This window comes from Mirounga leonina, unplaced genomic scaffold (assembly GCF_011800145.1).
Source record: "Mirounga leonina isolate KUSES-001 unplaced genomic scaffold, KU_Mleo_1.0 Mir_53, whole genome shotgun sequence".
NCBI classification, from domain to species: domain Eukaryota; kingdom Metazoa; phylum Chordata; class Mammalia; order Carnivora; family Phocidae; genus Mirounga; species Mirounga leonina.
In genome coordinates, this window is record NW_023270807.1 from 18,953,161 (window position 1) to 19,097,339 (window position 144,179).

Below are 144,179 nucleotides of genomic sequence, written 5' to 3' on the forward strand. Positions count from 1 at the left end.
CAATGTGGTCTTTGTCCCCCTTCTTAAAAAGGGGCCTGATTGGGGTGCCTGGGTGGCTCAGTCAGTTAAGCGTTTTCCTTCAGCTCAGGTCACAATCCCAGGGTCCTGGGATCGAGTCCCGCAGCAGGCTCCTTGCTCAGAGGAGAGCCTCCTTCTCCCTCTGCCTGCCACTCCCCCTGCTTGTTCTCTCTCTCTCTCTCTGACAAATAAATAAATAAAATCTTAAAAAGAATCTTAAAAAGATTCTTTGAGCACCCTCTCCCCAACCCTGGGCTCTTTACCACCGCCTCAGAAATGAGATATAAATTACAATGGGCCACTCTTCTAACTCAGTGGATCATGGGAACACTGTTTCTGTGTCATAAAGAAACATTTTAGGCAAACACAATCACTCATAGTTCTTTGCATCTATTTAGCCTCTGGGTCATTCGGGTTTATTTGTAGATGTTGCCAAGATGAATCAAAAATCTGGGGAAACTCTTTGTCCTTGGAGAAGGACAGCAGTAGGGATGGATTCTTGTTACTTTCTTTTTGCTGATTTTGCATTTGTGTTAAGACTATCTCACTGTCCCAGGAAAAACAGAAAGAAAAGTTTGTGTTCTTGAGACTTAAAATATATTCCCTGAGCTCATGTAAGCTAGCTATCAGAACTTCAACACTGGACTCTGGTGATGGTGTGATTTTGGAAACAAGCATTTCTTTCCTTCTCTACTTTTGTCCTGTCTTTTGGGGATTAGAAGGGACTTCTTCGTCTACTGACAAACCCAAATACTGTGTGTGTGTGTGTGTGGTAGTTGGGGGAAGAAGGTCTGGTTGAGGTGGTTACTTTTATTTTGTTACCCTTTATTTCTTTTCTTTCAAACAAAATCTACCCCATTTTACAGGTGGAAACGTTGAGTCTTGGTGCCTCGAAAGGATTTTCTCCAAGATAATTCAACCAGATAGACTTAATTACAAATGCTCTGCTTGTCTTCTCAAGAAGCCCTTCCATTTAGTGAACACCAGAGCTGTTATACAATGAGTTCTGAGGCTAATTTTAAAGCAAGTCATGTGTCTCTCCCGTTGCTCTGACCCAAATATGAGACAGAGATTCAAAGTTGCGCACAAAGAAAACCAAAATCAATAAGGAGGCCCTACATGAGCACTTTGGTTGATTCAGGGAATGTGCGCCTCATCTTTCAGCCACTGCAATGCTTCCTCACTTGGGAATCATTCGCTGTTTCACTCAGGACCCTGCCCCCCGCCCCCCCGAGACTGTGCGGAAGGGGACCTGAGTCCAGAGCCAGGCCCGGGGACGACTTGGGGTCACTGCTCTCTCCAAACAGCAAGAGATGCTTATCTAACCTCGCTCCCAGAGATGGCTTTGCACTGGGCTAAGCAACAATAGCTAAGAGGTTAGAAACCCTTGTTCTCTTGAGGGGCTGGCGGTGGAAGGACAGGAGAGGCGGGCAGCTGACAGGCTGGCGCTAGGAGGCGCTAGTGCGGACAGAAGGTGCTGGCCTCCTCCAATGGAAGGTCACTCCCGGTCTCACTTTTCTGAGTCCCTGCCTTCTGTCCAGGTGTCCTGCACACAGTCTCCCCCCGGAGCTTCTCTCCTTTCTCCTTTCTCTAAACCAAAACATGCTCCCAGGGAAGGATCTGATCAATTCTTTCGCATCAGGAGAAGGGACAAACTCGTATCTTCCCAGGGGCATATGCATTTTGAGGACCTAAAGCAAAACTAATGAGTCTCTGTGCAATTTCTGAGGTCAGGGAAGTCAGGTAAGAGGGGCGCGGCCCGCTCTGGGGGGCAGGCAATGGTGCAGGTGTGCAGGAAGGTCAGGGTGCGAGCAGGACAGGCATTTCCAGAGACGAAGACTTTCATCCTACCATAAGACAGGGCTCTGGGGGCAGGTGGAGGTGGCCATGGGAGCTAAGGAGGCAAAGAGTAGAAAACCTTGAGCTCAAAACTCTGTGCTGGAAGTTATCTGCTTTTTCCTACAGAAAATAGAGGTAAAACTCACTCATTTATTTATACTTTCATTCATTCATTCATTCATTCATTCATTCATTCATTCAAATGAAATGGTATTTGCTATCAGAGAGGCAGTAGAGAGAGCCATGAACGAGATACAGAAGGCCTCTCTCTACCTGCAACAATGGAACTTTCTCTCCAACTAGCAGGGTGAGGCTAATAACATATAATTTCACGTGGTTCGAAGTGCTTTGAAAAGACAAAACAGGGTAAGGAGATAAGAGAGCGGCAAGGAGGGTGCATGGGGTGGGGGTGTTTAGATGAGGAGGCAGGTCAGGCTTCCTAGGTCAGGTTTCCAGATTTCGCAAATAAAAATACAGGACACCCAGGGCGCCTGGGTGGCTCAGTTGAGCGACTGCCTTCAGCTCAGGTCATGCATGATCCTGGAATCCCAGGATCGAGTCCCACATAGGTCTCCCTGCCCGGTGGGGAGCCTGCTTCTCCCTCTGACCCTTCCCGTTCTCATGCGCTCTCTCTCTTTCCCACTCCCTCTCAAATAAATAAAATAAAATCTTTAAAAAAAAATACAGGACACCCAATTGCATTTGAGTTTGAGAGAAGCTATGACAACTTTTTCAGCCTAAGTGTGTCCCATGCAATATTTGGGACATACAAGTACTAAAAAATTATGCATCATTTATCTGGAGTTCACATTTAACTGGGTGTCCTGCATTTTGTCTTGTAACTCTAGCCCATGAGACCCCCATGAATGAGGTGAGGGAGAGTTCCAGGAGAGAAAACAGGAAGGGCAAAGATTTCCAGGCAGAAATGAGCTTGCTTTGTTCAGGGAGGCCCATGTGGTTGGAATAGGGGGGACCCCAGGGAGGTGGGCAGGGGCCAGATCATGTGGAGCCACAGGCACATGTGAAAAGTTTGCATTTTATTCTCACCTGTGGGATTTTTAAAAAGATTTATTTATTTATTTGAGAGAGAGAGAGAGCATGCGCGCACGTATGGGAGAGGGAGCGCAGACTCCCCGCTGAGCACCCGACCTGGGGCTCCATCCCAGGACCCTCAGCACTGCAATTACTCGTTTCCATGAATATTTCAGTTGAGTATTGTGTTTCCCAAAGCAAACACCACTGGCATTGCTAAGACCAGACTAGGAGAGTAGGAGAGTAGGTGAACAGGAGAGTCGGTGCTTCTGCCCTGGGGGAAAGTGAGCAATGTTTCCCCTAAATTTGCTTGACCTCACCCTTCTTCCTCATTCACTACTGCCTTCAGTTTTCCTAGCACAGGACAAAGTCTTTCATCCTACCATAAGGAATGAGCTGAAACACTACCGAGGGAAGGGATTTAGGGACTCAAATTCTGACTAGTCTGTAAATGACTACCAGGAAGTGTTTGGAAAGTGACGAACGGGAGAGCGTGTAGCAGGAGTCAGGGGAGGACGGCAAGAATATGAACAGGGGGAATGTGAGGGTGCTCACGTCAAGCACCGGCAGGGTGAGTAGCTTGCCTAGCTCTGACCCTGAGTGCCGGCCGAGTAGTATTGGAACCAAACTGTCACCCCTTCTCTGTATCTAGATGGCCAAGAATCTCCCGTGGAAGAGATACTCAGAGCCAGGCTGGCGGCAAACCAATACTGCCAGATGGCAGAGCAGTCAAAATATTGTGCTGTGACGCCCACACTGTGTTTGGGTAAAGGCTGAACTTACATTCCTGCAGCAGACCTCGGTGGGCTCCGGTCTGAGAACGTTTCCTGCCGCCTCTGCCATTTTCCTCCGCGACTCACTGAGTGACTCATGGCTCATCTCCAGCAGTTCGTTCCTTGCAGAGATTTCTCTCTCCCAACCAGCCTCTTCTCTGGCCTTCTAGTAAAAGAGGCCCTATGCTGAAGAAGGAGGCTTGGCTGTATTTCTGTGAGAACAGAAGAGCCCTACCTAACTTTCCATGGAATGCGGGGTTTGGGACCCAAAAATAATCTTGTGAGGTAAACAGAAAAGCAGCCTCAGGTCCAAGTGACAGAGTGTGGACTTCTGTCTTGTATCTTTTCTCACGTATGACGGACCGTTAATTCATTTGAAAATGATTTAATGACTTGTGCAAGATCTCATAGCTGCTTGCTGCCCTCTAAAACAAAAATGTTAGGGGTGCCTGGCTCAGTTGGAAGAGTGTGTGGCTCTTGATCTCAAAATCATGAGTTCGAGCCCCACGTTGGGCATCAAGATTACTTAAATAAATAAAACTTTAAAATAGACATGTTCTTTTTCTAGAAAACCATGGTTTAGAAAACAAGACAGTATCTTCAAGAGGGAAGGGGGTTTCTCCCATTGTTGCAAAAGCATTTCTTTCAGACAGGTTGAATCACTTGCTGGTGGACTGGTCGATTCTTCCCCAAAAATGTAATGACTCCCCCATTATACGAATGATAAATCTTTACTGCAGGAACTTTGGAAAAGTTAGAAAAACACAAAGGGGACCATAAATATCACCTGTAATCCTCCCACTGAGATATAATTGCTGTTGACATTTTGATGTTTCCTTCCTGTCTTTTTCCGTATACAGATGACTGTATTTTAACAAATTGGAAGACAATGTGGTATAAGCTGATTGATAACTTGTTTTTTTTTAACTTGTTTTTTCATTTAATATTATTTCCGTGATTATTTTCTCACATCATAAAATGTTTTCATCATCCTAGGAGTCCCTCAGTCTACTCATTTGGACTTTTAGGTTGTCACCTTTTTTTAAAATTATAAACACCATCACAATGGGTATGCTTGGTCTTATAAAAATACAGTGATGTTTCCACCCTGTGGTCTGTCTGGGCCTTGGTTTGAGAAAAGATTGAAAACAGGGAAAGAAACAGAGGACGTTGATAGGCTTTAGCTTGATTTGCCTCCGTCTGCCGGAGAAGGGAAAGAAGTGAAGCCAGGATTTCCAGAGTCCCACCGTAAAGGCTGTTTCCCTCCCCTGTGCTCTTAATTCTGTTCCTCCAACTTATCACCTCCCCGTCTCTGTAGCTCCTCGGCCTTCTCTCTGCCCTGCCCTGCCGCCCCTCATGGCTACCCCAGAACTGGACTCAAAAGACCCTCCCTGGTCCCTCTGGCTGCAGCTGAGTGTTTGCTGCGTCTTGACTCAGTGTCTGAAAAGTTCTTTCTAGGAGCAGCGAATGAAGGATCAGCGTTCGAATATCTGAAGTCGTGCCTATAAAACTCTTCGGTTTGCACCTGCTTTGCCTGTGGGTGCACCCCACCGCCTGGCTCTGCCTGACCGGGGAAGTGGTAAGAAGCTCAAAGAAAATTAACGATAGTGTGACCTCTGGATTTCTTTAATTTCTTTGCTGGACAAACCCACCATCCCTCCATTCCTTTCTCATCAGGCACTAAGTGTGCGTGAGTTCTAATAACTAGAAAAATCGGGATGATCATAATTCCCAAGCTAGAATTTGAGAAGCAGATGAGAAAGTTCATAAAATCAAATCATGCTCAACTGAGTGCTTTAAAAACAAAACAAAACACCTTTGTTGCAGGATTCCAAAAATAGTTCCCAATGCTGCCCTTCACCTTCACAATTATTTTAGTCTTCTGTTCTAAATCTGAATGGCACAAAGCAGCAGAATTTGCACATTAAGTTCATAAGGGAACAGTCAGCTCATTAATTCTTAACATTGGTGGTATTTGACTATTCGCTGTCATATGCTCCGTTCCAAAATCTATCTGGCCCGCTTTTCTGAGATGATTAAGATGTTGTATTGATAACCTGAGGGCTATCAACAACACAGTGCCCTTCCTGTGTGAGACAAGGTTATAGCACCCCAAGGGGAGGGTGTGGTTGACAACGACACTAATCATTTCAGGTTCATTCGTTCACAAGTTCATTTATTCAAACATGTGAGACTTTCCTAGGTGCCCGGCAAGAGAAAAAGTGCCTTCCAGGAGGGAGACAAATAAATATTTAATATAAATGAAAATGTTACAAAGCAAAATAAAGCCAAGTAAGAGAATGGAGTATGTGTGTCAGAGGGGTGGAGTGGGGGGCAGTGATATTTTAGACCTGGTAGTTAGAGAAGGCCTCTTTGGGGAGGTGGTATTTAAGTGCAGGAACCAGTCATGGAAAGAACTATGTGGGGATGAGCAGCAAGGACAAAGACCTCAAGATGGGAGAGGATCCATCAGAGAGCTAGCAAAGACTCGAGGGTGGCTGAATGCATTGTTGGAGGGTGGGGGAAGATCCGAGGAGGCTGGGGGCCAGCTCAGGGAGGGCCTATAGGTCATTGGGAAGACTTAGCATTTTATTCACTGTGAAGCTATTGTCCAGAGGTGGCCCGAAGGCAGGGGGAAGTTAGTGACCCTTAGTCTGCTCTTCTGTGCTCTTTCCCACGTGCTGATTGACTTCAGACTCTCCTGGTCCCTGAGCCCAGCAGACTACTTCAGGTCCCAGCAGGCTGGAAGCATTGAGGGATTCTGGGGAGAGTCTCTGTGTCCTGGTCACTACGGCTGTCAGGTCCACTGTCTTGGTGGTTTTATAATTCAGATGAGCTGCTCTGGCATCCTAGGTCTATTGGAAACAGATTCGGGAGTCCTGGGTGGCTCAGTCGGTTAAACGTCTGCCTTGGGCTCAGGTCATGGTCCCAGGGTCCTGGGATCAAGCCCTATTTTGCTCCCCTTGCTTAGCAGGGAACCTGTTTCTTCCTCTCCCTCTGCCTGTTGCTCCCCCTGCTTGTGCTCTCTCTCTGAGAAACAAATAAATAAAATCTTTAAAAAAAAATAAATTCAATCAATTAACGTATAATGTATTATTAGTTTCAGAGGTAGGTCAGTGATTCACCAGTCTTATATAACACCCAGTGCTCATTACATCATGTGACCTCCTTAATGTCCATCACCCAGTTCCCCATCCCCCCACTCACCTCCTCTTCAGCAACCCTCAGTTTGTTTCCTATGATTAAGAGTCTCGGGGTGCCTGGGTGGCTCAGTGGTTAAGCATCTGCCTTTGGTCATGATTCCAGGGTCCTGGGATCGAGTCCCGCATGGGGCTCCCTGCTCGGTGGGAAGCCTGCTTCTCCCTCTCCCACTCCCCCTGCTTGTGTTCCTGCTCTCGCTATCTCTCTCTCTGTCAAATAAATAAATAAAATCTTAAAAAAAAAAAAAAAGAGTCTCTTATGGGGGCGCCTGGGTGGCTCAGTCGTTAAGCGTCTGCCTTCGTCTCAGGTCATGATTCCAGGGTCCTGGGATCGAGTCCCGCAGGGGGCTCCCTGCTCGGCGGGAAGCCTGGTTCTCCCTCCCCCACTCCCCCTGCTTGCGTTCCCTCTCTCACTGTCTCTTTCTCTGTGTCGAAAAAAAAAGAGTCTCTTATGGTTTGTCTCCCTCCCTGATTTCATCTTGTTTTATTTTTTCCTCTCTTCGCCTATGATCCTCTGTTTTGTTTCTTAAATTCCACGTATGAGTGAGATCATATGATAATTGTCTTTCTCTGATTGACTTATTTCACTTAGCATTATACCCTCTAGTTCCATCCACGTTGTTGTAAATGGCAAGCTTTCATTTTTTTGATGGCTGAGTAATATTCCATTGTGTATATATGTATATATATATGTGTGTGTTTATATATACCACATCTTCTTTATCCATTCATCTGACGATGGACATCTGGGCTCTTTCCATAGTTTGGCGACTGTGGACATCGCTGCTATGAACATCGGGGTGCAGGTGCCCCTTCGGATCACTACATTTGCATCTTTGGAATAAATACCCAGTAGTGCAATTGCTGGGTTGTAGGGTAGCTCTATTTTCAACTCTGAGGAAACTTCCTACTGTTTTCCAGAGTGGCTGCACCAGCTTGCCTTCCCACTAACAGTGTAGGAGGGTTCCCCTTTCTCCGCATCCCCGCCAACATCTGTTGTTTCCTGACTTGTTAATTTTAGCCATTCTGACTGGTGTGAGGTGGTATCTCATTGAGGTTTTGATTTGGATTTCCCTGATGCCGAGTGATGTGGAACATCTTTTCATGTGTCTGTTGGCCATTTGGATGTCTTCTTTGGAGAAATGTTTGTTCATGTCTTCTGCCCATTTCTTGATTGGATAATTTGGGTGTTGACTTTGAAAAGTTCTTTATAGATTTTGGGTACTAGCTCTTTATCTGAGAAGACATTTGCAAATATCTTCTCCCATTCCGTCGGTTGCCTTTTGGCTTTGTAGACTGTGGAAACAGATGAGATTTTTAAGGAAAGCAGACTTTATTTCTGCTACATTGCCATTCACATAACCATCAACTATTTTGTGGGGATAATTCCTTCTGAGTCCCCCCTATAGACCATGTGAACAATATGTATTTTCTCCAACCCCAGAGAACCATGCTGAGTTTTAGAGGAGGTTAGATAATTTGACAAGGTCACATTGTGTTTTAATTCAGGCTGCTGTACCAAGGTACCATACACTAGGTGGCTTACAGACAGCCATTTCTTTCTTATAGTTCTGGAGGCTGGAAGTCTGGGACCAGAGTGCCAGCATGGTCAGCTTCTCGTTGCAGACCCTCTTCTGGGTTGCACAACTTCTTGGTGTATCCTCATGTGGCAGACAGCAGAGAGACGTGACTCTTCTAAGGACACTAATCCCATTCATGAGGGCTCCACCCGTGACCTCCTCTACTCCTAATTACCTCCCAAAGCCCATCTCTTAATACCATCATATTGGGGGGCAGGGTTTCAACATGAATTTGGGGGGCCCCAAACATTCAATCCATGACACATGATTATTGAGTGGTGGTGGGATTTAAATTCAGATCCAGCTGGCTGGAAAGCCTGTTTTTACTATCTATCGCACTGGCTAATCCTTCCTGAGTACTTTCATTCATCACGACATTTATCAAACATCTCCTGTGTTTGGAGCTGTACTGGGGATGTAGACATGGATAAGAGGCAGTTTCTGCCCTCAAGTGTCTTAGAAACGAGTGGGCTGTCTGGAATCTATACTGCGTCTCCCAGAACGGAGATCACACAGGCACCCCCACTGCAAATACAGACACCGTTCTGGACTTTCTGACATGGAGATTTGTCTTATTCTTCTCATTAAAGAAACCTGCCAGTGGCCAAGCAGGTTGTGACGTGGATGAATAGCACCTGTTGACCCATTTATCATTGGCTCACATTAGCACTACCTGTTCACATTGGATTTCACTTTAATTTGGATCCTAAACTGTCACTTTATTATTATTATTATTATTATTATTTTAAAGATTTTATTTATTTGACAGAGAGAGACAGCGAGAGAAGGAACACAAGCAGGGGGAGTGGGAGAGGGAGAAGCAGGCTTCCCGCCCAGCAGGGAGCCCGATGCGGGGCTCGACCCCAGGACCCTGGGATCACGACCTGAGCCGAAGGCAGACACTTAATGACTGAGCCACCCAGGCGCCCTCCTAAATTGTCACTTTAAAAAGTCTTCAGGGGGAGGGCGACTGGGTGGCTCAGTCGGATAAGCATCTGGCTCTTGGTTTCGGCTCAGGTCATGATCTCAGGGTTGTGCGATCAAGTCCCGCATTGGGCTCTGCACTCAGCCGGCACTCTGCTTGAGATTCTCTCCCCCTCTCCCTCTGCTTCTCCCTGCCACTGAAATAAAGAAATAAATCTTAAAAAAAAAAATCTTCAGAGAGATCAGCCTGGGATGCAGGGCTAAAATGACACGTTGTCAATGTAGAAGCCCACCGGTCACTCAGCGGCAATGCAACTGAGGGCAGCAAGAATTGGCCAGTCTTGGAGTGAGTGCTTACAGAATCATCAGAGCCCGGCGTCGGACTCACGCATGTGCGGGGAAGGACTACTGCTCAGGGGAACACATAGTGCTATCAGAAGCTTCCAGATGACTTTCTAGAGAAGGCGTGAAACTTCCAGTGATAGCTTATTCAGCTCAGGAAAATACGAGTCACCGATTTAAACACATAGGTAAATATGCCAATATTCTTCCATATGCCTCAAAATGATCTCAGTTATAACAGAGATTAGTCTCAATGACAGTACCTTGGTTGTTTCCTTCAGAAGAATCACCACAATTTGTAATTATTTTCTCTTTGTCTTTCTTCCAGAATGAGGTGATCTTTTCATTGTTGTTTCCCCAGCAATGGGCAAAATGCCTAGAGCAGAGTGGGCACGTGCAGAGGAAGAATCTGGAGGGGTTGGAGGAAGCAGGAGTCCATGGCCAAGATGCTGTATACCTACCTGTGGCCAGAATGATTTGGAACTGTCTTTCTTCAGTGTCCGGGAGAAGCTTAGACTCAAAAGTTTTACTGTGATGCTGAAAAAGATAAATGCTATGTAGTTGCCTAAGGAAATATATGTTACTGTTAGTTTTTTAAAAAAGGTTTTATGAACTGGGCACACCTAGGTGCTGCAGTCGGTTAAGCGGCTGACTCTTGATTTCAGCTCAGGTCATGATCTCAGGGTTGTGGGATCGAGCCCCACATTAGGCTCCACTCTCAGGGAGGAGTCAACTTGTCCCTCTTCCTCCCCTTCCCCCTCCCCCCTGCTCTCTCTCTCTCTCAAATAAATAAATAAAATCTTAAAAAAGGTTTTATGAACATATTTTTTTAAAAGATTTTATTTATTTATTTGAGAGAGAGAATGAGAGACAGCACAAGAGGGAAGAGGGTCAGAGGGAGAAGCAGACCCCCCGCTGAGCAGGGAGCCCGATGCGGGACTCGATCCCGGGACTCCAGGATCATGACCTGAGCCGAAGGCAGTCACTTAACCAACTGAGCCACCCAGGCGCCCCATGAACATATTTTTTTTGGAAAAAAATGTATTAAATTTACAGATGTTACTTGGTGTTAACTTTTATGACTTGGTGGTTTCTTTTATTAAATGGCATCCCAGAATGAAGGAAATGGTATAAATAAGTAAAAGCCCTTTAACTATTCCAAAGCTTTAAATGAGACATTTTAATATTTGGGGATCTTTCTGAGTGACTCTCCCAACGTTCTAATCCATTAACTGAAAACCCTCACTAGACAATGGGTATTTTCCAAATAATATAAACCACATGGGTATAACTTTTGGGCAAATTCTCACCTGGTTGGAAAGGAAGTAGCCAGCACCATTTGAATACATGCAGCCGTTAATCGTGGCTGAGAAGAGCTGGTCCTTGGGGCTGCTGTTGGGCAGGGGCCTCTCCCTGCATAGTGAGCTCTAAGGGCCAGCATCCATTTGGGAACGGGAGAGCCCATTCCTATGGAGGGAAGCCGGGCCTATCCTCTCTGGGACTCTGCTTCATCTGGAGAATGATGGCTGTCAATGCCTCGACAGAGGGAGGAAAGCGCCTCTGGCCTCACTCAGTCACTGCTTGGTGCTCGGCACGTGACCTAGGTCGTTCAGGCTGGGGTTAACAGAACACAGCAGACTGGGTGGCTTTTAAACAATAAACATGTATTGCTCACAGTTTTGGAGGCTGGGTAATCCACAACCAAGGCACCAGCAGATGTGGTGTCCGGGGAGGGTCTACTTCCTCACGGATGGTCATTTTCTCGCTGTCCACGTGGCAGAAGGGAGATGCTAGCTCCCCGGGGTCTCTTGCACAAGGCAGTCATCCCAATCCCAGGAGCTGTCCCTCCTGACAATATCACCTCCAAAAGGCCCGACCTCCTAGTACCATCATATTGGGCATTAGGCTTCAACGTAGGAATTTGGCAGGGACGGGGGTAGGGGCAGGGAGAGGGGACACGCACATTCAGACCATGGCCCTGTCCCCACTTGACTCCCTTCCAGGACACCTGAACCAGCAGGGAATGCTCTCAGGGATTTGGAAGGCTGGTGAGAGCACCACTTCTACTTCACTCTGATCAGAAGAAAAACTGCTGTCTCCAGAACAGTGTTCCTTCTCTGGTGCTTTCCTTGTACCCATGGTTCACTTTTATTTATTTATTTACTTGTTTGTTTGTTTGTTTTAAAGATTTTTTTAAAATTTTTATTGTTATGTTAATCACCATACATTACATCATTAGTTTTCCATGTAGTGTGCCATGATTCATTGTTTGCGTATAACACCCAGTGCTCCATTCAGTACGTGCCCTCTTTAATACCCATCACCAGGCTAACCCATCCTCCCACCCCCCTATTTTAAAGATTTTATTTATTTGACAGAAATAGAGCGAGAGAGGGAACACAAGCAGGGGGAGAGGGAGAGGGAGAAGCAGGCTTCCTGCTGAGCAGGGAGCCCGATGCGGGGCTCAATCCCAGGACCCCAAGCCCGATGCGGGGCTCGATCCCAGGACCCCGAGATCATGACCTGAGCCGAAGACAGCCGCTTAACGACAGCCAGGCAGGCGCCCCCATGGTTCACTTTTAATCCTTTTATCTGAACTTTGTGGTTTCTCCTCATCTTTCCCTGCCTCTGCTTCTTCAGAAACCTCACTGCAAATCCCACCGCAGGTCCAGGGACACAGTCGGCGCCCACTTGGGTCCGGGGCCAGAGAGTTTGCCAAATTCCTTGATCTGATTTCATAAAAAGCCACATTTAAATCATGAATTACTTTCAGTATTGTGGTAAATTTAAAACATGCTGTAAAAGACAATTTTCCTATTTAATATCGTTTTGTGACGCCACTAAATTTAAATGTCCAATTCATCTACTTTTTAAAGAAATTTGAGTTTCCTTACCAAAAGCTATTATTAACTGAGCTTCAACCAAGGATAACTTAGTGCAAATAATTTGTGTTGAATAGATTTAAAATCTGATACAAAATTGATCGGCGTGCCCCTTCTTCCTGTTTACTTACCTGTGTGGTCTTTCATCCTTGATAATAAGTGACTATTACTGTAAAGCTCTGTGCTAGAACCTCATATTTCATCTCTGCATTTCACCTCAGCCATCTGTGCTAAGCATCTCTCTCTCTCTTTACAGTGCAGGAAACGGAAGTTCAGGAGAGTGAGGTCACTTGCTTACAATCCCACACTAAATGGCAAAGCCTGGATTCCCACACATCCGCCGTGCGGCTTCCAAGGACACACGGACCCCTTCCAGCACAGGCAAGAGTGCCTTCTGTGCTCTAAGACATGTGTCCTACTGCACCCAGTTCTAAAATAAGGGTGGGGTTTAGGGTGTAGCTTGGGGCCACCACAATTCCCTCTTCCCAATCCCTTAGGAAAGCTGAAGATTTGGATCTGACCGCTCTCTTGTAAGGGCATCACATGACTTCTGGCCTTGGTCTTCCCATCCGTTTTACCCAGCGCCCCGAAAGCAGAGGGCACCCCTGGGCAGGCAGGAGGGGCTCTGACACGCCTGATCACATAGGCTTACAAAGGACCACCAGCCGGAGCACTTCATGAGGGGGTGCAGGAGGGCATGAGGTTGTGGGAACCTGGTTTTGATGGTTTGTTCCCAATAGGTACCTGTTTCACTGGGAACACTGTCAAGGGGAGGGCATACAAATTGCTGGAAAGTGCTAGCTTGGCTGAAACATCGTCACGTTCATCAGTCACAGGAAACCCTCATCTATGCTTGTTATTTGAACATAGAATGCCAGTCGTAATATGTGCTGACATAATCACTTAAGAATTTGTTTCCAAGCCAACATGGAATCCCGCCTGTGGTCCATTCCTTTAGGTATCCCAAGTTTTCAGACTTCAAATGCCAGTTCTTTGGCTAGAAGGACTTTTCACAAGGGCGGAGGCCCCCTTTGAATCTGCTCGACAGACTCCCATAGGTTTCTTTTTTTTTTTTTTTAAAGATTTTATTTTATTTATTTATTTGAAAGAGAGAATGAGAGAGAGAGAGCACATGAGAGGGGGGAGGGTCAGAGGGAGAAGCAGACTCCCTGCCGAGCAGGGAGCCCGATGCGGGACTCGATCCCTGGACTCCAGGATCATGACCTGAGCCGAAGGCAGTCGCTTAACCAACTGAGCCACCCAGGCGCCCTTCCATAGGTTTCTAACTAACAGGTGAGTCCCAAGGCTCCTTACAAGCACTTCGGGCTCCTCCTCAGTGCTGGTAAGGGAGAGCAGGAGGGCAGGTGGGCAGGAGGCATAGTGAGGGATAATCCTTAGAAGGCCTAGTTACTACCTCCCCCTGGGAGCTCTTAGCCACATGCTACACATTTCATCCATGGGAACACCCAAATTCCACCCTCTTCACCCTTGACCTCACTGGAAGAATAAGCACTTTCTCTCACACAGCCACTGGTTCCATCAGCAGTGCCCTTTAGCCGCGTCAGCCATGGACTCCAGTACTTTCCTACAGACGCAACGCTGTCTCCCAGATGACCCTGTCACCACCTCCTGAAATCTCGATGGTCCGCGAAGGCTCGGATGGAGCCCCCACCCTCCCAGAGCGCTTCTCGGTCACTCTGCTAGAAGAGTTCTCTCTCCGTGGACTATCACAGTAGTTGGGTACATCCACCTCACGGAACTCACCACAGAGCCCCCTGTGAAATCATCTGTGTGGGTGTCTGATCCCAAGCTAACAGAGGCTCCTTTAGGAACGGAAGCCTTATCTCACAGATCCCTGCGTACCAAGCACTCTCCCGGTGAGCCAGGTAACATTCTTCAGAGGTCTGGTCAACACAAGAACACGAACGGGCAACAGAGGGGGCAGTAAGCACCATTCATGAGAGTCTGGACGATCCGAAAAAGGGGACAACCCCTGACGACCGTGTGATTGGTTCTCTGCCATCACTACCTCATCAGGCACAGGGCTCCACCCTGCTTGTCCCTACAACGTCCACCGCAGAGCCTGAGCCATCTGCCACAACCTTAGACCACAGGCCGGGGCCAGACATCATTCGAAAACGACAGCAAAAATCGGTCCCGGGGAAATTTCTCCCTTTGGGTGAGTGCCATCCCTATGCTGGAAAATAGGGAATGAAGCTCACAAAAATGTCAAAGATGACAAAAAATGCGCTTTAAGTTGGTGTCTAGAATGAGAACTAGTGCTATGAAAGCAGAGAGCAAACGACTAAGGTAACCACTATCTTGGTCCTGTTTTCTCCAATGAGGGCAGGATCTTCCAAATTGAGAGTGCAGAGAAACACCTGCTTAGTACTTGAAGTCTAAGACTGATGTGGGGATAGTGGGAGACACCTGTTTCAAAGCAGATCACATGGCAGGACTGCTGTCAGGACTCGGGAGAAACCATGAACAACAGAGGACCAGATCCTGAGAAGCACTGCCCTACCTTCCCAAGGGGGAAATAAAGTAGCTTCTAGAAACTCCAGAATGGTGAACTTCATGTAAAACGCTGGCAAAATCTGGAATGATACAGACGATAAACATTCTGACTGCTAACAACTGCTGGTTTCTTTCCAGCTCTTGATTCAACGTCGTGTCACACCAAAGTAACCTCCTTTTTTGTTTTTCTTGATAGGATTACTACAGCAGCCAACCCAGGAAATAACGAAACAATAGCTGAGAGTTTTAAGAGACCAGTGGGGTGGATTGAACAGAACATAATCTTTTTTTTTTTTTTTTTTTTTTTAAGATTTATTTATTTATTTGAGAGAGCGAGAATGAGAGAGAGTACATGAGAGGGGGGAGAAGCAGGCTCCTCGCCGAGCAGGGAGCCCGATGCGGGACTCGATCCCGGGACTCCAGGATCATGACCTGAGCCGAAGGCAGTCGCTCAACCGACTGAGCCACCCAGGCGCCCCTGAACAGAACATAATCTTTTTTTTTTTTTTCTTTTAAGATTTATTTATTTATTTGAGAGAGAGAGAATGAGAGGGAGAGAGCACATGAGAGGGGGTAGGGTCAGAGGGAGAAGCAGACTCCCCGCCGAGCAGGGAGCCCGATGTGGGACTCGATCCCGGGACTCCGGGATCATGACCTGAGCCGAAGGCAGTCGCTCAACCGACTGGGCCACCCAGGCGCCCCTGAACAGAACATAATCTTGAAGGCGATAGCTAACACTGAGACTTTACTCTGCGCTTGATGTGCCTCCAAGGGCTTCTGTCCTGTATTTGCCCGCAAGTTACACAGGTAGAAGTCCAACCAGGCAACCAGGCCCCCAGGTTGTGCTTTTCGCATTAGGCTACAGTGCCTTTCCGCATGCATGGTAAGGCTGCTAAAAAGAGGGGAGATGTGAACCCTGCCCTTCCCATACAGGGGGGCCAACCTGCCCTTCCGCTTCCCTGTAAGAGGGCGAGAAGGATGGGAACGCATCTGGCCTTGCTCTGCCCTCGACCCACTTATTTCTCTGAGAGGAGGAGGGTGACCTTCTGGTTGCCAAGATGGGGAGATACAGTGAGTATATTTTCCTGGCACGGCAACGTCATCAGGACAGAATACGACACTGCAAGGGGACCTTGTAGTTTATGGTGGGTCCATTACTGGGCTGATAATCAAAATATTTGAATAACCAGTTCATCACCAGACCAACAAACGCCACAAACCACTGGTGTGCGAGGGCCAGCCCTGGTCAGTTTGCGTCAATAGGGTTATTGGCCAGGGTAATAAACCCCGTTGTGGTATTAGCATCACCAATCCAGTCTTTCCAGTAAGAGATGAACTGTTTTGATTTTCATTTATCTGATTTCTAGGTCCTGTTTTTTCTTTCTTTTTTTTAGGTCCTGTTTTTTCAATATGTGCTGGACTTGGAGGGAAGGGCAAGTATATGACTAACTATCACCACCAAAACCCCAGGAGTCCTCTGTACTTTTCAGACAGTATCCCCAAAATTAAATGCAGTTTCACATGACATTTTTAAGGTGATACTGACAAATTAGAAGGCACTCAAAAGGTAAGATCCAGCCTACACTGGGGACCACGTGTTATGCAGGAGATGGAAAGACGGGGGCCATTCAGGTCATGGCTCATGCATACGTGGTTGGACCTGTAAGTCGGACTGTGGCAGGCTGGGGGAGGGGGGGGGCAGAAAACAATCTTTGGCAAAGAAAGTGGTAGAGCTTTGGGAATAAGGTGGGCTCCCGTTACTCTAGAGAAGGGTCAGCAAATTATGGCTACAGCCCTTCTGTTTTGTGAGTAAAGCTTTATTGGAACCCAGCCATGCCCATCCATACACATATGGTCTATGGCTGATTTGCACTTGACAATGGCACAGTCGAAAGTGGGGTAGAGACTGTAGGGACTGCAAAGCCTAAAACACGTACTATCTGGCTTTTTACAGACCTCTGGTCTAGACCTAGGAAAGGAAAGCAACTAACAGCCTGAAGGTGTGTGTGTGGGGGGAGGGGTGGGGGGAAGAAAAGAGGAAGAAGGAGTATGTTTGGAAAGCCGGGACCTTTGGCTGGGGCGCCAGAAAAAGGCAGAGAGGAAACAATTAGGGTGGAACCACCACCATGTTTTACTCTGTGGGGGTCCCTCCTCATGTGAGCTGAGCTACAGAATACCCTTTCCAATTGAATTACCTACATCTATTGGGGTGAGTTCCAATTTTAGTATATGTGCTGCCGAAGCGAGCACTGGGGGGAGTTCCTAGAAGGTGGAGAGAGTGGATTTTTCTCCTGCCTGTCCGAATTGGCAGCATATAAACAGTAACATTATAAACACATGAGCACAGGTAATCAAAAACGTTTTAATGATTAATGTTTAGACATTATTTAACAGTGTGGGTATATTCAGATGAGCTAAAGCACACTTCGACAGCACACTACTGAATGTTATAGTTTCTGTATTGAAATATGTAAAGACATTTGCAAACTAGTACCTAGGAAGACATACATTTACAAATATACACATTCTAGATTTGATAAGGTAAATGTAAACAGATGCTGTGACTCCCTCCAAACAGAAAACCCGCAAAACTAATAAGAGAACCAATCAGCTCCCTGTAATATGAATGTGCAAAATTAAAGCATGGTAAACTGATATTTACATAAATATCAAACCAACAATTAGTTTATACATTGTCAATGACCTTCTAAGATGTGTCACGAGTGGTTCAATGACTGTTTTTTCTCCCAGTGGAGAAGGTATTCAGAGACTAAATTCCAACACTTTAAAATGACACGCACAATAGTCCTTATCTGTTTGACCACTGCCTCCAGGGTGAGAGACATGATTTTATGATAAGCAGTCTCATTTTTAAATAAGCAGTTCTACACAGGTCTTTAGATCCTAAGCAGAAAAAGAAAATTACAGGTACTATTAGATTTACACTAAACAAATGATCTCTATGCAATTTCCCAGTTCTCTTACATTGTAGCTATCTGTTTAATTTTACCTTAAATTTTTTTTAAGGTCCCTTTTTCCCCCTTCATTCATTTTTATAAGCTAGGCACATTTTAAAAGAAGTTTGTGTCAAAACAGAGAGCAGTACAGAAACCAGTCCAAATTTGGACCCATTGCTCATCTATGGAATTCTGCCAAATGGTAAATATTCAATTATCTCTTTTGAAAAGTATACATCCTCTCTTTCACGAGTGGAAAGCAAAGTGGGCCTTGTTTCCTGTATAAAAACACTTAGCACTTCAGAAATTTTAAATGTCCTACTCATCCTACATACTTTCCAAAATCTTGAAGACAAAGAATATATATTTAGGTTTCATCAAGACTGCTTTAGAGCCCCCCCCTTACATTATCAATAATGGCACTCAAAATAAAAAAATAAGATCTGTTAAAAAGTTAAACTGACCTTCCACTAGATTTGAGCCTGCCTGATTTAAAGCCAATATTATAAAACTGAAGGTGCCGTTTCTGATTTCACACGTACAAGTCACTTGAAATTATGTGTCACACGCTAGTTTCATAAATCACGGTCTTTGATTTTTTTCTGAACAGAGCTATTAAAAACGAATAAAAACTTGAAACATACCTAATTTAAATTAATAAGCTTTGGGCCCTGCTTTTTAAATTTTAAGGCATGTGTGTTTGTCTACTGTAACAACATTGTACAAATTTACAATCACATGCATGATCTACAGTAAAAAAAAAAGTGTGGATTACAGTGTTTTTAAACTGTGAATCACAATTCAGCACCTATCATGTTATAACTAATAAGGCAACAGCAGTGTTGTATACTACAATAATACGCCCTCCACAGTTTAGCGCAGTGGTCGGTGAGAGCCCAGAAATGTTAAAAATCTTATGCCTACGTGTCTAATCTGTATACATTTTCTAGGGGTTTTGAACTGATGAAAGAGGTCCTACATGAATCGCGCTATTGTAGGCCGGACTAGTTACAGCAGCTGTTAACAAGCATCGGGCACAACTCATACTGTGCTTACAATCAGACGATGGGTTTTGGAGGTTTTTCAACTCTTCGGCGTCAATCCTTCCGTTGCTTCCTCGGCTTCACGTTGTTTTCCAGGGAAGAAAAGCTGTTGGTGTGTCCGTTCACAGCAGCCACGGACCCGTTCTGGTGGTCCTTCAGGTGCTCTTTCCTCCGAGAGGCCCCCTTCTTGTTGTAAGTCTGAAATGCATCAGGGCAGATGGGCCGTGTGACTGGGTGCTCTGCTGGGGGTTGGGGGGCACCCCGCTTCCCTAACTCTAAGCCTAGACTCCTGGCACCGAGATGTAAGGTCCGCCATCAAGCAACCCTGGGAACATTTTTTGCCACTGGTTTCAATCACTCCTCTTTTGAGGCGTAGCCTGAGGTAAGTTCACAGGGGAATGCGCTGCAATGTAAGGGCTATTCTACAAACGAAGTGGAAAATTCAAATTATCCTTCACTTGGCTGTGCCCTCTCTGTATCTGGATGGCAGAGGATAGGGGCTACATGGCCATACCAGTTTCCCCCCCTCTGTGGTACCTCTCCCCATCACTCACATCTCTCACCTTCAGAATTTGCCCGTGAGTTCAGCAACTGCTTTGGCCCGTATGTACAAAGTGCTACGCTGCCAAAGCAGTTAAAATAGTATGATTTCAGTTTTGTTGGGTCCCATCCCGTAGCCTCCCTCACGCCTGATGAATGTCCCAAGGTAGGGCATACACCGTCCGCGCGGCAGTCCAGGAGCTCCCTCGACCGTGCCACCACACCCAGGGGTGTGGGGCCTAAGGTGCAGGTGGGCACAAGGATGGCAATGTGGTGACGCCCCCAGGTGGCTGCTCAACCAACTGGACTTCACTGCCGCCACGTCCCTGGCCTCTGCCCAGGCTCCTGACCTCTGGTGCCTGCCCAGAACCAGGCACTGCCCACGGGAGCAGGAACACACCTCATCCAGAGGTAATGGGGAGCTGCAAAGTGACCCATGGGAATAATCGGCCCACTTGGACCCTTCTGTGAGTAAAACTGACCTTACATCATGCACTTGGGAATGAACGGAGCCCCCAGTCCTGAGCAGTGGAGGTGTGACAGAACTACAGCTGAGGGCTGTGATGGACATGTCTTTGGACATTTAATGTAGCCCCAGAGTTCAGGGCAGCAGGGCTGTGGGCCTGCTGGTGGAACTCACCCATCACATGTCTGCACTAGGCTGTGAGCAAAGCACCACGGAGCTTGCCGAACAGCTCTGCTTTCCCACATGAATCCCAAGCTCCCCTGCCAAAGGTCTAGAACCCCGGAAGTTTGGGACAGACTTCAGCATCTCCTATGTTGGCAGTAGTCCCCCTCCCAAAGGTAGGGGCTGACCTGTCACTGTGACTAAATTAGAGCCCGCTGCCTGGCACGCAGCAGGGGTTCTACAGGTCGTCCCCCTTAAACGAACAGAGGAGGGCCTTTGCTGGAAAGGCCACGAGTCCCAACTGCCACGGAAGAGTGAGACTTACCTGAACGTAGAAGTTTGTGAAGAGAGTGATCAGAGAGATCATGTATCCGATCTGGAAGTAGAGCCACCCAAGAGGGAACGTGCACGGCCAGAGGACCCCGCAGCTGGTCTGGATGATTGTCAGCACAAACTGCAGCTGGTGGGAGAGAGGGCCACAGCTGAGCAGCACGGCCACAGCCCATGGACAGGGCGCCACGCCAGATGGGCTCTCCATCCAGCACGACGAGTCCGTGAACGAACACTCACGGGCCCTTCTGGAGGCGAAGTCCCTTCACAAACACTAAGCAGACATTTATGCATAAAGTTCTCCTAAACTATATATGAGCCTTTGTCATATACATTCTTCTCCGCTTCCTACTACTTAAACCACCTTCTCTAAAATTCCGAGAAGAGTTAACAATACTACATGGTATACATGAAAGTTGCAGAGAGTAGATCTTAAAAGTTCTCATTGTAAGGAAAAACCCTATAGCTAGGTAGAGCGACTGTGGCTGTGACCTGAGCTTACTGTCACAATCCCTACACACACCTGATCAGTACGCCATACACTTCACAGAATGTTACAGGGCTAGTACAGCTCAGGGAAGCTGGGGAACAAAGGAAAACTTATCTAACCCTCCCCAAACACACAAACTTTAGGGACCCTGTATAGAGATGCAAAGTATTTTTTTGTATGCTTTATATTTTTAAGGGAGAAAGGAAGGGTGTGGAGTATATGTTTATTTTATTTTATTTTTTTAATTTTATTTATTTATTTGACAGAGAGAGACACAGCGAGAGAGGGAACACAAGCAGGGGGAGTGGGAGAGGGAGAAGCAGGCTTCCCGCCGAGCAGGGAGCCCGATGCAGGGCTCGATCCCAGGAGCCGAAGGCAGACGCTTAACGATTGAGCCACCCAGGGGTCCCTGGAGTATATGTTTAAAGAGAACCAGTGATGTCGCTGTGGGATGTGCAATTCCTATTTCTCCCTTTTTTTTTTTTTTTAAAGATTTATTTATTTGAGAGAGAGTGTGAGCAGGGAGAGGGGTGCAGAGGAAGCAGGAGAGAGTTCTCAAAAAGAACCCCCGCTGAGCATGGAGCCCAACGCAGGGCTGGACCCCACAACCCTGAGATCATGACCTGAGCTGAAACCAAGAGCCGTACGCTTAACTGACTGAGCCACCCAGGTGCCCCAACTTTTCCTATTTCTTATCCATATGCCCTTTTGGTTTGAAGAAGGCTGGTCAACAGATTTAAACTTCTATCAAGATATAATGCTAAGTCCAGATTATTTCTGATGAATAAATCTTTTTTTTTTTTGGATGACAGATCACAGAACAACTGCTTGGAGAAACAGGGGAAAAGTGTTAAAATGAAGTGTGGCTACTGAAGGGTGAGTCTTCAAGAGGAATAACAATACTAGGGGGGGAAGGGTTCTGCCCACTGGATTTCTGGCCCAGCCCCCAGGGTTTCTCTGTAGAACTGTTCTTTTCCCCCCTTCTTCTCTTTTTTAAGGTAAGTATTCTAAGCTAAGGAATAACTAGGAGGGGTGCTTAAAATAAATCTAGGCAAACTGGGTGCAATCTTCTACCTCAAAGGGAAGAGCTTAATGGGAAACCAACTTCCCCAGTCTGTTCTTGTAAATTCTGCTTTTGCAGGCCCACAGCCGTGTGGTATAAATCAATCTCCACATCACTTCTCAAGTGTAACAAGAAGGTTAGAGAACAATTTTCCTGCCTCACAGGTGGGTGGAAAAAAATTAACAAGGACTAGAGAGCAGCTGGCAAAGAGGTGATAATGAAATGTCAAACACGTAAGTAGCTCAGAGGATCTTCTCAGATTTTTTTTCCCAGACTGTTATTTTTAAATATTGAAAAATCACAGTTGACTTGGAAAGACTGGAATCAGCTTGGTTTCTTTAGAGAAATACGCTGATAAGGCAAGGCTAGGGCTAAGGCTTTACTGCCTAAACCCCTCAGTCAGCTGGCTTTGGACTACTGCCTCAGTGTCCTCATCCATAGAGTGGGGATAACAACATGAGATGCGGCTACTGGAATAGTCCACGTAAACCTGCTTTCTTAGCATGAGTGCCTGACACAGAGCACACTCAACCAAGGTCAGTGTTTCACATCCGTAGTAATAGTAATTAGTTCACGGAAGAATTCACAAGGGGAGAGAAACAGGCGTCCGTCATATCCTGACAATTCAGGGAAGCTTCCGAAAGGACGTAGGACATGATCACTGGGTGCCAACAGCTGCTGGGTGGCCCTGGCACGGCCAACCTCGGGAAGCACAGCAGGTGCCATCCTAGCCAACAGGTGCTTTGCTGCAGGGGGCTGAGAGGTCACCGGGCACCTATCTTACTGACATCCTCGCTGCCTAATGGCTACAAGCATCCGGGACTCTGCTACCCCACAGCTCCTTCTAAAACTCCCGGAAACACGGGTCACAGTGGTCACTCTGGATTCTGGATTATAATTAGGAAACACACAGGCAACACATACTTTGTGCACAAACTAAGGACGAAGGACTGAACTTGAAGTCAGGAAATCAGCTTCTTGTCCTCATTCTACAGCCCAACTAGCTGTGTGCTCACAGGCATAGTTTCCTCCTCAACTGAAAGAAAATTCTCTGCTCAGCCTGTTGCAAGTAGTTTAATTGGATCAAAAGAGAAAGGGTGGGAAAGGCACATATTAGATACTATTAAAGAACAAAGCCAGGAAGAGGGGTCTGCCAGGCAGCAAGTCCTGGACAAAAGGCTGAGTCACTTACCAGTTGCCCCTGAGTGATATACTTCTTCCACCAGAGGTATGGGCGCACGGAAGGGACGGACGACAGACCGTAGTACGAGTACATGAGGACATGGATGAAGCTGTTCAGTGTGGCACCGAAGTAAGCTGAAAAACAGAGGGGATTTGGGAAGGAGAATGCATCAGTGTTTTACACATAACAAGATTCTGTTCAAATCTGAAAAACAGATGCATTCAAACAGGGGCTGGCAAGCACTGTGTGAACCAGTACTCGGAATTCCGTTTCCACTGGGGCAGGCAGACTGGGATGCTTTAAGGCCAGGGTCAGCTGGGGCTGCCAGGCAGGCATCTAACATAAGAGTCAGGAGACCACCTCACAGCTTTGTTGCCAGACCCCCCATCAACTCCCAGCGCAAGGTGCTTTTCTTTATGTGCCGAGTGCTTCAGGCCTGGGGAAGATAGCTGATGGGCAGGAAGTTCAAAGCTGGCTGTCTAACACACCTGCTGAAGTTGGAAGAGGTCTTGGAGGCCTCGGCCTCCTTATTATTCCCCAGGACTGCAGGGCTGAGACCACATATTTTTTCAATAATACAATCCAGAGTCCAGTTCCTTGGAGATAAAAGACTCCTCTTTTATTGCATGCTTTGAATTTCCAGTAGAACCACCAGTTCTTTTTTTAGCCTCTCTGTCCTCCTCCCCCACAGCGGGCAACCCGACAGAGCTCGCCAGTTCTCCCACACACAGTCGGAGGTGCATACGGCTGGGGTCAGGGAGGGAGGTTCTACCTCTGGCTATCACAGTAACTGACTGTGTGACCTTGGACAAGTCACATCCAGGTCCTGGTTGTTTCTCTTGGGCCCAGTGCGGCTAGTTAAAATCTGCCATCCTGTGAGTTCTTTGAAAATGTAAAGAGACACTGTTTCTATTATAAAGTTAAGTCAGATAATCCAGAGCCATGAGGTGTGACGGTGGGAAGAAAACATGAGAGGGCCGGGGCCTGTAACCTGAGCGCTACCAAACCTTTTACTATCTCAAGTTTCCTCCCAAACCACAGGGAGCTGGGTTTGGTGAGTCACCTTTCTGGTTCTAAAATTCTATGACTGTGTGAATCTTGGTGGGCCGGGTTAATCCAGGGCAAAATCCTAGGGAAAAAACCCACATGAGCAGACCCAGAGGTTCTCATATTCGTCAGTGCTAGATGGCAGAAATTTTGATCAGGACATTTGTTAGAACTCCCAAGCTAAACCTAGAGGAGACAACTTAATCTCTGAAAATTATGAGAGACCTCAGACCATAAGCTTTCTAAAAACGACACACATCCGTCTTTGGGAATTTACTTCAAATTTCGGTGCTTGCCATTGAAGATGCCCTGCTAACTGTGCTTCATGGAACATGGCAGGCTCATATGTGCAGACTTCCTCCTGTGCTCTTCAGCTAAAGCTGCGTTTCATCATTAGTCTTGTTTCCTGGGACTCTCTCAGTGGTGTGGTTCTATCTATCTGGCCTGCCCCTCTCAGTCAAATATCTTCCAAATTGTAGAGAAACAAGGACTAGAAATAACCTAGAACACCTACCCTCTATGACAGAGGACACTGTCCCTATTTCTCTATAAGCCCCAGGCTGGGGATTTGGTATCTCCCTCACCTTGCCAAGTCAGCCAGAAATAGGTTTCGTCAGCTTACTGAGTGCACAGGCCACACAAACAATCATTAAAGCAACTCGGACACAAAGTTCCAGTGTTTGACCTAGAAATCCACAGAAAGAGCACCTCCTCTAAAAGCCTTGGTTTCAATTCAGCCTCTCTGCTCACACCTGTCCCCAGCAAACCCCCCCCCCATGTAAGACTTACAGTGGCCGCAGGGGACCCAGTTCATCACAAACCACCATATGTTCAGCATGGAGGCGTGGTGGTAGACGTGCAGGACTGTGATCTGGTGGTTGTTCTTCCGTAAGATGAAGAAGAAGGTGTCCATGAATTCAATGAGCTTGGAGAAATAGTACCACCAGAGGACACGGATAATCTAAGAGGAAGAGATCATCAATGTTTCTCTGGACCATCACCCCGGACGTGTTTTACTAACATCCCAGAATCCCAGGTTCACTTGAAGCCTGAGCACCCCACTGGCTCCTAAAGTCCTTCAGCAGCTGGGAGCTCTGGTCATTCTGAGAGTGTCTCTAACCAAAGGATACGGGGGGGGGGGGGGGGGGGGTGTGGAATGATGACAGGGAAAGTTTTAAAAGCAGCACGGCCATCTTTCAAGACTAACAAAAACAGGAGGATCAAGGTTCAAAAAACCCCTGAAGCCTGCCTAGTCCCTTTGGAAGGACCTGTGAAGCCATCGGTATAAAAAACCCTCCCGAGAGGCGCTTCTGATTTCAGGGGCTGGCGTGGGGGCAGGTGCCAGGATACAAGGCGAAGAAGAAAAGGAATCAGAACTTTGTGTGTCAGGTCCCTGCCCAGTTAAATACGTCACACAGTTCTAAGGAAACAACTGCCCATCTGAACTTAAAGCAGCAGCTTTTTATTTAGAACAAAACACTCAGAGTGGAAGTCGGGATCTCAAGACCACCCTCAGCACTTTAAGGAATGATTACAGCATTTAAGACGTTATTCTTATGATCCTGTTTATATGAATGCTGACAAATGCATGTAGTTTTTTTTTTTTTTTCTGGAAACCTAAAAAAATTTTTTTTTCAAGATTTTATTTTTAAGTAATCTCTACACCCGATGTGGGCCTCCAACTCACAATCCCGAGATTAAGAGTTGCACGCTCCACCGACTGAGCCAGCCAGGCGCCTTTTCCTAGAAACTGTTAACAGGAGTTACTTTTACTAAATGAAACTTTAGTTTCATCTTATATCTCTCATGTTGTTCAACTTTTCATACCATGTGGACATAGGTTTTTAAAAATTTTTTTTTAAAATGTCAACAGGAATTATCTTGGGCAGTGAGGATATGAACCATTTTGTCTTTTGTACAATTTATTAAAAAAAAAAACCTACTTAAAAAAGAGAGACCATACCTTCATATCTGCTTCTCCCGCGCTGCGAGTGCCTTGACAGAAGAAGTTGTACCTGCCTTCCCATACTCCTTTCACTAACTAAAAAAAAAGGATAAAAAAGGAAAAAGCCCATCACCAACAAGATCAGAAATATGGAAAGCCCTATTCAATTAAACTTCATCTGTTTCACAATCTATGACAATTGACCTTGGGCTGGCTGAGGCAAGTCTGGTCTTTGCTCCTCAGCAAAAAGCATGACGATGGGGAGTGTGAACACCAGGAAGTCTCCATTTCACGAGGAGTGGCCTGGAAGTCAGTCACTCCAGGGTGCCGCCTTACCAAGCTGGCAGTCTCCACAGTTCTCCATTCCCTAGGCTGTCCCAAGACCCGGACCAACCTGATGGCAGGCTCCGGTCCCACACGCAGTCTCCAGGGAGATCACACCTTCACAAATTCAGCCCTTCCCTAAACCAGCACTTCTCAAACTTTGAGCATGGCGTACCACCAGAATCCCCTCAGGGGCATGTAAAAACAGGACCACTGGGGAGTGTTTCTGATCCAATAGGCCTGGGGTGGGGTCCAAGAATTCATATTTCTAACAAGTTTCCAGATGATCCTGATGCTGCTGGTCCAGAGACCACACTCCAAGAATCACTGCTGTAAAACCTTGAATGATTTAGTCAGCCTCGCCTTCGTTATCTCCTGTTGCCGTGTCATCCGCTGGGCCCAGGAAGCAGAACTCTGCAGTGTCACAGAAAGGACCCCAGAATCAGGGGGTATGCAAGCTCTAGGTTACAGGCCTGCAGTATCACCAGTTCTCTATGGTTTCCTCATTTATCCATAGCGAGGACAACTGGCCTAGATGAGATTTAAGGACCCATTGTAACAGTCCAGAGGGAAGGTTTACTTAGAACACTTGTGCACGTCCACACTATTTTCTAAACAAACACCTAGGACAAGGTGCTATTCCTTGTTCATGTGAACTGTAGCTTCCTGCTTCCCAAAGCCTATGGTGATCTTGATTTTTCCTGTTGACCTTCTCTCTGGGGGCCAATTGGCACTCTATAAATGGGGAGAATTCTGAGGTGGCCTGACTTGTGCCTGATCTCATCTGGTATCCAACATAAAAAACTGACCCTGGGTCTCAAAGTGTGTTCCCCAGTCCAGCTCCATTAACACCACATAGGAACTTCTAAGACATGGAAGTTCTTGAGCCCACCCCAGAATCAAAACTCTAGGGGTAGACCATCAAGGTAGGGCCTTAGAGTCATAATCACAGAGCTTTTGAAAACGGAATACTGTGGTTTCCAAAGTGTGGTTCCCAACCCAGCAGCATCAGAATCACCCAGGAATTTGTCAGAAACACAAAATCTCAAGCCCTACCCTAGACCTTCTGAATCAGAAATTTCTGAGCGCGAAGCCCAGAGGCGTGGCAACAGGCTGTTTCACAGGGGACTTTGACGCAGCTAAAGTTTGCAAACCACCGGCTGAAAGCCTTGGTTCCCACTCTAGTTACGTAACAGGACCACCTGGGAGCTTCTAAAACCTGCTAATGCCTGGCCTCGCCCCAGATCATGAAACCAGAATCTTGAGGGGCCTTCACAAAGCTCTTAAAGTACTTCCAACCTGCAACTAGGAATGGGAATCACGGGTTTCATGCTGGGTAAGCAGCAAAGGGATTACAAGGGCCTGAAGACAAACGGTTAAACTTGAACCCAGTTTGACCTCAGAAATGCCAGAGTGGGCATGGCAATTGCACTCTGAATGCCCTTCTTAGAAACTGCTTTTTCTTCTACTAACTTCCTTTCTGTGGTTTGCCTTCTGGCTTTGTCATCTTCTATACATTAAAAAGTATTAAGCATTAACATGGTTTTCAAGGCCAAAGACCAACACAGGCGTTTGGAGTACACATGGGGGAGGCATTGTTTTTCGATGAAGAGTTCGCATTAGGAAGCAGAAGGCCAGGGAGCCGGGACGAGTTAGGCTGCCGTCCACCGAGGCCCAAGATCTGAAGCGAGCTCGCTAAGTTCCTCGGGCCCTGGGTGTTTTTATGTAAAAAGGTGAGGTTGGACTAAATGATCTCTAAAGGTTCTAATTTTCTACAATTCCTATGTTAGGACTTTTAAAAAACAGACCACACACAAACTATGCTATACTTCACTATCTTTGAAAGACCAACATCCGCAAGGTAATTTACTAGAAGGTATGTCGTCCTTTTGGACAATATTCTGCTCTCAAGTCACGGCAGGTTAAGCACCCCACATGCAGACCCATCCCGAGTTCCAAGGATCGAGATAAAAAGCCTGAACCTCAAGTGGGATCGGGAGCTGGGGGTGCAGGCTTGTGTGCCCTCAGAAGACCTGAGGTGGAGAGAAGAGACTGGAGTCTCCCCGCCCTTCCTTCTACCCCATGAGGGAACCAGTGAATTATCTTCTGTGGCTGGAGGTTACGGAAAGGGAATGAACGGTTCTTGAAAAAATTTTCACACGACTACTGCAAATGATAAAAAGGATAACACAGCAAAGTGCTCCATGAAGATAAATTTATGCAATTTAAAAGATGCCTTTATTTAAAACGATAGCCTTACTTGGCAAAATTAAAAACTTATTAACCATGATTGTCCTCACTAGACATGCTTTTTGAAATGTTAACATCTTGTCAATTTAAAATTCTAGAACCTACCATCACTGTTTTCCAGATATTTTGGTCTATTGTGTCCTGAGACACTCTGGGTTGGTTTGCTTTTGCCAATTTTAGAACAGGATGGCTGGTTGTGTGTGCAGAGGTACAGATCACTGCATTCATGAATGCCTACCTTGGTAGGGGAGGAGACAGGCAAGGGAGCTGAGGAAGAATAGAGCTAATCCTTCCTTGTATTCCTGTAGGCACCTTGACCTCAAGGGTAGGCACAGATTGAGGAAGGACCTGTTAACTCTAGCAGAGGGGACGAACACATCCCTTTCTTTTAAAATGTCTTTCAGAAGGCATCCAGGTTGGATTGCTTTGCTCCTTAAGCTAATTACTTTTAAATTCCATTTGTCCCTCTTCCTATAATAGGAAAAAAAAAAAAAAGACATGTGTATCTAAAACACCCAGCATCTCTGGAGACTAAAGAACTCCAGGTTCTTGGGGGGTGAACTTCCCCCAAACTGAAGCATTAAAACAGGTACACAAACCAGAAGCTTTCATCCAGCTTCAGGGCCCTGAACCCACAGTCCCCTTCTCCCAGGAGGGGCTAACTACAGCCCCCAGGGCACCACTGCCACTCAGCACTTCCACTGGGGCCAACCACTGAATTCTGTGTTTAAGACCCTTCAGTGACTCCCAGTGCCTTTAGAACCAAATCCCAAACCCTAGGTGCAGCATTCAGTCTTCCACTGCTCTCGGACCTACAGTCAGATGGGCCCTCTTTCGTTCCTTGCCCACTGTACAGCGGCCAAGGGCAAAGTGCACAGGTTTGGGCACTAGTCAGGAGGACTTTAATTCCTAGCATCCCACATTTAGCTAGGTGACCTTAGACAAAGGTCTGTACACCTCTCTATACACCTCAGTTTCTTCACTCCCCAAATAGGATAAAAATAGCAACCCCGCCTCTTCAGGCTGCCATGAAAAGTAAATGAGATGGCTGGAGTGTACAAATGCTTACCCTACCCAACCTGGTACATAGGATAAACACAACAAATGTTAGCAGTGACCATTCGCTTATTCTTTTCAACTGGAATGCTGTCTACACCCAGGTACTTCCATCTCTAGCTCTTAAAATCCTAACTATCCTTCGAAGTTTGCTTAGCTATTTTTTGTTTTTTAAATATTTATTTATTTATTTTAGGTACAGAGATAAGAGAGAGAGTGGGAAGAGGGAGAGAGAATCCTCAAGCAGACTCCTGGATGAGCACAGAGCCTGACATGGGGCATGATCTCACAACCCTGAGATCATGACTTGGGCCAAAATCAAGAGTCAGATGCTTCACCAAATGGACAACCCAAGAGCCCCTAAAATCCTCTTTTCTTCATGATTGCTCACTTGGGCCTCCAGTCTGAAGTCTGTCCTTCCTCTAAGCTCACCCTGCCATGGCTTATAGTTTACCTGCTCATATGCTCCCTTTCAACCCTTTGTTAAAGGGTCTATTTTAAGCTCTTTGGGAAGCTCACACAGGTGGGGACTGTGGCTCCTGCATCCACAGAACCCAGCACAGGAACCTGCACACAAGACGTGCTGAATAGTTGCTAAACTGATGACAAAGTTTGAGGCCCTACTTTTCACCTCCCTCCGCCAAAATCAAGGCCGAATATATTATTCATAGCCAAAAAAACAGCCCCAAACCAAAAAGATGTCATTTCTGCTTTGCAAATGGAGAAACTGAAACACAAGAAAGTATTTTGGTGAAACTTGGACTTGACAATATTCATCTGAATTCTGTTCACAAGACGGAAGAACCTGTCCCCATCAAATGTCATAATGCGGGAATATGGGAAGTTGAATTCTCAAATATCCTTGGCTTCAGAAGGGATAGAATAATTTCACACACGAGGACCAAGCCCCTGAGTTAAAGTTTATTCATCTAAGACTCTCATCAATTCTCTATAAAATGGGCCTCTATCAGAAAGTTCTACTCCCTCCATCCCCCATAAGAGGGAAACAGCATGGGCCCTGCTGTTCCAGCGCCCCTCTAGGAACACATCAGTGGACACAATGCTCCAGTCAAAGTCACCTTGGCTACCGTTTCCCTTCAGGGCTTGGGCCTGGCTTCCTTTCAGAGAGCTGCTCTGGTCAGTTCCCCAGAAATTCAACACACTGCTGCAGGCACTGCAAAGCAAGAGGGCCCAGGAGGCTGGACAAAGGTGAGGAACTGAGAGTAGGGATATGTCTCTCTATCTTGGGCTCCTGGGAATCAGCTCAAGAGCGCACAGGACTATACCTCAGTGAAAACGGGGGCCACGACGAACAGCTTGCCACCATCCGCACAGTTCCGTACACCACCAGCTACTCCAAGAGCAACCAAGTGTGCATTATTTACTCTACTTGGCTTTTCCCAAGTAATCAAAATACAAACAGCACCACTGCAAACCATATATGCTTTCTCCTTCCTGGAGTAAAGCAAACTTTAATTAGGCAAGGAGCATGGAAAGAGCTAGAATTAAAGCCGAGCTAGAAGCTTTCTCTTCTTATAGGACAAATTCAATAACCAAAGGTTGTTTCATGCATCTTTTCATTTAAAGAAGAGAAGTTAGGCGAGTATCACAGCTAGGTCTGGATGATGCAGCTCATGGAGTGAATCATTTTTTTTTTTAATTTAATTTTATCTTATGTTAGTCACCATACATCATTAGTTTTGATGTAGTGTTCCACCAGTCATTTTTGTGTAACACCCAGTGCTCCATGCAGTACATGCCCTCAATACCCATCCCCTACCCCCCTCCCCTCTAGAACCCTCAGTTTGTTTCTCAGAGTCCATAGTCTCTCATGGTTCATCTCTCCCTCCAATTCCCCTCCTTCATTTTTCCCTTCCTTCTCCTAACATCCTCCATGCTATTCTTTATGTTCCACAAATAAGTGAAACCATATGATAATTGACGTTCTCTGCTTGACTTATTTCACTTAGCACAATCTCCTCCAGTCCCATCCATGTTGATGTAAAAGTTGGGTATTCATCCTTTCTGATGGCTGAGTAATATTCCATTGTATATATGAACCACATCTTCTTTATTTTTTCATCTGTTGAAGGGCATATCGGCTCTTTCCACAGTTTGGCTATTGCGGACATTGCTGCTATGAACATTGGGGTGCATATGGCCTTTCTTTTCACTACATCTGTGTCTTTGGGGTAAATACCCAGGAGTGCAATTGCTAGGTCATAGGGTAGCTCTATTTGTAATTTTTTGAGGCACCTCCACACTGTTTTCCAAAGTGGCTGTACCAACTTGCATTCCCACCAACGGTGTAAGAGGGTTCCCCTTTCTCCACAACCTCTCCGTTTGTGGCCTCTTGCCTTGTCCATTTTTGCCATTCTAACTTGTGTAAGGTGGTATCTCAATGCAGTTTTGGTTTGAATTTCCCTGATCTAATGATGATGAACATTTTTTCATGTGTCTGTTAGCCATTTGTATGTCTTCTTTGGAGAAGTGTCTTTCATGTCTTCTGCCCTTTTTTTGACTTATTTGTTTTTTGGGTGTTAAATTTGAGAAGTTCTTTATAGATCTTGGATACCTGCCCTTTATCTGGTGTCATTTGCAAATATCTTCTCCCGTTCTTGGGTTGTCTCTTTGTTTTGTTGACTGTTTCCTTTGCTGTGCAGAAGCTTTTTATCTTGATGAAGTCCCAAAAGTTCATTTTTGCTTTTGTTTCACTAGCCTTTGGAGATGTATCTTGAAAGAAGTTGCTGTGGCCAATGTCAAAGAGGTTACTGCCTATGTTCTCCTCTAGGATTTCGGTGGATTCCTGTCTCACATGGAGGTTTTCATCCATTTTGAGTTTATCTTTGTGTATGGTGTTAGAGAATGGTTGAGTTTCATTCTTCTGTATATAGCTGTTCAATTTTCCCAACACATTTATTGAAGAGACTGTCTTTTTTTCATTGCATATTTTTCCCAGCTTTGTCGAAGATTATTTGACCATAGAGTTGAGGGTCCATATCTGGGCTCTCTTTTCTGTTCCATTGGTCTATATGTCTGTTTTTGTGTCAGTACCATGCTGTCTTGGTGATCACTGCTCTGTAATATAGCTTGAAATAAGGCAATGTGATGCCCCCAGCTTTGTTTTTTCAACATTTCCTTGGCAATTCGGGGTCTTTTCTCATTCCATACAAATTTTAGGATTGTTTTATTCCAGCACTTCGAAAAATATCATTGGAATTTTGATCAGGATGGCATTGAAGGTATAGATTACTCTGGGTAGCATAGACATTTTAACAATGTTTATTCTTCCGATCCATGAGCACGGAATGTTTTTTCATCTTTTTGTGTCTTCTTCAATTTCTTTCATGAGTGTTCTGTAGTTCCTAGAGTATAGATCCTTTACCTCTTTGGTTAGGTTTATTCTGAGGTATCTTACGGTTTTTGGTGCTATTGTAAATGGAACCATTTCTCTAATTTCTCTTCTACAGTTGCATTGTTAGTGTATAAGAAAGCAACAGATTTCTGTGCACTGATTTTGGATCCTGCCACATTACTGAATTGCTGTAGAAGTTCTAGTAATTTGGGGGTGGAGTCTTTTGGGTTTTCATCATAAAGTATCATGTCGTCTGTGAAAAGAGAGTTTGACTTCTTCTTTGCCAATTTGAATACCGTTTATTTCTTTTTGTTGTCTGACTCCTGTGGCTAGGATTTCTAGTACTATGTTGAACAATAGTGGTGAGAGTGGGCATCCTTGACGTGTTCCTGATCTTAAGGGAAAGGCTCTCAGCTTTTCCCCATTGAGGATGATATTTGCTGTGGGTTTTTCATAGATGGATTTTATGAACTTGAGGTTCATAACATATAGGTTCCCTCTATCCCTGTACTCTGAAGAGTTTTAATCAGGAAAGGATACTGTGTTTTGTCAAATACTTTTTCTACATCTATTGAGAGGACCATATGGTTCTTCTCTCTCTTCTCTCTTATTATTGTGTTCTATCACATTGATTGATTTGCAAATGTTGAACCACCCTTGCATCCTGGGGATAAATCCCACTTAGTCGTGGTGGATGATCCTTTTTTTTTTTTTTAAAGATTTTATTTATTTGACAGAGAGAGACACAGCAAGAGAGGGAACACAAGCAGGGGGAGTGTGAGAGGGAGAAGCAGGCTTCCCGCACAGCGGGGAGCCCAATGCAGGGCTCAGTCGAAGGCAGACGCTTAACAACTGAGCCTCCCAGGCACCCCGTGGATGATCCTTTTAATGTATTGTTGGATCCTATTAGCTAGGATTTTGTTGAGGATTTTGAATCCATATTCATCAGGGATATCAGTCTGAAATTCTCCTTTTTGATGGGGTCTTTGCCTGGTTTGGGGATTAAGGTAATGCTGGCCTCACAGAATGAGTCTGGAAGCTTTCCTTCTGTTTCTATTTTTTTTTTTTTTTTAAAGATTTTATTTATTAGACAGAGAGAGACAGCAAGAGCAGGAACACCAGCAGGGGGAGTGGGAGAGGGAGAAGCAGGCTTCCCGCCGAGCAGGGAGCCCGATGTGGGACTTGATCCCGGGACCTGGGGATCATGACCTGAGCCGAAGGCAGACGCTTAACGACTGAGCCACCCAGGCGCCCTGTTTCTATTTTTTGAAACAGCTTTAGGAGAATAGGTATTAGTTCTTCTTTGAATGTTTGGTAGAATTCCCCAGGGAATCCATCAGGCCCTGGACTAGTTTTTTGGGAGGTTTTGGATCACTGCTTCAATCTCGTAACTGGTTATTGACCTATTCAGGTTGTCAATTTCGTCCTGTTTCAGTCTGGGCAGCTTATAGGTTTCTAGGAAGGCCTCCATTTCATCCAGATTGCTCAGTTTATTGGCATATAGTTGTTGATAATAATTTCTAATAATTGTTTCTATTTCCTTGTTGTTAGTCGTGATCTCTCCCCTTTCATTCATAATTTTATTAATTTGGGTCCTTTCTCTTCTTTTGGATAAGTCTGGCCAGTGGTTTATTGATCTTATTAATTTTTCAAAGAACCAACTTCTAGTTTTGTTGATCTGGTCTACTATGTTTCTGGTTTCTAATTCATTGATCTCTGCTCTAATCTTTATTTCTCTTCTAATGCATGGCTTAGGCATTGTTTGTTGCTTTTTCTCTAGTTCTTTAAGGTGTAGAGTTAGTTGGTGAATTTAGGATTTTTCTATTTTTCTGAGTGAAGCTTGGATGGCTATGTATTTCCCCCTTAGGACCGCCTTTGCAGTATCCCATAGGTTTTGGACTGATGTGTTTTTGTTCTCATTGGTTTCCATGAATTGTTTAAGTTCTTCTTTGATTTCCTGGTTGATCCAAACATTCTTGAGCATAGTGGTCTTTAGCTTCCAAGTGCTTGAATTTCTGCCAATATTTTTCTCGTGATTGAGTTCCAGTTTTAACACACTATGGTCTGAGAATATGCAGGGAATAATCTCAGTCTTTTGGTATTGGTTGAGACCTGATTTGTGACCCAGTATGTGGTCTATTCTGGAGAAACTTCCATGTGCACTCGAGAAGAATGAGTATTCTGTTGTTTTAGGGTGGAATGTTCTGTATGTATCTATGAGGTTCATCTGGTCCAGTGTGTCATTCAAAGCTCTTGTTTCTTTGTTGATTTTGGGCTTAGATGATCTGTCTATTGCTGAGAGTGGAGTATTGAGGTCTCCTACAATTAACGTATTGTTATCAATATGACTCTTTATTTTGGTTAACAGTTGGCTTATGTAGGTGGCTGCTCCCATGTTGGGGGCATAGATATTTACAATTGTTAGTGCTTCTTGTTGGATAGACCCTTTAAGAATGATATTGTGTCCTTCTGTGTCTCTAACTACAGTCTTTAGTTTAAAATCTAATTTGTCTGATATAAGAATTGCTACCCCAGTTTTATTTTGAGGTCCGCTGGCATGGAAGATGGATCTCCATCCCTTCACTTTCAGTCTAGATGTATCTTTAGGTTCAAAATGAGTCTCTTGTAGACAGCATATAGATGGGTCCTGTCTTTTTATTCAATCTGCAACCCTGTGCTGTTTTATGGGAGCATTTAGGCCATTTACGTTGAGAGTGATTATTGAAAGATATGAATTAATTGTCATCATGTTGCCTGTGAAGACCTTGTTTTATAGATTGTCCCTATAAATTTCTGTTGTATATCACTCTTGGGGTCTTTCTCCTTTTATAGCAGTCCCCTTAATATTTCGTGCAGGGCCAGCTTAGTGGTCACATATTCTTTCAGTTTCTGCCGGTCGTGGAAGCTCTGCATCTCTCCATCCATTCTAAATGAAAGCCTTGCTGGATAAAGTATTTTTGGATGCATGTTCTTCTCATTTAGTACCCTGAATATGTCTTGCCAGCCCTTTCTGGCTTGCCAGGTCTCTGTGGATAGGTCTGACGTTATTCTGATGTTCCTCCCTCTGTATGTAAGGAATCTCTTCCCCCAACTGCCCTTAAGATGGTTTCCTTGGTTCTAAGATTTGCGAGTTTTACTATTACATGCCGGGGTGTTGGCCTGTTTTCCTTGATCTTGGGGGGGGGGTCCTCTCTGCCTCTGGGACACAAATGTTTGTTTCATTCCCCAGATTGGGGGAATCTCAGCTATGATGTGCTCCAACATATCTTCTAGTTCCCTCTCTCTCTCCACCCACTCAGGGATTCCAATAATTCTGACATTGGAACGTTTCATGGTGTCACTTATTTCTCTGATTCTATTTTCATGGATTCTGAGTTGTTTTTCCCTGGCCTCCTCTTTTCCCTTTTTATCTATTAAGTCGTCTGCCAGGTCACTAATTTGTTCTTCTGCCTCGCTTACCCTAGCTGTTACATTATCTAGATTAGACTGGATCTCACTGATAGCATTTTTAAGTTCTGCCAATTCAGCTTTCATTTCTGCCCTTAGAGACTCTGTGTTGCCATTAATCGATTTCTCCATTCTAGCTACTGTCTTCACAATTGCTAGCCTGAATTCCATCTCCGACATCTTTGTTATATCTGAATCCATTTGTAAATTTGTGGCATAAGTCATAATCTCTGAGTCTTTTCTGTTTTGGGGGTTCCTCCTCCCAGTCATTCTGTTGAGGGGTGGTTGAGGAAGCATAAGTCCAAATTACTGACCACCACCCAAGCAAGATGCACCTGTTTTCTAGGGACCTTAGGGTTGCTGGCCTCTTGTTTTCCCAGCCTATCTTCTGGGGGAGGGGCCTGCCGTGTTGTTACTCAGGAAACCCTGTTTGGGCAGAGTTGCCCTGCCCCCTGTGGTGGCGGATGGGCTCAGTGGAAACCAGTTTTTGGGGGCTTTTGTTCTCTGGGAGCTTTCCCTGGTGGCTTTCCGCATCTCTTCCGAGAGTCAGAGCAGAAGAGACCGTTTCCAACCCTCTGCCTCAGAGCAGAGAGATCGCAGTCTGTTCTTCAGTGAGCTCTCCAGGCCACACTGTCTCTGTTTTTGTCTGTGCTGCTATAAACTGCAGCGTCCTGGGCTGTGCACCCCTCAGCAGCGCTCCCAGTCCTGCCTCCAGGTTGGGGCACGTGTCTGCCCTTTGTGCTTCTAAAACCGCCAGCTTCCCCCAGTTCGCATGTGCAGCCCCGCCGCTCCGGGTTTCCATCCGGGGGGCTGCCCTAAAGTCCTTTCCCTGCTGCTACCAGTCTGCGAACCTGTGCCCGGTCCCCAGCATGGCAGGCTATCACTCACCGGCAGTGTAGGATCTCCATGGCCAGGCTCCCTCCCGCTGCCATTTATCGTCCAATATCTGCCTGCGGAATCACGGCTCCCTGCTTTGTACCTTGAAACCAACCGCCTGCAATATTCTGTTTGTAGAGATCCAGATCTTCTTACACCTCAGGCTAATTTCGTGGGTGTTCAGAGCGCTCTGGTAGATATCCAGTTCAATTCTGGGGACTGGTTGGAATGGGGTCCCCTACTCCTCCGCCATCTTTTCCCAGGACTCTGAAATCAATCATTTCTAATGGTGAGAGGTGACTTCTCATCTAACACCACATTTAGCCACAAATGTGGTATAACCTTTAGCATGACAACCATTTCCAGGGCACCTTCTGGAATTCTACCAAAGCATCTCAAGAAACAAGGTCATTTAGCATTTAAAGAATAAGCAGAAGAATGTCATCTTGGGTGGCCATTATCAGCTTTTCACCCCAATATCTCAAGATGTCAGAGCCACAAAATAACCCTTTTTGAAAAGGGCTGGCTGGTTTTAGTGATAAGGGCCTGGTGAGCTGTGTGGTTAGTACCCCCAAGCAGACCTCCATCCAATAAAAGATAAGAAGAGACTGTCTATACTGGAATTCAAACTATATCTAGAAGAGGACCCAGGGACATTTCCACATAACACCAAGTGTGTAGGGTTGACATCTGCACAGCCCTTATTGTTTCTATGTGGATGCTCAAGTGTGTATTTTTTAGAGTTGGTATAAGCCACTTTTTTAATAAGGAAACGGAGATGAGAAATGATACAGATGCCCCAGAGTCACATAGCTTTTTGGTGGAACCACTAGGACCAGCAACCAGGAATTCTGGCTCTCAGTTTAACTGCAATCTCAAACAGGAGTTCCATGTTCCTCTGACCTTCCTTGCTTGTTTTTGAATCCTTAATAATTCAAGAGCACAATGGGGGTACTCTACCAATGAAGCAATCTGAGGAAAAGTAGACTTTTACCTGCATCTTTACTTCAGCAGATGTTTGGTTTAAAATTAACCACCAGCTGCTCCAAAACTGAAAGTATCTAGTTCTTCCAGGGTTTAGCTAGCCGCTCTTGGCTGTGCTATTATGGAACAGGGTCAGGTCAAAGCATGTGGCTTTGCATTTCAAATCTTTCATGTCCAGACCATAAGGATGCCCATTAAAATAACTGCACACTCATAACCTCCCAAAGTGTTTTGTTTTGTTTTCCTTATGACCAGGAATACCCTTGGGTTACTGCTGAATGGGATACTTTCAGTTAAGTCATAAGGACAGGCTCTGTACACTAGAGAAGGCTTTAGAACAAAGCACAAAGGACCAGCTTGTCCTCAGCCCAAGCTGAAACAGGGATGTCTGGCATTTTCCCCTGGACCCTAGACCCTGTCCTCTTATGCTGGCAGTCCTATTCTCTCATCTCTCAGGCCTCCTGAGGAGTGGCTTCTGCTAAGTAGCTGCCATGCATCCAGCAAGAAATGCTCATTTTTCAGTTCATGGGGTGTTAGTGGTTAAGGAGAGGAAAACATCAAGCCAAGACTCAGCATCTCGAGATAGTACTGTACAATGGTTTGAGGCACAGACCTGAATTCCTGGCCTACCCGGGAACTCTCCCTCAGCAGAAAGGGCAGTGACAGTCCAAGGAACAGTAAAGGAGTTAGCCCAGTATCTGGCATAGGAGGCACTATGTAAGTCTTTGCTATGATTTTAGCCAGATGTTTGCTATTTCTGCTGCCCACTAATGAAGGCCCATGACTAGGTCTGAAGTGGTGTTGCTCCTATTGTGTACTGAGGCCCCGGCCAGGGCATCCTTTGCATAATTTAAAGAGACTTCTCCAGTCCACCTACTGACTCTTGTTTTGCAGATTAATTCTGCTTTGGTTGAGGATTTGTCCAGTGACATGTTCCTTGTTATACCAGCTGCCAGTGGCCCAGTTACCAAAGGTTTGCAGAGTCAGTTTATAGAAGTCAGGCCTGGCTTTGGACCAACTCCGAAGCTTGCACTCTAATGGAAGGTAATCCTCCCTTTTCTGCTGGGTGTGAGGAGTGAGGGGATGGCTGTTCGGGTTGTACCCTTTCTCCATTTGCCCAATATAAGGCATTCTCTCAGGGCATTGCCAGATAAACTGAGATGAACATAACTGAATGGGTGCTTCCACTCCCTGACAAAAGTTTCCTTCTGAGTAAGGAATTTCAGTGGCAAGGGAACAAAGAGCAAGAAGTATTTTAAGGCAATGATCAGGCCTTTCTGAGAAGTATTAATCTCACCAGATGTTTCAATTTCTCTATACCTCTTTAAATGAGAAAAAGCAGAATAGTAAATATTTTTTTTTGGAAGTACTTTGGTAAACATAATCTTTTTTTTTTTTTTTAACGAAATTCAATACTCAACTACCAGGTCTTTTAAGTGTTTTTCCAAATCCTATTTCCCCACAATAACATTTCTATTTTAGGAAAGCCTGAAGGGAAAGAAAAACAACAAGACAGTTTAGAATATAATGTTTCCAAATCAACTGCTCTGTGGTTCTATTAGGACCTTCAAAGCCAGAGCCCAGGGAGGAACAGGCTGTCAGGTGCCTGGGGAGATGCTTCAACTGTATTAACCCACAGTTACAGAGGAGGGGTTAGAAGGCACAAGCAAAACACCCATGCCAGCAAATGTCTTTCATCTTTCCAATAAAGCAGCATCAGAAATCTTCAAAAGAAGACTCAAAGAAAAAAAGTACTGATGTCTGGTTCTGGCAATGCAGCAAACTGGCCAAAAGCAGAACCAACTCCCCCACTATAAGGACACACAGAAATGCTACATGAAACATACCAAGTCCATCATCACTGATGCCTAACTATACGGTGAGGCCCCCTCCCCAAAACATTATGCAGAAAGGAGGACGTTAGCTTACATTTAAGTCCTTTTAGAATCTTTCTTTTATTTGAGGAAGACACCTCACCTGAGATGACCCCACCCAGCAATACTAGCTCGGGATGCTTATCCAGGACACCAGACAAACCATTTTGTTTTTAAAGAAGAGATTTAGTGTAGATTTAATAATTATTCCCAGAGGAATAATGTGGCTGAAAGCAAATGGTTAAGTTTGGAGATAACTGTCATATCTAGATCACAGAGGGGGAAAAAAAAACACAAAAAACCCCCATGATGTTCCTATGTTATGTAATGAGGAAAAAAAAGAAAAGAAGTAAACCTTCAGAAATAAATGACATATAGTCATTCACAGTAAAAACTCAAGAGATGGATGGAACAGCAGAGTACACACAAGTGAAAGTGTGAGTGAATCAGATGAATGCAGAGGAGAGAGATAAAGGGGCACATATATGAAAGAGAGGCTATGTGGAGTCAGGGACTGTCTAACACGGGTCTAATAGTAGAGGGGGGAGGAGAGGCCAGAGTTGAGCAGAGGATGGCCGAGTACTTTCCTGAACTAATGAAGTCTGTTAGACCAAAGGCTCCAAAGTCCTGAATGAGATCAATAAAAATAGATGGCTACCCAGGCACACAACTGTTTTATTTTCAAACGCAACTTAAAAATTATCCAGAACAAAAATGATTGCCTACGAATGAACAAAAACAGGACTGCAGTGACTTCTCTGGAATGAATCTTCAAAGTGCTGAAGAAAAATAATCCAGAATTCTTTGCCCCACTTAAATACTATTCAAGCTTAAAGACCAACGAAATGATGCTCAAGAGTTGAGCCTTCACAGCGAACTACTCCAAGAGAAGGAAACGGAGCCTCAAAGGGAAAAATGGATTTCACAGATCAAGAGTGAGCACAGCAAAGAGCAAGGCCTGAATAAAGATGATGACAGTGTAGGACGTTAGCAAACGCTGGGATGACGGAACATGATGGAGACCTACAGGAAAGGGGGATCAGCACACAAACTTCCAAGGTCCTATGTGACTCAGGAGGGTGGAAATAAGAATTCATTGTAGACTTTATGAAGTTGAGGAGGCATATTAAAAACTTACGGTCAACACTATAATACAGAATTAGAATGAATGACTATTCAATCAGTAAAATGAAAAAAAAAAAATTCAATAGAAAAGAGGAGTGAAAAAAGCAAACACACCTACACACCAAAAAAAGGTGATAGAAATTATTCCAAAATAATCAACATGCTAAATGAAAATGGGTTACATTTCCCCACTAAAAGACAAGAGACTATGAGATTCAGTCGTTAGAGTCCTAGATGTACATCTAGTTTTAAAAAAAGGAATCACATTTGCACAAGGAGACCAAGAGTACTCCCTACAACACTATGAACGGGAAACCTGTACGTCCATGCAAAGAAAGCTGCATAAAATGGTATAATAAATTCTAACACTGAAGTAATACAGAAATTAAATTAACTAAATCTCTATGATTCAACATGGATTCATCTCAAAATACAATACTGACTAAAAGAAAGCTATCGAAAGAGTATAAACAGTAAACCATTAACATAAATTTAAAAAATTTCTCAGAATATACTATATATTGTCATGTATACATACACATGTATTGAAAGTATAAAAACATATCCAGAGAAGAAACACATGAACTTCAGAAGAAAGTTGTATCTGGGAAGGGGCTGTACTTCAGATGCATTTTTATATTTTTTTAAATTAAATTCAATTAGCCAACATATAGTTCATCATTAATTTCTGATTTAGTGTTCAATAATTTACCAGTTGCATATAACACCCAGTACTCATCACATGCATTTTTATAATATTTCCTTTTTTTAAGATTTTATTTATTTATGAGAGAGAGAGAGAAAGCGTAGGGAGAGGGGCAGAGGGAGAAGCAGACTCCCCACTGAGCAGGGGGCCTGATGTGCGGGTTTAACAGATTGAACCACCTAGGCACCCCTAGTATTTTCTTGACCAATAATAAAAGGTCAATATTTGTGAGGTATATAGATATTATTTATGTGATTTTACTTTCCATATTTTGAAGTAGTTCTGAAATTACAATTTAAAATAAGAAATGCAAAGGGGAAGAAAGAGGGAGTTTTGGATCTATGCCAATCCAGATCCATCTATCCAGTCAGATAGCAATCATGGTTTTAAAATTGCATTTTAAATGTTCTGAATGAGACTGTTCTCTCACTCTATTCACAAAAGACAGTTCTAACTGCAACGTAATAAACATAAACAAGTACTCAAAAAAAAATCTTATTTGTAATCTGTGATTTTGTTTAAAGTAAAACCGTGGGCCAGGCATTTGCTTTCTCTTTTTCTTTTGGCATTTGCTTTTTTCTACCCTAGTGCTCACGATACATGTGATGGAGCCATATTAACAGAGGGAAGAAACACTAAAATCACAGCCGTCTTCTATGTCAGTGATGTGTGCGCGAGGGACAGGATGCTGAGGCCACACCCAGCGGAACACCTGAGTGGAAAGCAATGTGTCATGTTCCTTGGGAATAGTGGGAAGGCAAAAGAGGCTTAAGAATCACTTCTCCGTAGGGGTGCCTGGGTGGCTCAGTCATTAAGCGTCTGCCTTCGGCTTGGGTCATGATCTCAGGGTCCTGGGATCAAACCCCGCATCGGGCTCCCTGCTCTGCAGGAAGCCTGCTTCTCCCTCTCCCACTCCCCCTGCTTGTGTTCCTGCTCTCACTGTATCTCTGTCAATAAATAAAACTTTTTTAAATTTTATTTTATTATGTTATGTCAGTCACCATACATCATTAGTTTTTGACGTAGTGATCCACGCTTCATTGTTTTTAAGAAATCATCACTGCTCCGTAGAGCTTGGGTCCTGACTCCGTGTGCTTCTGGCTTCACAGGAGAATTGATTCTTGCGTAGAGTCCTTAAGAAGGAGATGGAGACTGTCAAACGGAGGTGGCCTTAGGTCTAAAAGAAGAGGGAGTTTCTTGGGGGTAGAGACCAGAGGAACGAAATACACTGGTGTTGGGGGGTTTGAGTAGAACTATGCATAACACGCAGGCTGACAGCTCAAAGTGCCTCCTCCTGAGGAAAGAGGCCAGCAGTTCTTAAAGTTCAAAGCCTCGTGTCCTGTACAATACTGACCCTGTTTCCCCCGCAGGTACCACTGAGATCAGTGCACAACACCCAGGCCGATCAACAGGGATGCTCCCTTTTGGACTGTAACAAACCAAGCAATTCGATCCTCTCAGCTGAGGGGGCACAAGAAGCCAGAAGCAGGAGGAGAGCAGATACACCAAAACGGTTACACGTCGGGAGACAGCAGGTGCCTGCGTGGGACTCCCACGTCTGACATGTTAACAAAGGAGTTAGAAGTGTCTCAGACAGCTTGCTGGGGGGCGGGGGGCAGTGGGAACGAGTCCAGCTTGGACATCTACCACATCACGAGGAAAAGCCACATCGGGCATTGTGTGGTTGGGGATTCTCAAGCTGGAGCTCAGGGACTTAAGGTAGCTTGGGGAAACGGGGGCTTCAATGAAGACGACATATGCCCTCCATCTCAGAGGGTAGAAAGGCACCCAAGAATTTTACATTTGCTACGAAGGGCACAGATTTACAATGCTGAGTAACTAACACAAACTAAGCTTTTTAAAAAAAATTTTTTTTAATCTTTTTTATTTTTATTTTTAAAGAATTTATTTATTTGACAGAGAGAAACACAGCAAAAGAGGGAACACGAACAGGGGGAGTGGGAGAAGGAGAAGCAGACTCCCTGCCAAGCAGGGAGCCTGATGCGGGATCAGTCTCAGGACCCTGGGATCATGACCTGAGCCGAAGGCAGACACTTAATGACTGAGCCATCCAGACGCCCCAAAGCTGTTTCTCTTCTACTAACTGAAATTTTATTTGAGCCTTCACCACTGATTGTGATTTTATTTTTTTTAAAGATTGCATTTATTTATTTGACAGAGAGAGCGAGAGCACAAGCAGGGGGAGCGGCAGGCAAAAGGAGAAGCAGACACCCTTTTGAGCAAGAAGCCTAATGCCGGCCTTGATCCCAGGACCCTGGGATCATGACCTGAGTGGAACGCAGACGCTTAACCGACTGAGCCACCCAGGCGTCCCCCTGACTGTGATTTTAGATAGCACCTCATTTACTAAGTAAAAGCCAAAAGGCTTGCCATAAAGTCCTGTACTTTTTTTTTTTTTTAAAGATTTCATTTTTACTTATTTGACAGAGAGAGACACAGCGAAGAGGGAACACAAGTTGGGGGAGTGGGAGAGGGAGAAGCAGGCTTCCCGCGGAGCAGGGAGCCTGATGCGGGGTTCGATCCCAGGACCCTGGGATCATGACCTGAGCCGAAGGCAGACGCCTAACGACTGAGCCACCCAGGTGTCCCAAAGTCCTGTACTTTCAATCTAAAACACACCACTGTTCAAAGACACTTCTAATCAGGGATCTACAATCATTTTCCCGAAAATAAACACTAAGTTTTGTTTGAGATAACTACAAGTAATGCCAAGTCTCTCCTTGGGGAATTAAAGCCACAATAAAAGGTTACAAATCTAAATGGGAGTGCTTGCAAATGTTTATACATGGCTTAATTCTCCACCCAGAGATTTAACAATAGTTTAGTGCTGTGAGACATTTGTACTGTAAGCCTGAAAGGTGGTCCCTCCCCTAAAAACGTATACAAACTGTGCTTACCCTTGGAGGGCAGCTTTCCTCCCCTGTTTAGCTTTAAAGCCTATATTACGTAACAGCAAAAAATAGGGAGGATGTAAGTTTTGATTTCCATTTCAGCTACAAATGTAATAACTATGAACAAGTCTAAACTTTTTCTAGATTTTAAACTCTGTTTCACAGTTTTCAAATCGTCATTTATTTATTTTCCTTCTTCTGGTAATTTTAAAGTTATAGTGACTCTCCCCCTTTCACTTCCTTGTTATCTCCCTTCTTTCAAGACTTCTCTTTGTCTCCTTTAAGTGACAGTTAATTTTATTTGTATTAGCCTAGAACTTGCCAAGGCAGCTGTGAATTCACACAGGATAAAATAAACACAACTATCCATGACTACTTATTTATTTTTTAAATTCCTTACAGACCCAAATATGTAGATAAGCAGAAGGGTAAATAAAGACTAATAATCAAGACTCTGCCAACTGTGTGACCAAAGGCAAACAGCTCCAGGTCTTGGGACATTTGGCTGAAATGAGAGGCCCAACTGGGATCCATGACCTCCTCAGTTTGTTCTGTCACAAAACTCCATGATTGCCGTCCTAGGTTTTACTCATCAATGGAATATAAATGCCAATTAAAAGAAAAAAACAGCTAAGATGAAATGAAAAGCTTGACAAAGGATAGGTTATAATGGTATTACTGATGGGTTTATGTAAATACAGGAAAAAAAGTCACAAAAATCTAATGTAAATACCACGTAACAAGTAGTAAAATGTAGGGCTTATTTTCAACTCTGGAACACCTGATGTGGGCATATTTTTAGAAAGTGGATTTAATTTAAGGAATTACTGCTGTATGTACTCTAAATCATCAGTTAAAAATGTTTTCCTCCACTGTATATTTCTTGAGTCTCTTCATCCAGTGCTCAGACGGCTCAACCTCACCTCTAGTTCTCACTAAGCTGTCAGAGGAAAATCTGTATTTCCTCCTACAGTGCTTCTGGAACCCTCCCAATTCAGTCCTATGACACAGCAGCAATTTATACAGCACTGTTCTTCCCCTCTTTACCCAAGAATGACCTGTTTGAGAGAGGTTAAATTCTGACGTTCTAGCTCTATCTCCAGGGCTTGAGAAACCTGTTAGGCAGATCCTTAAGTTCTAGAAGACTTAATAATTTAAATATTTTTTCTCTAGAATAGTGCTATGCATAACAATAAACTCTATAAAAGCTTTCTTTCCTTTTTTTTTTTTAAGATTTTATTTATTTCTTTGACAGAGAGATTGAGAGAGAGCACAAGTAGGCAGAGCGGCAGGCGGAGGGAGAGGGAGAAGCAGGCTCTCTGTGGAGCAGGGAGCCCGATGCAGGGCTCGATCCCAGGACCCTGGGATCATGACCTGAGCCGAAGGCAGACGCTTAACGACTGAGCCACCCAGGCACCCCTATAAAAGCTTTCTTAAGGAAAGGGCTGTATCATCTATCAATTACGGGAAAATAAACCGTTCACTCTGAAAAACCTGACACCTTGCTGCAGTTTGTCCCTTGAACACAGAGATGTGCACAGTGCTGGGCCCAGGAGTCACTCCTGTGCTCTGCCCCTGCCTCCAGTCCTGCAATATCCATCTGGTAGGCTAATTAAACTGCCTTCATTCTAGAATAGGACAGAAAAAAGCGAAAAAAGGGGTTGTAAGCATTTCACAGAGTATCAAGCATAAAAGTCTACTACTCTAATCATAAACTCTTTAGCTGGCTTATGCAACATACACGCAGAACAAGCCACAGACCTCCCACAGGTGCAATCAATACCTCCCACGATCAAACAGTGTTTTGCACCGGTGTGACCACCCAGACACCCTCTCGCACACAACCACACGCAGACAGGGAGACAGGATGGAGAGGCCTGAGGCTGACGGAGAATTCATTCTTCCCTCTAAACACCAATTTTAAGATTCATTTTGATTTCTCCCCTCCTCCCCTTATCTTCTTTACTACTCCTTGGGGAATTAAAGCCACAATAAAAGGTTACAATTCTAAATGGGAGTGCTTGCAAATGTTTATACATGGCTTAATTCTCCACCCAGAGATTTAACAATAGTTTAGTGCTGTGAGACATTTGTACTGTAAGCCTGAAAGGTGGTCCCTCCCCTAAAAACGTATACAAACTGTGCTTACCCTTGGAGGGCAGCTTTCCAGCCGTTTAGCTTTAAAGCCTATATTACGTAACAGCAAAAAATAGGGAGGATGTAAGTTTTGATTTCCATTTCTTTCATTTTTATTTCAGCTACAACGTTTGCCTTTGAGATCATCAAATATGGTTTCCAACCTCCCAGTTATACAGATAAAATAATTTGGCCCAAACTTACAGACCATTCAGATCTTAAACACAGATCTCACCATCCACTCGTCTTAGCTTTTAAAAATGCACTTGTCAAATCTCAAAGCTATTTACAGTTATCAGATCAGGTGAGAGGCTTGCCAAAAAACACACCCAAACACAACTGCTACCCACTTCCTTCCTCCCCCACCTCCAAACCAGAATCCTGCATTTATTAAATGCTTAATAATAAAATGTTCACAGATCTGTTTTTCACATTTTGTTCATTTTCCACCCTGTGTTCTGCTTGCATAAAAGTATTTCTAGAAAATAATATGAAACATCACAAATCAATAGCAAAGGCTTCTATTTTAGATATTCTAGAAGGCATATTTATACAAACAACTCTGGCATTTTGGCAAATCAATTTTAAAACATACTCAAAATGGATTAATGTATTTGTTCTCCCAGTCCCCCCATCCCACCCCGCAATGCAGCTGCCCTTATTTAGGAACACCATTGAGGACGGTGATCAGAGCACATTTAAGGGACAGACCTACCTCACAGAACATATAGAGAGACAGCAATGTGAGGCCAAGGTTATACACCACTAAAATTCCCCGGCAAGAGAACGGCTGCCTATTCTTCATGTATTTTGGTCCCAGCCATACAATTAGTAAGTATATGACAGAGCAGATAAAAGTAGGTATATAATTGTCCAGAAGAAACCATCCTTTTACTCTGGTATCTGGAAAATAATAAAAGAAAAATATTTAGTGATTAATAACACTGATAAAAAAACAACCACAACTTTTTTTTTTTTCAAACACTAAAAATCTTCCCTCCCCATAATTTTTTAACAGTCATCTAATACTCAAGTTCCTAATCCCAACAAGGCCAACTGGAAGAGGAAGCAGGAGTTTTCAATACTTGTCATCCAAGGTGAAGCTCCTTATAACATGTTCTGAATAACATGTATATCATATGTGGTTTTTGCTAAGTAAAAAAAAAAAATATATATATATTTTTTCCAAAGAATCTTAAATAAGCAAGGAGAAAGCTAAATTTTCCACTAACTGTATTTACTGACCAGATGTGCTGAATGCTGCACAGGATAATAAAACTCCAGAAATGACAGGCTTTTTGAACTCCAGAGTTCTCACCTGATGTCAAGTGCCTGCCAGCCTGCCCGGCATGTGCAGACTCAGAGAAAATGGGCTATTCATCCAGCTTAACGACAGTCACTGATGAGAGAGGAGGCATCTGCTCTGAGTGCAATGGTCAACAGCAGAGGGGACAAATAAGAAGGGGTGAGGTAGTAATGACCAGGGAAGTGATTATTTAAGGAACCACGGGAGCAGCAGCGGCTTGAGAGAGTAGACCTGCACAGATTCAAGGGAGCTACAGAGGGAGGAGAACTCTCCCCTGTGCTCCCATCCTCTTTCCCCTGCAGGGATGAGGAGAATTAGCTCCAAGTAGCTGCTGGGAGCAATCTGCCAGCCTCTCCTTGAAAGGGGGTAAACGCCCTGGCAGCCAACTCCCCCTAGGTGTTAACCTGTCCCCTGCAAGTCAACTTCATCCTGTGGCCGACTCCCAGGAAGCCACCTCTGCAGCATGTTCCCCTCAGCATGCTGCTTTGATGAACCCCCAAAACCTATCGCTCCTCAATCTTCTCTACCGTCCAAGGTCACCTACTCTGGAGCTCAGAGGCACATGCAGGTTTTGCCTCTGCCATCTTCAGAGAGGCAGCAGCAAGCAGGGACAGGCTCTGTCCCCTCTTCAACCTCCCGACTGGGCCCCGCTGCTACTTTCTCCAATGCTTTTTCTCTTGATCTTGCAGGAAAAGCACCCATCCACTTGGGGAACAGGTTGTCCGTCTCCTTTCTTGCAGACATTCTAAATTCTCCTGGTGTTTCTCTGTAGTGCTCCTCCCCTGGCTTCAGAGGGAGATGCCCTCCACCCTCTCCCCACTACTTATGCTAAGGTGGCTCCAGTGGACCTAAGGGGGAGGTTCTTAATGCCTTGTGTTCTCAACTCTGGGCCCTGGCTATCAACTGTGAGAAAACAAGTTCCCATTTAGCAACTAACATTAGGCGGTTACATACGTTTGTGTGCACACATAGATCACAAACGTAGTAACTGCACACACAGAAACCTCCCATTTCCTTTCACTTAATGAAACAACTGTGGCCGTGGAGCTCTGAGGAAATGACAGTGGGGCAAAAGGTGCTGGGGAAGAGTTTCCTTGTTCTTAAATCCATGCAAATGAACAGATTTTTTTCCTCCTCTTCCGCAGGTGATGTCTGGAGCTTCTGCAGTCATGAAAGGTGGAGGGACTTTTCTGAGGACAGAACTGCTGATATATTGAGAATACAAAGTAGAAAATGACAAGAACAAGTGTACTTGGTCCCTGAAATAACTCAGGGGTTGCTCAATCTTGGTAATGTAAACTGATCATTATTGTTTCAGCCATTCAAAATTGGATTCTTTTGTCCCATAAGGTTGAAATAAGGCATCATCTCAACACAAGTAAATACAAGATGATCTAACTTGTTTTTCTCATTTGGCTGTATGCTAATTTACTTAACCTTTCGCCTCTTGATGGGCACCTAGATTATTCCCAGTCTTGACAAGCAATGCTGTAGGGAACACCCTTATTCCTATCTTTGCATAAATGATCAAGATAAGCTCTAGGATAAAGCCTCAGGAGTCAAACAGCCGAATCAAAGGGCATGTGCTTTTCGATTTCAATGGAAGACACAATTACCCTCCAAAGAGGTCATACCAATTAGACTCTTTCCCCACATCATCACTGTTCTCAAACACATTTCATTTCTACCACACTAAGAGATGAATTCCTTTTGCTATTTTCTTTTGTACTTTAAAAATCATAAGTGAAACTGAAAATCTTTTCATCTGTCTAAAAGCTTCTTGCAATTTTTTAATGACTCTGTGAACCTATAAAGTTCCTTTTTTATAGATACATCAGGAGACATTACAGACGATATTCAAAGAGAGCAATATGGAGCTGATTTACTTCCTACAAGGAAACAAATGATGAAGTATAAAAAAGTGAGGTCAGGTGTATATATTTACCCACTGATGTGACACAACACAAAAGGCCATTAACAAGCCGTTAAAACTGTAAGAGGGGAAAAGTTTTAAACTACTCCAGCAGTGCATTTTGGAAACTGGTCTCAGCTGCAGACTCGCAACAACTGAGGAAAACATACCACGAGGTGAAAGGCGCAGCATTCTCAGGCTGCAAGCTTTCCAGCATAATCTGAACCCCAGCTACAGCCAACAGAGGGTCACAGCAGCTGTATCTCTGTGCCGATAGCCAGGGACACTGCACCACCTCAAGACCATTGTCACAGGACTTCTCCAAGCCCCTTGTTATCCAGGACAAAGTGTTAGTCTTATCATAGAAGACGCTAATGTTTTCTAGAATCTCTTCATGCAATATTTATAAGTGTCTATAAGGGGAGGGGAGCAAAACCAAAACCACCTTACCTCGGGGGCCTAGCAATGCCTTGAAATAGGTACTAAGTGATGCATCAAAATTTTCCATTTTAAAACCTATTAAGAAAAACAGACATTGATTAATCTCTACTCAAAATGCTTTTATACAGTGCTTTTTCATAAAAGAACAAGAACAAATCCTTTTCAAAGAATATGCTACGGACAAGGTTATGCTGAAACTTTTTTTTAATCCCCAAAGTAACTTGTGTGCTAGGTCTAATTTGAAAATCAAAAGGAAAGACAGAATCCCGTGAATTCACTTTATAAATGAAGTGCCAGTTTTCTGAACTTCTTTTCGCAGTTCCATAAAAATGCTTTCTGTGAAGCTGGAATCTCAGTGGGGAGAAGAGTGGAACTGGATGGAAAAAGGTGGCAGACGGGAGAAGATTCCATCTGGGCAAGAACCAAAGCTTGAGGTAAGCCTGTAGCCAAGATAGGAAGAGCCATGTTGGAGAAAGGAAGGCCCCGGTGAATAGATGGTTTCCTCTGCTTGCTATTTTCATTAATTATTATTTAAAAATATTTCATGTCAGTGGTAAAAAAAATATTTAAATATTAAAAATGAAAAGAGGTGCCCCCCCCCCCAAATAATCTCATCACTTCACTCCAACCACAATCCTAAAGCCTCACTGTCAGAAGGAGCCTATGGTAACATTTCTTGGACATACCTCGAGACTTTTCTCTTCTGAGCACAAAAGGGGTCATGCCAACGGGTTTTTTTTTTATAATTGTGGATTTCAACCCATTAATAGATGATTAGGTCAACTTAGCATTAAAAAGTAGTTACAATAATATTAATCAGAGTGCTTTGCCCCTAGTGAGAATGAATATTTTCATAAATCTTTAGTGTTACTGTATCACATAAGTATGATGATATATACCTAAGTACCGTGTGCTGTGCTGAGATATAAAATATATTCTTACTGTGGAGGTTACAGTGAACAAACAAACAGAAAACAATGTTATATCAAGAAGAGTACATATTACTTGCTTTCACTTAATATAGTCTCCTATCAGTAGTTACAGATTTACCTTCATCTTCTAAGATTTTATAGCTCCCCACAACTCCCCCCCTATTTAAGATTTACATTTACAGTATAGCTAAGCATCTTTTCATATGCAATATCAACTAGATTTTCTATATTAAAGTTAGAAGGCATACATTTACTCTTCACAGAAATAACCACAAATATTTTACTTTCCCAGGGCAAAGGCAAAATTGGTTTTATTAACTAAGTAAGCTGTTAATCATTTAATGATATTTTTCTTCCTTGGCTTACCACACTGAAGTATTATGTATTCTTTGGCTAATTTCATGGATAAACTTTCCTTCATCCATGGACTAGTTACATCTGTGTCAATCCAGCCGGCAGTGAGACAGAGACAGGTGGAGCCACCAAGAACACTTAGAAGGAAGTAGTTACCAGGGTTCTGTTCTGACATCTGCCCCAGCCCTCCGGGGCGGGGAGTGGAGTGCGCAGGGAAGGTACTGACTCCCTCAACCCATGGCTGGAAACCAGGAAGCCACCAACTTCCACACATCCAAGTGCCAACAATTATACACAATCACAGTACTAGGTCACCTCTGAAATTCTGAAATTAAACAGTTTTTTTTTAACATACTGTACTCCTAAGACCATTCTGGTCCTGATCCATTTTCCTGCCCCAGACTGAACCTCTTCAGGGGACAGAAATTCTAGAAAATCTTGAGAATTGGTTAAGCTTTACATTTCCTAAGCAGAATTCCTCTTAAAAAGAATGCCATCCATTTCAGGATGCTTTATCTATTCAAAGTCCTGCAGTTGGGAAATAATTTTATTGTATCTATTTTTTCGTCATCTACCGAAAATCATCTAGAACACATAAGTTTTAGAAGACAAACATGATGTTTTTGTGAAATCGAAATCATTCTAATACAATTTAACTTTATCTGTGAGGGATGGTAGGCCATGTATATGGAGGTCACGGGGTTCCCTTTACCCCCAATCAAAAGCAAACAGGCACCAGGAGGAACAAGGTTGTGAATACCTTGACTACTGGACTGAATTACTGATGGACAAGCTGCTCACCGGGGACAAATCCACCTTCTTCCAAAATATTTTAAATCTAAGTCCTGCTTTTACTTAATGAATATAGAGCTTACTAATGGATCATATTACACATACAAAAATCAGGTATTAAGGCTGAGAGCAGGTATACAGGCCTAACAGGCTGGCAGGTGATTAGGTGGCTAAGTGCTGGGCTCTTTATCAGACCACTTGGGTTTGTTTTTTTTTTAAAGATTTTATTTATTTATTTGAGAGAGAGAGGGAGTACGTGCTCATGCATGAGCCAGGGGAGTGGCAGAGGGAGAGAGAGAAGCAGACTCCCTGCTGAGCAGAAAGCCAGACACGGGGCTCAATCCCAGGACCCCGGGATCATGAGTGAGCTGAAGGCAGATGCTTACCCGACTGAGCCACCCAGGCGCCGCAAGACCACCTGGGTTTGAAATCCTTTTTGTCCACTACTAGCAATGTGACTTTGGACAACTTATTTAACCTCTTATCTGTAATATGGTGGCAAATGTAAAGTAATTGCCTCAGAGGTTAAGAAGCTCAAATGATTTAATACACATAAGATCCCTAGAGCAGTGCCAGGCATGCAGTAAGCCCTTGATAAAGGTTTCCTACTGCATGTCTGCAACAGGTTCAACTCCATGAGGAATACTGCCAACCATCAGTGGCCACTCGTGCTTCTCAGCAAGGGCACTGCTGGCCTTCTGTCCCCGGCCCCTATGTATCCCTAATGCCATCAGTGAGCCCCCGGTCATCATGACAACCCACCCACAATGTCCCCTTCAAGTGCTAACACCCCCAGGGGGACAGCAATGGAAGGTGGGTGAGTTGATAGCATCACATGAGAGAGGAGCGGTTAATATGAGGCATTAAACATGGAAGATAAGGCTAAAATGAACACAGTGATTAGATACACAAATATCAAGCACCTACTGTGTACAAAGGATGGCTGAGCAGTGATAAACACAAAGGAGCATACCTAGACACCTAGAACAAACTAGACATTCATAGCGCGGAAAGAAGCCAGAGGTTATAAACCAAAAACAAAATAAAACTCATCCCGCGAATGAGATGATGTTAGAATGATGCATACTACAACAAGCTGTATACTTAATACTATGCTGTCAAGATACCCTTCAAATAACAGTATTCTGGGATCATTAGGAAAATACCTGACAAAGCCATAAGGCAATCATTCTAAATTTTAACCAAGAGGCCTCCCAGAGGGGCTGTAACCAGTTGCGCTGTGTTTTGTAAATGTAAGGAGGATATAGAAAAGGTGGACACAAGTAAAAAAAAAAAAAAAAAAGTCAACTATGACAGGGAACAGAGCTGTGGGAGAAAGTTGGGAGGTGGGGAGAACATGAGTGGTCTTGGAAAAAATGAGGCCCAGGAACTGGTATAATGACCTATCAGTGTAAGAACAATGCCTAGGACATCGTTCAATTTGGGAATCTAGGCTAACATCACAGCAACAAAGAGCAGCTTGATTAAATGTAAGGTAAAATTTCAGCCCAAGCATCCTGAAGTCAGCAGCAGGTTACCAGAAGCAACTGTGAAATTTAGTATTTGGAGATATTAAAGAACTCTGTTACAAGCCATCTGTCTGGCGCAATCCCCGCCTAACCCCATCTTGGACAGAGGCCCCGAGCAAGCTGGCAGGCGAGAGTACTCCTGTGACTCTAAGATGGGACAGCTCTACAAAAGCGCACACAACACGTGATTTTCTCAGTCACAGCACTTCTCTTCTTGGACTGCATTTCTTCACGCGAGAATTCTTAGCTTGGGTTGGTAGAACTTCTCACAGTCAAACTTAGGAACACGTGAAACAGCGAGCAAAACATTCTCTGCAAGAACATACGTGGAGAATAACAAGAGAGAGGTGGCTTACTCCTGAAAGGTCCACGGGGATGGGGGAGAAAGGATGGGCAGAGGTGGCCCCTGGCACGCAGGTCCTTACTCAGTGGAGTCCTGTCTGTGAACCACAAGGCCTGCTTCCGGGCTGGACTTGGCCTTGTGCAATGATTCCCCCAAACTCTCCCTCTCCCACGCTCACAGCTGGATGTGGATGGTAACCCTGTCAGACGCAGGTGTTTTGTTTTTACACAGGTTACCAAGGGACTGTCGCCAAAGGTTTACTTTCATCGTTTACTCAGCATCAGCTCACATTTCTGTCTGACCAGCCACGTTATCCGGCATCCCTCCATACCATGTATTCACTTTCTCATTCATGCCGTACGCTTACCAAGTGCCTACTACGTGCCAGGCACATGGGCCCTGACGGATGCCGCAGGGAACAAGATGAAATTCCAGGCTGGCAGAGAAACACACACGTATAGAATCTGTTATGTAAAGGGACTGTTAGCAAGAAAGTAATACAGCAGGGGAAAGGGGGTGGGATCATGGGGCAGGATCTACCTCGGAAGATGTACTTAGAGAAGGCCGCCCCGAGGAGGTGACAAGACAGCAGACACCTGGATGGACAGAGCACCAAGGCAAAGGGCATTCCAGTTAGAGGGACAGGTGAATGCAAGCGCCCCAAGGCCAGGGTGTGTGTGGCATGTTCAAAGACCACAGGCTAGTGGATGACAGCAATGCAGGAGGCCTCCTGTCCTCCACTCCCTGCCTGGCACCCGGAGCTTGCTCAGTGGCGGTCCACAGACAGTAACCACATGGCACAGCTTGCGAGAGCACGTGGCCAAAAAGGTTGGGAGCAGAAGATGCCAAACCTTAATTGCTCTCACCACCACCGTCTCCTCATCCTCCTGGCTGCAGGCTGCTTGCCAGCACCATGCCCTTTTCCTCCTCATCTCCCTTGCTGAGCCACAGGAACAGTACAAAAGGTCTCAGCAAATGAATTCTCCACGGCCAGGCAGGGCAGGCCGCCCTGCTGGGTGAATTGGGCACTTGCCGAGTGGACGGTGGGCCCAAATCTACTCTTTGGTATTTTTCTCAAGGAATAGGAGAGACAAAGGGCCCTGGACAAACCCCTGACGCTCTGCAGAAGACACTCAACTATGCTGCCAGGTCTGCGCACTGCCTGACGGTTGCAGTCCCCCTTCTCCCAGGCTGCCCAGGGGCCAGAGACATCCCTCCTCGGTAATCCGAGTCACCCTACGGGCAGCTTGGGCAAGCTGGGCCAAGTGGGAACACAGCTGCTCCGTACAATTGTACTAGCAGGGACCAAGCCCAGGCACAGGGCCCATGGTAGAGGAGCTTTGGTCCGAAATGAAGCAAAAGAATAAGCCATTCTTTGATCTGGCTGGTTCCCCACACAGACAGGAAAAGGGGTGGTCAGCACCTCCCAGGAACCAGGCCACACTGACATCAGGCCAAGCATCGCTTCCCCATCCTCTGTAACCCCAAATCTCTGATGCCCACTCAACCTACAGGGTTTCTCAGAATTACAGGTCATGATGGAAAGCAACAGGGTCTGTTAAAAAAAAAATTCTAACCGTAACAGTATTCAAAGTATTCACTAGTTCATTCATAGGCCACACAGAAAAAATAATGACAATAAAAATGGGATAAGGGTAGAAATCAGAGGCAAGTAAATTAGAATAGATTTTATAGGGGCACCTGGATGGCTCAGTCGGTTCAGTGTCCCGCTCTTGATTTCTGCTCAGGTCATGATCTCAGGGTTGCGATATCGAACCCTGTGTTGGGCTCCACGCTGAGCGTGGAGTCTGCTTAAGATTCTCTCTCTCCCTCTGCCCCTCCATCCCCCCCCCCAAAAAAGAAAAAGAATAGATTTTAAAGAATTCCTCTTTTATGCACATTTTCCAAAAGATCCTCTTAGTTGCAAGCCACTTCCCATTATCAAGTTCTGGGGTGTGGTAACCATGCGACTGTATTATAATTGTGCCTCACTGTAAGTATCTCACTAAAAAAATTAATTAATGGGGGCTGGTCACTCCTATAAATTACCCTAGATTATAAGAAGGTGTGAGACAGTTCAGCATACCTGCACCTGAATCAATTATTTTAATTTTATTTTATTATGTTGTGTTAATCACCATACATTACATCATTAGTTTCTGATGTAGTGTTCCATGATTCATGGTTTGTGTATAACACCCGGTGCTCCATTCAATATGTGCCCTCTTTAATACCCATCACCAGGCTAACCCATCCCCCTCCCCGCCTCCCCTATCAATTATTTTTTTAAAAGATTTTATTTACTCACTTTGAAAGAGAGAGAGAGAGCACACACACAAGCGGAGGGAAGGGCAGACGGAGAGGGAGAAGCAGACTCTCCACTGAGCAGAGAGCCCCGATGATGCGGGACTCGATCCCAGGACCCTGAGATCATGACCGAGCTGAAGGCACACGCTTAACCGACTGAGCTACCCAGGCTCCCCTGAATCAAGTATTAATTCTGTGTCCTGGAGCAAGTTCCTGCCACACATACTAACAGTTACAGGAGTGAGGTGCACCTCAGGCCTGAATGCAAGAAAACATCGGCACTACCACAGCACGAAATGCAGAAACCTGAACATACTGATGTAAGCAGAACACAAAAGGGCAAAAACAGCATCCTCCAAAGAGAGCCCTGCTCATGTGGAAAACCCATCTGTCAGCTCCCTCCAGGAGCAGTATGCCCAGGTGAATCATCTGCGTGAGGTTAAATAAGCATTAGTGTGCTCTTTGATCTATTACAAAAAGAGTTTACTGGAGGCTTGTCTGAAAAAAGATACCACACTAAGCTTTAAGCAAATCAGTTGCACCCCCCTCCTTTCCATTTGGCTCCCAAGAGGGATCACAGAATGTGAGAGAATGGCGGGGTGGGGGTGGTGACAACAGAGGGTGCTGGGGTTAATGAGAGATGGCGTTGAAAGTTCTTCCATCATAGCTCTCAAGATGAGTTTTCGGTCTCACCATGCTCAGCAACTGAAAAGTATTAAGATCTTAGGGCAAATCTGTTTTAAAAGACATCAAGATTTTTTTAAAATTTACTATAGTAAAGAATGTTAATTTCCTAAACTCACAGGTAAGTAGTAAAGATCTCTAGGGTCAAGTCTTGGCTCTTCTTGCTGCTAAGGTGATGGTAGTAGGCAGCAGTCAGTTTGCTGTGAAAACTCCCTTTCCTACAAAATCAGTCGAGTCAGACATGGCTTTTGGCTTACAGATGTGTTTACTGCAGACATTTAACAACTGTTCAGCATAACTTCCTCATCATACCCAGTTTTATTTATTCTTTGAATTGTCACAGTTCACCTAAACCCGAGCCAATTGAGTTGACGAGCTACAAGGGGTCAGGATGAACTCTCCCTTCACTTTCTCTTCTACCCATTCATCTCTTTAACAGTCAACTTGTGTTAGGCAGGCATGGGAACTTTCTTCAAGCTGACTGCCAATAACACGAAAAATTAAATAGTGCTTTAATTTGGTAGTCACAACACTCTTTCCTGCATTTAGAAAGGTTTTTCTAAGGTTGGAAAAAAATCAGCCCCACAATGAGAGAAGGAACATAAACCATACCTTGCTCAAAAATGTTAAAATATAAAATATAAAAACACTGTCATAAAGACCACAAGGGGAAGAACGTCTAAGTACTAGCAAGCTTCCAGATATGAAAGTAAACTGACAAGAGAGGGCACCTGGGTGGCTCAGTTGGTTAAGCGACTGCCTTCGGCTCAGGTCATGATCCTGGAGTCCCGGGATCGAGTCCCGCATCAGGCTCCCTGCTCGGCAGGGAGTCTGCTTCTCCCTCTGACCCTCCTCCCTCTCCTGCTCTCTCTCTCATTCTCTCAAATAAATAAATAAAATCTTAAAAAAAAAAAAAAAAACTGACAAGAGAATTCCTTTAGAATTCTCGAATTTAAATAGATAACTCCGGATTAAATCTTGGTTCAAGAGAACTTATCTGCCACATCAACAGTGGTATTGTCACTCTGCCAACCCACGAATCTATGCTTATTCTTTTCTCCTGTAGAATTCCCATACTTTCTAACTTCCATTCTAAGGGCGTAACAAACTCTTAATACTCTGATACAATCATGTTGCTTACCATACACCACACATGTAGGGAGAGAACGCAGTCCTATTCAGGGCTTTGGATAAGTAACTGCAAAATTAGGGCACTAATACGCACTACAAAGGATAGCTTCAGGTTAGCTCTATGGTTAAAGAAATCTCAACAGCCTCACTCTGGTATAGTGTCCAACGTGGGGGTGGGGTGGATTTTAAATGTTGCAATAATCAATTTTCCTTACTACAAAGATTAGATAGGTTAAAAGAGAAGTGCCTATCTCTCACTCCTTGGTTGCCACCAGTTAATTAAGAAGTACTATTTTTTTTAAAGATTTTATTTATTTATTTGAGAGAGAGAGAATGAGAGACAGAGAGCACGAGAGGGAAGAGGGTTAGAGGGAGAAGCAGACCCCCCGCTGAGCAGGGAGCCCGATGCAGGACTCGATCCCGGGACTCCAGGATCATGACCTGAGCGAAGGCAGTCGCTTAACCAACTGAGCCACCCAGGTGCCCCAAGAAGTACTATTTTAACTACTGCTAGAGAAGGACAGTCTTCTAAACCAGTGGAGTCACCCCCCTGTGGCTTTGTTTTCAAGTGAATTATCTGTGGGTCTTTCCTCCATGCTCTCCCTTAGTCTTCACTTCCAACCCCTTCTCCCAGGCCCAGATTAGATGTTACAAAGACTCCCTGTTGGCCTCTTGTAGCTTTGCAGGTCTTGACAACTCATTTAGCATATATCAACTTCAACTTTGAGAGGGCTTGGATACTTACGTTTTCAGGTATTATGGGAACACACTCTGTACCTCCTTAGGTAAGCCCAAATCCCTCAAAGGGCAAGTACTCCAATTTGTTCTATGCATGCAACAATTATCTATTGGTGATACTATAAATGAGGAGATAAACCTATTATGAAATAAAAGAGGGAAAACAGCATCATGCAGTGATACACAGGAGCCCCCAACGGCAGCTTCCTAAAACACAGACTAAGTCCTACTTACAGAGGTGTTCCCCAGAGAAGAGCTCTAAAGGAGTTGTTCTCCTCATAAGGTGTGAAAGAAACTATAACAAAACACCAAAAATGATTAACACACACGCTCCCCTCTTAAACAGTCGAGGGAATTTCTTCCCCACTCGGCAGAGATGTATTTTTCTAATTTTGGAAGGCAATACATAAATATAATCAATCTGAGAAATTCAGGTGTAGATGATTTTTTTCAGCAGTGGGAAGAGGGAGAGTAACAAAACCTTCAAACTTTTTTCTAGGGGAATCTTTATTCACAGCTAAAGAACAGCACATGCCATCAAATTCAAAGCTCTTTCCGCAGTTCCAGGAGGGGGAGAAAAGGGCCCCACACGCCATCCCACTTACCCAACAAACATTTGGAGAGGGGTTCACTGAACGAAGTTACTCTTGTAGGACAACTTGGTCAAAGAAGAACAAGAAGGGGTAATGACTTTTGCTTAGGTAAAGCACACTGTCATGTGGAAAAAGACAATGCTAATCTACACACACAACTCCCCTTGCCAGTGGATGAAGGCCAGATTGCTGCAGATGGACTTGGAACTCTGCTCTCACAGAGTTCTGCTGACAAGAACTAGTTAATCACCACAAGGCTGCAGTGCGAAACAAGGCAAAAGATCAAGCCCTGGGACTGGGTCATCCCTGGGACTGGTTTTATTTCTGTGCTCCCAATAATTCTCAGAGAATGACTGCCCTTCTCTCTACCAGTCATCTGAAAGGTGGCTGACTCACTGAATTAACAAATACTTAACAAGTGCCTACCATAATGCCAACCAGCATACTGCTTGACTGGGAGATCAACAGATACAGATACAGATACAGACACTACAGATCTACTACTGACCCCCCCCTTCTTGAAAGTAGTATACAGTGTGCAAAGACACCTGTTGAGTCTGTCACTTCTGGGTAGCAGTGGTTAGGAGCACACACCCTGGAGCTGTACAGCTTGCGTTCAAATCCCTGCTCCACCACTCACTAGCCATGTGATCTTGGGCAAGTGACTCACCCTTTTATGCCCTGGTTTTTTTATAAAATAAATGTAATTACAGGGGCATGTGGCTGGCTCAGTCAGTAGAGCATATGACTTTTGATCTTGGGATTGTGAGTTCAAGCCCCATGTTGGGCGTAGAGGTTACTTAAAAAAAATTTTTTTTTTAAAGTAATTTAAAGTAATTTTAAAGTAATTTTTTTAAAGTAATACCTTCCCTCATGTTAATAAATAAATACATACCAAATACTCAGGATGGTGAATGCCTGGCACACAATATAGGTTGCAAACATGTTTGTATTATTATCATCTTACAAAGACCTTTGCCATTACCAAATTCACATTCAATAGTTACGAAAAAGTTTTGCTAAGCCACGAATCAGAGTTCCCTGGAAAGGCCATGGGCAATGAAATGTGCCCACATCCACCACTCACAGCTCTGATATTCTCTATTTTGGATGAATCACATGCCATAATGATTCCTGTGAATATGGAGATTTTTGAGTCTCTAGATAAATTCCTCTGGAATGTTAAGGGGATATTGTCATTGACTCCTCTGTGGATGGAAGAGAAAATCAGTATGGTTCATACCATCTTTAGCACAGTGGAAGGAGGTCTGTACCTGAGATGCTTTTTTTGTCCTCCTAGCAACTAACACGTAGAAGATGCCCAATAAATTTATTCATTTACTACAACTGGGGAGGTGGCTGAGTTGACGAAGGTCACAGGACTTGGGTAGAGACAAAATGTGAGGCCAAGTCTCCTACCCTATGATCTACTGCTCTTAAAACAGCCCATGTAGGGGCACCAGTTAAGCATCCAACTCTTGCTTTCAGCTCAGGTCATGATCTCATGGGTCGTGAGATCCAGCCTCACGTCAGGCTCAACGCTCAGTGGGGAGTCTGCTGGAAGATTCTCTCCTTCTGTCCCTCCACCTACTCGTGTGAGTGCTCTCTCTCTAAAATAAATAAATCTTTAAAACAAAAACAAAACAGCCCATGTAAACTTTCACAGAAGCATCTTCATATACTTATTAAAAGGATGGTGACAATATGTATCAACATCCATGAGAGTAAGATAATTAATTTTATGTTAAATAACATTATCAAAAAATAACATTATCAAGTTAAAAAACCAAAAACCAGTTGTATCCACCTATGCTGCTCAGTAACAGAAGCCAAAGAAATCTTCCCTAGAGGGGAAGATGATGGAAAAAGGGGCAGCAAAATCCTCCTTGCCTCCTTTTCATATGCCTGTCACCACTTCCACTGTATCTCAATCAGTGATTAAAATTACAGGCTTATTGTTTAAATGATGTGATTATCAGTTATACTGTAATTATCTGTTCATTTGTTCACAATCCCAATTAAGCTCTAAGCTCTTTAAGGGCAAACCTCTGATGTTCCCATTTGCAGCTCCAGAGAGCCTGGATCCGATGCCTGACAGGTGGCTGATTACTGGTTGAAACTACGAATGAATGAGGGAATGAATGCATGCCTCCATGCCTTTTAGAGTTTCCTATCAAAGAGTTCTCAATTTTGTCTGCATCGAGAATCACCTAGAAGCTTTAAAAAACAGACACTGTGATCCCACCCCTAGAAATTCCGATTCAGTAGTCTAGAGGCTGAGAAATTCATCTTTTTGAAACGTTACTTGGTTAATTTAGATGAACAGCCTTCTCTGGGAACCACTGCTATATATATATGTATGTGTGTGTATATACGTATATATGTATATATGTGTGTGTGTGTATGTACATATAGATTAATAAATTGGACTTTTGGATGCTAATAAATCCCCTGCAGTTCTTGAAGTTCTGTTGCCCAGACGGTATCCATATATTGCATTACACTGACAGAGTCTAGACAAGGACTATGGTCTCAAGGACAAACTATTTTTCCTTCTAACAAATTTTGTTACAATTCCCTGTTTGCTCTAACTCCACCACGACTGCTCTCTGAAGCTGTTAAATCTTGCAGTAATTTGTTCCTCAGCAACAGAGGCAAGGCTTAGAAGCTCACAGGTCAGTGACACTGAGAGGGGAGGTTCTTCAAAGTCAACTCTCCCTTCTCTTGCTGGCTTTCCATTTGGTTCCAACACATGACCAAGGCACCAAGTGGAGCTCGGCCCTAAAGCATAAATGCTGCCTCTACCCCGATTAAATTGGAACTGGGAAGGAAATGAAAAGGTCTGTTTTGGTTATGAAATTGGTTATGAAATTTGGTTAGAAAAAAATATGACACTTTTATTTATTTATTTATTTTTAAGATTATTCATTTATTTATTTGAGAGAGAGAGAATGAGAGAGAGAGCATGAGAGGGAGGAGGGTCAGAGGGAGAAGCAGACTCCCTGCCGAGCAGGGAGCCCGATGCGGGACTCGATCCTGGGACTCCAGGATCATGACCTGAGCCGAAGGCAGTCGCTCAACCAACTGAGCCACCCAGGCGCCCAAAATATGACACTTTTATTACCAGAGTGAGGCTTAACGAACAAGGAAGCTAAAACTTATTGATTACTGCAAATCCAGCTTTTCAAAGACTCAGTAAGGTATTATCCTCATTTTTAGATGAGGAAACAAAAGTTCGGAGAGTTCAGATAACTTGGTCAAACAACAAAAAGGGCCATTTACTTATTCCGCAGGTTATAGACTTGGGGTGGCCAACTGTCCTGGTTTATTGGAACTTAAGGGTTTCCCAGGTTACAAAATAAGTAGGGGGCGGGAAACAAAAACAAAGCAACCCCAGGAAAACCCCAGGCACACTGAGAAGAGCTGCTTACTCTACTCTGTCCACATCTTGGGCTCTTTGCAGTTCACCATGCAGCTGATTTTTTTTAAAGTACATCTTCAGGCTATCATTTTGTCAGTTTATGTATTTCAAAATGCCACCTATGAAAATGAAAACCACAAACCTTTCTATATCTCACAGTACCCAAGACTGGTTTTTTTCCTGTAAAAAAAGTAAAACTGCTTTTATGATACAATATAGCATGGAAATTTTTCTACATAAGAATTTCTGCAAACTTTTGTTTCAAAATAGCAGTCGAGTCCAGGAATGGGTAGGTACTGACCCCTGGGCCTCTCTGCACGCCCTCGAGCCCATTGGCACAGCTCAAAGGGCTGCCAGCCGGCTGGGATGGGCTCCTCCCAGAGCTGCACACCAGGTCAAGTGCTCTGGCCGGAAGGGAAGGCAGTTTCACAATTTTACAACTTCCTCCTTTTGTATAGAAGCCCAGAGACAGCCAGTTGGCACCACTGAGAAGTAGTGCGCAAAGGGTTTTCATATGTCAGGAGGACCACCTAGCAGCAAGTCAGCATTGCTCAAATAGCTCTGGCCCTGTCTCTTGACAAGATCCACGTAACACTCACTAGGATGGCTATAAACATAGACAACTGCAAATGCTGGTGAGAATAGGGAGAAACTGGAACACGCAGACATTGCTGGTAGGACTGTCACCTGATTCCTCAAAAAGTGAAACACAGAGCTACCTTAACATCAGCAATTCTACCTCTAGGTAGATACCCAAGAGAAATGAAAATATATGTCCACATAAAAACCTGCACACAAATATTCACAGTGGCATCATTTACAATAGCCAAAAAATGGGAACAATCCAAAAATCCATCCACTGATGAACAAAACACATCCACACAATGGAATGTTCTTTAGCCATTAAAGGAAGGAAGTATTGATACATACATGCCACAACCTGAATGAACCTTGAAAACATTATGCTAAGTAAAAGAATCCAGACACAAAAGGTCACATATTGTATGACTCCACTTACATGAAATGTCCACAATGGGCAAATCCATACAAAGAACACTAGTTAGTGGTTGCCTGGAGCTGGGGGAAGGATGGGGGTGGGGGGAGTGTAAAGTGCTGACCTATGTGGTGTTTTTGAGGTAATAAAAATGCTTTGAAATTAGATGCACTTCAAATAAAAACTTTAAAAAAGTAGAACTACTTTTAAAAAAAAGTTTAAAAATTTTGCATACTCAAGCCTACTTCTAGAAATCCTTATACTAAGGAAATAAAAGCTGAAGTGCATTACAATTTACCTATAGGACTGTCATCAATGACATATGTAACAGAAGAAAAATGAGGGGTGGGGGTGGTTTAAATATCCATCTAGAAGTACCAGCTAAATAAACTGTGGTACAAATATGTAATATTAAGCTACCATTAAAACAAAATTATTGGTTATTTAGAGAAATGAAAACCTATGCTTACACAAAAACCTGTACCTGGTTCACAGCAGCTTTATCTGTAATAGCCAAAAACTGGAAACAATCATACCATGAAACATTACTCAGCAATAAAAAAGAGCACTCTATTGATAGACATTAACAACCTGGAAGTTCCAGAGAATTATGCTGAGTGAAAAAACCCAATCCATTTATATAGCAATTTTGAAATGACAAACTTACAGAGGTGAAGAAGAGAGGAGTGGCTGCCTGCGGTTAGAGATGGTGCGAAGGCAGGAGGGAAGAGATGTGGCTAGAAAAGTCTGTAGCTTGAGGGTAACAATGTAAGTATCCTGCTTGTGACACAGAACTACAGTTCTGCAGGGGGAAACTGGGAAAAAGGCACTTGAGATCTCTATTAATCTCAAAATAAAAAGTTTAATTAAAAAAAAGATCCGGGTGCCTGGGTGGCTCAGTTGGTTGAGCGACTGCCTTCGGCTCAGGTCATGATCCTGGAGTCCCTGGATCGAGTCCCGCATCGGGCTCCCTGCTCGGCGGGGAGTCTGCTTTGCCCTCTGACCCTATCCCCTCTCATGTGTTCTCTCTCATTCTCTCTCTCTCAAAATAAATAAATAAAATCTTAAAAAAAAAAAAAAAAAGATCCATATGGGGCACCTAGGTAGCTCAGTTGGTTAAGCGTCTGCCTTCAGCTCAGGTCATGATCCCAGGGTCCTGGGATTGAGCCCCGTGTTGGGTTCCTTGTTCAGAGGGGTGTCTACTTCTCCCTCTGCTCCTCCCCCACCCCACTACTCATGCTCACTCTCTCAAATAAATAAAATCTTTTTTAAAAAATCCACAAAAGTGAGGAAAACAAACCAATAAGAAAGATTAAACATTTGATTTTTTTTTAATTAACAAATAATATATTATTTGTTTCAGGGGTACCGGTCTGTGATTCATCAGTCTTACACAGTTCACAGCACTCACCATAGTACATACCCTTCCCAATGTCCATCACCCAGCCACCGCATCCATCCCTCCCCCTCCACTCCAGCAACTCTCAGTTTGTTTCCTGAGATTAAGAGTCTCCTATGGTTTGTCTCCCTCTCTGGTTTTGTCGTTTCATTTTTCCTCCCTTCCCCTATGATTCTCTGTCTTGTTTCTCAAATTCCTCTATCAGTGAGATCATTTGATACTTGTCTTTCTCTGATGGACTTATTTCGCTTAGCATAATACCCTCTAGTTCCATCCACGTCATTGCAAATGCAAGATTTCAATTTTTTGATAGCTGCATAATATTCCATTGTGTATATATATATATACCACATCTTCTTTATCCATTCATCTGTCGATGGATATCTAGGCTCTTTCCATAGTTTGGCTATTGTGGACATTGCTGCTATAAACATTGGGGTGCAGGTGCCCCTTCAGATCACCACATTTGCATCTTTGGAGTAAATACCCGGTAGTGCAATTGTTGGGTCGTAGGGTAGCTCTATTTTCAACTTTTTGAGGAACCTCCATACGGTTTTCCAGAGTGGCTGCACCAGCTTGCATTCCCACCAACAGTGTAGGAGGGTTCCCCTTTCTCCACATCCTCACCAACATCTGTCATTTCCTGACTTGTTAATTTTAGCCATTCTGACTGGTGTGAGGTGGTATCTCATTGAGGTTTTGATTTGGATTTCCCTGATGCCGAGGGATATTGAGCACTTTTTCATGTGTCTGTTGGCCATTTGGATGTCTTCTTTGGAAAAATGTCTGTTCATGTCTTCTGCCCACTTCTTGATTGGATTATTTGTTCTTTGGATGTTGAGTTTGAAAAGTTCTTTATAGATTTTGGATACTAGCCCTTTATCTGATATGTCATTTGCAATTATCTTCTCCCATTCTGTCGGTTGTCTTTTGGTTTTGACTGTTTCCTTTGTTGTTAAGCATTTGACTTTAAAAAAATTCAAATACCATACCCTACATCCCCACTCCAATCCAATGACACATGGCTGTGACTTTCTGGCATGTGTAACCGTAAAGGAAGGTTTGTGCTGGAAAGGAACTCTCTGAACTAGGACTCCATTCGTGAAAGCTTAACCCCTGACCAAAGTGCTGGTATTTTAATTAAGTTTAATTTTCAGTCTAATGTAGCTTCTTGGTAAATGCTTATTTATATCCAGACTACTCAGGCTATGGGGAATACTGTTTTGATTAGTGTCATGTTCTGATTCACTTTAAGGGATCACAGAGCTCACATGGACCAGTTTTCATAGAATAAGAAAATCACTAAATATATCAAATAAAATCTTCCTTGGGGCACCTGGCTGGCTGAGTCGGTAGGGCATGTGACTCTTGATCTCAGGGTTTTGAGTTCAAGCCCCACACTGGGTATAGAGCTTACTTAAAAACAACAACAACAAAAAAACCCAAACACTAATAAAATCTTCCTAAATAACACTTATGATTTTATGATTTTATTTAATAAAATTTATGATGATTCAGAGGCATTCTGTGATGTTTGAGTGTTTCAGAGTCAGAATTATGAATGCCAAATCCCATTTTTCAGGACTGCAGATGAGAAGGCATAGATAATTTGGATAAATCTGTAAATACACTATGCCTCTATGGTTTAAATAAGTTCCTGCAATCGGTCATTTCCTTGCCACTTTCCATTCTCATAAATGGAATGTAGAAAACTTTAGATAGCAATCATTGAGAGATGTCAGATTCTAGATGTTAGATATTAAGAAAAGCTTACTGCACTGTGAAAAATAAAAACTGTGCTTTCTTCTATTTTTTGGATCATTTTCTTGTCAATCCACTGAGAAACAAGGTGGTTCAGAAGCACATTTATAACGTGGACGAGTCCCATCATTGTGCTTTTGCGGTTCAGTGGGGTAAGCGCTGTGCATCCGTCACACATGTGCTCAGCAGTGGCCCTTCTTGCTGCTGACAGGAGAGAGTTGTTCAACTCCCACAGCTCTCCAGAGGACATGGGCACTCCAGAAAAGGCTGAGATGACTTCTCCTGTAACCCTCTCTGGAAATTCCCCGGCAAGATTAGATCTCTTCCTAGCAATGCTTTTCTTCTTTTTACGAAGTGCTACTTTCAACAAATGCACCATGGTGTTTAAAACCCCCTCGACAACCATTAAAAGTGAAATGCTGAGAATCAGGCCCTACAGTGATTACACTTTAGTGGAACTACAAGTATTTTAGCACGTCATATTAATGTAACTGAATATTCTGACTGGCTAATAACAAGATTTCCCCCTTCATTTCAATTCTCCCCAAGTACCAGTATTCAACTCTGAGCTGTCATAAAAGCCATATTGCTGTAACAAAATGAAAAAAGGGAAGCCAGCGATCAAATTAACATGAAGTCAATTAGGTGCCCACCTACAGCCAGAACACCAAGGGACAAATGCTAACAAGTCCCAAAATGAAAATTAAGAACATAGTTAAGGAGGAAAAAACAAACACCTACTTGTGTATAGAACTTGTAAAAATTCTTTCCTGGAGAAGCCTGTCAGGTGAAAATTTTAGGAAAAGAATTTAGGTTGCAAAATGCCTTGTATCATTGTTTAACAACATGCCTTTACAGAGCACCAAATGTGTTTATGGCCTTGTAGTAGCTGGTAGAGAGAACATGGTCCTTTCCCTGAAGTTCAGAGATCTAGCTGTCATCCAGTTGGAATCCACATCTTTTAGCTCATTTCAAAACACAAATTTAGCACAAATCAACAACAACTCAACACCCTCCCCCCTCCCCCCGCCACCTCTGAAAGGCAAGAATATTTAATTGGTGGGGAGGGGAACACATATAAAATGATATAAAATATCCCACTTTGATCTGGAAAAGCTATCACATTTTCCTACAAGGAACCAAATGAAAACAACTAGAAGAAAATGTGATTACAGAAGCAGTGACATGTTTAAAATGTACTATGGTTTTTTCCACTGATTTTTTTCACAGACATGAACAATTTAATATATGCCACCAGGGAGGAGAAGGGAAGGGAGAGGGTCCCAGGCCAGGCTGCTATAACAAAATACCATAGGCAGGTGGTTTAAATAACAGACATTTATTTCTCACAGTTCTGGAGGCTGAGACATCCAAAATGAGATGCCAGCAGATTAAGTTCCTGGTGAGGGCACTCATTCTAGCTTGCCGACAGCCTCCTTTGAACTGTATCCTCACAAGATAGTCCAGTGCTCCTTGGTCTCTTCTCTTCTCACAACGGTACTAATCCCATAATGGGCATACTCATGACCTCATCTAGACCTAATTACCTCCCAAAGGCGGGTGGGTGGGCGTGTGTGTGTGTGTGTGTGTGTGTGTTAGAACTTCAATATATGAATTTGTTGGTGGGGGGCATACACAAACACTCAGTCTATAACAATTTGTTGGTGGGGGGCATACACAAACACTCAGTCTATAACAAAGAGGCAATTTTCCATTTAAGACCTAACAGGAATGATTTTATTACAGTGTCTAAAGAAAACTGCTACTTTTTAAAAACCTGGTCTCTAAGGTGAATCTTTTTCATTCATTCAAGTTATCAAAACACATAATCTCTATTGACAAAAGGGCTGTGTTCTAGAAGTTAATTTATAAACTCATCTTCTGGTCTTCGGAAAATCTATTTTCTATAGAAATAACGTTATATTAGTAGTTATTAACCTTTTGTAGATCTCATAACAACTGTAAAAATCTGATTAAAGCAAAAGAGAGGGGCGCCTGGGTGGCTCAGTTGGTTAAGCGACTGCCTTTGGCTCAGGTCGTGATCCTGGAGTCCCGGGATCGAGTCCCGCATCGGGCTCCCTGCTCGGCGGGGAGTCTGCTTCTCCCTCTGACCCTCCTCCCTCTCATGCTCTCTGTCTCTCATTCTCTCTGTCTCAAATAAATAAATAAAATCTTTAAAAAAAAAAAAAAAGCAAAAGAGACCTTTTCTCTATCCACAAATGATAAAACAGACATTTAGAGTCTTCCAAATCCTCGAGATCCCAGTCCCCAAATTAGGAACGCTACATGTAAGTGGTTGATAGATCTCCAGATGGGCACTATGCCACTTAACTCATAATGAAGTGGCCCCTATAGGACTCTAGATTCTCACTATTTCTAGGAGAATATAAAATCTGTAATATGTATAATTTGTGCTCTGACACAACACTGTAACTTATGATGCTTGAAAAGCTGCTTGCCTGTACAGACCTCAGTTTCCCGATCTGTAAACACTGTGCAAAGTAATGCCCAATACTCATGGGGTTGTTGTGAGGATTAAGTGAGGTTATCTAAAACACCCGCACAGTGCATCAGCACCTTCATTCCTGGCAGCTATTTTTAAGATCAGCAGCAAACATCCATCAAACATACATTTAATGCATTGTGACAGAGAAATCCACAAGACAATAAACCTGCCTCCAGAGATGTCAGAGTCTAGCAAAGGGAGAGAGAAGTGATAAATAACTGTAATAGTGATAGAGGTGCCTGACAAAGGATGTATGGGGGAAATGGGAGGATAAAAAAAGAACAGTCAATTTTACATAGGGACAAGTGGGTCAGGTGAGGCTTCAGTGTCATGTCTGGGTTAAGGCTTGCCAGTGGAGGATGGGACCGAGGGGAGGGGAGGGGAGAGAAAAATGAAAGATGATGCTGGAGCAGCAAAGAAGGGCTCTAGTGTTTATTTTAAACTGGGGAGGTGGAGTGAGAGTGGGGGTGTGCAGGAGGCTGGAAAGGTGGTGCGGTGAAGGTCACGTCACTTTAGAAGACCACTGCTGTAGCCCACATCAGAGGCGGAGGACATCGTCGGGCCAAGTTGGGGAGGGAATGCAGGGGCCAGAGAGAAGAGATGTCCAGAGGTGGGCCTGGTGAGGAGAGGCAGGAGTCCAAGCTTCTGGCTTCCCACTCTGCACCCTGGACTACTCAAGGAGTCAGGGAGCACAGGGGCAAGCAGGCCATGAGAAAGGAACAGGGAAAGTTCTGACCATCTAGAAATGTACTGGTCCACTAATCTTATTAATCACAGATCGATTATACAGTTTCATATATGCCTGCTGAGTTAGGAGGCTCACCATACAATCTGAATGCCTGGAGTGCAAATTACTGAAAATTCACTGAACTGATATGTTCTCTTATAAGGGCACCATTTGGAAGGTGAGCTGTGCATTGAGTTCAAGACGTTAAGCATAAGAAGGTTGACGCTTATGCTGAGACCTATGCTACACATTTGTTTAAGGATTTACATACTCGTGTCCAAAAAAAAAAAAAAAAGCCAGTTATGCTCTAAGATGAATTACAACACACTTCTTGAGGCTGATTTATTTAGCAAACTGCTAGTTCCCTTTACTAAATGGTTTGCTAACGACTGCTCCAAGGGAGTTTCTCATGTCACTTTCCCATCACATCAACATCCAAGAGAAGCTAACAACCATGGAGAACCTAACTAGCCCACCATTTCAAATGATTTTTTCCTTATTTTCAAGGCCACTTTTTTGAAGATCATAATGATTATAACAATAGCAACACTCAGTCCCTACTATGTGCCAGTAGTTTTTCTGCTATAAATTTACAAGGATAAACTCAATTCTATCATTTTTCACACATCCCCTCTGCACAGAGTACACTGAGGCAGAGGGCAGTTGAGTCATTTATCCAAGCTCACACCAATAGCAGACAGAGGGACTCCAGAGCCTGCTCTTTTAAGAACCACACCTACTCCCTCCCCAGTGTTACAGGAAAAATAAAAGGATGTTTACTGCAGGAAATCTGTAAGGTTTTTCTGTATCATTTTAAAGTAAAAACAAAAAGCAACCAAGAATGTGGCAGAATCCATGTTCCCGTTGTACCATTTATTAGCAGAGTGATGGTGGGCAAGTTGACCTCTGACAGCCTCAGTCTCCTCACCTGGCATATTCCCTTCAAATGGGACTAAAAATAATACCTTCAGATGAGATGGTTCATGTAGAGCATTTAGCATGGAGCTATGCTAAAATTTTTTAATAAACATACAAATATTTAAAATATGAATCTATGGGGCGCCTGGGTGGCTCGGTTGTTAAGCATCTGCCTTTGGCTCAGGTCATGATCTCAGGGTCCTGGGATCGAGCCCCGCATCGGGCTTCCTGCTCTGCGGGGAGCCTGCTTCTCCCTCTCCCACTCCCCCTGCTTGTGTTCCCTCTCTCGCTGTGTCTCTGTCAAATAAATAAAATCTTTAAAAAAATAAAGTAAAATAAAATATGAATCTATTTCTTTTTTCTATGCTTTAAAAAAGCACATCTTGCAATCCTGCATTTTTACACTTTAGCAATAATTTCCATCAGAAATCTGAGTTCTCCAATATTTATATAAATGCTTTAATTATTCCCCCTATTATCAGTCATTTAATCTGTTTCCAATTTTTACTATTCTTAAATAATATTGCAATGAACATCTTTGCACATAAAACTTTAGCTGTATGTTATTTCCTTGGGTGAGATCCCCAGAAATTGGTCAATATATTGCAAAATTTCTTTCCAAAACATTTTTACCTGTAACGTTCCCACCAGCATTGTCTACAGAAGCAGCCTACATAACTGAATCCTGACCAGGACTAGGTAATCAATCTCAAGGAAAAAAGATTTTTTTCCCTAATTTAGTCTAATATAAAATTTTCTGTGTATATATCAAAAATATAAATCCTACAGAAATTCCAATGGTTGAATAAATACTGAATTATACACTGAAAATATGGATAAATAAAGAGCCATTTCTGGGTAATGCTCAAAACAGAAAAAGGAATAATAAATACTGTGTATCCTCCACTTTCTAAAGGATTAATCTGTGAATATAATAAGCTGGTATTTGTTAAGTGGTCACTTATGTAAGGAATCTTTATTTCTCTCAGGTTATTAGTAAGTGGAATTGTCTGCATTCCACAAAAACTCCCCCTCAAACCAAGGAACTAAGTCTAATTACCAATTTGTAAAACCCCCTCTAGGAGAAGCATTATATCTTACATAAACAACAGTGATCCTCAAGAACAAGCGTGGATTTTAAAAAGCATAGTTAAAGCATTTGTTAAGTGTCTATTTTGTCTAGGGACATGGACCATTTTTTAATTTTATTATTTTATTTTATTATGTTATGTTAATCACTATACATTACATAATTAGTTTTTGATGTAGTGTTCCATGATTCATTGTTTGTGTATAACACCCAGTGCTCCATTCAGTATGTGCCCTCTTTAATACCCATCACCAGACTAACCCATCCCCCAAGCCCCCTCCCCTCTAGAACCCTGTTTGTTTCTCAGAGTCCATAGTCTCTCATGGTTCGTCTCCCCCTCCGATTCCCTCCCCTTTATTCTCCCCTTCCTACTATCTTCTTCTTTTTTTTTTTTTTTTTAACATATAATGTATTATTTGTTTCAGAGGTACAGGTCTGTGATCAACAGTCTTACACAATTCACAGCGCTCACCATAGCACATACCCTCCCCAGTGTCTATCACCCAGCCACCCCATCCCTCCCACCCCCCACCACTCCAGCAACCCTCAGTTTGTTTCCTGAGATTAAGAATTCCTCAAATCAGTGAGATCATATGATACACGTCTTTCTCTGATTGACTTACTTCGCTTAGCATAATACCCTCTAGTTCCATCATGTTGTTGCAAATGGCAAGATTTCAATTTTTTGATGGCTGCATAATATTCCATTGTATATATATACCTCATCTCCTTTATCCATTCATTTGTCGATGGACATCTTGGCTCTTTACACAGTTTGGCTATTGTGGACATCGCTGCTATAAACACTGGGGTGCAGGTGCCTCTTCGGATCACTACATTTGCATCTTTGGGGTAAATACCCAGTAATGCAATTGCTGGGTCGTAGGGTAGCTCTATTTTCAACTTTTTGAGGAACCTCCATACGGTTTTCCAGAGTGGCTACACCAGCTTGCATTCCCACCAACAGTGTAGAAGGGTACCCCTTTCTCCACATCCCCGCCAACATCTGTCGTTTCCTGACTTGTTAATTTTAGCCATTCTGACTGGTGTGAGGTGGTATCTCACTGAGGTTTTGATTTGGATTTCCCTGATGCTGAGCGATGTTGAGCACCTTTTCATGTGTCTGTTGGCCATTTGGATGTCTTCTTTGAAAAAATGTCTGTTCATGTCTTCTGCCCATTTCTTGATTGGACCATTTGTTCTTTGGGTGTTGAGTTTGATAAGTTCTTTATAGATTTTGGATACTAGCCCTTTATCTGATATGTCATTTGCAAATATCTTCTCCCATTCTGTCAGGTGTCTTTTGGTTTCATTGACTGTTTCTTTTGCTGTGCAAAAGCTTTGTATCTTGATGAAGTCCCAGTAGTTCATCTTTGCCCTTGCTTCCCTTGCCTTTGGCGATGTTTCTAGGAAGAAGTTGCTGCACCTGAGGTCAAAGAGGTTGCTGCCTGTGTTCTCCTTTAGGATTTTGATGGACTCCTGCCTCACAGTTAGGTCTTTCAACCATTTTGAGTCTGTTTTTGTGTGTGGTAAGGAAATGGTCCAGTTTCATTCTTCTGCATGTGGCTGTCCAATATTCCCAACACCATTTGTTGAAGAGACTCTTTTTTTTCCATTGGACATTCTTTCCTGCTTTGTTGAAGATTAGTTGACCATAGAGTTGAGGGTCCATTTCTGGGCTCTCTATTCTGTTCCATTCATCTGTGTCTGTTTTTGTGCCAGTACCATACTGTCTTGATGATTACAGCTTTGTAATAGAGCTTGAAGCCCTGAATTGTGATGCCATCAGGTTTGCTTTTCTTTTTCAACATTCCTCTGGCTATTTGGGGTCTCTTCTGGTTCCATACAAATTTTAGGATTATTTGTTCCATTTCTTTGAAAAAAATGGATGGTATTTTGATAGGGATTGCACTGAATGTGTAGACTGCTCTAGGTAGCATTGACATCTTCACAATATTTGTTCTTCCAATCCATGAGCATGGAACGTTTTTCCATTTCTTTGTGTCTTTCTTAATTTCTTTTATGAGTATTTTATAGTTTTCTGAGTACAGATTCTTTACCACTTTGGTTAGATTTATTCCTAGGTATCTTATGGTTTTGGGTGCAATTGTAAATGGGATCAACTCCTTAATTTCTCTTTCTTCTGACTTCTTGTTGGTATATAGGAATGTCACTGATTTCTGTGCATTGATTTTATATCCTGCCACTTTACTGAATTCCTGTTATGAGTTCTAGCAGTTTTGGGATGGAGTCTTTTGGGTTTTCCACATAAAGTATCATATCATCTGCAAAGAGTGAGAGTTTGACTTCTTTGCCGATCTAGATGCCTTTTATTTCTTTTTGTTGTCTGATTGCTGTGGCTAGGACTTCTAATACTATGTTGAATAGCAGTGGTGAGAGTGGACATCCCTGCCGTGTTCCTGACCTTAGGGGAGAAGCTCTCAGTTTTTCCCCATTGAGAATGATATTCGCTGTGGGTTTTTCATACATGGCTTTTATGATATTGAGGCATGTACCCGCTATCCCTATACTCTGAAGAGTTTTGATCAAGAAAGGATGCTGTACTTTGTCAAATGTTTTTCCTGCATCTATTGAGAGGATCATATGATTCTTGTTATTTTATTAATGTATTGTATCACACTGATTGATTTGTGGATGTTGAACTAACCTTGCAGCCCAGGAATAAATCCCACTTGGTTGTGGTGAATAATCCTTTTAATGTACTGTTGGATCCTATTGGCTAGTATTTTGGTGAGAATTTTTGCATCCATGTTCATCAGGGATATTGGTCTGTAATTCTCCTTTTTGATGGGGTCTTTGTCTGGTTTTGGGATCAAGGTAATGGCCTCATAAAACAAACCTGGAAGTTTTCCTTCCATTTCTATTTTTTGGAACAGTTTCAGAAGAATAGGTATTAATTCCTCTTTAAATGTTTGGTAGAATTCCCCTGGGAAGCCATCTGGCCCTGGGCTTTTGTTTGTTGGGAGATTTTTGATGACTGCTTCAATTTCCTTAGTGGTTAAAAGTCTGTTCATGTTTTCTATTTCTTCCTGGTTCAGTTCTGGTAGTTGATACATCTCTAGGAATGCATCCATTTCTTCCAGGTTATCTAATTTGCTGGCATAGAGTTGCTCATAATTTGTTCTTATAATTGTTTGTATTTCTTTGGTGTTGGTTGTGATTTCTCCTCTTTCATTCATGATTTTATTTATTTGAGTCCTTTCTCTTTCCCTTTTGATAAGTCTGGCCAGGGGTTTATCAATCTTGTTAATTCTTTCAAAGAACCAGCTCCTAGTTTTGTTGATCTATTTTACTGTTCTTTTGGTTTCTGTTTCATTGATTTCTGCTCTGATCTTCTCCTCCTGGGTTTAGGCTTTATTTGCTGTTCTTTCTCCAGCTCCTTTAGGTGGAGGGTTAGGTTGTGTATTTGAGACCTTGTTTCTTGAGAAAGGCTGGTATTGCTATATACTTTCCTCTTAGCACTGCCTTTGCTGCATCCCAAAGATTTTGAACAGCTGTATTTTCATTTTCATTTGTTTCCATGAATTTTTTAAATTCTTCTTTAACTTCCTGGTTGACCCATTCATTCTTTCCTAGGATGCTCTTTAGCCTCCAGGTATTTGAGTTCTTTCCGACTTTCCCCTTGTGACTGAGTTCTAGTTTCAAAGCATTGTGGTCTGAAAATATGCAGGGAATGATCCCAATCTTTTGGTACCAGTTGAGACCTGATTTGTGACCTAGGATGTGATCTATTCTGGAGAATGTTCCATGGGCGCTAGAGAAGAATGTGTATTCTGTTGCTTTGGGATGGAATGTTCTAAATATATCTGTGAAGTCCATTCGGTCCAGTGTGTCATTTAAAGTCTTTATTTCCTTGTTGATCTTTTGCTTAGATGGTCTGTCCATTTCAGTGAGGGAGGTGTTAAAGTCCCCTACTATTATTGTATTGTTGTCGATGTGTTTGCTTTTGTTATTAATTGGCTTATATAATTGGCTGCTCCCATGTTAGGGGCATAGATATTTACAACTGTTAGATCTTCTTGTTGGACAGATCCTTTAAGTATGATATAGTGTCCTTCCTCATCTCTTATCACAGTCTTTGGTTTAAAATCTAATTTGTCTGATATAAGGGTTGCCACCCCAGCTTTCTTTTGGTGTCCATTAGCATGGTAAATGGATTTCCACCACCTCACTTTCAATCTGGGGGTGTCTTTGGGTCTAAAATGAGTCTCTTGCAGACAGCATATCGATGGGTCTTGTTTTTTTATCCAATCTGATACCCTGCGTCTTTTGATTGGGGCATTTAGCCTATTTACATTCAGGGTAACTACTGAAAGATATGAATTTAGTGCCACTGTATTGCCTGTAAGGTGACTGTTACTGTATATTGTCTCTGTTCCTTTCTGGTCTATGTTACTTTTAGGCTCTCTCTTTGCTTAGAGGATCCCTGTCAATATTTCTTGTAGGGCTGGTTTTGTGTTTGCAAACTCCTTTAGTTTTTGTTTGTCCTGGGAGCTTTTTATCTCTCCTTCTATTTTCAAAGACAGCCTAGCTGGATATAGTATTCTTGGCTGCATATTTTTCTCATTTAGTGCTCTGAATATATCATGCCAGTCCTTTCTGGCCTGCCAGGTCTCTGTGGATAGGTCTGCTGCCAAGCTAATGTTTCTACCATTGTAGGTTACAGATCTCTTGTCCCAAGCTGCTTTCAGGATTTTCTCTTTGTCTCTGAGACTCATAAGTTTTACTATTAGATATTGGGGTGTTGACCTATTTTTATTGATTTTGAGGGGGGTTCTCTGTGCCTCCTGGATTTTGATGCCTGTTTCCTTCCCCAAATTAGGGAAGTTCTCTGCTATAATTTGCTCCAATATACCTTTTGCCCCTCTCTCTCTTTCTTCTTCTGGGATCCCAATTATTCTAATATTGTTTCATCTTATGGTATCACTTATCTCTCGAATTCTGCCCTTGTGATCCAGTAGTTGTTTATCTCTTTTTCTCAGCTTCTTTATTTTCCATCATTTGGTCTTCTATATCATTAATTCTTTCTTCTGCCTCATTTATCCTAGCAGTTAGAGCCTCCATTTTTGATTGCACCTCACTAATAGCCTTTTTTGATTTCGACTTGGTTAGATTTTAGTTCTTTTATTTCTCCAGAAAGGGTTTCTTTAATATCTTTCATGCTTTTTTCAAGCCCAGCTAGTATCTTTAAAATCGTCATTCTGAACTCTAGTTTCGACATCTTACTAATGTCCATATTGATTAGGTCCCTGGCAGTCGGTACTGCCTCTTGTTCTTTTTTTTTTTTTTTAAAGGTTTTATTTATTTATTTGACAGAGAGAGAGATAGCGAGAGCAGGAACACAAGCAGTGGGAGTGGGGGAGGGAGAAGCAGGCTTCCCGCCGAGCAGGGAGCCCGATGCGGGGCTTGATCCCAGGACCCTGGGATCACGACCCAAGCCGAAGGCAGACGCTCAATGACTGAGCCACCCAGGCGCCCTCTTGTTCTTTTTTTTTGAGGTTGATTTTTTTCCATCTTGTCATTTTTGGACCGTTTTTTTTTTAAGAAACTCAATCTCCTAACCCAACCACAAGGGAACCCTTGTAAAATAGTAAATTTGATTCTAGTAAGATAGGCTCATAAAACTAGCTTTAAAATAACTAAATGTTTAAAAAAACCCAAGCCCCAAAACACCCTAAATGTTTATGTATTTAACAACTTGAGGTATGAAGACTCTCAGTTGGGTTTTTTTTACCTGTGTACACAACATTTTGCAGAAGATAGGCCATTTTTGCTAATCAGTAGCAGAGTGAGCCAAATTCAGTTTATGTCATTACTAGTTTTGTCAATAAAGTATCATAAAACAGCCTTATTTTTCTAATCCCATGTGGAGACACTGAGTGAGCACTCAGAAAAATATTTTGACTTGCTCACAGAGAAATTTCATATGCATTTCATGGGACACAAATTAGAAACCCCAAAGAGTCTCCTTGCTTGCACTTTTCAGCTCAATCACCACATCCAGAATAAATAAGTGGCATAGGACCCAACAGCTTCAATTTAGAATGAATCAACTCCTACTTGGGTCACAAAAATCCTCATGATGACAAGTGGCACACTATCTAAGAATTAAGTCACAATGAAAGGAAAACTTGATCAGCAAAATGTTGGGCAGGCACTAGGATAAGCTATCCAAGGTCTAATAGGATGAAATGGCATTAACTCTGGCCTAATTTTTCCCAGCATCAAACAAATCTCCCATCATTATAGATTTTAATGCCTCAGTAATGAGTTAAGAGGATTTCATTATGAAACCATAGTATTCTTCCTTTAGAGAGTCCCTGGTTTCAGGATGGTAACATTAAAAACAGAAAACACGACAATGATAATCATAATTGTAACTAACACTGAACACTTAGTACTGCTAAGCAGGATACCATGCACTTCACATGCACCATTTAATCTTCTCATTAACCTTGTAAAGGGTTATTTTTCTCAAGTCACAGGAAAGGAAATGGAGGCTCACATACCAGACGTGCTCTGCACACTACCCCTGAGCCTGTGCCTGCTTTAGGGCCGTCAAACCGTGGCCCTCTGTTTCCACAACTTGAGCTCTTAACTGCCTCTTGTAAGTGACAAAGTTTAACTTTGCTAGGAAATTAAGCAAGTGCATTAAAATAGCAACCCACAAATACCTGTAACACACTGCTGGGTCCTAAGTAATAATGTATTGTGAGGAACAATTTATACCCAAGGCAACCTAACACCAAGACAATGGTGTACAATAGTGTCAGTAAGCAGATGGTTATTACTGATAGCAATGCTTCTGTGACACACATTTGATTTGGGTTTTCTTTCCCATATAAATGAATCATCATAAAGACTTTGTTGTCCTATAGACAGCATAAATGATGTCATATTAACCTCAGGTAGCAGGCCTGCTTAGAAATGACATAAAAGCAAGTAATAATGAAGTGAATAAAGTGAAAACTTCTGGTAAGGGTGTTCTGGAGGATAACATGATAGGGAATGAGGAATGTGTCCATCATGTTTAGCACTTGTCAGTTTTCTAGAGCCAGGATGAATAATGAGCTTTTCCCATATCCCTTTAAAATATGGATGTGCAGGCATATAAAAAGATTATATATCTCATCTCTAGATATTAATTACATAAATTTGTTATTAAAATACATATTAAAAAACATGGATATAAAAAAAACACATGGATATGTACAGTTAAAAGATTTAAAAAGAAAAAGAAAAACCAGGCCTATGGCAGTGAGTTTGAAATAACTAGGTTTTGGCAAGACAAAAAGTTGAGGGATGAGCTATCATAAAAACAAACAAAACATCAAAATTTATCTCCAAAGAAAATAAAAAAGAAGTATTAGCTTGGGTGCCTGGGTGGCTCAGTTGGTTAAGCGACTGCCTTCGGCTCAGGTCATGATCCTGGAGTCCTGGGATCGAGTCCCACATCGGGCTCCCTGTTCAGCGGGGAGTCTGCTTCTCCCTCTGACCCTCCCCCTCTCGTGCTCTCTCATTCTCTCTCTCTCAAATAAATAAATAAAATCTTAAAAAAAAAAAAAAAAGAAGTATTAGCTTGAGGTTTGACATATGGAAGAACTTCCAGATATGTGCAAACATTAGAAAAGGCCTGCATGAATAAACCCCCACCTCCCTGGGGGTACAAATTAACCTGCATAAATAACCCCCACCCCTCTGGGGGTACAAATTAACCTGAGGCCAAGGACTTTTTTCAGACACCGATAACCCAACTCCACACAGACTGAGAAAAGGTAGGAAAACACTGTGCTAAAGATCACCTAAGTCTCCCGACTTTGCCCCACCCTACAGGCCTACTTTGTAGCATGAAAATCCCATCCCACGGTTAAGTTCTTTCAGGAAGGTCAGTGTACAACTTCTCTTCCAAAATGCCATTTGTTTCCCATTCAATTTACTACTGCCCAACTTTTCACATGTTTAGATGTCCTACCCAAGCACAAAACAACTGATGGAAAGATACAGCAAAGTAGAATCATCTGGGCATTATTCTTCAATCTGAAACAAATTCTAGGCTGCTACCCCTTACACTGTCATAAGCCAAATGTATGATATTTATATCCAAATGCTGGTTTTTTTCCCTTTTAAAGTGCCCATACCTTATCTATCACTCGTGGAAATTTACAAAGATCATAAGCCACGTGTAGATACTTATGCATGCCATCTATTTCCGGGCACTCTCTTGGATGGAGTGGACCTTAAGAGTCTCTAATTGTCTAATCTAACTGGAATCACATACACGTGAAAAGTTAACACCACAAAAGCACCAGGTAGGAGGAGAGCTAAAGGGGTGAGGGCTACGGTGAGGAAGCAGAGATCTGGGGCTGGGAGGTTTCCCCAGAGCAGTGCCTTGGCCTGACATAAGATTAGTAGGTGTGCATAGGCCAAGGAATGAGGGAAGGGTATTCCAAATATGAAGGCACAGAGAAGTGGGGTGCCATACTCTGGAAGAACTACGATACTGGGTGAGCCTGAGGAACATCTCTAATTTTACCTCTACTATATCAGGCCCATAGCTGACCTGCAGGTGATAACACCATCTTCACTAGAAAATCATGTCAGCAATGAGTTAAAGCACTTTAAAACATGTGAGAGCCCCACAAATATTTGTTAAGTGGATTGCTTCTGAACAGGATGCCGGGGAAGCCTTCACACAAGTGGCATATGACCAGGTTAATAAGGATCCTTACTAAGGATTTTTCAAGGCGGTAGGTAGGTCCAGGAGGCGGAGTGTGGATGGGTATTTCACACTGAAGGCAAAGCACAGAACGAGGCACGGAGGCATGAAAGGACAGACTAGGAAGAAGGCTCAGGGTACCAGAGCACTTCAGTCACCTCCTCACCTGTTGATACCATCCCCCGCGTTCCTTATCAACATCCTCTTCCCATCTGTACGACAAATCCAGACTGAGGACTTCCAGGCATCCACTCCTGTCCCCTCCCATCCATCCCCACACTGCAACAGAGTATTTGTAAGCCACCAAATTTGATCAGGCCACTCCTGCCTGAAGCATCTCAACTGTGCCCTTTGATCTTGGATACAATCTACAGTCCCTCACTTTGCTTAGTGCCCTCTTCATGCACTAGCTCACACCAGCTTCTAGCTCAGCTTCTGCGTCCCCTCCAGTGCTCCACCCCCCAACCACACCCGCTTCCTTCCCCCTTCCCCACTGCAACCTTTACTCTGGCAGATCCTATGCATGGAAGCACCCTCGTCCACCTGTCCCACTTCCTGCTTCTCTTTATTTATGCCGCAACCCTCCTAGAACAGATTGGTCACTCCAGAGAAATCTCCCCTGACTCCTCCCCTTAAAGCCCAAGTCTAGGTTAGGACTTTCAGTTTACTTTCCAATCACACCCCAAACACCATTTAACAGTTAGTATGTAAGTCCTTGAGGGCTGTGCCTAGCCTGGTACACCAGGTACCATCAGCTCAGTGCGCGGCACACAGGAGGTGTGTGGAACAGGTGGTATGCTGGGTTGTGAGGCTGGACAGCAGACTGGGGACAAGATGGGGAAAACTTTGGAAGCCAGTAAGTCCTTAGAACTTTATTCTGGAGACAATCAGGAGAAGACAGCTGAGCCCTGTGGTGGCCTTGCTTGTCAACACCGCTGGACTCCATCACTAATCTCAGCACCAACCAGGATGGCTGACTCAACTTCAAAGAAGCAGAAAGAAACTCCACATCTGCTTCCCACCTCCCCCTGCTTCCACCTGAGTGAGCAGGTCCTCAGAGCAGCAATGCTGCATCATTAACCAGCAGGCCACAATTACAGAGCCTTCCACCTCACTTGCCTCCTTAGAAACTTGGGTCTGCCCACCTGCTCACTGCAGCGAGCAGTTCTGGGTGACACTGACTTATGACCATAAGAGATTACGCCCACTTTAGATGGGCTCCTGTTTCCACATCTATTCTCTAACTTGGGACCTCAAATTTACCCCACTTTGAAAGAGGACATTCCTCCCCCTCTTTAAAGCAAGTTCCTTCCCACCCACTCCCCCTCCCCATTCCCCCCACGGCAGTCATTTTGCTTCTGGTGATGACCACCACCAGATTCAGACCTCTGATCCGCCCCCCTGCCCCCAGCTCTGGCCCCTGGGAGTGCACTTCCCTGCTCAGAATGGACATCACAGTCAGCCATTCCATAAATACTCTTGATGCTGTGTCCACCTCTGTGGAACCTTAATCCTAGGGAACTCCAACTGGAGGAACTGTTGATTTTGCTGAGACTCGAAATGTCAAGATGAATTCCTAAAAACTCCCTCTCCTTAAGTCATGTCACTTTTTACATGCTACTACCTGGATGAACCTCGAAAATATTATGCTAAATGAAACAGGCCAGATACAAAAGGTTACATATGTTGTATAATTCTACTTATATGAAATATGCAGAACAGGCAAATGCATCAAGATAGAAAGATTAGTGGTGGCCTAGAGGCTGTGGGGGCAGGGGGAAAAGAGTGACCCCTAATGGGCCAGGGTCTCCTTAGGGGGCGACAACAATGTTCTGGAATTAGAAGTGATGGGAGCACAACATTGTGGTTGAACTAAACGCCACCGAATTGTCCACTTTAAAATGGGTAATACTATGTGGTTTTCACTTCAAAAAAAAAATTCAAATGCTTAAAAAAAAAAATCATTCTTTTCCCTTCAAATTCACAAAAAGTAGCTTTCCATCTTCCCACCTGCACTCTGGATCCTTTCCTGCCGCTTTCAAGAATTTATTTAACTCCAATTTTCTTTTACCTTCAATTTCCTCTGTCTATAAGATTCTTTTTTCTGCTGACAAATCTGTTCAAGTCTCCCCAACCTAAAAATCCTTCCCTTAACCTTGTTTTCTTCTTAAATCTCATCTAGAAGCAACTCAAAATCTCATAAAAAGCAGCCAGTATCAACAGCCTCCATTTCTTCAGCTCCAACATTCCCTCTAGTTCCCTCCCCAGTGATAAGGCAGTCTACAGACAGTGAAATCTACCTGCTACAACACTTCTAAAACTGACAAAATACACCAAAAAACTCCTAAAAATGAATGGAAGAGACTGCAAGAAACTGAGGTCAAGAAAGAGCCAGGCATGAGTCATTAAAAAGAAGCTGCCAGACACCCTTGGAGCTGCACTGCCCAATAAGAGGGACATGAGCCCCATGTAGCTATTTAAAAGTAAATTAATTAAAATTAAACTAAAAACTCAGCTCCTCAGTTGCACTAGGGATATTTCAAGTGCTGAATAACTGCCTGTGGCTACTACTGACTATTATATTGGACAGTGCAAAATATACCTCCTGGAAAAATCTTGGTATGTAGAAATAGTGCTGTTCACTATGTACCTGATGTAGAGATCACAGAACCAGAGGCTATGAACATTTTGAAAGAATCCTCTAGAGTAAAATCAAGGAGAGGTGCATGCAGTGCTTACTAAACGCCAACTAGAGTTCTACGTCATCAGACATTACAAAAAAAAGGTCAGAAGAACCTTTCTTTGACACATGAAATTACAAAGGTTAAATGGAGTAAACAGAACAAGATGGAGAAGTGGGACAGGATGCAACAAATTTTTATTAAAGCAAAAGCATTGTCCAAAATCAACAGTTAAAGAAAAAGTCAAATAGGCAAATAATATCAAATAGGCATGAACAAAAAAAAAATCAGCTATTTTAAAAACTATTCCAAAAAACAGTCAATTTAAAGGCCCAAATATTAATGTATAAATAGCAAACAGAATGGGACAAATAAAAAAATAAAATGAACATCTAAAAAGCTATTTATGCAATTGAGACCTTAGTTTCTTAATTTAGTCCTTTCTGCTTTGGATTTTAAAAAAACTGACCACTACAGTCTTCCATGAGCATCCACACAAGCAACCAGTATTGTCAGAAGGCATGGATTTACTTCTAAATATTATCCTAAATAGGGTACCCCACACATTTATTTGATAAAATGACCTAAACCAGCCTACCTAATGATGTTCAAATATGAAGGTGACATTCAGGAGGTAATAGCTGCTGAAATAAGAAAAGAAGAAAAAAAAAGATGTTTTCATAGCTAAGTAGAAAGGCAGTCCTTATTTTAAAATTAAATAAATAGGATCTGATTAGAACAGGTTTCTCAAAGTATAGGCCAGACACCCCTGAGGGTCCTTGGGCCCTTTTTCAGGGGTTCCACAGGACCCAAACTATTTGTGCTATATTATTAAGAGATTATGTGTTTAATCTCATCTCTCTCATCATTGTAAAGTGTCTTAGAGACTACATGATGTGTGATATGCCAAAACATTGAATGCAGAAGCAGATTAAAGAACCCAGATGTCTTTCATTAAGCCAGATGCATAATATGTTGGTAAAAATGTCAAAACAATGCCTACTTGCACTAATTTTTTTGTTTTGGAAAATATAGGTTATTTATGTTATCATGTAATGGACTCATTATTATTTTTAGATGTATTACCATTTAAATTATTTAAAAATAATTTAAAAATAATTTCTAATAGAGTAAATACCAAGATATAACCCACATAAATGAAAGCTCTCTGAAGTTCTTAATTTTTAAAAGTTGTAGGTCCTAAGACCAAAAGTTTTGAGAGCTGATGTATTAACAATTGTGTATAGAATCTTTCCCTCTCTACAAGGTTTTACTACTAAAAAGATATTATAAATTTAGCTTCCCAATTTAACAGTGAATATCCCAAATATACTTCAAAAAGAATGTCTTTATACTTTAGTGGGAGTTAAATTTCACTTGGAGTACAGAGTTTAAAAACTGCACCCTCAAATACTTGAAGCTCATTTAAATGTAGTCATTCTGAAAGCAAGCTAACGATAATGAATGAAACATAATAAATATATTTTAAAGTATCCCATGAGATTAGAGGCTCTTAACTATAGGAAACAAACTAAGGGTTGCTGGAGGGGAGGTTGGGGGGGGGGTTGGGTAACTGGGAGATGGACATTAAGGAGGGCACATCATGTAGTGAGCACTGGGTGTTATATAAGGCTGATGAATCACTGACCTCTACCTCTGAAACCAATAATACGCTATATGTTAATTAATTAAATTTAAATTAAAAAAAATAAAGTACCCCATGAGATAATTAAGTTCTTACTGATTCCTCACCAGCTCATCAAGTTATATATAGTATGGTATGATGAGAAACTCAACACCAATCAGACAGGATGAGCTGATTTTCACATTACTATGTGGGCATAAAAACTCTGAAAGTTTCTTTAGTCAAAGAATGATACTGACTCCCCCTCCAAATGAGGCTACTCCTCGTGGACGCTCTAACTCACCAAAAACTAAAATTTAAAGTCATAACTAACAAGAGCTGCAAGTTTCCTGTGGCTCAATCACATTAGGCAGCTCTGCAAGGAGAATATGTCCATTCATCAACCACGACACAAAAGCTGAAGTACTTATATATTCTTTTTATAGAAAGAGAAAAGGCTAGCTTAGAATGAAAGTCAAAAATTCATTTTCCTGACTTCAATTTGCCACAACAAAACACCTTGTAAAAAACCACACTTTTCCATTTGTCTGCTGTCACTTCAGTTGTCAATTTTCACCAGGTCCTCGTTAGACTCATTTTGCAATTCAGTTCAAGTTAGCATCATGCAGGTTTTTCAAAACTTCAAAATGCAGCCTCCTCAGACAGAAAGCTTCCCCCCGACAGGCTGCAGCATGGTCACTATCTACTCCCAGCATCACCAGCTGGGCTGTGTGCTCACCTCCTTTCTTCCTCTAAATGAGGTGTCAGGTGCAGGTATGGCCCTGACATTGTACAGAAATATTCTAATTACCAGAAGGAAAGCAGAGTCCCAGCTGAAGGAAGAAAAAGCAGGTCAGCAGAGAGAGACAAAGAATGGATATGAACAAAAGAGGGAGAAAACTGCATGACACTCCCTTCTCCTCCAAAATAAGAATCTAAGAGTGACATTTCACCTCTCCAAGCATGACTTCTTTCACTGTTTGAAGCGTATTTGTTTGGAACAGAGCAGTGTCAGTGAGAGAACAAATCTTGTGTGAAGCTTAACACTTACTTGCTCAAAGGTACATTACCTACTCCCATCTGTTAGGAAGAAACTCCATACTTTTCATCCAGAGCTCAGAGCATTCACCTTTAGGTCATAGCCACAGAGCAGGTATTTTTGTAAGTTTCTCTCCACAAAATGTTTCCTCTATTTGCTTTCTTAGTTTGGACAATGTTACAGAGGTGCCTATAAGCCAAGCAGACTTGTTTCACTAGGGGAAACAAGAATTCAATTCAAAGAAAAAGTTGACTTGTTAATGGCACCGAACGAGACCAACACTTTCTCCTTCCTCTCCTTTTCAACAGGGCTTCAAACCATCTTGCACTCGGTTTCCGCTTTCTGGATGTTTGGGGGGGCTTTGTCTTATAGGGATACCGATTAATGTAAATGACAACCTACAATTTAGGACACATAAATCTTAATCAAAGGGCAAAGGGAAGGGAGAACAGAAAGTTTAGTTGGTCTAGCCAGAATAAATGAGATTTGTTTCACTCTTATGTCCTTTTTTGAAACTTTTTTCTTTTTTAGATTTTATCTATTTATTTGACACAGAGAGAGAGAGAGCACAAGCAGGGGGAACAACTGAGGCAGAGGGAGAAGCGGACTCCCTGCTGAGTAGGGAGCCCAACACAGGGCCCATCCCAGGACCCCTGGATCATGACCTGAGCCGAAGGCAGACCCCTAACCGACTGGCAACCGAGGCACCCCGTATTTCCTTTTTTGAAGAATTAAATATAAGTAACTCAATGAAATCAAAGTGATTTCATGTGGTTTATGGAAGTCATTATTAGTCATACCTCCTATCTTCAGAGGCTTTAAAAAAATTTAATTATATTTAGTACAGTCTTTACTGAAACATCTTCCTTTTCTTCTTTTAAGCTCCAATTACATGGTGCAAATGCCACCAAGTAAAGGGCAGTGATCAAACAAATAAAACAGCATCAACAGGCAGTTGATGGGAAGGGAAGGCAAGAAAAAAAATCTGTCATCTCAATACGTTCTACAGTTGCCCTGAAATAGTTTCTCTCCCATTTCTCAGGAAACAGGCTGTAATTTCAATCCCTACAACCAAGCTCATTATGAAGAACAAAGGAATTTGGAAACCAAGAACTTTCAGGATGTAACCACGCCTAAAATAGGTGTATACATAGTTCAACAGCAAATTGATACTTCTAAAACAGCTATGGAAGTGATACAGCAAGAAGCATCCATGTCTCTTTGTCCAGCACAAGCCAAGCTTTGCTTAGGGTTCCATCCTACCTGACTCAGTAAGGGAGATCTCACAGTTTCAGGACCTGGAAATAGGACCCCAAGTGACCAGCACGGTGACAGACCAACCTGAACCAGAGAGGCTTCTGGGAAGGTGACCTGCAGCACAGAACATAAAATATGCAAGACAGGGTCACAGAAGTATGTTATTTTTATTTTACTTAAATGTATTGGTTATTTATTTAGTATTAATTGCCTTTATTAAAAAGTTTAAGGGTATATAGAATCCGAATGGCAGCAGAAATAATTTTGGTAAAGCACTAGGAAAAACTTAATTTTAAGGAATAGAACAACTGGATTTTTTTTACAAGGGTTGCTGAGTCTCTACGCTGGAGAAATTTAAAGAAACAGTACAGATAAAAATCATGACCAGTGACACCCAATCCTGCATCCCAATCCTAGACATCGAGGGCCAGTTTGCATCTGCTCTCTCTCCACCTCCACACATGTAAAGCTCCTGAACCTCAAACTCAGTAAGCCAGAAACTGAATTCATCATACTTCTCTTACAATCTTCTCTTCCTTCTGATCCCCATATTTCTGTTACCAGCTCTATAACCTTCCCTGGAGTCCAGCCCCGAGAAAGTACACTCCATCCCTCACCCACCCTGGATACCTGGCCACCCAGGCCTCTGGTCTTGTAGAAGTTCTGCAATTTCAGCCTCCCCTCCCCCAACCCCCTCCCCTTCCAGGCTCACCCCATCACTTCTCTACCTGCAGAACTTCCTCCTAGCCAATCCCTGTAACAAATGGATCTGTCCTACTGATCCCTCTTAAAGCACAGCTCTCCTTCACTAGGCAAACAAATAACATTGTTTTAGTTTTCCATGGCTACTGTAACAAACAGCCACAAACTAAAGAGCTTAAAACAAAACAAACTTCTCTTACATTTCAGGAGATCAGGAGTCTCAAATGAGTCTCAGACTAAAATCAAAGATGGCAGCAGGGCTGTGCTACTTTCTGGAGGCTCTACAGGAGAATCATCCTTCCTGCTTTCATTTCTTGTTTCAAGGTCCCTTCATCCATCTTCAAAGCAAGCAACACTGGACCAAGTCTCCTTGTACCACCACTGTTCTAGTTCTCTTATCCTCGCTCTTCCACAATTTAGGACACCTGTAATTACACTGATTTCACCTGGATAATTTGGGATAATCTCCTATTTCAGTTAGCTGATCAACAACCTTAATTCCATCTGCAACCTTAATTCCCCTTTCCCTGTAACCTAACATCTTCACAGGTGCTGGGAATTAGGACACAGCCATCTTTGGGGTGCTGCTATTCTGCTGACCACAACCACCTGATACAATGCACCAAGACAGGCAAAAGTTAAAAAAAAAAATGCAGAATTTGCTGTCAAGAAAATCACACTAAGTCCTTTGATACCAAGTGTTAATTGGCTCCCTGTTGTTTAAAGAATTAAGTCTAATCCACTTAGTCTTACATTAAAGGCTTCCATGATTTCAAAATACTTCTGCAGCATTATCTTCTACTACTTCCTTGTAGTACCCTACACTGGACTCAAACTACAGAACTCAGGAGCACCAAACACACCTGGGATTCTCCACAGTCTCATGTAATTTGCTCTATCCAGAGGCCCTCTCCATTCTCCTGTGCAAATTATTCTCATTTCTTAAGACCCAGATCCAAAGCCTCTTAGCTTCTCTTTATCTCTGCCTTCTCAGAAGCCCACAATGCCCTGTTCTGCCAAATTGGCAGATCCATCAGTGACAAAAGAGAACAAGTTTAGGCAGAGGTAGTTTTGGGTGCTGTTCTACAGCTAGCTGGGTGACTCTGGGCAAGCTATTTCAACTTTCAACCTCACTTTCAACATTTGTCAAGTGAAAAGGCAGGCTAAGTTATTTCTAAATTCTTTCCCTTTTTTTTTTTTTTTTTAAAGATTTATTTATTTAGAGAGGGGGAGAAAGAGAGAGAGAATGTGTGGGGAGGGGCAGAATCTTTTGAGCAGACTCCGGCTATGCTTGGAGCCTGCCCTGGGGCTCGATCCCATGACTCATGAGATCATGACCTGAACTGAAACTGAGAGCCGGATGCTCATCCAAATGAGCCACTCAGGTGCCCCTCTTTCCCAGTTCTTAAGCTCCATGAAATTGACAGGACTTGTACCCACTTCTCTCCATCCCCAAAGCCACTGTTCTGGTCATCTAGACTGGATTAATGCACTCCCTCCCGATGGATCATCTCTGCCTCCAGTCTGGTACTGCTCCTCACTCCCCAAAAGCATCTTTCTGGTTACTCACCTCCTCACAACCAGTTAAAAGCTTGCAGGAAAATGTCCAAACTCCTCAGTGTGGCCCCCCCAGGGCCCATGTGATCAGGCCTCTGCATCCTCATCTGGTTTTCCTCACTGACTTTTTCAGTTCCTCACATGCTCCTCCATCCCCCAGCCCCTCTCTCAGAGCCTCTGCTAGAATACTCTGCCTATTTCCTTTCCACCAGACAGATTCCTGCTTATTCTCCAGGCAACCTTTCCTGATCCTCCCCATATGAATTAGGTGTCCTTCCTGTTCTCATGGCACCCTGCACTCAACTCATAATTCCCATCACTGTAGTATTGACACCTATTCACTTGTCAGTATCCTCCCCCTGAATCTAAATTCCACATGGGCAGGACTGTCAAACTCATCTACCACCTGTGGTATAGATTGGGGGTTACTGCCTAACTTCTGTATAGAGTAGCAGGACTTCTAGCTGCTTATGGCCAGAATCAACTGAGACTTTTCCAGCTTCTCTTGCAGCTAATGTAGTCACATGTTTAAGTTCTGGCCAAGGAGACAAGCAAAATTATCTAGGGGCAGTTTCTGGGAACCTACCCTAAGAGAAGGCATGGATGACCCTTCTGCCCCTTCTTTGTCCCTTCAGCCTGCTGGCTGGAAGATGGGGCTATCACACTCTAAACCTGCTGCACAGTGAGCTAGCAGTGAGCCTATGGATGGTTAAACCAGTCCTGGACCACCTCTGCAACCTTTTATGGGAGATATAAACTTCTACCTTATTTTGAGATCCCCCTGCTGAAGCCACTATTGTTTTAAAATCTGCATCACTTACAGCCAAACCTTACTGTAAAAGACATGGCCATTTCCACAGTACCAATAATTATGTTGACTCAAGTACACACCTCACCTCTTCCGCTGGATTATAATCTCTTTGCCAGTGGGTGTACGGTCATGTGTCACGGCAGGATCTATACTCCTTAGCAGAGGGTAGCACACAAGATTCCTCAATGGTGAGGGAGTGTGAATGATCAATGAATTAATGATCGTGTGGCTACTGACACAGGCAGGCTTTGTCCAACCTATACAGTCTACTTCAACCTGGAATCCACGTTGTGGCCAACCAAAATAAGGTTAAAAAAGTGTGTCAGCTTCCATCACTATTTTATCATGAAATAGCTGTATGTCAAGATACCAGAGTTTACTCTATTCCTTCCCTGGGCACAGTGCCACAGGTGTGGTCTCTCACTGGCATATTCTACATGAACGCTTGGAACACATGAAACACAGACTGCCAACTGCAAATAATCACACGTGTCACCTTTGCTCCTGGCTAAGTGGGAGGTCCGGCAATTTGTACGGTCTGAGGGTTACTGCTGCTCTTCTCCCTCAGCTAGGAGTAGGAAATGGTAACCCTACAGGCAGGGAAGCCAGCTCTCCACAGTCCCCTGCTAGGTGGGCTCCTCATTCCTGAAATATTATGCATTCTCAGGCTATCAAGGTACACTCATCTCCACACAGCCATGAGCACAGATTACTGAACTGATACTTGAAAGCTACATCTTTAGAGACACAGTCATGCAAATAATTGCTAGACAGCTACCACCTGCCTGATGGTCTATACGTACCGAGGACACAGAGATAAACGTGCCAGACACTGAGCAAAGAGAACAGGAAAAGCCATTCTTACATTAAGAATGAGGAAACTGAGGCACACAAAGGTTAGGTATTAGAACTAAGGTTAAACAAGCAGGAAGGGGTGGGAACATCTGATTCAATCAAAAGGATCACAGGCTCTAGGGTGTGAGGATTTGACTCACGAAGAATAGGGCTTTTTCTGCTACTAAATTCACTTTACTTTTGTGTTTATTGTTTTTGCTGGGGAGCACCTGGTGAGGAGGCATTCAAATACAGCCTGTGCAGAGTAGAGATGGGGACAGACGGGCATATTTGGAGAAATGGAAGTCTGTGGTGTGTTGAGAGTGAGGAGTGCACACAGGAAAGTGGCAGAAAATGAAGCTGGATCAAGAACGGCCCCGGAGAGAGAGAAAATGAAGCTTTTAGGATGGAGTGAAAGATCCTGTTAACATGTCAGGATAACACTGTGACAAGAGAGTAGGGACCAGACCATAGGGGCGACAGGAAGGAGACAGGGAGAAACTACAGTTGTCCAGTTAGGAACCAAAGTGCTGCAAGGTTTGGACGATGGGAGGGGAAGGGGCCGCAGAGAGGGACAGAGAGGAGCCTGCAAGGACAATACTTGGTGACTGACAGCTAGAGTGGGGGAAGGAAGGACATGGCTGATGAGAGAGAAGGACCCAGACACCACTGCCAGCTCGAAGGCTTGGGCAAACTGGTGGATGGTGGTGCTCCTGACCAAGCTGGCTAACAGGGCAGAGAGGTTTGGAGGGCATCCAGGTGAACCTAGCTGATGAGAAGTGGAGTCTGAAGCTCAGAAGAGGTGGATTAGAAAGAAATGAGATGGAAATTGGGTGGACAGTCAAACCTATGGCCACGTATATCACCCACTGAGATTGGTCTTCCAACAATACTTTGCAATTACTCACCTAAATCTTGAATTTTGGGAAGCCCTTTAAAATATGCCAGTCCCATTTCTCAAAATGATGATAAACTCAAGCATGAAGCTCTGTACGAAGGCTCAGTGAAAAGCACCCCTCTCACTGTGTACTGCATTCATAGCCGTTATCCTTTGGGGCCACTGAGCCTATTGCAAACCTACCACTCCTTGCCAAGTAAACAAAAAGGAGCTGATCTGAAGAGGAAGCAAGCATAGTATTTATAGCATTCTCCTTGGGACATGGAAGTCCTGAGATACTGTGTTTAAGGGGCTCTTTGGAGAAGCTCTGACCTGTTTCACAGGGCAACCACTGTCTCCTCTGCAAGCATGCTTCAAGAAAATCAATGGCCAAAGTCCATCATGGACATCCAGATCTTTTGCATGCCTCCAATGGCTATCTTAAAGACTAAGCTTAAAGCGTCTCTGAAATGCTTCATATTCCTAAACATCTAAGTCAGACTGCCAATTGCAAATAGCTGGGAGATAAACATTTAAGGGGCTTTTAAGCTTTTCTGCTACAGGCAGCTACTTATAATTCTTATCTGATTGCAGTCTCTTAACTGATGTGATTACTTGAATATTCAAAGTAAATTATCATGTTCTTCAAGCTAATTCATATGAATACACAAAAGCAGCATCATAGCCTTGGTTGAAATTAAAAGAGGGTGGAAAAATATAATTTACAAAGATAGGTTATGCAACCCCCAGGAGAAGTCTTGAAGGATTTAAATTCGAGCCTGTGTAACATAAGTAAGGCACGTGACATGAAAACACATTTCTTTGTTTAAACTGAATCCAAACACCCACATTTTACAAATGTTACTTGTGTATGGAGGTGAATGAGGAGAGGGAGAGGCAGAGTTCAAATGTGTTAAAACACACACACACACACACACACACACACAGTTTGGGGCGCCTGGGTGGCTCAGTGGGTTAAGCGTCTGCCTTCGGCTCAGGTCATGATCTCAGGATTCTGAGACCGAGCCCCGTGTGAGCTCCCTGCTCAATGAAGAGTCGGCTTGTCCCTCTCCCTCTGCCCCTCCCCTTGCTTGTGCTCACTCTCTCTAATTTAAAAAAAAAAAAAAAATCTAAAAAAAGAGAAGTTTGTCACAATGTGGCATTTTTAAAAGTAAACACAATGTAGTAATCATTTATTCATCTCTTCTACAGAGTGTGTCCAAAGCCAAGAGTTACCACCTGGTCACAGTCCATGTTAATATGTAGGCCACTCTGAATTTTGTGATTCTCTTGTTTTAGGAATTGTGGTACCCATAACCATCATAATGTTGTTAGATCTACTGACCCACACCCAGAAAGAAAATGAAAAGTTCTAAGAGAGTCTAATAATCCCAAGAGAACTAAGGGTGGTGATAAACGTGTCTATCTTGAGCCTGAACAGGTGGCCCTTAAGGGGCCCTGTGTCAGAATGACCTACTAGATGTTTTCAAACTGCACATGACTTACACCTCAGTCCAAGGGAAATCAGACAAGCTGGAGACAGAGGCTCCCTAGAGGATTTGGGTGCCCTTCCCTCCCAGCCCACACCTCTCAGGTCTTATACGCCTTGTAAATCAAACCAGCTGCAGCTGAGGCCAGGTAAGGAAACTGATGCTGGATGCCCATGGCCAGCCACACCAGTCCAGCCTACTGGCACCTGAGCTTTTGAGCACGGATTTTTTACACCAATGATTCTAGAGCTCTTCCAGAGCTACACAGTACCTGTGCTTCTGATTACCTGATTGCAGAATTCTGAAAAAAGGACTCGGAGAAGAAACAAAAGGTTACCCTTTCAAGACTGATGATAAATGTTAAGAATTAGCTTTCTTTGTCTAAACCTTTGTTTAGTTATTGTCAAAAGTTCTATATTGGTTATACTGTCAACCTCTCAGAATGTAATGATGAATAAGAAACTCAACTTTGTTTCCTCTAGTTCTCTGTCTAGAGCTGCAAATGCAAAGATGCCTGCCTGGTCTCAGAGGCTTCCTGTGGCAGGATGGCTGAGAGCGGACTATAGCCAGACTGCCTGGATTCGAAACCTGGTTCTGCCAGCTAGTGGCTGTGCAGCCTTGCACAGGTCACTTCACCTTTCTTAGTTTCCACATCTGTAAAATTGGGGTATCTACCTTCTGGGGTTTTGTGAGGCCAAAATAAGTATCGGTAGAGCACTTTAGAAAAGTGCCTAGCATGTGCTATTGAACAGCTATATTCAGCACGCACAGAATAGGCTCATTCTTTTTATAAGTTGCAAAGTACTCCATTGCCCAGCTGTAATTTATTCTTCTGAAGGACATCTGTATCTTACAATTGTATCTTACAATCTTTTGTTATTGTATCTTACAATTGTATCTTACAATCTTTCGTTATTACAAACAGTGCTTCAAAGGACATCCTATACAATAGAGAGATCTTTTTACCATGATCATCAAATGCAGTCCCCTACTTAACTTTCATATTTAATACTGACGGTTTGAACACCCTTCCAAAGTAGGCACAGGTATTACCACCTCCAAGTTCTACCCAGTCATAAGGGGCAGAGTTGGAACCCCATCCAGATGTGTGGCTGCTAACCTGAAAGGCAGCTGCTTTAATTCACTTCCCACAACTTTGCTTACTTAAAACAAAACAAAACATACTAGACGCTCTTATAAATGTACCTCAGATCCACAGTAAATATTTAGAAGTTCTGTAAGAAAGCAAACTCAAATTTTCACAGAGGTTCATATCTGCTCACAAAAACGGCAGATGGAGGTAACAACTTCTGTAAATATAAAAGTAATTTATTTCTTCTGCCAAAGACTGGAGCAGAAGTACCCTGAACACTACCGCCTGGGGACATACACCACACTGCCACACTCCCAGAGAAGTAAATGAATAATTATCGAATTTGGTATCATGAGAACTATTCTTTGGGGAAAGAGAAATTCATAACAATTACTCTGTAGTAGCATTTGCTATGCCAAGACAAGAGGAGAACAGGTACTCTGGGGTTCAGCATAACAGATACAATAAAGACCTGAATGGCCAATTCTTCAGCATGGCTTTAATTAGGTCTTTTTTTTTTTTTTTTTAAGATTTTATTTATTTACTTGACAGAGAGAGACACAGCAAGAGAGGGAACACAAGCAGGGGGAGCGGGAGAGGGAGAAGCAGGCTTCCCGCCAAGCAGGGAGCCCGGTGCGGGGTTCGATCCCAGGACCCTGAGATCATGACCCGAGCCGGAGGCTGACGCTTAATGGCTGAGCCACCCAGGCGTCCTAATTAGGTCTTTTTAGTATGGGCTTATAAAGATTGTCCTGACAGGGTGAAATTGTTGACAATGGGGACAGGAAAGGGCAACTTCATGGAGATGGAAACTGTAACCAGCATGTGCTAGCAGGAGGGTGCTAACGTAGTAGAAGGATTATACTTAGAAATTGCAGGTGTTTCAAGAAAATGGTTATTCTCCTAACGAGAGAAAGCATGACAGTACCAGCACTAAAAACATTTTTTAAAAAGAAATGATTTCCTAAATCCCTGTCAGCAAAGACATCAAACAAAAGTACAAATGTCTAATTTAAGAAAGATGGTTACACATCACTGTACTTCAAACACAAATGGCAGGGGCCTGGGGAGGAGGAAGGGTGGGAATTTAGTCTTTCTGAACCAAACAAATCTCAAAGGAAATACACACGAGTCAAAAAAAAAAAAAAAAAAAATTCCCATTGAGGAAATACGCCAGCAGGAGCCCAGTGGGAACCAAACAGTTTGCTAATGATAACATTTATGGGTTCAAAGGGGGATCATCGGGGATATGTGTGGGTGAGTGGGGGGGAGATTCCATTACAAATACTCAAAATTAGGTCAGGTTACCTTCCTAAACAATTTACTTTGCTAGGCCAGAACGCGTCCAGCAGTTAAACTTAACCCCTTAAAGAGAAAATTGTAACTTCCATCACTGATTTTGACATTGCTTTTCTAAGACCTAAATGCTTTCAACTTCCACTCTCTACCCCTAGTCAAACAGACAAGGGATTTGCTTTTGGCAAAAGTGAAAATAAAAAATTTTAGTTCTTGGAAGTCGCCTTAATCTTTTAAAGAAAAAAAGACCAATACCCAGAGTTGACTTTCTCTTGGTTGGTGGCAAGTTAGGATAGGAAGCCATGGCAGCCAGGTTCTATACAAGGGTGAGGCCCCCCTACTTAAACAACTATGCCTTCCCATCTTCTCAAATTACTTCAGTTGTAATAAAGAATTATGTATGTGCTTTACTATAATCCTGTATCATGAGGCATCACTGATTTTCCTATCTGTTACGCAAGCTGGGTAAGTCAGCTGATGGATAGAGCCCAGAAGCCTTGGTTCTTTTTTTTTTTTTTTTTAAAGATTTTATTTATTTGACAGAGACACAGCGAGAGAGGGAACACAAATGGGGAGTGGGAGAGGGAGAAGCAGGCTCTCCGCAGAGCAGGGAGCCCGATGTGGGACTCGATCCCAGGACTCTGGGATCATGACCCGAGCTGAAGGCAGTCGCTTAACCAACTGAGCCACCCAGGCGCCCCCAGAAGCCTTGGTTCTTACTTCTGGCTCCAGCTGCATGAGCTTTATCAATACTGGATTTTCCTACTCTCACCAATGATACTTCATTAAAAGTTGAGAAGCATCCCGATTTCAGTAATATTAATGTGTGAAGTGCCTGCAGTGATTTTAAGAGGTCACGGATTATAACCTGCATCTCTACCAAGATATGTTAAAATATGAACAACTCCGAAAATGGATAAAATGGGGAAACACGTAGTTGTAGAAGGGCAACAAAAAGAAAGTGGCCAACAGAGGTGTGTGTGTGTGTGTATGTGTGTGTGTGTGCCGCGAAGCAGCTTGTCCAGATATGTATCTGGGCCATTTGCATATTACACCTGATTGCAAAGCTTCCTTTTTCTTCCTCTATAACACCACGTTTCTTTGACCACTCAGTCTTATGAGTGCTCTTCGTCTTGTTGGCCCTCAAATCCATTGGTCTCCAGGTCTCATAGGTCTTATCCTAGAAATAATCTAATACAATTAATTTGCTCTCTCCAGCCTGTGCTCATGGCTGTAGCGCCACCTGGGGCATTCTCACTGCCCTGGCCACCTCTAACAGCCTCCCAAACCATCTCCACCGTCCTAGCATCCGTCCAAGCCAATCCATCCTACACATTCTGGTAAGAGTCATACTCCTGGAGCACTGCATTCATAATGTACTCCTAGTTCAAAAGCTTCAGTGCCACTCTGTAACCTCAGGAGAGAGGGCAGGCTAGGGGCTCAAGATGACCTGGACTCGAATGTTCTGTGACCCTGGCCAAGTGTCTAAACTTCGCTAAGCCTCCAATTCTTCATCTGTAAAGTGGGAAGGCTCACGGTACCAATTAATAGCAATTGGAATAGCAATTGGGTTTGACACATAATAAGAGCTCAGTAATAAACAGCCATTATTATCATCAACAACTTGTCTTTCTAACCTTTTCTTCCACTTCTGTACTATCAGCTTCAGCCAACTGGGCTACTTGCTTTTTGCCCAGTGATTCCACAGATGTTTGCTCTCCAAACTCCTTCTCTCCTGGAATGCCTGTCCTATCTCTTCAAATCAGTAAGATTCCTCTATGACATTTAAGGCTACATTCAAATGTAGACTCAATTCTACCTACTTTAATCCAATCATCTCTTTAGTACTGACATCTTGGAGGCCCTTACAGTTCACAATGTGGCTGACTTCCCCCATGTTCACACTGGCCCTCACTGAAGGTATGGTAGCAGCCCAATAGGTGAGGTGAGATTTAAATCCACTTCCTCAGTTCTGGGATGGGTCTCCCAGGTTATCAGATTTCCATTGTTTTAGTTATTACTTCAAGTAACCAGGTTTAAGTTAATCACCTCAAAGCCAAGGACCCTCTTTGAAAGGTGGTGGGAAGTGAAGTGCCTACATGAGAGTATGTTAATGGGGGTCCAGATCGTTGCTGGCAGTCATCTTGCAAAACCAGCCTATGGACTATGGATAGAAAGTTTTGCCCTGAGGATTTTTCAAGTCAGGTAGTCATTTAAGCCCATTTGAGTCAGGTTTTCTGTTTCCTGTACTGAAAGCATCCTAACCAATCTTATAGTGGTAAGCACTGATATGTCTAACATAGATAGCTCTGCCACATAAAGCTTTCCCAGACATCCTCACGAAAGTCCTCCAGAAATCTGTGTTTGACCCCTTTTTAGTCCAAGGCATAGATTTAGTATGGGTATGAAAGGATTAACACATCAAGTAATTCAGGAAGACGTTTGGAGTCAGAACTGTGTCATTCAACTTTGTATATAACCTCTCCTAACATACACAAAGTACACGTAACTGATAAGTCAATGAATAAAAAAGGCATCTAGAAAAAAAGGGAAGGGAATAGATTTTAGGTAGATCTGAAAGATGACAAGCTGTTAGGTTGACTAGGTTAGATTTTTAAGTTAAAGTGTAACAGAGTTACATAGATGGCACACAGCCGACTGAACAAATCCTAGTGACTTCATAGGGATACCGGAATTTGTACCTGTGAAAACCTAAAGTTTTGAATATTTTCCCAGTTACTTGAGATTCTTGAGATTTATTCTTGGCTACATCCTCTAAATCTCACTGCCCCTTCCCCAGGAAGAAAAATAAGGAAGCATTTATTAAACCACTATTTGGTGGACCCCAAGCCGAGCTTTCATTTGTAGCTCCTGAAATCTGTAAAAATTCTGCAACAGAAAACACCCATTTATACATAAGAAAATTGGGTTAAGGGAATGAGGACAGTATTTGAAGTCATAAGGCACTTTTCTTGAAAAATCTGTCACATTTTAATATGCTTTCTACTTTCACTTTTCAGCGAAGTTCCATATTCTATAAAATTAGCCATCTGTAGCCATCAATAACATTTTCCTTTTTGTCTTCAGTTAGAAATGGAAGAGGAATGAAAATGCAAAAAGAGAAACGGTACAAGAAAAGCTCCCGGCAATGAGAAGTTATAATCTGGGGTAAGAACCTAAAAAGGGCCATGAGCGACATTTCTCCTTCAAGTGCGGAGCTTTCCGGGAGAATCCCAGGCAGCATCTGAGCTGACTACAAAAGTGATTCACTCGTGTCCTAATCGAAGATGTAAAGTTAGTGTTCGTCCACAGCCATCGAATGCAAAACCGGCTACGTCGGTATCTGCAGATTCTGCACCAAATGCTGTTGGCTGAGATGTGCAAGCAAAACAAGTGCAAACCAACAGGTTATCTACCAAGCAGTTAGGTGAACAAGTTACCAAATCTAACAAGCCAACATTAGCTCTTCCGTACAACCCTAAAAAGCACTTCCTGCCACGGGTCCGTTATTTGATAATTAAGGTTGCTTCCTGGCCACAATCCCCCCGCCCACCGCTGGCACCTCTCGGTTCCCCAGCCCAGCTAATAAGTCAGGCACCGGATTCTTCCATACCGGATCCCCAGGTATGGAAGAATCGTACTCCCGGAGCACCAAAGTTGGCATAATGCATTCTACAAATTTGCAATCAAGAAACGGGGAGATGAGCTTAACTATAGTCGTGAGAAGGGGAAACCATCACCCTTAAAGTGCAAGAGCACGGAACGGTTGCAAGAGACGGTTTAAAAAGAACAACTCTTCCTCCAGGCACGACTCCCCCCGCCCCCACACCCGGACGCGGGGACAGACGCGGCAGAGAGGAGGGAATCTTACAAGCGTGGAAACTGTAAAAGGGCACTTTTCCTTACAAGTCTTAACAGCCACAACCCTAGGGCTTCGCCGCCCCAGAGCCGCTCCCGCGCCGCGCGCCTCCCTCCCGGCCCGCCGCTCCCGCGCTGGGACTCCCCAAAGGGCCGCCCAGGTCGCCCTCGGGTCCCCTCCCCCCCCCCGCTTCCCTGCCGGCCTCATCCCTCTCCGAGTACCGCCGGGCTGCTGTTCTCTGGTTTTAATAAAACCCGAGTGGCCCTGACCTGGCGGGCTTCCCTCCGGCAGGCAGACGCGAGGAGAGGAAGGGGAAAAAGGAAAGGCCGAGAGTCCCCTCACCGCCGGCTCCACGAGCTCCGCGCCGGGCGAGGGAGGGCGCGCCCTGGCTCTCGGTGCCGAACCGACCCGCGACCCGACAGAGGTTCTCCGAACTCAGTGACGTTTCGTTCTGCCCCGAGAGCGCACTCGCCCTTCCGGAGGGCGCTTCCCTGCACTTCCCATCCGCGAGTTCATCCCGACAGGGAGGGCGGACTCGAGCTGAGAGCCATCCCTCCCGCCTGCGGTCTGGGCACAGCGTGGGTCCCCGCGGCGCCTGTCAGCGTGCAAACATGCCCGCCGGATGCTTCCCCTCGCCGAACAGGTGAGACTGCAGCACGGTGGGAACTCCCGAGGCGCCCAGCCTCACCCTGGCGGCGGGCACCGCGCTCCCGCGCCCGCCGTCGGTGCCCGGGGAGCCGGGCTGGGGCCCGCCGGAGCCGCCGGGCTTCTCCTCCACGCGGATCGAGCGCGGGGCCGCGCCGGCAGCCGTAACTCTGCCCTGGGTCCGGTCCTAACCGCGGTTCGCAGCCCTCGCGTCCGGGCCGCGCGCTCGCGCGGGTGTCATGGCCGAGCGGCGGCCCCCGGCAGAAGTTTCCAGGAGCTGACGGCTTACCTCGTAGTCCGAGGGGCAGCAGCAGCTTTGAGAAGCAGCGCGGCGGCTGCAGGAGCGCCCGTGGCCAACGGAGCCGCGGAGGATGTTAGAGGGAGGCACCGGTAGCGAGGAACCGCCGCGATGGGAAGAGGAAGGCGCCGGGTATCTACAATCAGAACGTGGGCTGACCGTGACGTCACAATGGCGCGGCCAGCCAATCGGGGCCCGAAGGCTGAATCAAGCGCTATGATGTCATGCGGCCCTGGAGCCAATAGCGAGACAATAGAACTTTCGTGATTGTAAATTCCAGAATCCGAAGCAGTGGGGAGCCAAAGCCCGGGTTGGTGCCCTCGGGTTCACGTGTCTCCGGGCAATTTTTCCCCCCCTTTCTTCCTAATAAGCCTGCGTGGAACGCAGAGCCTGCGCAATAGCAGCGGTGAAGTTCCTAATGCCCTGAACTCTGAATCTCTGAAAGCCAGGCTGGGCAAGGTTGTGTGGCCGCATGTGGACGGCAAGAAGCCCACTTTCGGAGCCATCTCCTTTTTGATTCTGAAAGGGATCCAGTTTTCCTTGGTTTTAGCTGAAAGGGTTAAATACCTACGGAGACCACCGGAGCGAAGGTCTGCAGTTGAACCAGGCAACAGCGAAAAGCGCTCAAAATTGATGTTATAGCTTGGCTCCCTTGTGGTAGGTTTACTGTGATTTTTCTTGGGGATTCTTATTTTTCCTCAGAGGTCACTACCAACTTCATTTCTACTCTAGGAATTATTCCTGAGGCTTTTAAAAGGAGGAGAGGTGGTGAAGTAAGTGACGCCTTTTCAGCTAGACATTTGTAAGCACTTAAGGCAGAGTGCTTTGTGCTCAAGGCACACAAATAGATCCTCGCTGTTTTTCACTGGTGTTGAGTAACTTCAGGGCTTTGTCATCCTAGTATTTCACACTTTCCCTATATCAAACCCCAGAAATTAAGCCTTTCTCCTTGCGCCCTCTTACTACATGTCCATTGACGCAGCATGGTCAACCATTTAATGTAAGCAAATTCTTTTACATAATCACAATTTAGTGTTTATCAGGTACCAGCTGTGGTCCCGGCACTGGGCCATTGCAGTGAGAACATAGGTGTACAAACTGTATACAAATTAGGTTATTTAAACATACACAAATAATTGAGACTTTTGATAGTCAATTGTTCAATTCCACAAACACTGAGTGGCTTCAGTTTGTCAAATAAGATGCTAGGTGTTAGGAATAAAAAAAACTTGAAGGAACCACTCTGCCTGTAAAGTGATACAGTCAGGAAACAACCACCATGCAGTGGTAAATGCTACAAGGGAAACCGAGATAACACAGATTAACTAAGATTTCTGATAAGGGACATGTGAAAAGCATGTGCTAGAAGCATAGAAGAGTTTGGCAAAGATATTTTATTTATTTATTTTTTAAAGAGTTTATTTATTTGACAGTGAGAGATACAGCGAGAGAGGGAACACAAGCAGGGGGAGTGGGAGAGGGAGAAGCAGGCTTCCCGCTGAGCAGGGAGCCCGATGCGGGGCTCGATTCCAGAACCCCGGGATCATGACCTGAGCCGAAGGCAGATGCTTAACGATTGAGCCACCCAGGCGCCCCGGCAAAGATATTTTATTTATTCTTCACTCTTCTGCTAGCAACCCAAGGCCAGAGTTGGTTCAGCTCTCTGTTGCCCTATCCAAGTTCTTTCCTAGTTTTAAAAGTTTCAAATTTAACTTGGTATTCCAAAAATCTCAAGTTTTACAATACACTCAGTTGTTTTTATTGTGCTCACGTATCAGTAAAATGTTTTAAGCCTGTACTGCCAAAATATTTGTGTTTATTTTTAATTATGGACTTATATAACCGTCAAATCATACATTTAATATTTTTTCTTATGTTAAGGCAAAAGTAACTACCAAGTTCTAATATTTTATGCATGTTGTTTCCCGACTGTACCATCTGGCTCAAGCTTGTACCCCCACTTTAAAGACCACCACTTCAGGTTTAAACTCCATTTGAAGGGGAAACATGTTGAATTTTGCTCACTGTTTATCCACAGATCTCAGTACAGTCCCTGATATATAATAAGAGCCTAGTAAACATGTTTTGAGTGAGTGAATGAGTGAATTCTTACTCACTATCACCATCATCCCTCTGGTGCTTCCATTTTCTGTTCTATATTTCCAACCCTCTGTCAGATCGTGTCCCAGGACTATTGATTCTTCTTAAACCCAAGGTAGTAAAGTCATGTTCTCTTTCTTCCTCCAGCTGGAGAATTAAGTTTCTGAATACATATATGATTTAGGGAGAATTCCCCCCCTCCCCCCAGCCTGCAGCTCATCTTACACCATACAGTGTAAACTACCATGACCACAGTATGAATTATTGTAGATTGCAGCACTGTCACATTCATGGATAAAGCTTTAAGGAAAGCAGTAGAACTGAAATGACTCCCTGACTTGAATGTGGGGTTTTTTTTCCAAAATAAATCAAAAGAATGCCTAAAATTCAATATCAGCATTCAAGAAAAGTATTTTAATTAGTGTCAGAATCAGATTCTTGGCCAACCAGGTTCTAGACACTGTGCTGGAGCCATCCCAGTCCTTATAACCAACCTATCAAGAGTAAACCCAGGTAGGGTGCGGTAAAAAACCCTGTAACTCTTGCCTTTTTCTTTACAACAACCATACGATAGTCCCCAAGAAGTGATTGTTGAATTGTTTTCATTAAATAGTTAACTATTTTATTCCTTTTTGTCTTCTTCCTCCTACTTTATTTTTAAATTCTGGTAGCATTTTTCCTTCTGCTCTTAGTTTTCATCGATGGTTTGAAATCTCCTCCAACCACACACTTCCAAGCATATTGGAAAGTTACTTCAGGGGCGCCTGGGTGGCTCAGTTGTTAAGCATCTGCCTTCGGCTCAGGTCATGATCCCAGGGTCCTGGATCAAGCCCTGCATCGAGCCCTGCATCGAGCCCCACATCGGGCTCCCTGCTCCGCAGGAAGCCTGCCTCTCCCTCTCCCACTCCCACTCCCCCTGCTTGTGTTCCCTCTCTTGCAATATCAATATTGCTCTTGAGAAAGAAAGTATTTAACATCCTGGGAAATATGTTCCATTTTTATAGCATCTGTAGTTGAATTAAGAAATATAATTGAGGGGTGCCTGGCTGGCTCAGTCAGTAGAGCATGTGACTCTTGATCTCAGGGTTGTGAGTTTGAACCCCACGTTGGGTGTGGAGGTTACTTAAAAATATAATCTTAAAAAAAAAGAAATACAATTGAAAGTTTCATTAGAATACAATTCTTATTAATGAGACTTGTTTCATTTCAGGATGAAATACTTTATGTGCTTAGGAGGTATTTGTGTAACATAATGAAACCTGTCTTTTAAGACAAGGCATAAGTCTATGTTTGCCTCTGGACATTTGAAAGTTGACTAAAATATAGGACAAGCATAAGCTAGTTTATGCTAAGGATCTCACTATGAAGTCTCTGTTGGCTCCTACTCCCCCCCCCTTCTCGATGATCTTACTTTTTTCTTATCTGCTAATTTGTATTTTCTGTTACCTTGTTGCCAGGGGTTCCCATTGGCCTGACTTGTCTTTGTTAGAGGCAGATAGATTAAAGGCAGTTTCCTTTCCTCCCCAGAACAAGGAATCTTTTCTACACTTCCATTGTTACTCTGCTGCTACTCCTCTTCATTGTACTGGGATTTATCTCTATTCTTGTCCTTGAGTGTTCATCCTGATGGGTGTGAACTACTTGAAGGCACTGCCCATGCCTGGTCTACCATGTTTTCCCAATGGCTGGTAGAACCTCTGGCAAATAGCAGATGCTCATAAATATCTGTTGAATGAATGAACAATTTGAACTATTTCTGGATTCTCTAGTTTTTCTTCTCCACTTCCTTTTATATACTTTTTAGTACTCTATCCAGGAGCAACTGGACAATGAAAGGGGTCTGTGTCCTCAATCCTCTCTATATACATTTACTTCCTAGGCATTATTATCATCCTCTTTCATGACTTTGGGTTCTATCTCTACTGACTCCCAAATGTATTTCTCCCAAATGTATATTCTCCTGAAGTCTAGACTTATATACGTAACTGCCTATTAATGACTTTTCTTAGATGTCTAAAAGGCATCTCAAACTGAAAATAATAAAAAATGAACTCTTGATTCTCCCTCAAATCCATAGTTTTCCCCAGCTTTGTAAATGACAACTCTATTCATTCAGTTTCTCAAGCCAAACACCTTAGAGTTATGTTTAGCTTCTGTCTTCCTCTGACATCCTACATGCATGCATCAGGTAAATTCTGTCTACTCGATCTTCAAAATTTATCCAGAATCTTATTACTTTTCACCAAGTTTACCACAACCACTGGTTTAAGTTACCATAAACTGTTGCCCAGAATTTTCCAATAGCCTGGACCTCTACTGCTTTTGCCTCCTGCAGTCTATTTTCAACCCAGCAGCCTGAGTGATCCTCTTAAAACCAAAGCCAGATGGTGTCACTTGTGTACTTAAACCATCGATCAACCTCTCATCTCATTTAAGAGTAAAAATCAAGGGCGCCTGGGTGGCTCAGTCGGTTAAGCGACTGCCTTCGGCTCAGGTCATGATCCTGGAGTCCTGGGATCGAGTCCCACGTCGGGCTCCCTGCTCAGCAGGGAGTCTGCTTCTCTCTCTGCCCCTCCCCCCTCTCATGCTCTCTATCTCATTCTCTTTCTCAAATAAATAAATAAAACTTAAAAAAAAAAAAGAGTAAAAATCAAAACTCTTACAATAGCTTATAAGGTGCTTCATGACTTAGCACCTGTACCATTTCTCTGACCTTCTAAAGCTACTTTGTCTTCTACCTGCAATCACCTCCTTAGCACTAGACTTGCCTCAGGGCCTTTATCCTTACTCTTCCACCATGCCTAGTATAATCTCACCCCAAAATCTCCAAGACTTACACTCTTGCTCCATTCTGATCTCTCTAAATATCATCTTCCTAGAGAGTTCTCCTTAAACTCTCTAAATTTGCAACATCTCCCTCCCTGCCTCCCAAATTCTGGAAACTTTTTACACTGCTTAATTTTTCTCCTTAGCACTTATCATTGTCTGACATACTATATATTTACTTTTAATATTAAGATGGAATTCAAATCTCATTTCTCAACTTCTTCAAATGCTTAGCTATGTTAAAGATAAGATTTTAAACCAGTACAGATTCTCAATGTGTCTTTTACTTTGCTGGTTATTTCATAACGTTCATAACTTGATTTTTTAAAATTCTTTAACACATGAAAGAGTTAAAGATTTCTAGGGAGTAGACAAAAGCAGACAATAACCAAACTTCTAGCCAAAAATCATGTGCAACTGGCCAAGAGCAGCCATGTGGTGTCTATTGTTGAGGAATATGTTCTGGTTAAGCAGTGTGTTCTGCAAGTGCTCCTTATGATTTTGGTACTGGTGATATGCTACAGAATATGCTTTGCCCTTATTCTGTCATTCACAAAACAGGTTCTCCATATCAGAAGGTTATCATATCATATATGATTTAGTCATGCTAAAGATCATGTGATATTTTAGTTATATGTATTACAAAAGGCCTTGCTTTTGTGCACTTGCAATATCAGACATGCCCTTATATGGCAAAAACTGGTCATACAATTTCTTTTCACAATCTCAAGTTCACTGTTTGCCGAGAGTGAATGAATCATGAGACTCACCTGAAAATCTACAAGTGTGTGTGGCAGTTCAATTATTTTTGCAAACTATTTCTTGGCATCTGACTGTGAAGCACATTTTTTTTTTCAAATTTAAGTGTATTCCCTAAGGTTAGTTTCACTGAGTCAATTCTCTTTCAACTAAAGAGCATTACAAGATTGTCTTCTAATCGGAATGATTAAATGACACACTGCACTCTGTCAGATGTATCTCAATAAAATGAACTCAGGTATAAAATTTAAAAAGCTGTTAGATACCCTAGATGCATAAAACTGAGGCAATTTTAGGCTATTTAAAGTCTAGAAATAAAAGGTATAATAGTATGTCATTACTTTTGCATTTTGCTGATCAATAAGATTAACTTCTACATAGTCTTAAACTATAGTCTTTTCTTGATTTTTTTGTCTCTACCCCTCCTACCCTTTTTGCTTCCTTGAATGTGACCTAGAACAGAATGTTTCTTTCCTATTCTCCCCATAATCGGAGCACTCTGTGCAGGTCTTTTTTTTTTTTATTATCACTTATAATATTAATATTATAATTATTTGCTTATATCTCTCTGCCCCAACTCAAGGCCAGAAAATGTGTCATGTATCATCTTTGTTCCTCTAGCTTTGGGCTATGCCAGATATTTAGTAGACATAAAAGTTTACTGAACTACACTCTCAAAAGACCATTTACTTTCTTCATGATAAAGACAGCAAATAAGACATAAGAAGCTGTTTCACGGTATGCAAGGAAGACTTTTAGAGTCCCAAATTCATTTCATCAGCTTAATGTGCTCTGATAATATGACTGGAACTTTTTTTTTTTAAAGATTTTATTTATTTGTCAGAGAGAGAGAGATCACAAGCAGGGGGAGCTTCAGGTAGAGAAAGAAGCAGGCTCCCAGCTGAGCAAGGGGCGCAATGCAGGACTCGATCCCAGGACCCTGGGATCATGACCTGAGTCAAGGGCAGATGCTTAACCTACTGAGCCGCCCAGGTGTCCTGTGATTGGCAACTTCTGAAAGTGCTTCCAGTGATCTCTCGCACCTGATCTTCATGCCCAAGGGCTGGACCTAGTAACTTGCTCCTAACAGATGGAAAGAACATGGCAAAAATAATGGAATGGCTTTCAAAGATTAGTTTAGGAAAAAACTGACTGCTATCTTACTGGCACTCTTTGTCCAGCTTTTTGGATTGCATACTTTGATGAAGCAAATGTGCCATGTTGGACATGCTCACAAAACAAGAAACTAAGTATGGCCTCTGGCCAACTGACATCTAGGAGCTGAGGTCCTCAGTATGATAGCCCACAAGGAACTGAATCTTGCCAATGAGCACATGAGTGAACTTGGAAATGCCTCCTTCCTTAGCAAAGCCTTAAGATGACTCCAGGTCCAGTCAATATCTTGTAGACTGTGAAAACCCTGAAACATAAAACCCAGTTAAGTGAGCAATGCCCCAATTCTTCACCTATAGAAACTTTGACAGAAAAAAATATCATTTGAAGCCACTGTTTGGGGATCATTTGTTACAAAACAATAGACAACTAATGCAGATAAATCAAGAGTTTTACTTTTTAAAACAGAATCAGAGGGCGCCTGGGTGGCTTAGTCGGTTAGGCGACTGCCTTCGGCTCGGGTCATGGTCCTGGAGTCCCGGGATCGAGTCCCGCATCGGGCTCCCTGCTTGGCGGGGAGCCTGCTTCTCCCTCTGGCCCTCCTCCCTCCCATGCTCTCTGTCTCTCATTCTCTCTGTCTCAAATAAATAAATAAAATCTTAAAAAAACAAACAAACAACCAGAATCAGAGAATAATCGAAATAAAGTTTATTTACTTGTCGGAACAATCAATGTATGGCTCGTATTTTGATAACTATGTCAATATTTTAATTATAAGAAGTTGCCTTTCCCAATGTGCTTTTCTCATATCACAGGAAAACATTTACATATGTGGGAGTAGGTTGCCAAATTTCAAAAGGAGGAGGTAGAGATCAAGGCAGGCCACTTGGTAAACAAAGCAAGGTACTGCTCTGTGGAATGAGAGCTTACTTAGAAGGGACCAACATTCTCAGCCCAACATCAATACATATTTTTCAACTCAGAGGGCTAGTCAAGTCCTTCAAATTTTCATTTCATTTATTGCTTTGAATTAAGGCGTTGCAGGTTAGTAACTAATAAAACACAAGCAGAAAAACAGACACACACATTATATAAGAAGAATAACACACTGTACTTTCATTTACTAATAGGTAGGCCCAATTAGTTTATTGGATCAATTAAGCTCTGAAAGCATGAAAGCCTGGAAAGTTTCCTTGTGGTCAAAAAAAATTCCCAAAGACCAGGGATAAATGGTGCCACAGTGGATGTACAGGACAAACATAAAAATACAAAATTCATATTCAGGAAACACTCATGAATGCTCAATTCACTTTTTAAATTATCCTGGGCACCTAGTAGCATATCTGGAAATCAGTGGATGCTAAGTATATATTTACTGAATATTCTTTGGGGACCTGGTATGTGCCAGGAATTGAGATAATAAAACTACAATACTTGGTAAAAAGTGACATGCCTTAAGAAATGCAAAAAAAGTGCTATGAAAATTCAGATGTTGCAGAGGATGAGAAAAGGGGATTGAAGCATCAGGGCCTTTACAAAGGCTATACTCTCTCCTTAAAACTGCTCACCTCCCCCTTTTCCAGGTTTCAACTAGGAAGTCACCCTTTCAGATAGGTCCTTCCTATTATCCTGGGTAAAATCAGTCTCTCTTTGCATTTCAGTCACTAGTTAATACTTAGTTCACAGCACTTTGCACAATCTGTAATTGTTTTGGTTGCTTATTTTTATTTCTACATGCCTAATTAGCCTTTTTTATTCCTACCTGCCTAATTAGCCTTTGAACTTTAAAATTTGTTAGAAACAAATCTGCCTTGCCCACTGGGGTGTGTCAGGCATAAAGTAGGCACACAATAGATATTTGTTGAATGACCGAACGTGAAATATGAAGTTTAAAAAAGGGTACTGGTGTAGGAGTGGAAAAAAGCTGCGTGTCCACACAGGGATGTCCAGACAAGAATTCCAATGACAGCTCTCACTCGGAAGAGCAAGACCCTGTTTGCACCACACGCTCAGCGCACCTAGAAGGGATTCTCAGGAGGTGGGGACGCCCTTAGCCGGTGGCCTGGGGGGCAGGCGCAGCTTCTCCCTTCCCCACCCCCACCCGCTCGTCTGGATCGCAGCCCTCTGGGGCCCCTATCACTTCCGGGCCCCCCCACGCGCGCCCCTCCCGTGGAACCAGAGCCCGCCCACCGGGCCCCCCGCCTCCACCCTCTGGGCGTGGGGACCGTTGGCCGCCCGCCGCACAGGGCGGTGCCGCCGCCGCCCAGCGCCCCTCGGCCGCTCTCCCCCCGCCAGGCGCCCTCGGCGTCCCCGCCCAGCTCCCCCGCCCCGGTCACCCCATTCATCCCGCGGCCGCACCCGCCAATCACCGCGCACCAACAGCGCCGCATCTGGCGATGGGGCGGGGCCTCGCGAGGCGCGCGCTCGCTCCTTCCCCGCCCCGAGCTCGCCCCCGGGCCGGGTCATTCCCGGGCATTGACCGTTCTCTTCTCGGTGCAGCCCCGGCCGGGGACTTGGGGCTGGGGAAGCGCTGAACCAGGGAGCGGACGGTTGCGCCGTCCGGACTGCGGAGTCTTGGGATCGGAGGATGACCGGGGGCCTCGGGGGAAGAACGGAAAGTGGCCTTGACACCGGGGGTCCCCGCGCCCCTCACATCCAGATGGGCGTGTGTTACGTTCCCGGTCCCGAGACGCGCGACTGGGTGCAACTGTGTGGGGTGGGAGAAAAGGGGGAGATGAGGCAGAGATGAGGCAGCAAGAAAATGTAGTCTGTGAGCACCTCAGCCCAAGTCTGGTGCTGGGGAAAAGCCTCTGCAGAGAAGCTTTAAATCGTTACTCACATTTTAGTCATTTTTTTTTTTTAATAATCCGTGAATTCGGCTTGTTGTGTAGACTTTGTTAACGTGTGGCCACTGCCTAGAGTGAGGTATAACAAAAGGCTGCTCCTGTTGAGGTTAAAATTATATTTACTTGTATCCTCATAAATTGTGAAATTGAAAATATTTCTTTTGGAATATTTCATAAATGGGCTTCCCCCCCCCCGTCTGATTTATCTTTCATAATATCTTATTCACCAGGAAAGATAAGGGGATACCTAGTGGCTTTTCTAGCGGTGGCAAAAGTCTCCCTCACCCCCTCACCCCGCCCCCCAAACACTTAAAGGCACAGAAAGCAATTTGATTACAAACCGCTGCTAGATGTTTTCACTTCTCATTTAATTCTCCTAACCAGTCTGTAGGAATAGGTATTATCACTTCTTTCAGATGTCAAAACAGGCTGCAGATTAATTTGGCCAAGGTCACAGGTTTGTAAGTTATAAAGTTTGGGCCCTTTCCACATTTCTTTCCCAGAGATCATGAAATTTCAATCCACAGTACGTGGAAGGTGGAAAGAAATCTAACGCTTTTGGAGTCCTTAGCTAAAGACATAGCCAAGTGCAAGCACCTCTTGGAGGTGGGTTTGTGTTTCTTGAGAACTCTGTTAAGTGCATACTTTTCATGCCAAAACTTTGAAGGGTTCTGGAAGGAGAGTTCCTTGAAGTTCTGAAACGCGGGGTCACGTGTCGGGCTGATGCCTTTTGCAACCCTTACTTGACCTGAAACAAAACCCCTTTTCGTAATTAAGTGTTGCCAGGAGGGACGCTGGAAGGCTGCCCGGGTCTTGTTCAGGGACTTTAGTCTTTGTGGCAAACAGTACAGAAAAGTTGGATTAAAGACAGAGTAAATTAGGTCACAGAACGCTTTTTGCGGGTAGAAAGTAGCAAGCTATGATCAGACTTTTAACTCAATCCGATTTAACAGATTGGCTGAGTATATCTCCTCCATGCTCCATGCTGTGGGTATACAAAGATGAGCGAGAAGCTTTTCCCGCCTGCTGGAAAAGATCACAATTGGGTTAAGGCGCATTAGTGAGTTAGTGTATGAATAACAGTAAAGGAAGACAGCGCATAAAGTGACAATAGGTAAATACAAGGCAAGAATTATGGATGAGCTCTCACCAAGCAATGTAGGTCAAATGCAGAAGAAGGAAAGGAAGGCCCCTTTAGGCCCAAGCTGAAGACTCAGGACTTTTCTTCACCACGCAGCCAGAATGGCCTTAAAAAAAAAAAAAAAATCCAACCCAATATCCCTCAACATCCTTTAACATCCCATTGCACTTGGTCCTAAATCCCAAATCCTTCCTATGATGTGAAGCCCTGCATGAAGCATGTCCTGCTTACCTGCCCATCCTCCCAGGGCACCACTGTCTCTACTTGCACTGTACTCTTCATCTCTTTGTTTCTCAGAGATGAAAATTTTTCTCATCCCAGGCCGTCCCCTCTGCCTGGTCACTTCACTACCCTGTCCCCTTTTTGTACCCCTTTTCCTAGCTCATCTGTTCTTCTATCTCAGCTTTGAGTTGTTTCCTTTGAGCAGCTCCCCTTCTAAATAAAACCAACTGTTATAACTCTCATCAGATCCTTTTGTTTCCCCATGCACTTTTCAAAATTTTCTAAGATATTGTTATTTGTATGATGATCTCTTTCACATCTGCCTGTGCCGGCCTTGTACCATTTTTTCTCATAGGGCTTATAACAATTTATAAGATACAGTTATTTCTGAAATTACTTGTTTTTATGTCTGCTGGCCCCATCTGTTTTAGGCTCCGTGCAAACATGGTTTTGTTTCCTATCATATTCAGCCGTTAGCAATGGTTGGCCCATTGTCAGTGCTCAATAAATATTTCTTGAATTAATGCTCCGAATCTGTCCCTCTAGAATCCATGTTGGGGAATAGTGGGAAGCGGGCTGAGAAGGTAGGTAGCTCAGATGCAGGGGGCAGAGAGAAGCATTTCTACCCTGTCGGTTAGATCCTCACTGTTCAGTATGGAAGCCACTGGCCACATAGGGGGATTGAGCATTTGCAATATGACTGAGGAACTGAATTTTAAATTCTGTTTAATTTTTATTAATTTACATGTCCTAAAGTACATGTGGGACAACGTGGCTATATGATTCTACTTTTTTATAAATTTTGTGAAATCTGAATACAGATGAATTTTGGTGACAATTTATCATCTCAACTGGATTTTGACCTCATACAAAAGAAGATTATAAAAGATCTCATTTTTCTCTAAGGATTACATGTTGAAGTGGTACTATTTGGATATATTGGGTCAAGTAAAAAATACTTTTAGAGTACTTCTAGGTATATACCCAAAGAATTGAAAGCAGGGACTCAGAGGCTTACTTGTACACCAATGTTCATAGCAGCAAATAACTGAAAGATGGTCACACCCAAATGTCTACCAACAGATGAGTTCATAAGCAAAATGGGATATATATTTGAATGAAAATTTTTTGTTTGTTTGTTTAAAATAATTTTTTATTGCCCAGGATATTTTTTTTCTTGTGTCTTGTTTTTTTTTTGCTTGTTTTCTTTTTAAATAACTATAAATTCAAGCTTAGGGGAGTTTGCTTTGCCTTGAAAAAACAAAATAAAAAACAAAACAAAAAGCTATTCTATCATTTGATAACCTGATCTCATTTGAAGAGAGAGATGGTAGTTATCTTGCAAGAGTAAAATTTATACCATGAATGATGCAGGTCTAAGTCTGGTGGCACTAAAAGGAGACGATAGCATTGTTGACAAAATTATAATCTGCTGGTGGCATTTGCGGAAAAGAAGCCCTTGCAAATTTCTAAATAACAGTAAACTCTGTTAGGAAATTCTAAAGTGTCTTACAGGCCAAAAAGGGAATGAGGTTAGTAAAATGCCTCAACAGAGTTTGAATAAAATACTGGGTTTGAGAGTTACTGGAACTTGGATATGTAAAAATAGGGTGGTAGGCTGGGTCACGCTTACAATGGTCTCAAGTTCAAATAAACTACTGTGACAATACACCACTTCACAGGTCACACGCTTCTCCGCTTCTCTGGGGCTGTTCTTCCCTTCAGTAGGTGCTGGCAGAAGGTGTGCTCAGTCGCTTCCCAATGTAGATGCCTAGGCCCAAAGCCAAAACATGAGAGAGGAAGAGAGACGGAATGAACACCTTAAGGAATTCTGCGGAGAAAATACCCCCTTTCTTCATGGCCCCACTTTTCCTCATGCTTAAAGAGACGGAGCGTTTGGGGTGTCTGAAGTGGAACTCCTTAGGTGGAATGTTTTCAGGTCTACTGGACCAGTCGGACACCCAGTTGATGCTTTTCTTTGAAGCATCGACTTCTTTCTCTCCTTCTGGAACTTCTTCTTCTGACTGAGAGCTATGGTCCTTGCTGGTGTGCATCTCCACATCAAACATAATCTGCCCATCTTCTTGTGGGGAAGGGCTGTCACAGTGAGAGCTGGCTCTTGAACTACTCTGTCCTGATTCATGTTGTGCATCCAAAAGAATCTTCTCCATGTCTCCATTGTGGATAGAGGATGAGGAAGGTACATGTTCTAGCCCCCCATTTTTCCCATTGCCATTATCATTGCCATTGCTGCTGTTCATGGGTAGCTCCACCCAGGAACTGTTGAGGCCGGCTGGCGGGGGCAAAGGCTGTTCACCTTCCTCACAGTTGTTGTTGTTGTTGTGCGGGGGCGGCGGCTGCTCTACTAAATGAGACGACATTGTCAGGCGGCTAGAAGAGCTGTGGCCGCAGCAAGACCGCCTCTTAAAAAGGAATGAAAATGGGGCGCCTGGGTGGCTCAGTTGGTTGGGCGACTGCCTCGGGCTCAGGTCATGATCCTGGATCCCCGGGATCGGGTCCCGCATCGGGCTCCCTGCTCGGCGGGGAGTCTGCTTCTCCCTCTGACCCTCCTCCCTCTCATGCTCTCTGTCTCAAATAAATAAATAAAATCTTAAAAAAAAAAAAAAAGGAATGAAAATTTGATACATGCTACAACATAGATGAACCTCAAAAGTGAAATAAATGAAAAAAGCCAGTGGCAAAAGGACAAACATTGTTTGAGTCCACTTATATGAGGCACCTAGAATTCATAGAGACAGAAAGAAGAATAAAGGTTACCTGGGGCCAGAGGAATTGGGGAGTTACTATTTAATGGTTATAGAATTTCTGTTTGGGATAATGAAAATGTTCTGGAAATGGATACTGGTGATGTTTGCACAGCATCGTAAATACACTAAATGCCTCTGAATTGTACACTTAAAAATGTTTAAAATGTGAATTTTATGTATGTTTTAACCACATTAAAAATTAATTTCACTTATTCCTTTTTACTCATAAAAAATGTGGCTACTAGAAACTTTTAAATTACAAACGTGGCTTCCTCATTTATGTTTTATTGGATAGCACTGGGTTAGACAATGGAGGACCCTGGGAGAGGATGAATAAATTTCTGTGGTGAAGGGTTCACTAATGTCTGTGGCACCAGGAAGGCTGCTTGCAAGGAGGGCAAGAGCATAGCACATTATGATGAATCCAAGAATTTAAGATTTGGCGAATAGGTTATGTATAAAAAGATGCATATGGAAAAGCCTGGATGGGCAGGGAGAGGGGATGCACAATAGGACTTAATCCAGAAAGGGCTTTCTTTGTGGCTAAAGTGGGAACCTTCTAGAGATAGTGTTTTCTCTGCAGTAACAGGATAACTTGGCATTTATCCCAGCATGATGTTTCTTAATTGTCATGGGATCAAATGAATACCATGTGTGAAAGAGCTTTTTAATCTGAGGTGAGAGGTACAGGTGAGGTGAGAGACAGGGTGAAGTGCAGGTGAGGTTAATCACAACAATGGGATTTCTTCAGTGTGTTTATGGTGATGCTTTTCAGCTGCTCCGGCTTCTGTAAAGAAGTGCTGGCTTGGGAGGTTTTCTCCTAGTGCCACAGGATCTTTTGTATATAACTGTGAGAAGGATCATCCATCTTGACTCCCTCGGTGATAGAAACCCACTCCTCCAAAATTGTACCATCACTATTTTCAGAATATTGCTCTTGGAGAATGATCATCTTCACACGTTTGACATTGTCCTGTTACTCGTGAAGTTTTCAGTCACCCAGAAGCGAGGTAAGTGCTGACCCCAACTCAGGAATGTGTCCTGGGCTCAAAGACTAGTCGTATAGGAGAAGGTGAGAGGACAACAATGGGAGACAAATTTGTTCAATTTGGTCTGAGGCTCAGGGAAGCCAGGGGGAGATAGAAGATCCAGAACTGCTTGAGCGCTGATCTTGTGGGTTCTCAGGAGTTTGAGCTACACTGGTCCCCTGGACCTGACTCCAACACATCCTTCCAGCCCTTCACCCGTTTAGGAAACAGTCCAGTTCTTTGGGCTTGCCCCAGATTAAGAAGAGCCATTGCTGGGGCCACACCACCAGGTCCACCCAGGTCAGAAGGATGTGGGCCTCTCTAGAATTAAAATTTCACCTGAGTTGAGCTGAAAATGGCTCTGACGCTGGGACTATATGGGGGAGAAAGCCTTGTTCCTGGAAGAAAATTCCGTATACTCAGAATATGAGTTTAATACTCTACAAAACGATGCAGGGGCATTCTCTGCCCAAAAGAAATCAGAAGCATGGTAGAGCTGCTATAAAGTTTGCACCAAAGAAGCTTTTTATCTCTCTGTATATTTATATTTATTGCTGTTTTTAGGTTTAGTGTGGCTTTGTTCTTTTAAAAGATCCCTAAAAGGCCTAGGGTTATGTCCTGGTCTAACCAGTCCAATATTGCTCGAAAGTCAGTTCCTGGACCAACTGTGTATAGCATTGTGCTGGTATGGGATGAAGGAGTAGGTTTTTAATATCATCCAAATTCCTACAGCCTAGCTCAGGTGTAAATAGTGCTTTCGGTGGGAGTTTACCCTTAGCCCTGATTGTGTTGGCCAGATCATGGCTAAGAGTTTGCATTATGTTTCTAGATATCACAAGTCATTGAGTTACTAGAGTAAATTATTTCTTTTTGTCAGTTCTGAAAAGAAAGCTATTTCTGTGCTCCGTGTTTCATGGCTAGGTTTACTCTCCACAAAGTAGGAACTAGAGGTAGTTATCTGAAAACAGAGAAGATCTACTTTGGCTTGAATCTTTAAGTCACAGCTGGTTTAACTCAACCTAGTAACGATTCTAGCATTCACCGCTTCCCACTTCAATGGGACATAGGAGTGTTACACAGATTCCCAGGAAAAAGGCGAGGCATGGGGAAAAGGTACTCATCTATTAAATGCTTGAATTATCCGAGATTAACTATTAAGATTGGGCTCCAAACAGGATACTACTAAAAAATCACTATTTTATAAATTAGCAAACTTCTTGGGGTGCCTGGGTGGCTCAGTTGGTTAGGCGTCCGACTCTTGGTTTCAGCTCAGGTGACGATCTCAGGGTTGTGAAATCGAGCCCCATGTCGGGCTCATGCTGTGTGTGGAGTCTGCTTGAGATTCTCTCCCTCTGCTCCTCCCTGCTCTGAGATTTTTTTTTTTTTTAAATTAGCAAACTTCTTGATTCATCTTATCTGTAGTGCCAGAGAATGTAGTTCAGCTGAAGGTGCTTAGGGATTAAAAAGGATACCTAAACCTTTTAATCTAGCAACACCAATGAATGGTAAAGTCAAAGTTCTTTAATTTTTTTGATGGTTCTGGGAGAGCCACATGGTCTTATATGTGTGTGACTATAATATCTGCACACTAAATTGTCATGATGCCAACATTTCTGCATTCTCGATTTCTGGTAGTAGTTGCTGTCGTCTGTGTTTTTATGATAGATTAATGGCATGGTTCTGTATTGTGTCTTGTCCTCTTGTCTCCTGACAAATTAAGCTATTTTGCTAAAATCCAGTAACTATTTACTCCGCTAATTAGAAGCCTTTACGGGAAGGGCAGAAACCACTGCTATCAGCTGTTTGTTTTTTCTGAAGAATTCATAAAATCTCAAACCCACATATTGGTTGGTTCTGAATGAACATAGATTTTTACATCCTTTAAGCAATTACAATGTTTTTCCATGTTGCTACATGTTTCCATGTTGCTACATCCTCATGGGGGGGATGGGGCAGAGGGAGAGCGAGAGGAACAAGCAGACTCCTGGCTGAGTGCAGAGCCCGCCCTGATGCAGGGCTCCATCCCAGGACCCTGAGATCATGATCTGAGCCAAAATCAAGAGTCAGTCACTTAACCAACTGAGCCACTCAGCTGCCCCTACATTATCTTTTTTGAAATGTCCATTTAATAATAGCACCATAGCCGTTGTTTAAATCATTGCTTAAATCCATTGCTTAAACCACTGCAAATTTGTAGGTGTTGGACCAAATCTACTGAATCCAAAAAACTGGGGGTGAACTCAAGAATCTGTTACATAAATTCTGCTTTACTAGAGCTGGGTAAAAGCCATGATTCTCCATAGTTGTAAATAATTTTGCAGTAAATGTCTTTGTGAACTTTTGTTTTCCTTCTTTGAATAATTTCCTTATTTTTTGGTATGTCATTTTTTTCCCTAAATGCGATGAACCAAAAGTACATATAATGTTTAATCTATTTTCCTAACTTATATTTTTTCCCCATGTTAATCAACAAATATTTCCAACAATAATAGACTCGATTTTTACCTACATTTTAAATTCTACATGTGAGACAGGCAATAGTTTAAATCTAGGGAAGTTATGAGACAAAAGGCAAAATCTTTCTACACTCTTACTTGGTGGACTAGGTTAGGAAAGAAGGTGGTGGAGGTGCAAAGTGGGTTTGTAACCACACATATGGGAATAGTCTTAACTAATGGTAGTGAATGTTCTTCATACTTAGGGAGTAATTTCACATACTTTTTTTTAAAGATTTTGTTTATTTGAGAGAGAACATGAGTGGGGGTGAGGGGCAGAGGGAGAAGCAGACTCCCGCTGAGCTGGGAGCCCCGTGTGGGACTTGGTCCCAGGACCCTGAGACCCCAACCTGAGCCAAAGGCAGACGCTTAACCAGTTGAGCCACGAAAGTGCCCCATAATTTCACATTCATTATCTGATTAAATTGTCTTAATCTTGTAAGGTAGCTATGATTATTCATACAGTATGTATATAAGGAAGCCAAGGCTTAATGTTGTTAAGAAATTGCCCAAAGCATGGTCATTGTCTGAATGTGTGGAAGCCTTCCTGCCTGTTCTTTTCTGTGTTGCCTCACATCATAGGATTTATTTATTGGGGGTATCCTTTTCTTAATAGAATGTTTGGAGAAATTTTCTTCTTTACCTCTACCTTTATTTCTGTTTTAAAAATTAGACAATTGAAGCCCAGTCAGTTTGATGACAAAAGTAAGTAATAGTAACAATGAGTTGCAAGGTACTGTACCAGGTACTATGGGGAGTACAAAGATGAGAGGGCACAGCCCAGGCCTCTAGGGGCTTTTGTCTGGAAAATATACACAGCATGTTTAAGACAAGAAGGGGGCAGGGACCATAGAAGATTTAGCTGATTTCTTCCTTGACAATTGAGGAATCAGAGGCCTAACAGCAAAGATTCCCCACTTGAATTATTCCAAATAACCCCTCGATGCTGGTCTCCTTTCATGAGCTCTAAGCTCCTCAAGAGTGGGACATGGTTTCCTGATGCCTATTGTGTCCCCAGGGTTCATGCACTGTCAGGTACCGAGCGGGCACACATGAAAAGCATCTTGACTCCAATTTCTCCCATATACAATATGCCTGATGATGCTTTCCCCCCATTTAATGGGTATTTATTTAGTTTATGCCATGTGATAGGCACTGTTCTAAGAACTTGGGAAATCAGGGAACAAAACAGACAAAAATCCCTGCCCTTGCAGAGTCAAAATGTACATTCATTGTTTTGCTCTCAAGGAGTATGATCCCCGCATGGTATATAGCATAGGAGAGATGTTGAGTACCTCCAGCTTTAGTTCTTCTGTACTCTTACAGCTAAAGAAATGCATGACTGCTGATAGCTGAAGAAGTTCCAGGTACCTCCCTGTCACTCTTTGTTAAACTCGACACTACATAAATCTGAATTTCAATAGAAATTTTAGGGAACTGTCTGGGCAAAGACCTAGAATGACAAAGGGCCTGCTTGAGGGTGGGGCTGGTGAACTAATGAGCTGGAAATTAGGCCTGGTTGAGATAGGAGTAGAGGGCCTTGGAGAAGCCATTTAGGTTTTGGGTAACTGAGAATGTTTTGAAGTTTTTGCAGAAGAAAAATAGTTATCTGTATGAGTGAGGTTTCCCTGGTGGCGGTGAGAAGGGTTCACCAGGGAGGACCAAGACAAATTAGTAGGGTCTTCCACAGAGCCTGTTAGGAAATACTAGACCTATAGCAGGACAGAAGAAATGAGAAGAGGGAAGAGAAGCTGCACAAGGAGAAACAATACAACTAAGTGGCTGCTGGAGAGAATCCGTGAGGGTGATAGACAGGTATCTGAGAGGATGTTAGTGACATTAGCCATTAAAAATGCAGGGCGAAGAACAGGCTTTTGATGGCTAGATGTGAATGATATAATGAATGCAATTTTGGATATTTTGTACCAATTACGTAGGACAATATCACTCATATGGTTGATGCCAAATTATTATATTTAATTCATCTCAACACATATTTCCAGAGTTTCTACCACTTGCTAAATGTTAGAGATCATACAAAGATGAGGAAGACAAGGAAAAAAAGATGAATAAGACAAATCTTGCCTCAAAGAGCTTTCAGTTTGATGATGGAAATGCAAAAACAATAATAAAAGGTAAAATACAATATTTCATAAGAGAGGTATAGGAGCCATCAAGACCTAAAGAAGAAAAAGATTATAGTCCTTTAAGGGCAAGCTGTGATGGTTACGATACATTTTTTTTTTAATTAAAAAGCATTTTTCAGCATGTTTCCAAGGGCTGTGGTTCGCTATGGCCATGGGATCTTCAACTGCACTGGAGAGCAACCCCAAGAGACTTTGATAGCACAGGTCTGTGTAATACCTACCTGCAGCTGCTAGAACAGCTCAGGGGAGGAAATTGGGCATTTTCCCCCCTTAAATGTCAAAAATATTCATTGAAATGATGAAGTTCAGAAGTATCTAATAAATGTTGACTCTGTGCACTCAAGTGTAGTGACTAGACTATGAAAATCTTGGTGAATTCCTTCCGGGAGGATGGCATGGGTTGCTGTTGGTTCACCATCCTGGAGTTTCCCTGGTGAAATCTGAAACCAGCCTCTGTACTCAGAGGGCAGGGAGAGATGGAGGAAACTGGGGGCCACTGCAGGTTTGTAGGTGGCAGGTTTAATACGCAAAGGGAAGTTGCATACAAGGCTTATCTTGGATTGCAGCAAGATGAGGAAAAAAAAAATTTTCTTGAGCAACAAAAACCGGTTTTATTTTTTTCCAAATACAGATACAGAAGTTTGCATGTTTTGCAAATATTGGTTCAAAGCAACATTTCTGTACACAGCACGATCTGTTCTAATAGCTTATAAACACATATATGTATCCACAGTGCAGTGTTGGCTCATCGCGCATCCACCTTGTGTAACACTCATTTAAAAAGCCAAAATGATTAGTCAAACCAGGACTGATTTGCCAAGGCAGTTTTTTGTAAGTGGATAGTTTTTCTCTAAAGGAAATTTAGGTAGTGTACCTATTTCTAAATGGTAACAGTAATCTTTGCAAATAACAGTTTCCTGTGCCCTGGCTTGGGGTTAATTCAGCTTGACTCAGAAATTGGGAATGGAGCCTCTCACATGGCTTTAAGTTAGAGAGGCACACAGGTTATCAGAACCAGGAGTCATCCCTACTTCCCTAATGACCCAAAAGTCACAATGAGTGAAATGGGATTATTTTCTTGACAAAATTTAAACAACAAACCCAACCAATAATGACCACTTGGCATTATAAGGGTAATTCAGTTTTTGCTTCCATCTTTGGAAAATAAATGAGATTGGCTCCCTTAAAGTTGTAGTTTCTCCAGATGTGATGCTCAAATGTATTTTCAGAAAAGAAAAATTGGTAATCTAATAATACAACAGTCATCATACTGCACGGTTGTGGCTCACACCCACCAGCCAAATCTTAAAAGTTTATAAGGTGGCCTTAACTGGGCAGTCATGTATACAGTGTCAATGTTCTCAATAACCAAATGACCATCTCAAGGCTGTGTCCTTGGAGCTGCCTCTGGGAGCAGGAGAGGCAAGCAGAACCCACATCCTAAGGGACAGGGGAAGTGGGGAAACCCCTGAGTGTCTGGGTCTGGCTCACAGGTCAATAGGCAATCATGTCTTTTGATGATGTTCCCCAACAGATGCATGAGTGAAAATCCATGCCTATAAACAGCTAAGAAAAAGATGGGCAAAGATGATTTGGCAGATTTCAACTGACTGTAGTCTACACTTGCAGACTGGAGGTGTACATACTTAGGCAGTCTCTTCTGCTCCTGACACTCTGATGGAAACACCATAGGTTAGGCTTTCTTTAGGCTGGTCAGTCCCAAGGCAACTTGGCTGATGAGGGCAGCCTTTTTTTTTTAAAGATTTTTATTTATTCATTTGACACACACAGATAGAGAGAGACAGCATGAGCAGGGGGAGATGCAGAGGGAGAGGGAGAAGCAGGCTCCCGGCTGAGCCAGGAGCCCAATGCGGGGCTCAATCCCAGGACCCTGGGATCATGACCTGAGCTGAAGGCAGACGCTTAACCGTCCGAGCCACCCAGGCACCCCAAGGGGGCAGCCTTTTTAAATACTGCAGTTGGGGCACCTGGGTGGCCTAGTGGGTTAGATGTCTGCCTTCAGCTCAGGTCATGATCTCAGGGTCCTGGGATCCTGCTCCGTGTCAGGATCCCTGCCTAGTGGGGAGTCTGCTTCTCCCTATCCCTCTCCCTCTGCCCTTCTCCCCCTCCTTCCTCCCCCCACCAGCCCTCATGCTCAGGTGCTCTCTCTCTCAAATAAATAAATAATATTAAAAAAAAAACAAACCCATTGCAGTGGACATCGTAAGCACTGGGACAAACCTCTTTTGAAACTCATAGGTTTTTTTAGTACTATTTTCCTGAGTTTATTTGATAAAAACAAAGATATGTTTTCTTCCTATCAGCGGTAGGTTCTTCAGTAAGTGGTATGTGATAGCCAGGTTGTGTGGTAAACTGGCTGTTATTTCCTTCCACATACATAGATGTCTCTTTAAGTTCATGCCTGGTAGAGCCTGATACAGATAGTGTATTTTTAACTTTTCCTTAAAATATTCAACCATTGCCTCAGTAGACACACTCCAGCAAGTGTCAAGCACTACATCAGCTCCTGCTCTTTCTGACCAAGAATGCTTCAATCCATGTACCTTTATGTCCTTTCCTTGTTTTTTTGTAGTCGACTTTTCTCTTTGCAAAATAACCAGATGCTTCTTGTCTTCCAGCTTGGCAATATTTTTTCACATCTCTAGGATCAGAAGAATTAAGAGTCTTGTCCATGGTTCTCTTGGCTCTTTTTCTTTGTTGGAGAAGAAAAACTGTTTTATTTTCAGCATCTTTGCTTTATTTAATAATTGTGAGGTGGGCTTCTAATGACATGTTGATCATCAGTTGCAGATTGAGATCAGGAGGTGTGATTCTGTGTCCTCCTAATAGAGCTGCTGAGTCACTGATTTCAATTTGATCATCATTTAACCATCAAGCAGGAGCACCTGTCTTCGCCTGCCTTTGCTGGTCTCAGAACGAGGAGGGTTATTGGAAACATGAGCCAAACCAGACTTCCCACAATCTCTCGGCCAAAGCCTCTGCCCCATCCCAATATGCTTTGGCTAAGAATCATGATAGGGTCTCTATAGCAGGGAGTGTTGAATTCTGCTTTTATTTATGTTTTAATCTTGAAAATTTATTTATTTTTGCTTTTAAATATACACTGATTCCAGCTGTTTGGGTTGAGCATCTGTTTAGTTAAAAAAAAACCCTTTTTGTATGTGTTTCGGTATATAAAACTAATATAGATTCATTGTAGAAAAGTTGAATTATAGAATGCTAAAGTTTGAAGAAAATGACCCAAACTACCCATCATAACTCACTAGTGTTGCTTTATTTCCTTCCTGTTATTTTTGTTTATAAAAACAGTTTATGCATATATATCTTAGCTAGAAATACATATACATATTCCTAGTTTTTCATTCTAATTTTGCTTAGCAGATTTTGTGTGTTTTACATTTAAACAACCAATCCTTTGTGCCCCGGTCACCTTTGGAGTTGTCTTTGTTTCCCTCCTGTTACACATTTACTCAACATTTGGACATTTGTGTCTGGTCAGCATGGGACCTTTGGCCACATTTCATTAATAAGGCAAATGCCCAGAAGGAGGGAATCACACCACTTTTCCAGTTCTGATTAAAGTATCCCACTGCATAAGCTTTCACTTTAATAGCCTAATGTATAATTTGATTACTCTTCTGCAGGATAGGTCATGCCAGGAGCTGTGAATTTCATAAGACTTTGACCTGACCAGAGGCTATCCTATTAAACATGGGCTTTAAAAATGCAGGCTTTAAAAATGACTCAGAGAATTTGTCATCATTTGGTCAGATGCTCTGAATCCCCAGTTGCTGTAGTCCTATTTATTTAAACCCACGGTATTGGCTAGGGGTGGAGACTAGTGCATTCGGGGAGTATGAAATTAAGGGAATCACCTACCATCTCCCCCACATTTTTTTCTTTTTTGAAACTTTGCTCGTGGTGACTTCAGCAGAGCCCAGACCTAGAACTTCAGTTGTGAGACTGTGTTTCTAGAAACCATAGGGAAGTGGTCACTGTGATCGGTTCTCATCAGGTTCAGCTGGAAAGAGGGAAATAACATTTCTGAGCTTTGTTGGTGCCTGGAATTTTCTAAGCAAGGCAGGTCGATAAAGACAAGTATCTGAAAATTCAGAAAAGTTCAAAAATTCAAAAAAATCCCTTTTTGCCTTACTCCCTTGAGGAGCATCCTGCTTAGCCGAATGAAACTGGCTATAATGTCCGCTGCCGCCATTGCCAAATCCATGCCCCATGTCCACTCAATTGCCAATTGTAAGCATTATGTACTTCTATGGTTAATTTAGACAAAAAAGCTTATGTTTTCAAAATTTCTTGTTTCAATCACTTTTGTTTTTCTGGGTAGCATTGGCTCAAAAGTGCTTCATGTCCTGACAGAGAAAGATGCTGTAACAGAGCATCACAAATACCAGTATTCTCCAATATTGTACCCGGTGCGAACTAGAAGAGAACACAGCACAGGTGCGTACATGTTGCCCTGACAACAGCAGACACTCTGGCCAACCGCAGAAATGGCTCTCTAGCTGAGGGGCTCGGAGAAATCGTCTTACCCGAGAAATCAGTGGTGAAACCAGGCGTGTGAAGACACCATCAGTCCAAGGGTATGCAGCCTCCGTGAAGTCAGGGCAGCATGCAGGTGCTGAGCTGGTCTTCTCTGATGCCGTGAACATCAATCACGTAACTGCTGGCCCGAGAAACCCTTGAACTACAGGCAGCTGTGGTTTGCAGCCTTTGCGATGGCAGAAAGTTGGAAACAGTCCACTGAGATAAATTAGAGAACAAGAGAACGAGAATTCCACCCAGTTGCTGAAAAAAATGAGGCATCTCTTTATGTTCTGACACAGGATGTATTTTTTTTTTTTTTAAGATTTTTTTATTTATTCATTTGACAGAGACACAGCGAGAGAGGGAACACAAGCAGGGGGAATGGGACAGGGAGGAGCAGGCTTCCCGTGGAGCAGGGAGCCCGATGCGGGGCTCAATCCCAGGACTCTGGGATCATGACCTGAGCTGAAGGCAGACACTTAACGGCTGAGCCACCCAGGCACCCCCACAGGAATGTATTTAAGTTTTTTTTTTAAATAAATGAAAAAGACTAGATTACATAAAGGCATATACATCATGATTCCATGCGGGGGCGGGAGGGGTGTGTGAAGAGTAATACTATATATGCCTCTTCCTGCATATACAAATCCTCTAAGGGCACAGAAAACCTGTTGACAGATAATGGGTATGAAAGCTCTAAGGAGAGAAGTGGGGGCAGGCAAGGGCCGCAGAGATTTTTACTTTTTACCTTATGCACATCTGTACAACTTGAATTATTTTTTTAAATTTTTTTTAAGATTTTATTTATTTGTGAGAGAGAGAATGAGAGACCGAGAGCATGAGAGGGAGGAGGGTCAGAGGGAGAAGCAGACTCTCCGCTGAGCAGGGAGTCCGATGTGGAACTCGATCCCGGGACTCCAGGATCATGAACTGAGCCAAAGGCAGTCGCTTAACCAACTGAGCCACCCAGGCACCCTTGAATTATTTTTAATACATACTATTTTAAAAATGAAAATGAAAAAGGAGATGAAACATTGTATCTATAGTTAACAATATCATATCATATACTTAAAAATTCAAAAGGGTAGATCTCATGTGTTCCTACCACAACAAAATAAAAGTGAGACAAAGGGTACTTACTGTTCAGGTCCTGAGTATAAATATTGCCTAAGCAGTCCTTGTGAAGTCAGTAAGTGTATTTCTTGGGTTGCCACTGTTTGCTCTTAGAATTACCAAATGTTAGCCCTAATTTACCTTTCACAGATAAAAGGATAACCTAGGTTCATCACAATAGTAAGGGTTGAAGTGAAAGAGGGAAGGAACAAAATGATTTAACTCTCCAAGAAATTTACAGTCTATATGGAAAGAAGATGAAGACCTATGAGCAAATGGTAAACATTTTGTGGCAATAGAATCATTATGGGTCAAATTGTGGGTGTAATTCCATTTCTACGTTCCAGGATTTTATAATCTGGTAAGAGACCATTTAAACAAATGGTATATTTACAGGGTTAAATAAAGGGTGAAGCAATAAGAAGGGCAATAGAGAGAGACGTTTTGGGGGCAGCCTGGAAGGAAGAATTCCTTTTGCCTGGAGAAGTCGGGACGGGTTCGTGGAGGGAGGAAGGAGGACTTGAGCTGGTGTTGAAGGCTGTGTAAAGAGTGCTGGTCAGGGCGCCTGGGTGGCTCAGTTGGTTAAGCCAATGCCTTCGGCTCAGGTCATGATCCTGGAGTCCCTGGATCGAGTCCCGCATCGGGCTCCCTGCTTGGCAGGGAGTCTGCTTCTCCCTCTGACCCTCCCCCCTCTCATGTGCTCTCTCTCATTCTCTCTCAAATAAAAAAAAAAAAAAAAAAAAAGAGTGCTGGTCAGAGGTGGGGTGTGGGGAGCAAGGCATCAGAGGCAGCATGCCCAATGCAAGCAAAGGCATAGAGAAATGAAAATGCTTGGCATAACTGAAAAATGGCAACGCTCTCACACTTAGAAGAGAGGAGGAGAGGGATCTAGGTGATCCGGGCTGGCCTGAGAGGGAAGGAGTGATGGACTGTGAGAAAGAAAATGCTCTTGGGCCACATGCCTCTGTGCCGCAGGCTCGGACCTGACCAGTGAAGTAGTGTGGCGAGACACTGAGGGTTTCTCAGTAGAGATGTGACAAAATCAGATCTGTGTCTTAGATGATGGATAGGATCTCTGACACACTGGGATTGAGTGGAGAGGAGAGCTGGAAACAGTGGAACAATGAAGAAACTTGCAGTTGATGGTTACAGTGTAGTGGAGATCTGAGCCAGGGAATCGCTGGAGATGGTTTTAGAGATGCTTCCGAAGCCAATTGATTGGAAGGGTTTGGGGACTTCCGAACGCTGTCATCAGAGTGTTTATAGGTGACATAAACATAGGCTGTGCTATCGGGTCAGGAGAGTCGGTTTTCAGGTTGTGGCCTTAGCCAACTGAACTAGGGGAGTAGCAAAACAAAACAACACAACAAAACCATAACAACAAACCCTGAAAAGTGAGAGGAAACAAACTGAATCTCTACCTGCATCCTGACCTCAAGTAACTGGCTTCAAGTGACTCTGGTCCTTTGTGTTGTGAGCTGCAGCAGAGAAGCCGCACCTGAAACGCGCGGGGGGCCGGATTCAGCTTCTCCTCTTGCCTGCATCCCGGGCTGCTTCTCGGAATATTCTCCCAAGGGTCTCTACCTGAGGCTGGAAAGCCTTTCCTGGTTTGCACACTGTCTCCCCTTTACATTGTGTAGATCCTGTCCTTGGCTATGTTGGGAAAGAGCCCATTGCAGCTCAGGGTGGCGAGTGTTGTGGGATGCTCTGTGACTAAACCCAAAGCAGGTGTTCTCCTGGGTTACAGACTTTCTATCAGCCAGGATTAACTCCCAATACTCTTTTGTTCCTTTAGGACGCTTACCCCTCCACTTGCTAAACTTGTCTGTGCTCAAACAATATCCATGCAAATCATTGGTTTCCATGTCTGGCAGGACTGGGTTGGATGTAACCTTTTGCTCTTTTTAATTTATTTCTTAAAGATTTATTTATTTATTTGAAGGGGGAGGGACAGAGGGAGGGTGGGAGAGAGAGTCTCCACTGAGTGTGGAGCCTGATGTGGGGCTCAATCTCACGACCCTGAGATCAGGACTTGAGCAGAAACCAAGAGTCGGTTGCTTAACGGACTGCGCCACCCAGGTGCCCCTGCTCTTTTTTAAACTATGTATACACTCTCATTGCTTTCTCAAAATTCATTGTTTCCAAAAAGATTTCTTGATCCAATTCTGTCATTCTCCAAAATCTCTGGGCCACTCTTTTGTCCTTATACTGTAGTAGCTGCATTTATATTTATTTTGTGTGTGCCTTATTTCTGTTACTTGACTGTGAGCCTCCTGTAGGCTCTACCCTGCTCAACTTGGTTTTGGTGACAGCTAAATAGTATCAAAGAGAGACATTAAAGTGGTAAGGGCAGATTTTAAGCAGTAATATACTATTGCAACAGGGAAGAGTCCAGTGTGAACTTTGATTTGTACAGAGGTGGTTGGGCATCTTAAAGAGAGAAAGAAGGAATAGGGAGGAGAATGAGTGAGGGCTCTGTAGAATTAGGGAAGTGAAAACTTACAAAAAGCCAGAGGCTGTGGGTGGGTGTCCATGTGAAACCCATCTGGGTTTGCTAACTGGCAGTTACTAAAGTCAAGCTCCTACCTTCCCATAGAAACTGGGAGACAGTAGCCCATTCTATCTTCAGGTGTTGGCTGAAATAAACAATAAATTCTTTTGGCAGCCTTGGGTTTTCTCAGGCAGATGCTTTAGGAGGGGCTAAGGTCATCCTAGGGATTTGGCTTTGAGCTGTTAGAAACTATGTTAATGTTTGTTCAAGTCATTATAGGCCAAGGTTGGGGCCTAGTAAGGAAGAGGGCTCAGCGAAACCTGGCTAGAGTTTGGGTCAAGGAGAGAATCTTTGTCAATAGGTCAAGAAAATAAAGAACGAATGGGAAAATATCTACTCTGATCACAATAGAAAGTCTTGAGACCAGGAGACGAATATTGTAAGGAAACAAGGGATAACTTTAATTACATTGCCTCACAAAAAGACTGCTAAATTTGAATCACCAAAAAACTAGGTTTATTGTCCATACTGTGTGCTGTTAAAATACAAATAAATAAACTGTTTAGTTCATCTATCTCTGGTCTCCTAAAGTAAATAAAAATTAATATTGTGAGCTGTATTTTAGTTTAAATATCTTGCACATTATTAGTTCCTGATGAAGCACAGAAATAGTGGTGCAGATGGACTTGTTATTTAAGACATTGCTCCCTTAAAATTAAAGGAAAGTGACCTTTGCTTTCAAATATCTAGCTTGGTCATTTAAAAGTAGCTAAGGGGCACCTGGGTGGCTCAGTCGGTTAAGGGTCTGCCTTGGGCTCAGGTCATGATCCCAGGGTCCTGGGATGGAGCCCCACGTTGGGCTCCCCACTCAGTGAGAAGCCTGCTTCTCCCTCTCCCTCTGCCGCTCCCCCTGCTTGTGCTCTCTCTGTCTCTCTCTCAAGTAAGTAAAATCTCTTTCTATTTGAAATTGGTAATTCAATTTATGTTACCTGATATTCTGGTCTGCTGTGGTTTATAGCTAGTGACATAGTGACCCTTATTTTTCCGCATGATGCTCCTGATAACTCTTTTCATTGTGGTCCAAAAGGCAACAAGATAAAGGTGGGCATGTATAGGAATAAACTTCAAATCTTTATGTACTCTTTATTGAAAGTGAAAGTATTAAAGTGCTAGAGAATGCACAGTGCAGTTGTTTGCAGGAAATGAGTTGTGTTGTGTTTGGTTTTTTTTTTAAAGATTTTGTTTATTTATTTGACAGAGAGAGAGAGAGCAAGAGTAGGAACACAAGCAGGGGGAGTGGGAGAGGGAAAGGCAGGCTTCCTGCCAAGCTGGGAGCCCAATGTGGGACTCAATCCCGGGACCCTGGGATCATGACCTGAGCTGAAGGCAGACGCTTAACGACTGAGCCACCCAGGCACCCAATGACTTGTTTTTTGATTGAGATAGAATTTAGAGGACTGTGAAATGCACAATCTTAAGCATACAGTTAAACCAGTTTTAACAAATGCTTACACCCATAGAACTCATACCTCTATCAAAATAATCAAGGTGTAGATATATTTCCATCAACCAGAAAGGTCCCTCACACCCTTGCCCAGTCAACACCCACCACTTACAGAGGTAACCACCATTCTAACACATGAATTGATCAGCTACAGAACTTCATGTACCTGGAATTATACATTTTGTACTCTTTTGTGTCTGACTTCTTAAACTTGGTACAGCATTTTTGAGATTCATTCATGTAGTTAGTAGTCTGTTGATTTTTATTATTGAATAGTATCCCATTGTATGACTATACCACAGCTTGCTTATTCTATTGATGGACAGCTGGGCTATTTCCAGTTTTTGGTTATTCTGAATAAAGCTGTTATGAACATTCTCATATAAGGCTTTTTGTGGACATACGTCTTATTTTCTTTGGATAAACACTAGCATTAGCATTGCTGGGTCATGGGATTAGATGTATGTTTAACTATTTAAGAAACTTCCAAACAGTTTTCCAAAGTGGTTGTACCATTTTACATTCCCACAAGCAATGATAAAAGTGCTGTTTGAGGAAAAAAAAAATTGTTTGCTCCACACTCCTGCTAATATGTGATGTCTCCATTCTTCAAAATTTTAATCATTCTAGTGAATTTGCAATATCTTATTAAAGTGAATTTACACTTCCCTAACAACTAATCCTCTTGAGTACCTCTTTATGTGTTTATTAGACATTCATATGCCTTCTTTTGTGAAGTGTCTGTTCAAGTCTTGTACCCATTTAAAAAATTGGGTTATTGGGGTGCCTGGTGGCTCAGCTGGTTAACCGGTTAACCATTTACCTTCAGCTCAGGTCATGATCTCAGGGTCCTGGGATCCAGCTAGGGGTGTGAGGTTCCCTGTTCTGCGGGGAGTCTGCTGCTTCCTCTCCCTCTGCATCCCCCTGCCTCCTGCTCACACTCTCTCTCTTTAAAATCTTTAAAAAATTGGGTTGTTCATCTTCTTATTAATGCATTATAGGGGTACTTTATATATCCTAGTTAAAAGTCCTTTGTCAGATTTATTTATTATGAATACTTGCTCCTAGTCTTTGGCATGTCTATTCATTTTCTTAATGGCACTTTTTTTTTTTTTTTAAAGATTTATTTATTTGAGAGAGAGAGCAGTGGGGAAGGGCAGAGGGAAAGTCTTAAGCAGACTCTGCACTGAGTGCGAGCCCAATTCAGGGCTTGATCTCATGACTCTGAGATCACACCCTGAGTTGAAACCAAGAGTTGGATGCTTCACCAAATGTGCCACCCAGGTGCCCCTTAATGGCATCTTTTGATGAACAGCAGCTTTTAATTTTTTTTTATGTTTTAAAGAAATTTTTTAATGGAAGTGTAACTGACATACGATGTTATATTAGTTTCAGGTATACAATAGAATATTCGATAACTCTATCCATTATGCTCTGCTCACACAAGTGTACTACTATCAGTCACCAAACAATGCTATTACAATACCATAGATGACATTTCCTATACTTTCACCCTGTAAATTATTCATTAGATAACTGGAAGCCTATACTGCCCATGCCCCTTTACCCATTTTGCCCATCCCCCCACTACTCTTCCTCTGGCAGCCATCAGTTTTTTCTCTGTATCTATGGGTCTGTTTCTGTTTTTTGTTTGTTCATGAGTTTTGGTTTTTAGATTCCACATACAAATAAAATCATATGTTGTTTCTTTCTCTGACTTATCTCACTTAGAATAACACCCTCTACATCCATTCATGTTGTTGCACATGGCAATATCTCATTCTTTTTTATGGCTGATGTATATATTTATGTGTGTATATGTATGTATATACATACACATTACTACTTCTTTATGCATTCATCTGTTGATGGATACTTGGGTTGCTTCCATGTGTTGGCTATTGTAAATACTGCTACAAAAAAACAAAGGAGTGCATATATTTTTTTGAATAAGTGTTTTTTTGGGGGGGGGTAAATACTCAATAGTTGCATTACTGGATCATATTGTATTTTTATTTTTAAATTTTGAGGAACCTCCATACTATTTTCCATAGTGGCTGCAACAATTTGCATTCCCACCAACAGTGCTTTTTCTCCACATCCTCACTAACACTTATTATTTCTTGTCTTTTTGATTCTAGCCATTCTGACTGGTGTGAGATGATAACTCATTATGGTTTTTCTTTTTTTTTAAGATTTTCTTTATTTATTTGACAGAGAAAGGGAGAGAGCATGAGCCAGGGGAAGAGGCAGAGGGAGAAGCAGACTCCCTGCTGAGCAGGGAGCCCTGCTTGGGGCTCAATCTAAGAACCCCAGGATCGTGACCTGAGCCAAAGGCAGACCCTTAACCAACTGAGCCACCCAGGTGCCCCACTCATGGTTTTGATTTGCATTTCCTTGATGTTTAGTGATGCTGAGCATCTTTTCACGTGTCTGTTGGCCATCTACATATCTTCTTTGGAAAAATGTCTATTCAGGTCCTCTGCCCATTATTTAATCAGATTATTCATTTTTTTGGTGTTGGATTGTACAAGCAGTTCATGTATCTTGGATATTAACCACTTATTGGATATACTATTTGCAAATATCTTCTATTCAGTAGGCTGCCTTTTTGTTTTGTTGATGGTTTCCTTCAGTGTGCAAAAGCTTTTTATTTTGGTGTTATCCTAATAGTTTATTTCTGCTTTTGTTTCCCTTGCCTGAGGAGACAATAAGACTGATGTCAAAGCAATTACTGCCTATATTTTGTTTTAGGACTTTTATGGTTTCAGGTCTCACATTTAGGTCTTTAATCCATTTGGAGTTTATTTTTGTTTATGGTGTAAGAAAGTGGCCCAATTTCATTCTTTTGCGTGTAGCTGTCCAGTTTTCCCACCACCATTTATTGCAGAGATTGTCTTTGCAATATTCTATTGTGATATTCTATTGCAAAGAATATGCTATCCTTGCCCCTCTGTGTTGTAGATTGATTGACCATATAAGTGTGGGTTTATTTCTGAGCTCTCTATTATGTTCCATTGATCTATGTGTCTATTTTTGTACTAGTGCCATATTGTTTTGATTACTACAGCTTTGTAGTCTATCTTGAAATCTGGGATTGTGATACCTCCAGTTTTGTTCTTTCTCAAGATTGCTTTTAACTATTTGGGGGTTTTGTAGTTCCATACAAATTTTAGTATTATTTGTTCTAGTTCTGTGAAAAATGCTGTTGGTATTTTGATAGGGATTGTACTGAGTCTATAGATAGCTTTGAATGGTATGAACATTTTAAAAATCAGTATTAATTCTTCAAACACATAGACCATATTATGTCTTTACGTTTGTGTTGCCTTCAATTTCTTTCATCAGTGTCTTATAGTTTTCAGAGTATGTGTCCTTCACGTGCTTGGTAAAGTTTATTCCTAGGTATTTATTGTTTTTGATGTAATTGTAAATGAAATTGTTTTCTTGACTTCTCTTTCTGCTACTTTGTTATTAATGTATAAAAATGCAACACATTTCTGTATAACAATTTTGTATCCTGCAACTTTACTGAATTCATTAATTCTAATAGTTTTTTGGTGGAGATCTCAGGTTTTCTATGTACAGTATCATATCATCTGCAAATAGTGACAGTTTAACTCCTTCCTTACCAATTTGGATGTCCTCTATTTTCCTTCTCTTATTGCTGCAGCTAGGATTTCCACTACTATGTTGAATGAAAGCGGTGAGGGTGGACATCCTTGTTTTTCCTAGAGGAAAAACTCCCTGTTTTTCTCTATTGAATATGATGTTAGCTGTGTGGTTTTCATATATGGCCTTTATTATGTTGTGGTATATTCCCTCTAAACCCACTTTGAGAGTTGAGAGTTTCTATCATGAATCGATGTTGAGTTTTGTCAAATACTTTTTCTGCACCTAGTGAGATAATATGACTTATATCATTTGTTTTGTTAATGTGGTATAGTACATTGATTTTGTGAATATTGAACCAATCTTGCATCCCTGGAATAAATCCCACTTGATTGTGGTGAATGATCCTGTTAATGTGTTGTTGAATGTGGTTTGCTAATATTTTATTGGGGATTTTTACATCTATTTTCAATATAGCAGTGCCTTTCCTATTTCTGTTTATATTTTATATAATTCCTCACTCACCCACTTTTCATCCTTCTCCCTGACTTCTGTTGTCATTCATATATATATTTTTTAAAGATTTTATTTATTTGACAGAGAGAGACAGCGAGAGCAGGAACACAAGCAGGGGGAGTGGGAGAGGGAGAAGCAGGCCTCCTGCCGAGCAGGGAGCTTGATGTGGGACTCGATCCCAGGACCCCAGGATCATGACTTGAGCCGAAGGCAGATGCTCAACGACTGAGCCACCCAGGCGCCCTGTCATTCATATTTTTAACTATTTACTTTTTTCTCTTAGTACACCATTTTCATTCTCGTCCCTGATACACTTGGTCTCAGGAGGCATCCCTTTGTCAAACTATTCCCAGGGAATCTGGACAGGCAAATCACACTGTGGATTCTTCTTTCTTCCAGGGCACATCAATTTTGGTACAAAGAAATCAGGTTAAACCGTGTCAAGGAGAACATTAAGGAGAGAAGAGAAGCTTTAAAATGAAGATCAAAGACAAAAGATGGTCTTTTATGCTCAGTCTTTATACTTTTTCTGGCTGAACTAAGCCATACCATGGTTTCAACACCACTCAGGTCGATAACTGCCATCTCTCCAACCACTTTGGGTAATGTCTTGGTTGGGACTTAGAGGAGGAAGGTATGGGTAAGGTTGTGAAGACGGATAAGAGGATACGAGATTAGAGAGAAGGGACATTCCATGCTGAGAAATAATCCTACCAAAAGCACAGGAGCAAGAAACAGGATGTGTGGACTTACAAATATTTTTAAATTGCTAGTACATAAAATGCCCAGTCGGGGTGGTGAGAGATGAGACTGTGTAAGTATGCAAAGGCCAGATCACAGAGGGCCTTGTATACCCAATTAAGGAGCTTAGACTTAATTTAGAAAATGAAGGAGATCATTGGGAATAACATGGACATATCATTTTAGGTAGATTATTCTGCTAACGTGGGCAGGTGGATTTGAAGAGACACCTGCTGTAGTAGAAAACCTGAACTACAACACGGAGATAGGCATGGAGCTGGGAAATACATAGGCCATGTCATTGGCAGGACCTACCTCCCTAGATGTCCAGTTTGAGGAAGAGGAATAATAAGGTTAACATGGGTTTCTAGATTAGGTGTATGGAGGTACCATCATTAGAGTTAGAGCATATGAGAGGAAGAGAAGTTTTGGCAGAAAAAAATGAAGTCATTTTTGGATGAGTCTGAGGTGTTTATGGGATGTTCAGAAAGCAGCTGGATATAAATAAATATCTGAAAAGGAAGGGACCAGCCCCAGATGTCCTGGTGAGAGATCATCAGTTGCCTGAATCCAGCCGTCCCTGTAAGGTGCCCATTGGCAGGCAGGTACAGCCCGCCGTGGATAGGTGTAAAGCAAAGGAGATACTGATTCCCTCCAAACACTTCTATGAGATTTAAACCTGGCAGCATGATCCTTGCTCTCCAGCTGATTGCTACAAAAATGACAGATCTGATGGCTAGTTAAGAGTGAATTTTCAGGGTGCCTGGGTGGTTCAGTCTTTTAAGTACCTGACTCTTGGTTTTGGCTCAGGTCATGATCTTGCAGTCATGGGATTGAGCCCTGCATCGGGTTCTGTGCTCAGCAGGGAGTCTGCTTTAGGTTCTCTCTCTCTCACTCCCACTCTCTCTCTCAAACAAATAAAATCTATAAAAAAGGGTGACTTTTCATTGATGATCCTGGTACCTTTGATTCTAGAAAGAGTGTGGATTAATAATTTTAAAAACCTCTTTTCACATAACAAAACTGTTTCTGATTTTATTTTGTCCCTGGCAGACTTGTTTATTATAATTTATCCAGACTGTCTGGAGGATAAGTGGAGTGGCCCTAAAATGAAGACAATTTTCCCTTTGGTTGGAGGAGGAGTTTGGGGTGGCAGAAGGAGGACATGGTAAAGTTGGTGCAGAGGGCCATCAAGCAGGCTGCAGGTTCTTAGTTTATTTTATCTGGCCTCCATTTGAGGTTGCAATGTTTTTTCAGTCTTTCCTCATCTTTCCCATGTCAGATAAAAATAAAGAGTGCCGTTCTTATAATTTCATTAAATATTCAACATTACTGAGATGGTGCTATGTGCCCAGTACTGCTTGGAATATAAAAAGGACCATGACACAGCTCTTGTCCTTAAGAAACTCAGCCTGTAATGTTAGTTCTCAATGCTAGCTCTACTCTAGAATTATCTGGAGCTTTAAAAAATCCCAGACCAAATGAATAAGAGTCTCTGGCATAAGGTTTTGCTATTAGAATTAAAAAAAAAACTTGATTATGGAAAAGTTAAAGATAGAACTTCGTCTGCCAAGATAAAGATAGAATAGTATAATGATGCCATTCTCATATATATATTATCCAGATTCAACAATTATTAACAAATGGCCAATATTACTTCTTCCGTAATCTCTCTCACTCTTTATCACTATTTAATTGTTCTGTAGAAAATCGCCGAAAGTATATCATATCATCTTTGATTACTTAGATATGTTATCTAAAATTATATATAAAGCACAATATCATAGCTAAAATAATAAATAAAATTCCTAATGTAACAAATATCCAGTCAGTTATCACATTTCCCCAATTGTCTCAAACAACTTTTTGAAGTAGGTTTGTTTTAATTAGGATCCATGTAATGTCTACATATTGCATTGGTTACTGTACCTCTTACCTTTATTTTAATCTAGAGGTTCCTCTGCACTCTTTTTCTTTGTAACTTTTTTCTTTTCAAAAAAACTGGTCATTTGTTTTGTGGAGTTTCCCACATTTTAGGTTTAAAAAAAATACACACACACACACACACACACACACAATTTTTGTTAATTATACCTCAAAGCTGGGGGAGAAAGAAACCTGTGTACAAATGGCTTCACTTGTGAATTGTATTAAACATCTAAGGAAGATAAAATTCTAATGCTACATAAACACTTCTGGAAAATGAAGAGGAGGGAATATTTCCCAGCTCATTGTACAAGACTATCAGGTCTTGATAAACACCAGATAAAGACAGCACAAGAAAACTACAGATCAATGTCCTTCATAAACATAAATGCAAAAATTCTAAGCAAAATTTTAGTAAATCAAATCCAACAATATGCAAAAAGAGTGATACCTCATGATCAGCTGGAGTTTCCCAGGAAAGCACAGTTTTTTTTTTTCCCCTTTTAAAAAATTGTTTATTTGATTTTTAAAAAAATATTTATTTACTTATTGGTGGGGGGAGAGAGAAACAGAGTGAGTATGAGCAGGGGGAGGGGCAAAGGGAGAGGGGCAAAGAGAGAGGCAAAAGCAGACTCCCTGTTGAGTGCAGAGCCTGACGAGGGGCTCGATTACAGGACACTGAGATCATTACCTGAGCCAAAATCAAGAGTTGGATGCTTAGCCAACTGAGCCACCCAGGCACCATGAAAAACTGTTTATTTTTTATTAAATTATAATTAACATACAGTGTTATATTAGTTGCAAGTGTACAATACATTGATTTGACAGTTCTATGCATTACATAGTGCTTGCCAGGATAAGCGTAGTCACCATCTATCATGATGCAACATTATTACAGTAGTATTGACTATATTCCCTATGCTGTACTTTTAATCTCTGTGACTTATTTAATGTATAACTGGACATTTGTAATTCTTAATGCCCTTTATCTACTCTACCCGTTCCCCCACCACCACCCTCTCCTCTGGCAACCACCAGTTTGTTTTTTGTATTTAGGAGTCTGTTTGTATTTTTTTGTTAGTTTGTTCTTTTATTTTGTTTTTTTAGATTTCACATATAAGTGAAATCATATGGTATTTGTCTTTCTTTGACTTATTTCACTTAGCATAATACACTCTAGGTCCATCCATGTTGTTGCAAATGGCAAGATATCATTCCTTTTTATGGCTGAATAATATTCCATTATACACACTCACACACACACACATACATACCACATCATCTTTATCCATTTATTTATTAATGGACACTTGGGTTGCTTCCATATCTTGGCTATTGTAAATGCTGCAATAAACAGGGGTACATATATCTTTTCAAATTAGTGTTTTTGTTTTCTTTGGGTAAATACTGAGTAGTGGAATTACTGGATCCTATGGTATTTCTACTTTTACTTTTTTGAGGAACATCCATACTGTTTTCCACAGTGGTTGCACCAATTTACATTCCCACCAATAGTGCACAAGGGTTCCCTTTTCTCCAAGTTGTCACTAACACTTGTCATTTCTTGTCTTTTTGAGTCTAGCCATCTGACTGGTATGAGGTGATAGCTCATTGTGCTTTTATTTGCATATCCCTGATGATTAGTGATGTTGAGCATCTTTTCATGTGTCTGTTGGCCATCTGTATGTCTTCTTAAGATGTCTATTCAGGTCCTTTGTCCATTTTTTAGTAAGATAAAACTGATCTTTTTAGGTGGGTGCTGAGTTGAAGAAGTTATTTTTATGTTTTGGATATTAACCCCCTATCAGATATATCACTTACAAATATCTTCTCTCAATCCCTGGGTTGTCTTTTTGTTTTGTTGATGGTTTCCTCTGCTGTGCAAAAGCTTTTTATTTTAGTGTAGTTCCATAGTTTATTTTTGCTTTTGTCTCCCTTGCCTGAAGAGGCATATCCATAAATATGTTGCTAAGGATAATGTCCAAGAGATCGTGGCCTATGTTTTCTTCTATGGTTTCAGTTCTTACATTTAGGTTTTTAATAAATGTTGAGTTTATTTTGGTGTATGGTGTAAAAAAGTGGCCCAGTTTCATTTTTTTAAATGTAGCTGTCCAGTTTTCCAGCACCATTTATTAAAGAGACTGTCTTTTCCCTACTGCATATTCTTGTCTTCCTTGTCATTGATTAATTAACTATAAAAGCATGAATTTATTTCTTGCTCTATATTCTTTTTTTTTTTTTTGAAGTTTTAATTTAAATTCTAGTTAACATGTAGTGTAATATTGGTTTCAGGAGTAGAATTTAATGATTGATCACTTACATATAACACCCAGTGCTCATCACAAGTGCCTTCCTTAATACCCATCACCCATTTAGCCCACCCCCTTGCCCTCCTCCCCTCCAGCAACTCTCAATTTGTTCTCTATAATTTAGAGTCTCTTATGATTTGTCTCTCTTTTTTTCCTCCCTATGTTTGTCAGTTTTGTTTCTTAAGTTCCACATATGAGTGAAATCATATGGTATTTGTCTTTTTCTGACTGACTTATATCAATTACCGTAATACACTCTAGTTCTATCCATGTCCTTGCAAATGGCAAGATTTTATTCTTTTTGATGGCCAAGTAATATTCCATTATATACATATGGAACTATATATAGGTGGTATGTACATCTTCTTTATCCATTTATCAGTTGATGGACATTTAGGCTCTTTCCATGATTTGGCTATTGCTGATAATGCTGCTATAAACATCGGGCTGAATGTGCCCCTTCAAATCAGGACTTTAGTATCATTTGGGTAAATACCTAGTAGTGCAATTGCTTGGTAATAGGGTAGTTCTATTTTTAACTTTTTTTGGGTAAAGATTTATTTATTTATTTATTTATTTGACAGAGACACAGCAAGAGAGGGAACACAAGCAGGGGGAGTGGGAGAGAGAGAAGCAGGCTTCCCTTGGAGCAGGGAGCCCAATGCAGGACTCAATCCCAGGAACCCCCTTCCCCCTGGACCATGACCTGAGCCGAAGGCAGACCCTTAAAGACTGAGCCACCCAGGCACACCTATTTTTAACTTTTTGAGGAACCTACATACTGTTCTCCAGAGTGGCTATACCAGTTTGCATTCCCACCAACAGTGTAAGAGGGTCGCCCTTTCTCTGCATCCTTTCCAACATCTATTGTTTCCTGAGTTGTTATTTGAGCCATTCTGACAGGTGTGAGATGTTATCTCATTCTGGTTTTGATTTGTATTTCCCTGATGAGTGATATCAAGCATCTTTTCATGTGTCTGTTGGCCATCTGGATGTCTTCTTTGGAAAAATGTCTATTCATGTCTTCTGCCCATTTCTTAACTGGATTATTTGTTTTTTGGGTGTTGAGTTTGATAAGCTCTTTATAGATTTTGGATACTAACCCTTTATCAGTTATGTCATTTGCAGATATCTTCTCCCATTCCATAGGCTGCCTTTTAGTTTTGTTGATTGTTTCCTTCACCGTGCAGAAGTCTTTTATCTTGATGAAGTCCTAATAGCTCATTTTTGCTTTTGTTCCCCTTGCCTCTGGAGACATGTTTAGTAAGTTGCTACCACTGAGGTCAAAGAGGTTGCTACCTATGTTCTCCTCTAGGACTTTGATGGTTCCCTGTCTGGAATTGTGATGTCTCCAGCTTTGCTTTTCTTTTTCAAGATTGCTTTGGGTATTTGGGGTCTTTTGTGGTTCCATACAAATTTTAGGATTGTTTGTTCTAGTTCTATAAAAAAATGCTGGTGGTATTTTGATAAGAATTGCATTAAATGTGTAGATTGCTTTGGGTAGTATAGACATTTTAACAATATTTGTTCTTCCAATCCATGAGCATGGGATGTTTTCCCATTTCTTTGTGTTCTCTTTAATTTCTTTCATAAGTGTTCTATAGTTTTCAGAGTACAGATCTTTTTCTTCCTTGGTTAGGTTTATTCCTAGGTGTCTTATGGTTTTTGTTGCAATTGTAAATGGGATCAATTCCTTGATTTCTTTTTCTGCTGCTTTATTATTGGTGTTAGAAATGCAACAGATCTCTGTACATCTCTTCCTTGCCAATTTGGATTCTTTTATTTCTTTTTGTTGTCTGATTCCTGAGGCTGGGACTTCCAGTACTACGTTAAATAACAGTGGTAAGAGTGGACATCTCTGTTTGTTCATGACCATAGAGGAAAAGCTTTCAGTTTTTCCCTATTGAGGATGATACTAGCTGTGTGTCTTTCATAAATGGCCATTATGATGTTGAGGTATGTTCCCGCGGTCCCTACTTTTTTGAGGGTTTTTATCAGGAATGGATGCTGTACTTTGTCAAATGTTTTTTCTGCATCTATTGACAGGATCATATGGTTCTTGCCCTTTCTTTTATTGTGGTATATCACATTGATTGATTTGTGAATATTGAACCACATTTGCAACCCAGGAATAAATCCCACTTGATCGCGGTGAATAATTGTTTTAATGTATTGTTGGATTCAACTTGCTAGTATTTTGTTGAGAATTTTTACATCCATGTTCATCAGGGATATTGGTCTATAATTCTTTTGAGTGGGGTTTTTGGTTTTGGAACTAAGGTAATGCTGGCCTTCTAGAATGAGTTTGGAAGTTTTCCTTCCATTTCTATTTTTTGAAACAGTTTGAAAAGAATCGGTATTACCTGTTCTTAAATGTTTGGTAGAATTCCCCTAGGAAGCCATCTGGCCCTGGACTTCTGTTTATTGGGAGATTTTTGATTAGTGATTCAATTTCTTTGCTGGTTGTAGGTCTGTTCAAATTTCCTATTTCTTCCTGTTTGGTAGTTTATATGTTTCTAGGAATTTATCCATTTCTTCCAGATTGCCCAATTTGTTTCCATATAATTTTTCATAATATTCTGTTATCATTGTTTTTATTTCTACGGTATTGGTAGTGATCTCTCATTTGTGATTTTATTTATTTGGGTCCTTTCTCTTTTCTTTTTGATAAGTCTGGCTAGGGGCTTATCAATTTTATTAATTCTTTCAAAGAACCAAAGTTCCTAGTTTCATTGATCTGTTCTACTGTGTTGTTTTTGTTTTGTTTTATTTCCATATCATTTATTTCTGCTCTAGTCTTTATTATTTCCCTTTTTCTGCTGGCTTAAGCTTTATTTGATGTTCTTTTTCTAGCTCCTTTAGGTGTAAGGTCAGGTTGTGTATTTGAGATTTTTCTTGCTTCTTGAGGTTGGCCTGTATTGCTATGTACTTCCCTCTTATGACTGTCTTTGCTGCATTCCAAAGGTTTGGACTGTCATGTTTTCATTTTCATTTGCTCCATGTATTTTTAAATTTTCTTCTTTAATTTCCTAGTTAACCCATTCATTCTTTAGTAGGGTGATCTTTAACCTCCATGTATTTGTGGTCTTGCCAAATTTTTTCTTGTGGTTGACTTCAAGTTTCATAGTGTGGCCTGAAAATATGTGTGGTATGATCTCCATCTTTTTGTACTGGTTGAGGCCTGATTTGTGTGTGACCCAGTATGTATTCTATTCTGGAGAATATTCCATGTGCAGTACAAAAGAAGGTGTATTCTGCTGCTTTAGGATGAAATGTTCTGAATATTTCTGTTAAGTCCATCTGGTCCAGTGTGTCATTCAAAGCCATTGTTTCGTTGTTGATTTTCTGCTTAGATGATCTGTCCATTGCTGTAAGTGGGGTGTTAAAGTCCCCTACTATTATTGTACTGTTATCAGTGAGTTTCTTTATGTTTGTTATTAATTGATTTATATATTTGGTTGCTCCCAAGTGGGGGCATAAATATTTATAATTGTTAGATCTTCTTGTTCAATGGACCCCTTTATTGTGATATAGTGCCCTTCCTCATCTCTTGTTATAGTCTTTCATTTAAAATCTAGTTTTCTGATATAAGTATGGCTACTCCAGCTTTCTTTTGATGTCCATTAGCATAATAAATCATTATTCATCCTCTCACTTTCAATATACAGGTGTCTTTAGGTCTAAAATGAGTCTTGGGGCACCTGGGTGGCTCAGTTGGTTAGGTGCCTGCCTTCGGCTCAAATCGTGATCCTGGGGTCATGGGATTGAGCCCCGCATCAGGCTCTCTGCTCAGTGGGAGCCTGCTTCTCCCTCTTCCTGCTGCTCTACCTGCTTGTACTCTGTCAAATAAATAAATAAAATCTTAAAAAAATAAAATGTGTCTCTTGTAGGTAGCATATAGAT

The 144,179-nt window shown here is 42.7% G+C and overlaps 2 protein-coding genes and 1 non-coding gene across 6 annotated transcripts; 1 reads left to right on the forward strand and 2 right to left on the reverse strand.

Annotated features, from left to right (window-relative positions):
* Positions 1–17,449: 17,449 nt before the first annotated feature.
* On the reverse strand, positions 17,450–102,210 carry ELOVL5 (ELOVL fatty acid elongase 5). 4 transcript variants are annotated; one of them, XM_034991488.1, is made up of 9 exons: positions 102,048–102,210; positions 88,601–88,708; positions 51,047–51,112; positions 48,094–48,281; positions 26,352–26,429; positions 25,178–25,349; positions 23,351–23,475; positions 20,601–20,735; positions 17,450–19,305 (listed from the first exon to the last, which is right to left on the reverse strand). In XM_034991488.1, exons 3-9 carry the CDS (start codon positions 51,102–51,104, stop codon positions 19,162–19,164), a joined length of 900 nt encoding a protein of 299 aa, XP_034847379.1. In that variant the 5' UTR covers positions 51,105–51,112; positions 88,601–88,708; positions 102,048–102,210; the 3' UTR covers positions 17,450–19,161. The 4 variants fall into 4 exon arrangements, with proteins under 4 accessions (XP_034847379.1, XP_034847380.1, XP_034847378.1 ...); XM_034991489.1 differs by lacking the exon at positions 102,048–102,210 and adding an exon at positions 89,497–90,503; XM_034991487.1 differs by lacking the exon at positions 88,601–88,708.
* Positions 102,211–114,204: 11,994 nt separating this feature from the next.
* LOC118000611 (BCL2/adenovirus E1B 19 kDa protein-interacting protein 3-like) lies at positions 114,205–115,478 on the reverse strand. Its single transcript, XM_034990389.1, has one exon. It carries the CDS (start codon positions 115,442–115,444, stop codon positions 114,785–114,787), a length of 660 nt encoding a protein of 219 aa, XP_034846280.1. The 5' UTR covers positions 115,445–115,478; the 3' UTR covers positions 114,205–114,784.
* A 6,139-nt stretch (positions 115,479–121,617) lies between these two features.
* On the forward strand, positions 121,618–121,753 carry LOC118001714. The gene has a single exon (XR_004676818.1). It is a non-coding gene; the product is annotated as a small nucleolar RNA SNORA44 (small nucleolar RNA).
* Positions 121,754–144,179: the final 22,426 nt, after the last annotated feature.

Excerpts from the sequence above, each read along its gene's own strand:
- ELOVL5 (XM_034991487.1), bottom strand. The coding sequence starts at position 51,104 with ATGGAAAATTTTGATGCATCACTTAGTACCTATTTCAAGGCATTGCTA. Across the intron at positions 23,476-25,177 it reads CTGGGTCCCCTGCGGCCACT|CTTACTTCGGTGCCACACTG; the intron begins GTAAGTCTTACA and ends TCTGTTTTTCAG. Across the intron at positions 20,736-23,350 it reads ATATCACTCAGGGGCAACTG|CTGCAGTTTGTGCTGACAAT; the intron begins GTAAGTGACTCA and ends CTCTCCCACCAG.
- LOC118000611 (XM_034990389.1), bottom strand. The coding sequence starts at position 115,444 with ATGTCGTCTCATTTAGTAGAGCAGCCGCCGCCCCCGCACAACAACAAC.